The sequence below is a fragment of the Chlorocebus sabaeus genome, chromosome 1, assembly GCF_047675955.1.
Source record: "Chlorocebus sabaeus isolate Y175 chromosome 1, mChlSab1.0.hap1, whole genome shotgun sequence".
NCBI lineage: Eukaryota > Metazoa > Chordata > Mammalia > Primates > Cercopithecidae > Chlorocebus > Chlorocebus sabaeus.
Genome location: NC_132904.1, coordinates 29,855,641 through 29,999,819, shown reverse-complemented (window position 1 = coordinate 29,999,819; position 144,179 = coordinate 29,855,641). Strand labels below are relative to the sequence as shown.

The window sequence follows — 144,179 nt, the reverse complement described above, 5'->3', positions numbered from 1 at the left end:
ATCCGAAGCAGTTGATGTCATATGCAATGAACAACAATATACATTCAGAGTTTTGCTTCAGGGCTATGTTTGTTTCCTGCCTTCTCTATCACGAAACAGTCCAAAGAGACCTAGACCTTCGGATGATTATGCAGAACTTTATATTGGCCCACTATATTTGATGTCATCATGTTAACCAAGCCAGATGAGAAGTGGCAAATTATCTGAATGCCTTGGCAGGATACATATGCTTCAAGGGATAGCATTTGTACAGAAAAAACACTAAAAAGATTCAGGGGTTCACTACATTGGTAAAGTTTTTAGGGGTTTAGTGATCTGAGCATGCTGGGTTATGGGTTATCCTGTGCATGCTGGGTTATCCTATCTAAAAAGTTTTTGTGCTTTACACCTTACACAAATAAGAAAAAAGCACAACGCTTGACAGGCATCTCTGGAATTAGGAGGTAGCACACTCCAAACTGGAATACTGATCTTTGTATGGGGTGACCCGGAAGCATCCTAAATTGAGTGGGATCTGGAACACTTCTCCAGTAAATCTCTTAAACTGGGATTCCCATCTCAGGCTGTGCTTCTAGGGAACCTGACCTGAGACAGGTGCTTCAGAAGAGACCAGGTTGTTTAGAGCCAGGAGACAGGACACCTGGGTCTTAGTTCTATTGTGTTTTATCTGTCTGAATGACCGAGGCATGTTATTTTGCTCTCCAGGCTTCCATGTTCTTATTTGTAAAATGTAGAGTTTGTGTTGGTTCAGCATTTCGTAACTTTCTTCCATCAGATAACAGACATGACAGATAAGATTTATATGCATGACACACTCCCAAAGGTGTGTCCCTCTGCACCCGTAAGAGCAGCTGCAGGTTATGTGCAGTTCCCAGCAGGCTGGCTATAACTCCACCCCTCTTTTCTTTCCCACTCAGGAAAGGATATGGGAGTGCAGAGTGATAAAAGTAAAATCATAGGGTATGGACAACCTTGAATATGTTCTAGTTTGCTTTTTAAAACATCATTCACAATCTATCATACTTTAATGTGTTTTTAAAAATCATTTTAACAAACCTCACTATCAGTGTGTCTTGACAACATAGTTCAAAACAAGTGGTTAAAAGTACTCATTAAGGTTACTTTCTGTCTCCAAAGTTGAGATTCTGAAAACTAGTCCCCACGAAAGGACTTCTGAAATCTTTGCATGCCAGTGCCCCTGTGATACCTGGAAGCAAGAGCACTCCTTTTTATACAGAAGTTTGATAAACTGAATATGTATCCGATAAGAGCTTCATTCAGTCAATTACCTCCTGTTTACTGATTGCCTACCTTTGCACTATTTGTAAGATTCCAGAATTCCAAAATTTGCTTACTTGATTCAAATTTAGTGTCTTTACAGAGGCTTTTCAAGAAGTTCAGATTAATGAGTGTCAAAAGAGAAAAAGATTCTGTCGTCAAAGGAGTTTGGATAAATTAAGGTTAATCAAATGTCTTTGCTGCAGAACTTAAGTCCTTTAATCCGTTAAGATGCTTTGGGAATCTCCAGGAGACATATTTAGTCTGTGATGTCTTCCCAAGGTTTTGAACATGAAACCCCATAGAATAAATGCTCAAGGAACATACTTTAGGAAAAAAAAAGCGGGGGCTTTACAGCAATATTAGGTTTCAATGGTTCCCAAGTAGTTTGAAATAATTCTGCAGTGATACTATCCATGCTGGCTTACCAACCACCAAGAGAAGTATGCTCCTGAGTGACATACAGTGTTGCCTACTCAGTATGTCTTATTCCCTTTCCCATCCACTGTCCAGATTCCCCAAAAGCAAATAGTAGCTGCACTCTAGAAAGTATATTGCTACCCTTCACAGGTACTGACAGGCTTTTTGTGAGAAAGTGAACCAGAGGTCATAAGATCCAGTTCTGCCCCAAAATAAGACCACACGTCTACAACTATCTGATCTTTGACAAACCTGACAAAAACAAGGAGTGGGGAAAAGATTCCCTATTCAATAAATGGTGCTGGGATACCTGACTAGCCACACGCAGAAACTGGACCCCTTCCTTATACAATATATAAAATCAACTCAGACAGATTAAAGACTTAAATATAAAACCCAAAACTATAAAACCCGGAAGACAACCTAGGCAATACAGGACATAGACACAGGTAAAGATTACATAATGAATACACCAAAGACGATTGCAACAAAAGCAAAAATTGACAAATGGGATTTAAACTAAAGAGCTTCTGCACAGCAAAAAGCAAAAATAAAAAAACTATCAACAGAGTATGTAGACAAGCTACAGAATGGGGAAAAAAATTTGCAAACTATGCATGTGACAAAAGTCTAATATCCAGCATCTATAAGGAACTTAAATTTCCAAGAAAAAACAACTTCATTAAAAAGTGGGCAAAAGACATGAACAGACACTTTTCAAAAGAAGACATACATGTGGCTAACAATCAACTGAAAAAAAGTACAACTGATCATTAGAGAAATGCAAATCAAAACCACAAGGAGATACCATCTCACACCTGTCAGAATGGCTACTATTAAAAAAGTCAAAAAATATTAATACCAGATGCTGGTGAGGGTGTGGAGAAAAAGGAACACTTGAACACTGTTGGTAGGAGTGTAAATTAGTTCCACCATTATGGAAGACGGTGTGGCAATTCCTCAAAAACCTAAAGACAGAAATTCCATTCAACCCAGCAATCCCATTACTGGGTATATACCAAAAGGAAAATAAATTGTTCTATTATAAAGACACATGCACACGTATGTTTATTGCAGCCTTACTCACAATAACAAAGACATGGAGTCAATGTAAATGCCCAACAATGGCAGACTGGGTAAAGAAAATATGGTGTGTATATACTACGTAACACTATGCAGTCATAAAAAACAATGAAATCATGTCCTTTGCAGGGATATAGATGGAGCTGGGGCCATTATCCTTAGCAAACTAACACAGGAACAGAAAACCAAATACCACAGGTTCTTATAAGTGGAAACTAAATGATAAGAACACATGGACACATAGTGGGGAACAACACACACTGGGGCTCTTGGAGGATGGAGAATGGGAGGAGGGAGAGCATCAGGAAAAACAACTAATGGGTGTTAGGCTTAATACCTAGGCGATAAAATAATCTGTACAACAAATTCCCATGACACAAATTTACCTGTGTTACAAACCTGCACATATACCCCTGAACTTGAAATAAAAGTTAAACAAAACAACCCCAAACATCTAGTTCTGGACCTTGCTCTGGCACTAAGTAGCAAGGTGACCAGGATTGGGAGACTAAGAATTATATTAATGAAATGTAATATTTAAAATAAAAATAGTTGTGTTTGTGAAATGTGATGATGTTTTTTGTTCAGAGGTGTTTTTTCTTTTTCTTTTTTTTTTTTTTTTAGAGACAGGCTGATCTCAAACTCCTGGCCTCAAGCGATCCTCCCACTTCAGCCTCCCAAAGTGTTGGAATTACAAGCATGAGCCACCATGCCTGACCTAGGGATGTGTTTTTTAAAAGAAAGTCAAGCAACTACCACATTTCCAGGTACGTAGTCTGTGAGCATCTTAAAGATGAGAACCTGGAAAGTAATATTAATTGTCCCGTTTTTAAACATTCTATGCCTTAAATACACTAAGTATTTTTCTTTTTTCTTTCTTTCTTTTCTTTCTTTCTTTCTTTTTTTTTTTTTCTGAGATGGAATCTCGCTCTGTCGCCCAGGCTGGAGTGCAATGGCGTGATCTCAGCTCACTGCAACCTCCGCCTCCTGGGTTCAATCAATTCTCCTGCCTCAGTCTACTGAGTAGCTGGGATTACAGGTGCACACCACCACACCTGGCTAATTTTTGTATTTTTAGTAGAGATGGGGTTTCACCATGTTGGTCAGGCTGGTCTTGAACTCCTGACCTCGTGATCCACCCACCTCAACCTCCCAAAGTGCCGAAGTGTTTTTCATTCAGATCTTTGCTCATATGCTACCTCATCAAAGAGGGCTTTCCTAACTATCTTACTATATTTTATCAAATACTTTCCCTGCCATCCCTCTCTGTCCCCAATCAGATTTCTGCTTTATAGACTGTATCACTGCCCAACATTTTATTCTATTATATTCCTGCTTATTGTCTATCTCCCCAACTGGAACTTAAGCTCCATGAAGACAGATATTTTGTATGTTTTGTTCTATGTTGTATCCCTAATACCTAGAATAATGCTTGGAACATTATGGATCCTCAATAAGGTATTTATACAAGGAAGTAATCAATGAATGATCTTGTAGAATTCTAACAACAACCCTATGAGCTAAGTCTGTTGCTGTCTTCATTTGGTAATCAAGGAGACCAGGCCACAAAGAGGTTATGTCACTTGCTCAAGGAGATAGTATGAAGGAGTAGGGCCTGTATTCAGATCCAGGTCTGACTTCACAGCTTCAGCTACCAGGCAATACAGCCTTGTAATGAATACATCGTTGCTTCTCAGAGGTTGGATCTGTGCTTCCCCCAGGAAGGGGGCTCATTAAAGTGTAGATTATTGGTGTTTACCTGATATAGCGAAACAGAATGGGTAGAGGGAGAGTAAATGGTAAGGAAAGGGATGAGGTGAAAAGAAAAGAACCATCTGTCACAGATATCAATTCCCAAATGGATGAGTCTGGCTCCTTGACTCCTGTCTAAACCCTCCCAGGGAGAAAGAGATGCAGAAGCAGCTGTTTTCACAGCAGACTCCATGAGATCTGGGATGCTTTGATGCCCAGGTAGGAAGATAAACACCAATTTGGCTTATTTTGAGTTACTGGCTCTGAGACTACCAAGAGACACAGCTCTGGCTGATACCAGAATTATTATGAAGGGCATAGAGGGACTGTCAGGTATCACTTCAACACAGAGGCTGGAGTGGAAAACAATATGGCTTTGTGCAAATGCCTATAAAACATCACCTAGGACTCCCAGAAAGCCTTGGAAAGTGGGCAGAATTTGCCAGAATCTGAGTTTCCATGTTTAAATAATTTGGGCAAGTGCTAGCTACTGACATTAGAATTATTATGGTGATTGTGATTTCATTAATAGCTACAAATATTATTTTTCCTCTTTCAAGGTCTTTTTTTCTTTGTGTGGTTGGATCTGGGGTGGTTCTGCTCCCTTGAGCCATGCTGGTCTACTGGGCTTTCCCCCTCATGTGAGCCAGAAGGGCAAGACCAAGGTGCAATATTAATCTTTTGTTCTCAGGGACTATCTGTATTTCCCTGGTGGTTTTAAACAGAAAACACACACACACAGACACACACACACACACACACCCCGCCTTGAATTACAAGTACACGGGAAGATTCAGAATCAACTCTGAAGTCCCACCTCCAAGTTTTCTCTCTCTTTGGACATGGGTGAACTGCAGAGAGAGAAAGGAACCTTTTGTCCTTCCATTGGTCCAGGCCCAAGCATCTTGCTGTGCCTAAATTCCACGCAGTGTCACAGGATTTGAGTGAAGTTGCCCTTCATTTCTAGTAGCCAAGTTTTCTTGAGAGGCCGATTCTGCGTATTGGGCTGTTAACCCGCCACTCCTTTATTTACATATCAGTTAGATGAAGTTCACCCACTCAGATTGTGAAACACCTCTCATTGTTTTTGGCGAGTCACTCTTCAGGTGCAGTTAAGAAGTCTTCATTCTGGGGGATTCAAAAGTGTTTCATACTAATGTCAACCCCATTGTTATGGCCCTAAATAAAAACCATGACCTGAGAGATGAGAAAAAGTCCCAATAGGTGAGGTAAGTAATTAAACAAGTGACTGCATTTTATTGTGTAAATTACACTACATTTACTGTAAAGCTAAACTGCCAATAACCCTTATAAAGTCTCAAAGGCAATGACTTAACCATGAATAGTGAGTTCCAAAGATGCAGAACAGAACACGTTTGTCCTTTAAGTGCTATTGGGCAAGAGAAACTAGATTTGAAAAAGGCAGCTTTCCCAGTCTCCAGTCACTGAAGATTTGGCTTGGCTTCAGAGGTGGAATTCTGGTTTCCCCCAAAACCTCCCCAGTACTAAGTTATGCAAATCTTAGGTGTAGCAAGAGTTAGGCATGAAATCAACTGCAACTGTGGACTGTTAGTAGGTTACGTGCGACTTAGTAGAATGTTCTTTCTCTTCTTCTGGGCCATTTTGCTCCTTATTTCCCTGGATATGATAGGCATGTAATGATCACTCTCAGACCTATGTGTTTACAGAACCGCAGGGAGCACCACAACCATAGAATACAATTCACTGTTGCCCCCTAGAGTTCGACAATACACCAACCCTGATGCCTTTATAATGGGGCCATTCATTTGTCTGCCAAAAATAATGTCTATAGCCGGTTGGATATTCCATTCTGGCATGCTTTTCTTACCATCTGGTTCAGGTTAAGTGATTCTCTTAGCCTCAGTTTTTTGTTTATCTTTTCCTGTTCTTCATTCAGATTGGGAGCGTTCATCCAGTACCAAGGGTTGTGATATGCAACATATGTCACAATGAAGACTGGTGGGGAGTGAAAGAAAGACTATTTTCTAAGCTTTTCTAAAGAGGCTGGAACATTTGATCTGAAAAAGGTGTGAGATCTGGCTTTGTGATAGAAAGTAGTGTTTTGGATCCCAGATCTTGTATCTTGCACTGAGATGAAATAAGGGCATGGTGTTCCTTGCAGGTGATGGGAAAAGGCAATCTGTGCCCCCATATTCTCCAACCTAAATAGGCTGGTTTCTTTCAGCAGGCCTTTACTTACAAGAACAGCTGGTTTCTTTTGGAAGCATGCATCCAACTAATCCTCCACACAGATACTTGGCTTCAACAGGGAAAATAAGTTTGCCACGTTCGGCATTAAACTTGATTGTACTTGCCTCTAGGCCTTTAAACAAGCAGGGTTGCTTTATCCATTAGGTTCTCTAGGCATAGTGCCTAGGCTGGGGCCCAAGAACATTTCAAGAGATGGTTAAAATACTTGAGACCTGGAGAAGAAAAATAAAGAAATATTTCGATTCCATTGAAGAATGTGATATCAAAATTTTTAAATGTGTAGTGACATAGCCGCAAATTATGACATAGGCCAGTTTCATCAATTATTAAATTCAGTATTCATAAACATCTCATTATCGTTGTAAGCAATTTGTGGATTAGTTTTTCTCACTTGAAACGCCTTATGGGTACTCAGTGATTGCTAAGAAATCATAACCAATTGTGAATCAAAGGAATTACTAATACAAAAATAATTTGAAAACCAAATTAGAAAAAAATTTTTCTAATTTGCCCACAAATTATATTGACCCCAAATTATATTGGATGTGTGTGCATTTGAATATGTCTCATAAGATTTGGGACGAGCTGCCTAGGACTTAGGGACCCCCAAGTGTTCTCAGTAAGGGTCATTTCCCTTCCCTGGGATACTCTCTGTGATTCTCTCCATAGCTCATATTCTTTCTCTACTTTAAACTTTTAAAGGAAATTCCCTTTTCTTTCTTCTAATCCACTGGGCTCCTTGACTATTTCTTTAGCAACCAAATGTAGAGAGACTTCACATTTGCTTGTGTTGTGAACAACTTACATTCCTGTATTTTTATTTTTGGGGCCTTTCTTGAATCTATTATGTGTATTTATGCTATATTTCAACTAAAGTGAGATAATTGGATGGAAAATCATTTATTTATTCATTCATTCAATGAAACTACCAGGTGTTGGGTGCTAAAGTTGAGTAAAGCAAAATACTTGGCTTCTTCTTTCAATATATTCACAGTCTAGGAAAGAAGGTAGGCAGGAAAGCAGATACATTGCTGCACACTTGCCTCCTGGCTGTTGACTATCTGTTGCTCAGACTGCTTCTGCATTCAACAAGTTTTTATTTAATAAGCATTTTCTGTGTGTTAGCACTAATCTCAACGCAGATGCTGTTTGACACTCTTATGAATTTATTTCTCAAAGCAGTCCTATGAGGCATTACCATTATCCCCATTTTGCAGATGAGGACATTGAGGCATAGAGAAGTTGAGTAATTTGCTCAGGGTCCTTTACACAACAAATAAGTAGCAGAGGTGAAATTTGAACGCAGCCAGCCTGGCCCCAGAGCCCATACTGCTGGCTTGTAGGTTATGAACTAAACCATGGGATCAGTACTAGTGGGGTTCAGAAAATGTTTCATAACAAATTAGGCACAGTTCAGATGAAATAGGCAGGGAAGTCTCCACTAAGGAAGTGATATTTCAATTGCTTTGTATGAACAGAAATTTGTCCAACAGGTACATTTAGAGTACAGGATTAAGGAAAGGCACTCCAAGTAGAAAGAAAAGCCTATGCCATAGTCTGTATAGCTAAAACAAACAGATGACAGTATTTGTTTTGAGAAATGCAAATAGCGTATATGGCTGGAACTTACTTTGCTTAGAGGGGATTGATAAAATCCTTTTTCTGCAGAGTTAAACTGATCAGTATTTTCTTTCATTGAAGGGATAGAAGTGGGAGGAGGCAATCAACATTTAACAGACCCAAATCAAAACTGAGCAAAAGCCAAACTCCTCACAATGATCAACAAGATTAGGTTTTCCTTGGTTTCCTTTCATGTCCCATCCCTATCAATCAGTTTCATAGATTTAACTTTCCATAACACTACAAACTAGGATTCGGGGAAGAGGGAGGAGAGTGAAGAACTTGACCACGATACGCTGGAGCTGCAGGTCAAACATGGCTCGGGAGGTTACTGCTTCTTCCCTGCTGGTGTGGAGCCAAGGCACCAGCCTCCCTGCAGGACAGGCAGGTGGTAGAGAATATGGGTCTAGGGAAAGATGTGTGGTGGAGCTCCTTGGAAGACTTGTGTTTACACACCTTTCCCAATGCTGCCTTTTTGTTTAATTAAACCCAGAGATAAAGGTTGTGAAACTCCTGTCTGGCCTCAGTTTGCTTACAACCCTGAGTATGTGTCCCCTGACACATTCCAGCATGTAAGTAATCTTCACTGACCCTAATTGGAGCAAAGCTTTGCTGAAAGGGATGAATTATGTACCTATTTTTAGAGAAGTATCTGGTATCCGTCTGCTTTGGTTTAATATGCTTATGTAACCTCGCTGAAGGACTGATTTCATCAGTTAATAAGGATGAGTGCAAAAGACCAGAGTGCCCACTTAAGAGAGACTATGTTTAGACCTCTCAAGGAATAATTAATAAAGGGAATCAAGGGTCAAAGACTATTTCAACTGACAAGTCCAGGCCCTTCTCATTAGTAAAAACTGTCCGGTTGCCTTGCAATATTTTCTTTGCCAAGAGACAACTCCTATCCTAAATGTTTAAGTGACTTCTTGTTGAGCTGGTTTCAGAGGATTAAGCTCAGTGTAATTTCATCCTTCCCAGGTGTGAGACACTTGTGTGTGCAGTAATATGATTCTGTACTGTCAGGGAAAAGAGTGCGTCTTTGTCAGCAGTGTTTGACAGTCAAACCCCTGAATCATGACCTCACTTCCAGATAATCACTCTTTGCAGGCTTAAAACTCCTGGTGTTACCACTTGCCCTTATGCTGAGAGACTCAAAAGTTTGGTTGCTGGCACATGGTCCTGCTGGTCAGCAGAATGGAGATGATCTGTGCTGGCAGCCCAGCTGGACTTCAGAAAGCATTCCCTTCCCAGCTGTTTGGAGTCAGTTTCTAAGTGCTGAGCAATACCATCTCTATGTTCAAGAAGGGCGAAAACCAAAATGAGTAGTAATTATTTGGATTTGCTTTAGCCAGTAGTTAGATCAACTCTTCTTCTGATGCTTTGGGTAATGTCCTCAAAAATGATTTCCTACTGAATGTTTACAATTTTGACATGTAATATATACTCTGGATAAAGCACTAGCTCACAAATCATCTGATCAACAAGGTGAATCCTATCTCTATCTTGGTCCACACAGAGACTAGCACATGTGATTGACAGGCAGATATGGGCCATATTGTCATTTGGCTGCACCTGTCCATATGGTGAGGGATCGGAAATGAGAAATGTTTGTATTCTGAGCTGGGGATTATACAGCTGTGTTACTCTAAGTCTTACAGTAGCAAGGAGCAAGAAGAGTCTTTAAAGAATGGCCTTAAACATCATAGGTCAAGTCCCATAGTTTCACCGATGAGGAACTATTGCCTCAGAGACAGAAAGCAATTACACAAAATCAGAGAAAATGTGAGTGGCCTTGCTGGGGTTAAAGTTTCCTGACACCCATCTAGTGTCTGCTACACCTTTTTGTTTCCACAGAGTTTTACTGGCCCCTGTATTAAAGGAAAAAAAAAAAAAAAGATAAAGGGGGGAAATAAAAGCCTGTTTTGGCATGGCCCCTTGTTCTATGGTTTAAGGTCAGCCTTGTTCTTCAGCATCAGCACTTTAAGGTTTTTTTGATCAGAAGTCTCCATATGGTTAGCCTGAACCAGATGAAATTGCTGCTTATATGAATCAAAAAGTTAAATACGGTAAATTTCAGATAGTTCTACCTGAGAGTTTTTCATTTAGAAAGTGGCAGTTAGCATAGATAGTTGTCCTTGAATTTAGTAAATTAGCAAATCATGTTCTTTTATTGGATTACTTATTTAACCAAACCCTGCCCCCTAAACCTACTTTTCCCCTTCCATCCAGAGGGAAACATGAAGCAATGTAAGAAGAATAGAGGAGGCTCACCATAGCTAAGAGTTTCGCAAGGCTGCCAAATATAGGGTATTGCGAATGTCTTCTGTGTTCTTGGCCATTAAACTTTAAGATATCCCTTCCTCAACTCCACTATTTATACCACCAAGACCAGGTCCAACTTTCTGATAGCACATTCTCATAGCACCTCATAGTTCTCTCTTGTAGCACTTCTACTTTTTCACTTACTTCTAAGGTTATTTTACTAACTTCTTCCAGATCCATGAGGGCAGGAATGTGACTGGTTTGCTTATGCTGCACTTGGAGCACTTAGCACAGTGTCCAGCGTAAGGTAGGTACTCAGCAAGTATGTGCTGAATGAATGAACAAAAGTCAAATGGTCTGATTTATTTCGATCCACTCCACTGAGTGAACCTTATGTCAGAACATTTTTGTTTATTTATTTATTCCTTTGTTTGTTTATAGACAGAGTCTTGCTCTGTCACCCATGTTGGAGTGCAAAGGTTCAATCATGGCTCACTGTGACTTTGAACTCCTAGGTTCCAGTGATCCTCCTGCCTTAGCCTTCAAAGTAGCTAGGACTACAGACACACACCATCATGCCTGGCCCAGAATATTTTGTTTAAATTTAAATCCAATAATGGAAATTTGTGAGAAAACCCAATCATGTCACTTGGAGAGGCTTACCTGTCACAGGCCAGCTAGTGACCTATACCAGGTACCAATGCACTCAGGAGGCAGGGCTCCCCTTGACATTTCTTTGTATATCAATGAGACTAATATGTAGAGTAAACTAAATTTGAATCTTAAGCTTTCAGGGACTTTAAAATCCATCAGCAAGACATCCTCATAAACATTTGGTCATCATGCTTTCCAACTATTGGGAAGAGCATTCTGGAAGTCCCCATAACCCCCCTGGCTGGTACATATGAACACACAAAGGAAAGTCCAGCTACGTGGACATCAGCTGGTAGAGCCACTTCAGCAAACAGAGGCAGGAGTTGGAAGTGAGAGGGGCAGAAATGGAAAGTCTGGTCTCCCCAAGTTCATGAGGGTCAGAGAAGTTTGTGTATATTGGGTGAGAGTTAGAACCAATTGGGGTATAGTAGAAGGTGCTCTATAACAGATCTGGGCTGGGGGGAGGTTCTTAGATTTTTGAGCCAAACCAGAGTCTTCACCCCTTGTCACTGACTGGTCCTTTTTGGAGAAAATTACCTGACCGTAAGACTAATCCATAGACTGTCAATGACCTAGGAAGGCCAAATACACACAGACTAACCTAGATGCTGCCCTACCTACATTCCAGAGTGGGACCTGATATCATACCTGATGTTCTTGGAGAGAATGAGACTTCTAGTGTTTGCTTGTTTTGCTTAATCCCAGGCACAGAGAAAGTGATCTTTTCCCAGCCAGAATAAGTACACTGTGACCTGGTGCCTTAACTGCTCTTAACTACTTTACACTTTTCTAGTCAAGATCATTATCTGCAGGCTGGGCATGCTAGAAAGTGGAGTCTTCCTTACTGACATCTCAGCAGGGTTTATGATCCTCTCTGCTTATGGAACATGAGAAAGCCAGGCCTTGGGGTACAGCTGAGACAAAGTGCTTGCTTGAGAAATCAGCTCATCAAACAGGACTTATTTGAAATGATTGATCTAGGCTTCAGTTGAAATTGATGGTGGTATGGACAGAATTTCCTGTGTCTGTCTTTTCACTTCCAAACTTCTTCAAGGAGTGGTCTGTGTGGCTCCTCAAGGTCTTCCCCTTAACCCTCTAACATCTGGCTTCCATTTTTCAGTTGTCCTCCCCCGGTTGGGCAATCTATGCTGTTGGATCTAGTTTGGTTGGAACTTTCTAAGGTTGCTACTGTCCTTGTCTTCAAAGTCCATCTAAAGGCAAGAGCAAATATTTTGCAGACTCCTGACTTGGGTTGAATCTGATGCTTGATTTATTTGAATGTTACACTGACTATGGGGGAGACAGATTCCAACTTCTGAGTTGGGTTGAATCTGATGCTTGATTTATCTGACTGCCACACTATGGGAGAGACAAAGTCCAACTCAACCCCGCATTCTGAATTGTGAGAACCAGGATATATACTTCGTTTAAATTTCCACCTGTGTGACGGACCACATTCTCTAAATTGATAGGTAGAGGCATCTGAACACCAAATTGTAGCCCTGATTTGTTAAAACTAAAGTCCCCTTTGATTGTGCCCTTTCTACATCTTATCAGAGGGACACATAGTGGAAGATTGTTAGTCTGAGATTAATAAATACTGAAAGGTTGATAAACAGACACTGGAAGGTTATGTGAGAAAGCATGTGTTGGAGTTTAAAATTTAAGAACTTTAGGCAAATTTCCTAGAGTGCACCAATTCTCCTTTTTGCCAAATTCAAGAGTGAAATAGAAAACAAAATTTAAAAAACAAACTACTGTTTATTAAACAGTATACTTGACACTTTGCATATATTATTTTATTTAAACAACCCTTAAAGGAAGCATTTTTTGTCCCCACTAAAGGAGATTTGACCAAGATCACATCACCAATAAATGGTGGAGGTAAGACTCAAAGTTAGGTTTTTCTGAAACTAGAGTCCATGTACTTAACACTACTATACTACACTTTTTTCCTGTTAGTCTTACTCTTGGTTTTTAGCAGCAGATGGTATTTTACATTCTCTCTTCTTTTTGAAACTCTCACAAGTTAAACTAAACGTTATGCTCCTCTGGTTTTCCACATACTTCCTCTTTCTCTACTTCCTTTGTTAGTTCCTATTCTCTCTCTTGAACTCCAGAATGTGCCCTAAAGCTTAGTGTTTCTTCATACCTTTGGAAAGATGACCTGTACACATGGCTTCAATTTACACTTCCACATCCCACCAGACTCTGAATTTCAGGACAATGGAGACCCGATCTATCTTATTCACTGGCAAATTCCTAGCATCTTGCAGAGTGCCTGATACATAGTAGATGTTTAATAAATGGTCAAATGAATGGATGCGTGAACCACAGATCTGCTGATAATTCTCAGATACTCTCCCAAAGTCCAGATACATACTCCTAGGTAACTACTAGATCTTTCCTCCTTAATATCTTGCTATTGCTGTGAAATGGTAGTAAGAATTTGGTGAAGCCATTGAGGGTTTCAACAATTTTCTGGGGCTTCCACATCAGCTGGACTCTCTCATCTTTTCCCAGTGGAGGTGGCTTTATTACCGAGCTGGGATATAGACCTTCTACAGAGGAAAATGGCAGCCTGACTCCTTCCAATAATATGGGTTTGAGCTTCTTTGAGAGGGTCCCAGTGCAGCCTCTAGTTGGAGTCCTTGCTAAGAAGACATGGATAAAAGATGGCTGGATCCAAAGCAACTAGTAGCTCATTTGGGGGTGACAATACCACCACATTCATTTGGGTCAATACATGCTACTGTTAGGTGCCCAGGGAAGAGTTAATTCCAGGTGAAGTGTAGGCATGGAAGAAGAATGAGCACCTAGCTGTGAAGAGTCACAATCCTAGCAGGGCCTCCAGATCTGTCTCCTGGCTGCCTCCTCCTGCTTTGAGTCCTCAGATTTTCCAGGAAACTTGGCAGTGAATGCCAAAGTTGGTGGCTGTCCTTAACTACTAGGGGTGTGGTTCACTGAACATTTGCTTAGTCTGAAATAATCAAACGACTTCTTGTGGGAAGGATGATCAGAGAGGTCCTTAGAGGCTGGATGACCTCTACCTGCTGAGTCACCCTGCCCACCTAATTGCTTCATACTATTTCTGTATTATGGGCACCCTGGTGGGCATTAACATGTGATCAAAGATCTTCGTATTTCACCCTTGCTATCATATCTATTCTCACTTTTTCTACCCTAAGACAATTTGATTCCAATTTTCCAATCTTTCTTCTTCCAGGCCCCTGATCAGCCAGCCAGGCCATTTGCCACTGCCAATGAATCTGTAACTTTGGGCCATTTCTTTCGTCCATACAAAGTGGGTAACCAGATTCATCTCTTGAAACTCTTTCTATTGGAAGAATTTTTCCCTGACCACTATCTTTCAAGGCCACCCCTGAGGGGATATGTAGAGCAGCTGCTGACCATTTTTGGCTTGCACTACATACTGAGTGGGCCCATCTATAAATCAAGTCCAGGCTTTTTCCTCCTGGGTCAGCTGGTTGTAAGGAATCCCCCAAGTGACCACAGAGATTTAAGGGTGGAGCACTGGTGCAATAATAATGATTGACATGAAAGCCTGGATAACTTGCTATTGCAACTTGCTCATGACCTCTGGCCCAGCTAAGGCTTGACCCCAGCTGTACCACTTCCATTCGTGATTAATTGTGGCTGGGCCTGTCTAAACTATGGCTTGTTGGGGTGGATCAGCGGCCTCCCACCACTGGGCCATAGGCTGATACTGATCCATGGCCTGTTAGGAACTGGACAGCACAGCAGGAGGAGCAAGCAAGCACAACTTTATCTGTATTTATAGCTGCTCCCTATCACTTGCATTACTTCCTGAGCTCCACCTCCTGTCAGATCAGCAACAGCATTTGGTTCTCATAGAAGTGTGAACCTATTGTGAACCGTGCACACAAGGGATCTAGGTTGCATGTTCCTTATGAGAATCTAATGCCTGATGATCTGTCACTGTCTCCCATCACCCCAGATGGGACCATCTAGTTGCATCTAGTAACTCAGGGCTCCCACCGATTCTACATTATGGTGAGTTGTGCTATTATTTTATAATATATTGCAATGGAATAATAATAGAAATAAAGTGCACAATAAATGTAATGCATTTGCGTCATCCTGAAACCACCCTCCTCACCCTGTCTGTGGGAAAACTGGCTTCCATGAAACTGGCCCATGGTGCCGAAAAGATTGGAGACCACTGGGTTTGACAAAACCCAGTTCATGATGATGGGTATTCTGGATGCAGGGTCACGTGGTGCATTAGTCAGGGTTCTCCAGAGAAACAGATCCATAGATGGACACACACACACACAGAGTGCGGAAGTAGGTTTATTGTAAGGAATTGGCTCATGTGACTGTGCGAGCAGGCATCACCAGAATTTACGGAGCAGGTCAGCAGGCTCTCAGAAACACACGGAAAAGCTGATATTGCAATCTTGTGCAATCTTAACTCCGAAGGCAGTGTCGATGCAGAATTTCTTTCTCCTCGGGGGACCTCCAACTTTTCCCTTTAGGTCTTCAACTGATTGAATGAGGCCCACCCTTATTATGGGGGGTAATCTGCTTTACTCAAAGTCTACTGATTTAAGTGCCCATCATATCTAAAAAATAGCTTCAAAGCAACATCTAGACTGATGTTTGCCCAAATATCTGGACACTGAAGCCTGGCCAAGTTGGCATATAAAATTAACCATCACCCTTGGTATCTCAGAGGCAAGTTCCATATTTATTAGGGCCCAGCAGCACTCTAGAGTTTTTCAAAAGGCAAATAATTCTTCCTTGCAGATGGCATGGCTTTGCTCCAGAAATCTGGGATCTGCATAATGATTGTCCCACTGGGACTTACCATAAACTAACAGGACACCTTTTCCCACCACAGGTACTCAAACATCATAGGGTCTTCTGGGTCACTGGCTCAAATGCTCAGGAGTTACTGTACAGCCCTTTTCTGCTCTGGGTTCCCTCAATGATGGTAACTTTCAAGACACCCAGAACATGGACTGGAGCCGCATTCCCAAGTGTGAAATGTTCTGACTTTAGAACCTAAAGAGGTCTACAAGGCATTGTGCTTCCTTCTTCCTAATGGGGAGTACAAGATGTACTATCTGTCTTTCACTTTGGGTGGGATAAGCTAGCATGCCCCTGATCATTGGATCTTTAAAAAATTTCCCTGATGTTGAGCTCCTGAATCTTCTAGGACTTACCTCCCACTGCTGGAGCAGATGCTAGCTGTTTCTTGATCATTCAGCCATTTAGCGCCATGTCATCAATGTAGTGGATCAATATGAGGTCCTGTAAGGTACTCAGAAAGCCCAAATTTCTTCAGATTGTATTACAAGAGTGAGAACTAACACAGCCCTGGAGAAAACTATAGCTCTGTTGCCTATTTCACATGAAACTAAACTGTTTCTTGTCTTTTCTTTTTTTTTAGAGACAGGGTCTAGTTCTATAGCACAGGCTGGAATTCAGTGGTATAATCATAGCTCACTGTGGCTTCTAACTCCCGGGCTCATGTGATCCTCCTGCCTCAGCCTCCTGAGCAGCGGGGACTATAAGTATGAGCCACTACACCTGGCTTCTGATCTTTTTACTGATAGAAATGGCTGGCTCCATGCTGTGTACCCAAAGCCACGTTCACCTGCTCTAGCACAGTTGCCACATCTGGCAGAGCAGCTGCAACTGTGTTTGTGTAGTCTACTCTCATGCTCCAGGAGATCCATCTAATTTCTGGAGGGGTCCAGACTGGTGAATTAAGTGGAGATAAAATGAGGATCTCTACTCTGGCCTCCTTTAGATGCTTAAGGGTAGCTAGCATTAATTTCTGTCATCCCTCCCAGGATATGAATTTGTTTTGTATTTAGTATCTTGGCTGGGGGCAAGGTGGGAGTAGATGGAAATGTCAAAGGCTGCTACTTGGCCTTCTCTGCTATGATAGGCTGCTTTTACCTGACAGGCCAAGGATTCAGTGTGGGAGCTGCACCATCTAGCAACTGTATCTACTCCAATTATATATTTGGATGTGATCAGTAGGTAGGCCCACTGTGAGCTAGACCTCAGTCAATAGTCCACTTGTAAACTGGTCTCATATGAGTCTCTTGTAATAGCGGGGATCCAGATGACATTTCAGGTCTCTAGCTGTCAATATCACCTCATATTCTATGTCCAACAGTAATCATATACTTGGGTATTCCCTCTGCTCCCACTGTAGAGTTATCCATAGGCCCCTTGGGGAGAGGATTGAATCAATGTCTCTTTTGTTGCCATGGTGTTACAAAGTCATTTTATCTGGAGACTGTCCTCTCTTTTCATCAGTGGGTTCTGGGTCCAGATAACAATTGAGGTCATGAAACTGGATAAGACATTGTGTTTTTATTGGGGTGACTGCACTCAGCCTCCTCATCATCCAGTCTTGATTTCTTCTGAAGGTACAAGTTGAGTGCCAGGCCTCTGAATATTTGTAGGGTTTATTTTGGGGTGACTTTGTTGACTGTCTCTCTGTCTTGTTCCTATGGATGCTGGGTTTTTTTGTTGTTTGGGTTTTTCTTTTTCTTTTTTTTGAGACAGAGTCTCACTCTGTCACCCAGGCTGGAGTGTAGTGGCACTATCTTTGCTCACTGCAACCACTGCCTCCTAGGTTCAAGCAATTCTTCTGCGTCAGCCTCCTGAGTAGCTGGAATTACAGGCATGCACCACCATGCTTGGCTAGTTTTTGTATTTTTAGTAGAGACAGGGGTTTTACCATGTTTGCCAGGCTGGTCTCAAACTCCTGACCTCAAGTGATCCACCCACTTCAGACTCCCAAAGTGCTGGGATTATAGGCGTGAGCCACTGCACCCAACCTGAAGCTGTGTTGTTTTAATCATCTGTATAATTCTGCAGATGAGGCCCCCTTGGCTGTGATTTTGATCTTACCACTCATTATGAAATAATTGTGTCACTTGGTTTTTGATGGTGAAAAGCTGCTGGCAGGTGTCTATTGATTTCTATTGTTTCGGAGTCTTATCACCATTGGTACCTGTGAGCTGAATGCTGTAATGATCTCTCCTACTTTCACCCTGGGATAGTTAGTAATGCTGGGATCCCTTTCACTAGTGCTTTCTGTAGCCTTGATAAATAGCATGTCCAGACCTTCCCATGAACTGTAGTAATCTAGTGTACTATCTGGCCTTACACTGTACATCCACTCCAGCCTGCCCACGTCCCTACATCTTTCAATCTATTCTTCCACCATGTGCTATGGAAATTCTTATATCTTAGTTTCACTCAGCATGGGTCCTTGCTTTTGCCACACTTCTAGGAGCCATCCATGTAGCAGGTTGACCCCATCTGCTGGGATCCTAGCCAAAGTGTTAAATCTTGTATTTTAGGAAAATAAATGAACTCTTTCATAACCAGCCTTATGTCCCAGCTTTCTTGATTGAGCACTCTTAGGGTTCATTTCCACGGACCTCCCGTGGCGCCTGCTGGTACCTGCTAGTTAGGTGTTGCAGTTTCTTTGGGGACTCTTTCCTTTCTTGTCAGACCTAGGACAATCCTGGCTGGGTTATTTTGTGACTTAACCCTCGTTATGCACCTAGTGGCCAGAAGGGGAAGTGAAACAGATGCTGGGGACATTATATGTTGCCCTGAGCTGGAGAGGCAAGGAAGGAGTGCTAACTCTTAACAGGGAGGGAATTCACTTTTGCAGGTTTGGGAAGTGCAAGAATCTGAGCATTAAAGATTTTCAGAGCCATCAATGCTGGTTTCCCCGTCCCATGTGTCGGAGTCCTATTTTTTCCCGACAAGGTCCTTGGCCTTTTCATGGTAGACATGCCTTAGTTGGGAGTATAACATTCTGAATCTCAGGTATTCTGATGATTAAAACCTGAGACTGTTCTTCAGCTTTCTCTGCTTTCCTACTGCAGAAGAGTCCCTTGGCTACCAAGGAAACCCTCTGGCTTCCACTCTTCACTTTTAATTACCCATTAATCACTCTCAGCCTTTTGTTATCTTTAACAAAGCAACAATCACAGTAATCATCCACTCCCACTGTCATTGTTGTGACTATTTCCTCCATAATTTTCAAATGCCTGATATATGGTGTGTACTGGTGTTTTTCCCTTCCTTAGTATGCTATCCCACTTCACCACTGGTGAAAGTTTCAATAATTGGACCATCACCTTATGCCAGGAGCTATCTACCCCACCCACCTCTAGATGGGGTCCTTAATGTCAACTTGGTGGTAAGATATTCAGCTCCAAAGCTATCTTACCACCTACTTTCTTAGACCACTCTTGCCATTGACTGTCATAGGCTGAGTTCCCTAGGAAGCAGCCTCTGAGAGAAAGTTTAGTATGCAGGATGTCATTATTAGGTGGTGTCCTTGATATCAATGCATGTGGATAGGATGACTCATTTGTCCCAGTTTTCCTCAAACAGCCTTAGTTTTAGCACTGAAAATCCAGCATCCTGGAAACCCCCTCAGTCCTAGGAAAACCAGGGCTGTTGGTGGCCCTGCCTGTGAAAGGGAGGAAGCAGAAGCAGGATTGAATTGAGGGAGAAGTCAAGCTGCAATACAGGCCTGAGAGCCTCAGCTGCCCCAGGGAGAGTGCTGGAACTAAATTTGGCACATCAGACATGTCCAGCATCAGGGCGAAATGGCTGAGCCCTCATACCCCTCCTCCCTCAGTCACTGGATATGGGCTTCCCTGGGAAGGACATGGCCTTGGGTAAGCAAATCTGCAGCTGAGCTCTCTGAATGGGGCTGACGGTACTCCTAAAAGTTGAAGCAATAAGTCCTCCCATGAAAAGGGATCTGGGTGGTGAATCCTTGTGTCCAATGCAGACATGTGTAGATATATTTTTATATTTGCATAGACCATCTGTGAAGGGATGTGCAAGAAATTGATACTGAGGTTGCCTCCAAAGAGAAGAAGTGGGTGACCAGAACAGGGTGAGAAAATTACTGTAAGGATATATTTTAGATTTTGAATATGTACATTTCGAATTTGTAAAATCATGTCAAATGTACATGTTTATTACACACATGAATTTAAGCTGAAAAATCAATAAATAAACATGGAAATAATTTAAAAGTTTTCACAGATCTAAATAAAAGTCTCTACCATATCCCTTGTTAACAAAAGGAGTAAAAATATTTAAATTCTCCTACCAAATGTATGCTCTTATTTTTAAATCTAACCCCAAATAGCCATCCTGATAGCATTGATACAGGAGCTAGAAAGAAATTATTTAGAAATTATTTAGGCAGATAATGAAGGCAAAAGCCTCCTCAGCAAGATTCCCCTTTTAACAAAAAGGAGCCCCCAAATAATTTCTTTTCTAACAAAAATAAGCCTGAAAAAATTGAACTGCAGACATTGATAAGCAAGCTGGAAACTTGCACAGTGAACGCCGGCAGCTCTGCCAATAGAAAAGGGCTACCTGGGACCAGGCATGTTCAACATGGAGGCTCCATCTTGCCTTTTCTTTGTCACCACATGTGCAGTAAAGGAATAGGCAACATGGCACCAGCCAGGTATAGAATCCATCAGCATAATAAAAGATTAGAGTGAGGCTGTAGGGTGGCCAGATTTTCACGCACTGTGCAAATGGCACACCTGGTCTGACCAATCTTTCATGCCCCATGTAAATCAAACACTGTTTACTCAATATAGGTCATCTATGAAACCTCCTGCACTTCATAACAGAAGTGACAACCTACTTCTCTTCTCTTTCTTTCGTCTACTATACTTAGGCTCTGAATCTCACTCTTTGTGTGTCCATGTCCTAGTTTTCCATGACTGTGAGACAATGAATCTTGGGTATTTAACCCAGACAATGACATTGTTCAGCATGAGATAAATCGTAATAGTAAAAAACTGGTTTGTTAAGGAATTGCCACTTTATTTGGCACAAAATCGGAATAGTTTATCTACTAACACAGGGCTTTAATTTTGTTTTAGCTTTAACCTCACCCTTCAACTTTATTATCTGTATTTCTATTTCTTCCTTTCTTTCTCTTTTCCTGCCACATCTTATTATGTAAATTTTAGTATTATCTTATCCTATGTTGTGAAATATATACTTTGTTTTTGTCTCAGGTTTTCTGGCATACAACTCCTAAAAATCCTTGGACTTTTCAAAGTGATGTGTCTTTTTGTATGCTAATGATTGCCTGATGGCTGGCAGTCTCCAGGTAGCTGCAGGATGGGGACTGGTCACCAGAAAGACTAAGGCGGGATTAGAGGGTTGAAACTCTTAACCCCACTTCCTAACCTCCAGGGAGGGAAAAAGGGGCTGAAGGTTGAGTTGATTACCAATGGCCAATGATTTAATCAATCATGCCTACGTAATGAAGTACCCGTAAAAGCCCAAAAGGACAAAGTTTGGATAAACTTCCAGATACCTGAACAAGTATAGACTTCTAGAGGATGGCATGCCTGGAGAGGATGTGGAAGCTCTGCACCCGCTTCCCCTGTGCCTTGCCCTATGCATCTCTTTGTCTGTGCTCTTTGTAATATCCTTTATAATCAACTGGTAAACGTTTTCCCTGAGTTCTGTGAGTTCTGTGAGCCACTGTGGCAAGCTAATTAAATCCGAGGAGGGAATGGTGGGAATCCCAATTTATAGCAGATCAGTCAGAAGCACAGGTCACAACCTGGGGCTTGCAATAGGCATTGGAAGTGGAGGGCAGCCTTCTGGGACTCAACCTTCCACCTGTGGAAGCCGACGCTGTTTCCAGTTAGATATTGTTGAAATCGGATTGGAGGACACCCAGCAGATGGTGTCTGCTGCAGAACTGATTGGTTGCTGGTGGGGAAAGATCCACGACATATGTCTTGGTAACCAGCGGTCACAGAAGTTTTCTGTGGTGTTGTTGAGTGAGAGAAAGAAAAAACAGTTTGATTTTCCTCTGTATATCTTCCTCTCTGTATCTTCAGAGATTCTCAATCCTTTTCAGAACGAGTATGCGTGCATATAAATGTAATATAAATGCTTTAACACAGGGGTTCCCAACCTCCAGGCCGTAGACCTGTACTGGTCTGTGGCCTGTTAGGAACCAGGCCACACAGCAGGAGGTGAGCCACAGGTAAGCGAGGATTACCCCCCAAGCTCTGCCTCTTGCCAGATCACTGGTGGCATTAGATTCTCATAGGAGTGGGAACCCTATTGTGAACTGCACATGTAAGGGATCTAGGTTGTGCACCCATTATGAGAATCTAATGCTTGATGATCTGAGGTGGAACAGTTTCATACTGAAACCACACCCCCACCCCCATCTGTGGAAAAATTGCCTTCTACAAAACTGGTTCCTGGTGACAAAAAGGTTGGGGACAACTACTCTAACACCACATATGTGTTCCTGAAAAATCAATGCTGTACCAAAAATAATAAGGCAAATGGAGTAGACGAGGTTGAGGAAGACACTGAAAACTTATGAACTATATAACCAGAATATCAATAAAAATATTACTAATAAAAATGTTAGCACAGTTAGCTTTCTTCTAGTATTCATGGCTGTTAATCATTTGCTTCCTTATAATTTCCTGGACTTGTGCTTCCTCCTTTAAGAAGTATTAGAAGGCATTTGCTTTGAAAAACTCAATTTTCATCAAATTTTAAAATCGTATCCAGTCTGTAGCCTTCCTAATTAATCCATTGTTTTATATAACTAGAAATATCTTCTTAGTGTCTTTATCCATGCTTGCTCCAGATAACTTAACAGAATGAAAAATTCTGAAGGTCCCTAAAGCTACTAAATCAGGCTTTTTTTACCCATAAAGAATAAACTTCTGCAGATTTTCAGCTTTTTTTCAAAATGTTTTCATATATCTTTAAAGCTTTCTCATTAATTATGAGAAATCTTGCCCTGATTGCTTTAAAATAATGTGCTGAGAAAAATTGTGTATGAATCCATGCAATTTCCATATTATACCAATGTACCAGTAACATTCCTTTATTTACCAGTTTTATATGAAGTAATATGCATAAAAGGCTAGAGTATCATCAAGATTAATGTGTGTTAGCCTTTTATTTCATACAATTGCATAGCATTTGGTTTGATGTACTATTAGACATTGTGTAAGACTCTGTTATGAAATAAATCATCTCAAAATAATGTTTAAAAAAGCAAATCTGTTCATCACTTCTGACTCAAAAGGCTGAAGGTGAATCCAAAGGTATTGCTAAATCCAAGTACTAAAATGCTGTAGTAGAACTCTTTTTATATCTTGGCTCTGCTTTTTATACTTTTCTTTGTGTGTTGGTTTCATTCTTTTCAAACACAGATAGGTTTTCTTTATCTGGAAGTGGAGGTGGGTCCTAGCACCTCTTCTTGAGTTAGGAACCTAAGACTTGGAACCCCTCTGTAGGTAGGGAAACGGTGTGCCACGACTGGACAGGACTGGCCAGGTCTGGGTCACGTGGTTATGGCTGCAGCAAGAGGGCAGGTAGAACACTGTGACTGACATCATCCCAGAGCCTCGCGGGATGTGGGTGAGTGGAGGTGGGTCCAATGAGAGAGGGAAATAGGGTAGACACCAACAGCAGCTTAATTCTACACACGTACCAACACCTGAGCACTGAACAAGTACTGAGTACAAAAGATGATTTGCTGAAATTTGGAGTTACAAGACCCTTAGAAAATGCCAACCAGAAAATGAAAGTTAAGTGATTCTGCTCAAGGTCAATGTAAAATTATTAAAAATGCTAATGATATGGGCAGGAGGTGAGGAAACACTAAGTAGAAGAAGGCAGTTCCCCGGCAAAGGCCCCACCCTCAAGTTTGGAAACTCATGGACCTAAATGGGAACAGGCATTCCTGTTTTCACACCCAAATGTTGTCTTTTCTAAGACCACTCTGGCCTGCTACGCCCCTATTCTGTGCCCATATAAACCCCAAGCTCCACAAGCAGAGGATTAAGGCTTATAGTTAAGGCTTATACTTAAAATCACATTTATTGGTAAGCTTGATGAGTCAGAATCAATCAATGGTAATGGTAAATGGCTAAATGGTAACAGTTTTTACCAAGTTACTATGGGCCAAAGTAATATCTTTCAAAGTGCCAGCTTTCACAACATAGCAAGGTTTTTAAACAATGTCATTCTTGGCTGCAAAGGGAGTCAGCAACTTGAAGTAGAAGTTCAATTTTGCTTTCTGGGTAAAAAGAGGTAAGGAGAAAATCAGAATAAAGTTCTGAAATTTAGGAAGATACAGGAAAGAAGTCTTTTTCAGAGTGTTTCTATAAATGGCACACATTGATTGCTGATATGACATTGATCAGTGTTGATCAAAATAAGTTAATTCATTCTATTGTGTGATAAGAACACTAGAGATGTCATACAAATACAATTAAATTGACTGCAATAATTGCTATAAAAAAAAAAGGAGTTTTAAAGGGCAGAATTATACCAGAAATCCTGTAAATGGCTTTGAAAGTGCCTTTGGAAAACGTCACTTAGGTGCAAAGCCTTTAGAGGTTTTAATTTAAAGCAGAATCAACACATTGATTTAGAGGGGGTCTAGGGTATTTTGCTTTTCACCCAGTTTTTATAAAACAATGCAAGCCTAAACGAGCATAAGATTATACACATATAATACTTTCATGTTTAGAGCATGGGAAAGACATGTTTGTTAACAGAAAAGTTTAACCATGCACAAGTAAAGAGAACAGATCCTAATTCTCTAGTGGGTTCCAATCACAGTGTATTGAATTAAGTTAACCTAAAGGGATTGTATACCAGGAAAATAGTCCTTTTTCTTTACGTGTATTAAAAGCAATAGATGCAATTAAACCTGAAACTGAGAATGAACAATTGTGAAACCAATGGAAAAATTTGTGGATGATTTAAAACACATTGTTCAAGATAAATGGAGAGGTGATGACTTGATCAACATCCTCAAGAAAAGAAACAAAGCATGATTATTTGAGGACATGGATAAACACTATTGAATAAATGAAACAATCTAAGTTCACAAATCACACACACAGTACTATATTTGATGTGTTATTTTAAAGGATTTTTTAAATGATAATTTTGACTACTGGAAATTTTTACTTAACTTTCAAAGCTCTACTGTATATACAAAAAAAAAAAAATTTTTTTCCTGGTTTCATTTCCAAAGATGTAGTCCTTATTGCAATAATGAAGTAGAAAAAGTAAAAGGTATTTACTATAAGTAAAATAATAGAACAGATTAAAAAGTCTGTTAGAACCTAAGTCCCTAATACCCATATCAGAAGCCAAATATACTTTAAGAGCATATTTGTGTTTATAACTTAAGACCACAAAAGAATACCTATTTCAGTGATTATTATCCAAAACATGATGATTTAGTGCTTACAGGTTACAGATCAGTGAAATGGAAACCAAAATCTGTTTGTTTTGTTTTTTTGAGATAGAGTCTCACTCTGTCATTCAAGCTGGAGTACAGTGGTGCGATCTCGGCTCACTGCACCCTCCACCTCCCTGGTTGAAGTGATTCTCATGCCTCAGCCTCTGGAGTAGAGGGAACTACAGGTCCCTGCCACCATGCCTGGCTAATTTTTTTGTATTTTTAGTAGAGATGGGGTTTCACCATGTTGGTCAGGCTTGTCTTGAAACTCCTGACCTCAGGTGATCCACCCATTTCAGCCTCCCAAAATGCTGGGATTGCAGGCGTGAGCCACTGTGCTGGGCCTTGTAGTCCTGCTTTAAAGAAACTTGGTGGGAGAATTCAAATTGCCTCTTGAATAGTGATGTCAACATTATTAGTTCCACATCTGACCATCTTGACTACAGCTGCTGCTGAGACATGGCAAAATTTTCTCAAAAGGGAAGTATTTGAACAAACTGAGATAGAAAATGAAACACTCCTTAAGATTATTACTTTACCTTTCTGATTTTGGGACATTCTCTGGGGAACTATGTTATTTTGAAGTATCTCTCACAAGAAAGTTGGGTGGGACCAAAAGGTTCTAGAATCATTTGAGAAACAATTGACAGTCTCTGGACTAAAATGTGTTAATCCCTTATTCAATCTGAGCGTGAATGGCATGTCCTGCACTTAATGAAATAAAAAGTGTTTGATCTAGATCTCTTACCAGTTTAATCCTGCATTTGTAACCACATTTTCCTCTTATGTAAAGAAGCTGGAATAACTGAGAGAACAACAGTCACAAGGGCATGTGAAGAATGCCTGCTTCCCCCTCCCTCATTCACTGAACACCTATGTGCAGGCACTGAGGATTAGCTCCCAGCCTGGATTTGTATTCATCTTTGGACCTTGGATCCTAGCAGTCACATAGGAAGGATCATATTCTTAAAAAAAAAAAAAGGATATTAACTAGGAAATATCGCCCTCCACTAGCTGTTCCCCCACTTCTAAAGCAGGTTTTGCAATCTTTTCTGCACTCCCAGGAAATAAATATACAATTGGAGATGTGCTGCTGCTGCTGCATACTTTAAATGGTTTAGTTGCATGACAATTACTTTGAAGATAGCTAGGTGACGGGTTTTTAGGAAAGGAAGTTTATATTTTGAGTGCATACATAGTATATGACAGGTACTGTGTTAAGTTTACCTATTTTCTCTTATTTAAATTCTACATATTTATTATTCCTATCTAAGCCTCAATTTTCTCATCTAAGAAAATAGGTATAATATCTATCTCAAAAGACTATTATGAGGATTAAAAGGGATTTTAAAAAACACTAATATTTATTGAACATCTACACTGGATTAAGCATTGTGGTTTGTTCCCCCACATACTTTATCTTATTCATTAGCTGCATTTTAAAACAAGGAAAATGAAGTTAACCAGAGGTGGCTAAAACTATTTTTCCCCAGTGGAAGAACCTCTGCCAAGAATCCAGAAAACAGGCTGAGGGCAGTGGCTCATGCCTGTAATCACAGCACTTTGGGAGGCTGAGGTGGGCGGGTCATATGAGGCTAGGAGTTTGAGACCAGTCTGGCCAACATGCCAAAATCCTATCTCTACTAAAATACAAAAATTAGCCAGGCCTGGTAGCACACCTGTGATCCCAGCTACTTGGAAGGCTTAGGCAGGAGAATCGCTTGAACCCAGGAGGCGGAGGTTGCAGTGAGCCAAGTGCAGTGAGCTACTGCACTCCAGCCTGGGTGACACAGCAAGACTCCGTCACAAAAAACAAACAAACAAACAAACAAACAAACAAACAAACGAAAAAACCCAGATACAGGCAAGGTTGTAAGGAAAAGGGAACCCTTACACAGTGATGGTAGGAGTATAAATTAGTGCAAACATTGTGGAAAGCAGTACGGCAATTCCCCAAAGAGCTAAAAGCAGAACAATCATTTGACCTAGCAATCCTACTACTGGGTATATACCTAAAGGAATATAAAGCATTCTACCGTAAAGACACAAGCACACAAACGTTCACTGCAGCACTCTTCACAAGAGCAAAGACATGGAATCAACCTAAATGCCCATCAGTGACAGAATGGATAAAGAAAATACGGTATATATACACCATGGAATATTATGCAGCCATAGAAAAGAACAAGATCATGTCTCCTGCGGGAACATGGATGGAGCTGGAGGCTATTATTCTTAGCAAACTAACACAGTAACAGAAAACCAAATACTGCATGTTCTCACTTATAAGTGGGAGCTAAATGGTAATAACTTATGACTACAAAGAAGGAAACAACAGACACTGGGGTCTACTTGATGGGGGAGGGTGGGAGAAGGAAGAGCATAAAAGATAACTATTGGGTACTGACTGAACTAAATACCTGGGTGACATAATAATATGTACAACAAACCCCTTGACATGTTTGTCTATGTAACAAACCTTCATGTGTGTACCCTCAAACCTAAAATTTAAAACAATTTTAAAGAAAGTACTTTCTGATTACATCACTGGTTTGATCAAGATCTGTTTGGTTAAGGGAATTTTGAGTTAATACCACCTGATCTGAATTTCACAACTGATCCCAAAATAAAATGAGTGCCCTATTGTAGACTACAGGGAAACACTAAAGTTAATAGGGGAAATCTATAAAATTATTTTGACATTAACATTGAGGGATAAATTTGGACTTAATGTTTCACATATATTTTCTGACACCAACATTAAAACAAGAAAATGCTCATTCCACAATGAGGAAATTTTCCAATGAATTTTATTATCACCAGCATCTTTAAAAATTAAGAGGAATTTTCTGGGAGTATATATAAAAAAGAAATTAAAGGCAAATATTTTGCTGCTAAGGATTTAAAAATAAACAAAAACATAGAGTATAAAATTGTCATTTCACTGTCCCCTCATTTAAAATTATAAGAATATAAGCAAATAACATCCAATGTCAGAAGAGATTCAGGGTGACCATTTGCAGTATTTAGTGGCAAATTAGTAGCATCATGAAAAATTTCAATTCATTAAAAAAATAGCTTTTATTTAAATAATAATTATGTTGAGCTTTATCTCTGTATATAATTAGACTTCCTTTCGGCTTAGACAATTCCATTTTCTCCAACTGGGAGCTGTGAAGGATCAAGTCCTACTTTCTTCATTGATATGGCAATATCAAATAAATAGTCATAACACTCACACCTGTAAAACAAAAAGCAAAAAGAACCAGTGTTTATTGAACAACAGAGTTCTCCAATACTAAAGAATCACATTTCTCCTCTCTTACAGTTAACTCTGCTTTGTTCCTAGTACGTATTTTCTCTCAATTCTAGGCCAAAACTTTATTTTGCCCTCAACATTTTTAAAATACAGACAGGAATCATATTAAGTCATGCAACCATATTACATACCTCTCAGGAAATGAAAGAGAGTTTAAAATATACTGCCTACATAAATTTACATTTTTTAAAAACTAGATGTCACTTTCTGAAATAGAACTTTTATAACTTGGGATCTGTGTCTTCTTCCTCTATTAACATTCCTAGAGCCTTGCCAAACAATAGCTCATCCAATCAATACTTCTTCATGAATGAATATATAATAAAAATAAAGTATCTAGAAATAATGATAAACAATTTAAATTTAAACCAACTGACATACTTTATTTTCTTTTACATTTAGCGGGTGGTAACTTATTTCCCATGTTGATTTACACTCACATGGTTTTGGCCTTCTCCCATGTTTCCCCCCACACATATACTCCATGACGTCTGACCAGTACTGCACAGGAGTCTGGGTATTCATTCATTGCATGAGCCATTCGATCTTTGAGGTCTTTCTCCTCAGGTGTATTCTCAATAATGGGTACCACTAACATATCATCATATCTGTAAGGCAAAACAAGCTATTTTTTTCCATTAAAAAAAATCAAGCATTGCTCTGTATACAATATGTAATTTTTTCAAGTAACCAGTTAGACACGCTCTTTTTATGAACAGGATATTGCGTGTTATTCTATGTATCTTGTATAACCATCTCTACCAAAAGGTACCTTGGGAATGTGGCAGGCTTGTTCTAAACCTAAACCTAAGTGGTGGATTTTGTAAAATACAGCAAAACCTAACAAAGAAATCATCAAGATCATACAAATGTTTCCTTGAAGCAGGGACAATCATAATATTTACACAAGGAGATGGCAAATGATATATTTCAGAATCAGAAGCATAGAAAAGATTAAAAATTGAATTATATATTAAGAATTTCCCAATAATACAAAATCACTGTATTTCATTTCTGCAGAACCCCAAAGTATCTGAGATAGGCAAATCAATAAACACAAGCATGGTTTGGGGCACTAGTATCTCAGATACTTTATAGTGCTAAAACTTAAAAAAAAAAAAAATTCTAGCTAAAGTATTCAGAAATTGCTACTGCAGGGCAAGCATAGACTAAGTAGTCATCATGTGACTGATAACTTGGCCAACCATTATCATTAAGAGTATAGAGCTGCCCATTACTTCACTTAAGTAAAACAGAGGTAATTACAGAATATCCTTAACTACGGCTGAGTGCGGTGGCTCATGGCTATAATCCCAGCACTTTGGGAAGCCAAGGCAGGTGGACTGCTTGAGCTCATGAATTCAAAACCAGCCTGGCCAACGTGGTGAAACCCTGTCTCTACAAAAAATACAAAAATCAGCCAGGTATGGTGGTGCATGCCTGTAGTCCCAGCTACTCGAAAGACTGAGGTGAGAGAATGGCTTCAGCCCGGGAGGCGGAGGTTGCATGAGTCAAGATCGAGCCACTACACTCTAGCCTGGGCAACAAAGCCAGACTTAGTCTTCAAACAAACAAACAAACAAAAAACCAAAAAACCCCCCCACTATCCTTAATATTGAAGGAATGAATTGCTAGTCTCAAATCTTTCCTAATATTGGCCAAGAGAACCACAAACTTATATTTTTCTCTAGCATGCACTCAATAGTCAGATATATTTTCAGGAGCAAAATAATTTCATAGCAAAATAAGACCTTAAAGCGAATTCAAGCCAATCCTCCCACTTTACAAACGTGACACTGATCCAGACAAGTTAAATGAGAAAGAGAGCCAGGATAGCCCTTTGACCCTCAAAGAGTATTGTTTTACTGTACCATAGATACGTTGCTTCTGAAAGGGAGTACAATTATAATATAAATGTTATGTATATCTATACTATTATACAATTATAATATATGTATACATATATATTAGATACACATGTATATACGTATACATTATACAGATACATATGTTAACCTTCCCTGGTAAGAACTAGTACAGTCATGACAGAAACCATGTTTCTGTCAATGTCAGACCACAGATATGATAGTGGTCCTATAAGATTATAACGGAGCTGAAAAACTCCTAACCTGCATGGACCTGGTGGACTGAACAAAGGGGGTGAACATGGGAATAAAAGATAAAGACAAGAGAGTACGTTTGGAAGAAGGGGTTGGGGGCACCTTGCCTCTAGTGGACAAGGGCCCTGAGCTTTACATAGCCCTCCATATTTATTGGTAAAAGAGACGAGAAATGGGGGGTGATCGTGGGGGGGTGATTGTCAGGCAGCTGTCAGTCAGCCATTTGGTTCACAGCAGGCTTGTGAGACTGCATCCTTCAAACAATAGATGCTAGAGTTCTCAACAGATAACTTCAAGGATCCCTGTGCCAGGGAGTGATGTCCCTCAGCAAACCTTTTGGTGGCAGGCACAGGGTGAGTTTGCTCACATCCTGCATTCATGATAAACAGTTAGCTGTTTGATCATACAGCCTCCAGTGGAATGCTGAGTTGGTCACGATCCCTTTGGCATTTTCGGCTCCCAACAACTCCTATCGCCTAATGACCGCTTAGCTGTCATAAGGTTATAGCACCACATATTATGCAAATATCTGTGGTGATGCTGGTGTAAAGAAACCTACCGTGCTGCTAGCTCTATGAAAGTACAGCATATACAATTATGTACAGTATTTAATACTTGATAATAATAATAAATGACTATGTTAGTAGTTTATGTATTTATTACACTATAATTTTAAAACACTATTTTAGGGTGTACTCTTTCTACTTATATAGTTTTTAAAAAGTTAACTGTAAAGCAGCCTCAGGCAGGTCCTTCAGGAGGTATTCCAGAAGACGGCACTGTTATCACAGGAAATGTGAGCTCCATGCATGTTACTTGCCCCTGAAGACCTTCCAGTGAGACAAGGTGTGGAGGTGGAAGGCAGTGATATTGATGACCCTGACCCTGTGTACACCTAGGCTGATATATGTGTTTCTGTCTCAGATTTAAAAAAAAAAATTTTAAAAAGTTAAAAAAAAATTAAAATAGAAAAAACTTATAGAATAAGGACATAAAGAAAATATTTTTGTATAGCTGTACAATGTGTGTTTTAAGGTACTATTACAAGAGTCCAAAAGTAAAAAAAAAAAAAAAAAAAAGGAAAAGCTTGATAAACTAAAAAAGTTACAGTAAGCTGAGGTTATTAAGAAATGTTTTCAATAAATTTCATGTAGCCTAAACGTACAATGTTTATAAAGTCTATAGCAGTGTAATGTCCTGGGCCTTCACATTTACTCACCACTCACTTACTGATTCACCCAGAAGAACTTCCAGCCCTGCAAGCTCCGTTCATGGTCAGGGTCTTAGACAGGTGTAACACTTTTTATCTCTTACATCGTATTTTTTTACCGAACCTTTTCTATGTTTAGATACACAAATACCTACCATTGTGTTGCAATTGCCCACAGTACATTGTACTAACCTGCTATGCAGGCTTGTAGCCTAGGAGCATTAGGCTATACCATATGCCCTGGGTGTGCAGTAGGCTATACCATCTAGGTTTGTGTATGTACACTCTGCATACACAAGCAATGATGAAATCACCTAGTGACACATTTCACAGAACATATCCCCATCCACAGTGACATGTGACTGTATTTTAAAGATGTTCTTTATATAAAAGATAAACTTAAAAAAAAATACAGTAGATAATTTTAAACTCCATCCTTTCTTACCTCATCCAGCTGTCATTGCCCTTCTTTTGATTAGACTCAGGATTCTCTTCAAATTCAGACACAATAACACCGCCTCCTGAGCTGTGATAATGACTCTGCTACTCATTTCCCAGCTAGGCTCCAACAAAACTGCAAAGGGCCACCATGTTTGGCCTCTCTACAAAATTGCAAAGACTCTCTTATGCCCTGTTCCTCTACCTTACCTTTTCCCTCTTTTCAGAAAAACTGATTCTTCTGATGTATTTTTATTTCTTCACCAAAACAATAAAATTCATATGAAACTGATAGCACCCAGAAGGCCTCTCCTTCAGCCCCAGATATGGAAGAGGCAATCTGGGACTCTACTTTCTTCAGTATGTACACTTCTCCTAATTTAAATATTTAACTTTTGTAAATTGGTGTTTCACAGTCCTGAGGAATGCTTTAAGCACACAATAAATATTAACTGAAATCAAGTCAATATCTCAGTGCACTAGTTTAAACATGTACATTCCATTATGTGCAGTAAGAATATGATATTGTGGTAATAACACTTTAGTAAAACGGGCACCGTTTTCCTCTAAACAAGGCAAGGTAGGATCAAGCCCTTTAGGAAATTAAGAGTGAAGGTTCAGGAATGAGAATGCTAATAAACTGAAATGAAATGCTTAGCTTGTCCCTGAACACTGAGAACATGTTTCTTCATGCCATTATATTCTAGAATTATGAAGAATTACTACACTTTTGTGGACTGGTGAATTTATTTAAACTGATCTAGAATGGTAATCTATACTTACTATCCATATCACCTTCCACACTGAAAAATTCTAAAAATACAGAGATCTACTTTATTTAAAAAACTTATATAAATATGAAAATATTCCAGAAACACTAAATTAAATTATCATGAAGTATAAACTGTAGTCACTGCTCAAATTTCTGAAGAAAAGTGAAGGTGAAGAGATCTTTGGGTGCCTCAATATAGGAACATAGTCTTTCCATAATGATAGAGCTCTCAGTCAAGATTTTTTTCAGTTTACTTAAATAAACATTTCATTATTCATATTGCTAATAATTTACCATGGCTGGGATAGGGGCAGGAGAGGAGGGAAGACATCCCATTTGTGTCATGAGAATAGGTCTGGAAGTGTAATATTAAATGGAGTATTATTTAACACAGATCCCACGACATCTCATTATACGCAGACAATGATCAGTATTCTGTTTATCAAAGAGAAGGAAGAATTCTTTTCAAATTATTTAAGAAAAGGAAAAAAAATACCTATAATATCCTCCGGAAGTACATTTCTTTATTCCTTTTATCATCTCTTGATGGGTAATTTTAAACTCCCGTCCTGGAAAGAGAAGGGTGGCCATCACAGCAGCTTTGGAGTGGGTGTGAATCACCGCACCTGCTCCTGGAGGAGGAGGAAGACAGCCGCATGCTCAGTGAAGACTGCATTACAGCTTTTATTTATTTATTTATTTATTTATTTATTTATTTATTTTTTAAAAATTTATTTATTATGATTAAACTTCAAGTTGTAGGGTACATGTGCACAACGTGCAGGTTTGCTACATATGTATACTTGTGCCATGTTGGTGTGCTGCACCCATCAACTCGTCATTTACATAAGGTATAACTCCCAATGCAATCCCTTCTCCCTCCCCCCTCCCCATGATAGGCCCGGGTGTGTAATGTTCCCCTTCCCGAGTCCAAGTGATCTCATTGTTCAGTTCCCACCTATGAGTGAGAACATGCGGTGTTTGGTTTTCTGTTCTTGTGATAGTTTGCTGAGAATGATGGTTTCCAGCTGCATCCATGTCCCTACAAAGGACACAAACTCATCCTTTTTTATGGCTGCATAGTATTCCATGGTGTATATGTGCCACATTTTCTTAATCCAATCTGTCACAGTCCATATCGTTATACATATATATACATATGGTTATAGGCTTATTTTTCCTGGCATGGAATAAGTTGGTAGTGGGCACGAGGGTAAGTGGAATAATGGACCTTCCCCATAGATTGATGTGAAAACTGTGTAAGTTCATGCACTTAAAGTTCTTGCATATGGTGGGTATCCAAGAAATGTTAACTGAAATAATAATTACCATTATTTAGAGGAGCCTACTCTGCAAATATTCTTTATGTTGAATACATTTTCTGCATACCTCTCATTGTGTAAGCATTCATGAAAAGAGGAGTACACTGGCTTTTTTTTAGCTTCTTAGATGGCAAAGGTCCACTTATGTCCTTTTCATTTATATCACAAACAAACATGTCTTCAGGCTATTTATAGAGGGGAAAAAAAGAAAAAAGAGGGCTTATAAAATACCAACTAGAAATGTTTCTTTTCTTGTGTACATATACACAAGAATACAAGAAAGTGTTTATCTATAGTATACATACTTGTGTATATGTTTAGTATACATATACATAGAGTGCTAATATATGTATATATTTAATTTACATTTTAAATATATAATTATAGTTTCTCAAAATAATTTAACAATTTTGAGAAATAAAAAATGATTTCTACTGGTAAAAATATTCTCAAAAGTTTAATATAAATCTCAAAAATTAAAAAAAATTTGAAGACAAAAAATAAGGAAAATTACTATTTATGTAATGATTTTACTGCTGTCATTTCATCAATTTAGCTTCTCAACTTTGCCCTATAATTTCACAACTATATTTCAGAGAGCCTATATAAAGAAATCGACATTCCAAAGATGGGTGTTAAAATTTTTTTCCCCACATTTTGTAAAATAAAACCAAAATTTTGAGTAAAATTTTCTAACCCTTGAGAAATTTAGCTGGTACTCAGAAAGGTTAATCTCAATAAGGTATATTCTTCTTAAAGCTTAAGAAATTAGGTAGATCTACAGGTTTTTCTTTTTTTTTCAACTTTTATTTTAGGTCCAGGGGTACATGTGGAGGTTTGTTACATAGGTAAATTGCATGTTACAAGAATCTGGTGTACAGATTATTTTGTCACCCACGTAATAAGCATAGTAACTGACAGCAGTTTTTCCATCCTCATCTCCTCCCACCCTTCACCCTCAAGTATTTCTGATCTGTAGCTTTTATCTGCCAGGGTTTATCAAAAAACTACAATATAAATGTTTTAACAAAGCAGCTTTTCTTTTTTCTTGTATTAGAAGTTAAATAATTATGTGTTTGCTTTAACTAGATTTGGGGTATTATTCTGGTATTAACACAGAATGAGACTTCTCAAAATCTGAAACAAAGTTTCATAACTTGAAATCTCGAAATTAGAATAACTTTGCTATTATGAAATATGAATTAATTTGGTTCATCTGAGACCATCAATCTGATTATTCCACCAGCCTGATAAAGATCGTAGTGTTATAAAGCTGCAAAGTCATACTTGTTCTTTACTGTGATTTAAGATTGCACTATTCACTTTTGCCCCCATAGGCTGAATAAGATTTCAAAACATACACTGGTTGTATGGAGGATATCTACCACCTTAAAAAACATTTAATAATTACTCAATAAATGTTTGTTGATTAGTTACTCAAATTGTTGTGATAAAATGAACATTTTCTCTTAAAATTAATTCCATTTCATAAAACAGTGATTAAGAAGAAGAGACATTGAGGTTAAAGAATCCCTTTATAATACCTGAATTCGTTCCTTTTGCACTCCTGAAGGAGCAATGTAGATTTCATCGCTGGCAACACAAAACATACAAATTGGTATTTATTTATTTCCTGCTTTTGCACAAAGAAAAGTATATCTTCACAGTCCAATCATGCATGTTCTTTATAAATCAAGCAATACAGCCAGTTGCTTGATTTAATTATGGATTTTGGCTGCATAGAAAGAAAGTCAAACTACATCAATGCCTTTGTAGTGCTGGTGACATAGTAGAATTATTAGTTGTTGCTTTTGTCTTCCACGTTTTCATATATATTTATTCTTTTTATAGTGTAAAGTTGGTGGTAACCAGGTTTTTATCCAGTTAGGGGAATAAAAATCTGAAAACGTAAGTCTTTAGTGTCTTTAAACATGAAAAAGCAGAGTTTAACCTATGTGAAATACAGTTATTCTAAAATCCAATCTGGAAAATATGCTCAATAGAAGTATATTTCTGTCATGCAAAGAATCAGGTTTGATTTATTGTTTGAAATGCTCTTATTAAACCATGAAGTTCAGAGACCTCTGCTGGACGGTTTCTTAAATTACTATATTAACACTGGGCTACTTTTTGGATAGAATCACACGCTTCCCATTTGACTTCCCATTTGAAAAGCATACATATCTTGGAAAACATTTAGTAAAAAGTTAAAACAACTACAAACAGTTCAAAATATAAGAATGGCTACATGTGAAGATTTCTTTGTTACAAGATGTTGGACTAAGGGAGATGCTATAGCCTACCATTTACCACAAGGTGCTCTCAAATTTGATTTGGAAATTAATTTCAAATCTTGTCTAAAGTCTCTCCACCCTCAACAACAACTAAACAAACGTCCCTTGGCTCACGTATCAGATTTTTTCTCTTCTCGTTGGATATCTTTGATAAATTACCAGTTTCAGTTGCCGCCAGAGAGTATTAATGAGCTGCCACATATATGTAAACCAAGAAAATGCCAGTACCTGCATGCTCTAGTTCCTGCCAGAAGGCACAGACATAGGGACATTGAACACGTATCAAACATTTCATAGTGCAAATGAGCATGATGGCCTATATATCAAGCTGCTGAAGTTCAGGTTACTAATAAACCTGTAGGCTTGGAATCGATAAAAATCTAGGGTGAAATAGATGTTTCTTTAAGGTTCTATTGATGAAGTCTAGAAAACAAATGTCTGATAATGTGAGTGGAAATCCAATGCACTGCAAGCTGCATGCAAGCATTCGCTTTCATGAAGTGGTTATTGTTTCCGAGTTCTGCGACATAAGGATAACATAAAGGGACATTCCTCTGGAACCAGTGAGAATGGGTTGGGATCACACTATTAACAAGGGCTCTTTGTGAATACCAGTGATCCAAATCTGGTGTCCTTGTGTAACATGGACGAAGCTCTAGACTCATGTATGGTACGTGGTCCACTCACCTGCATAGATAAGTGGACTTGTGGGTCTTCTTATGTGGGTAGGAATTTATGCAGTCCTGGGAATAGACTCAAATAAAGTACAAAACGGTCTGCTGGTAAGTAAAACTAATCTATAAAGTAGAGTATTCTGTTTATTCAGTGACTTGGTATGCTGAGTCCTGTAAATGTCTTTGTAAAACTGAAATTAATTTATAGACTTTGATGAACTTTGGGTAATTAAAACATTAGCCAAATATGTTTTAGAAAAATATATTTACACCTACAAAGAATGAGATATCTGGATAAAAATATAAAAATGACAGTGTTTTTTAGAATACAAACACGCCATATACTAAAGTGAAATATCTACTTGGTGCTTTAAGCTACACACGGAAAGCATTTTGAATTTCAAGTTACTAAATTTTGGAATATACTTCTCTGTACTCCTGCATTTTCACTGTGGTAAGCAAGGGCCAACCCCCAAGAGGTCAAAAAACATCTATGTTCAGTTGCTTCTATTTTTATTTGCTTTCTGGTCATTTAAAAAATAATTTAAATCTTACAGTGCTTCAATTATTTTGTCTACAATATGACTTTATTAATTGTAGTCCTAATCACATGCAACAGGATCAGTCTCTCTGACACCTGTCAATATTACTCTGTGAAAATAGGAAATTATAAATTTGAATGATAGGGATCTAACCTAAACCCAGTGGCTATTGAGTATCCTGGAATTGCCTTGATTACTATTATTTTTTCGGTCCTTTATTTCCTTCTTGTGACTTAATTTTTGGTACCACACACTTGTGGCATAAGCTGGAATGGCTGAGTCAAACCTTGGAATCAGTAAATCATTTTATGTTCCCAAAGAGCTTATTGTCTATATTATTCTGGAATCATAATTTATTGGGTTTGCACTTTATTCCAAATTTATCTGCCCTAAGCATCAAAGAGCCAAACTTTCACTAACAACATGAGAATAGTATTTCTGATAACGCTAGTGACTTATTAAGTCATTTAAATATTAGGGGAAAAAAACAACATTTTACTATAAAATATTCATTTTACTACGTAAAGCACAAATTTAATAAGATTCCAAATACAATGCCATATGACTGTGGCTCTTTCCATCCATGATCTCCACACCCATTAAGAACTAAGGATAAAGCATTTCACATATATGATGAAAATTTCTTATAAGCTGATTGTAGTGCTATAAAAACCCATTTAATTTTAAAAGATGTGCCAATGAGTGGTTTATGGTGGCCACATACAATGGTAGTGCATGGATTAGTAAAATTCTACGAGAAAGAACATAGTTCTTTATGTCTTTTTGGTAAGAAAAGTTTCGTCTTGAGTCCTGCATTCACCTATTTCTAACTTGGCTGGTTTTTTTAAAAGAGCCAGTTAGAAATGGTTATTTTAGCTCATTTGATAGAAAGCTTTATTTTATACATACACAAACTATTTCTGAACATGCAGATAAAAAGCAGTTAACTAAAGGCAGCATTTAGAATGTGATTTATTATAAATAACACAGTTGGGAAACTGTATTACTGGGACTCAACTTCTAAATGGATACATGAAACAAGAATAAATGTTGTTATCATAGGGTTTGCTGTGAATAGGCCATCTTGAAAGTTTTGGCAAACTAATGTGAAAGCTCGAGCAATGCTGTATTTACACATCAGCAGCTAGGCTGATGGTAAGAGAGGAGGCACAGATGGATTTATTGATCTACCATGTGGAACATAATCTTACTAGACTGAGAGCATACTTATATCCTTAACTGTGCCAGAATGAAAATTTCATGAGTTAACTCAGTAATTTAAAGCAGATAAAATTACAATGGCATCATCTTGTGGTATGCCATAGACTCCCTTTTGTTCAAAATGACTTATATCCCTAAGTGTGCTAGTTGCTAACAGAGGCACCTCTTGTCATTTCCCACCGTTCAATGAAAATTTCATGAGTTAACTCAGTAATTTAAAGCAGATAAAATTATAATGGCATCATCTTGTGGTATACCATAGACTCCCTTTTGTTCAAAATGTTCTGATTATATTTAACATTCCATTCGTTAATATGCAATGCAGCCTCCTTGGGGGCATGACTATATATACTTATCAGCACATAAATATTTTAATAATACAATTTTGTTAAAGAAAGTGAATTAGAATGAAGTACTAAATCAACATCACTCAATTTAACACACAGCCTCCAGACAATACTATTCCTAACACATTTCAGGAGGAAGAAAAGATTAATCCTATGTTGGAAATCCTTGAATGAGATTCTATAATCTTAATTTCATTGATAGCAAGTTACTTCTTACTAACACTTACTAATACTTACTTTATTTCTTTATCTTCTTGAATAAATGACACTAAATAAATACAATGAGCGATTGAATACTATTTATCCTTCCTGCTTCAATTTAAGTCCAGTACATCTTGTTTTGTCCTCTGAAGAATACAGATTAGCAGGTACTATATTCATTAATGATACAGGTGCTTAGGAAGCATACTGCCTTTCTTTTTATTCAATAAAAAAATTATTAGGATTTTTAATGATTAGTCATCTGTATTTAAGTGACTTTAAAATATGTATCTGGGAGGCCGAGGCAGGTGGGTTGCTTGAGCCTAGGAGTTCAAGACCAGCCCATGCAACACAGTGAGACCCAGTCTCTACAAAAAAAAAAAAAAAAGAAAAAATTAGCCAGGCGTGGTGGTGCATGCCTGTAGTCCCAGCTACCCAGGAGGATGAGGTGGGAGGATTGTTTAAGCCTGGGAAGTCAAGGCCGCAGTGAGCCATGATTGCACCACTCCACTCCAGCCTGAGTGACAGAGCGAGACTCTGTTTCAAAAAACAAAGTACCTGAACCTTTGAAACAAATCCTATCTACCTAGAGAGGATCCGCTGGAATTTCAGGTATATGGACATACTTGGTAGCATGTTATTTAACTCTGGTACTCAAAAACTGAGGACTAAATTATTGTGATCTGAAATTGTGGTTCTTCAATCTTTAGGTATTTGATATATCTGCAGCTTTTGTACATTGCTTCCATTCAGTTATACAAACGTCCACTTCTCCATTTAGAAACTAAAGACCTACGGTATCACATAAAACTGATCATCAGTTGTTCTTTGGATATAACACATTAGACTCGCTGTGGTCTACTCAAAGGGAGAGTTCCTAGTAAAAAAGGCTGCCAGAAACTTACCCATGCTTCAAGCTAATTCCTCCTCCAGTCCCAGTGACCCAGCCCAAATGGTAAAACTGTTTGCAAAGTTCTGGGATCAGGTATCTTGGATGCTCCTTGTCCTAAAAAGAAGGCAATGATTTTTAAAACAGACATCATTTTATCAAGTAACTATTCCAGCTGGTGTTTCTAATAAGAAGCTAATTTAAGAAAGTTTAAGAAAACATACTATAGAAAGAGTACAGTGAGGGAAAAAACTATTACAGACATATTTTGTTTTTAATGTTTAGAAAGTGGATCTACTACATTTGGCAACCTGGGATTATTCAGTATAAGGCCATATAGTCCAACACTAAGGAACAGGCTGCAAAAACAAGGTGGGGAAATGCCCAGGACACATTACAAAGCGTCAACTAAAATGGCTGAAAGAAAACAGAATCTCATGCTGAAGGAACAGTCTGTCCAGAACATTTATTTACACAAAGCACCTTATTTAACTAAGGCTTGATGATATATATATATGAGATATTATGATAGTTACACATTCAACACATACTCTGTGTGTTGGTTCAATTGCATTTTTATTCCAAAAAAGTCCTTTTTCCCATAATGATTTTAGTTTCTCTTATTGCAAAAGCAATATATACTCATTATAGAAAATAAAGTGAAGCAAATTACAAAAAACACTAAGAAACAATCTCAGTTAACACTTGCTTAACCCATTTTACAAAGATATGTGTTTATGAGTGTGTGTACGTGTATGTATACAGACAAATACCAAGCCTTATTTTTGTAAGTCCAATGATTACTTCTTTAGAAAAAAAAATCCACACCATTTTCTCCTGCTTTTTTGTGGTTTAAATTAATGAAAACAAACAAAATAAATAAAGAAGAAATACAATGAATTCCATTTTGGGCAGTATGATATACAATCCTTATCTTGAAAATAAGTACAAATGCTGAATAAATTATTTTTAAAAATATTTCAAAACAAGTTGTTGAGCTGGCAAGAAAGTAAGGTTTCACAGGGACCATAAAAAATGAGAATGAGACTCTCACACTAGTTAGAACGGCGATCATTAAAAAGTCAGGAAACGATAGATGCTAGAAAGGATGTGGAGAAATAGGAACGCTTTTACACCGTTGGTGGGAGTGTAAATTAGTTCAACCATTGTGGAAGACAGTGTGGCGACTCCTCAAGGATCTAGAACCAGAAATACCATTTGACCCAGCAATCCCATTACTGGGATTCTACTATAAAGACACACACGTATGTTTACTGCAGCACTATTCACAGTAGCAAAGACTTGGAATCAACCCAAATGCCCATCAATGTTAGACTGGATAAAGAAAATATGGTACATATACACCATGGAATACTATGCAGCCATAAAAAAGGATGAGTTCACGTCCTTTGTGAAGGTGCAAACCATCATTCTCAGCAAACTAACACAGGAACAGAAAACCAAACACCACATGTTATCACTCATAAGTGGGAGTTGAACAATGAGAACACATGGACACAAGGAAGGGAACATCACACAATGGGGCCAGTCAGGAGGTGGGGGGCTAGAGGAGGGATAGCATTAGGAGAAATACCTAATGTAGATGATGGGTTGAGGGGTGCAGCAAACCACCATGGCACAGGTATACCTATGTAACAAACCTGCACGTTCTACACATGGATCCCAGAACCTAAAAGTATAACAATGCAACAACAACAACAAATGAGAATGAGACTACCTGGGAGAGAAGTGAGCTCCAAAGCCAGAATGTTCCTGAAGGTATTGCAAAACTCTGGTGACCTGGAGCTTCAATTCTGATAGCCATGTAAGCCACTAGAAGCATGAGATAAAACCCAGGCCCTGATCAATTAGAGAGAACCTAATGAAAAATCCCCACATAAACTGGAGACCCCAATGAGGTCCACCTTCAAGGTAACAGTGAACAAAATAAGATTCACTGTGGAGAAAATCACAACAAGGAAGCATGCCTTTACAGGTCCTGTCACTGGGTAAAGCGGGAAAAACATCTCTGGGTTCAAAAAGGGATCATTATTTAACAGGCTGAATTCTCAGCTACTTAGCTGAATACTTGAAATTGTGGTGTTTTTCCCCAGATTCAGTGCTAATGTTCTACTTACTCATTTTAAGTATTACAAATGATAACTGATGGAGTAACCTTCAAAATATAAAATTAGTAACATGAGAACCTAGAAAATGCTAAAAGTTCTGATTCAACTTAGACTTGGAGTTAGCTGACTTAAAAGTCAAATCCACATTACTGGATTTATTGCTTACATGACTTTGGGTGTCAGTTTACTTATCCCTACAATGAAAATGCTGTGAGGATTAAAATGAGCTACAAGGGACATAACGCAATCAGCACAATATCTGACACCGTCAATGTCAGTTTCCTTCTCATTTTGAAGAGCTGAAAATTCTTGAATTAAAATAGCAGATTATAGGAATTATTAAGAAATTACTTTAGACAGAAAGGGTGAGGTTGGTAAGGTTTTGTTTTCTTTTAATAATGCAGCTTGGTAAGGTTTTTTTTTTTTCTTTTAATAATGTAGCTCCAAAAATATTTCTTTTCTAGCAGAAGAGTGGCTTAAAGGGTCAGGCTGGCAAGCTTTGATATGCAAATGCAAGCCATTAGAAACTGGGTCCATCCAATATGGTGATTCCTACCTTCTTCTTGTCACCATGTGTGCCAAGCACCATAGTCACCCCAGATATCTTCACGTGTGCAGAACATCATGGTGGCCTGTATTTGAATATTAAAAGGCTAGTTTTTGCGTGGGCTACATGAATGACATATCTGGTCAAACCAATCCCCTGGGCCCTATGGAAATCAGACACCACCTCCTCCAGCCTCCTAATATAACCCAGTGTTTTCCGCTGCACGTGGGGTTTTCTCTCTCCGCTTGAAGCCACCCTCCTCTCTGTACAGGGGAGCTTCTTTCTTGCCTATTAAACTCTCCATTCCTTAAAACCACTCCACGGGTGTCCGTGTCATTTATCTAAATTGGTGCGAGACAAAGGGCCCTGGTGTTCCCTCAGTCATTGGAGTCGTATCATTTTGGTGCACTGGCCAGGAATCTGAGGTACAACATTCATCGGAGTGGTGACTATAGCAGCAAACCTAAAATCTGTTCTATCATTCTGAGGGGCTCTTGGCCTCTATTTTAAAATCAAATCAAATCAATCAACAGACATCCTTCAGCTAGATAAAAATACGCTTATCATGACTGCCATTCTAAAGCCTGAAATGTTAACCTTCCAGGTGAGAACACGGAGAACCCCCCAATACCCACGAGTCATTGGGAATGTTGGTCGTGTTTCGAATCAGTTTCCTTTCATGGGGAAACCTTACCATCGGGTGAGGCTGGGAAAAGTTCTGAGGCAACTGCAAATTTCTGGCCAGGACACACCCTGGCGTTATTCAAAGGCCTCTGGATTGGACCCAGCCTCCAACAGCCCATTTCGGGTTTTGGCAGAGAATCCCCAGCTATCCTGTCACAAAACTTTCCTTCTTTTTCTATCCACAGTCTCTTTCTCTCTGTGTAGAATGTGCGGGAATTTAGTAACCAGGAGTTTAGCTCAGGAACGCTGTTGCAATCTTCTAGGAAAAGAGGGTTCCTTTCCTCCCCCTCCTCCCTACCCCCACCCAGAGTGAGCATCTCTCTCTCTCTCTGCCCTTGGTCTGGAGAGTGCAGGGCATTTCCAGGTCTCTCTACCGCTTCTCTGGCGAGCACATAGTATTTCTTTTCTTTCCTTTTTTTTTTTTTTGAGGCGGAGTCTCACTCTATCGCCCAGGCTGGAGTGCAGTGGCACGATTTGGCTCACTGCAAGCTCAGCCTCCCAGGTTCACACCATTCTCTTGCCTCAGCCTCGCAAGTAGCTGGGACTACAGGCACCCGCCACCGTGCCCTGCTAACTGTTTGTATTTTTAGTGGAGACGGGGTTTCACCCTGTTAGCCAGGATGGTCTCGATCTCCTGACCTCGTGATCCACCCGCCCCAGCCAGGAGCACATAGTATTTCTAAACCAACAGTGCCACCTAGTGGAAATAGAAATCCTCTTCATGAGGCACTCTCTCTCCCTCCCTAAGCCCAAGCTGGGAAGAACCTTACACTGTTCCTCTTTCAAGCCCCTAGGCAATAAAAGTTACAGGAATCCACTCCTGGATATATTATATTCGTGTGAAAGCCTGGAGACCTGAGGGAGCAACCCCTGACAACCCAGAGGAACGCCTTGAATATCAATGTAAAGAAATAGGCGATCTTGGGGGGGCGGAGCAAGATGGCCGAATAGGAACAGCTCCAGTCTCCAACTCCCAGCGCGAGCGACACAGAAGACCGGTGATTTCTGCATTTTCAACTGAGGTACTGGGTTCATCTCACTAGGGAGTGCCGCACAATCGGTGCTGGTCAGCTGCTGCAGCCCGACCAGCGAGAGCTGAAGCAGGGCGAGGCATCGCCTCACTGGGAAGCGCAAGGGGGAAGGGAATCCCTTTTCCTAGCCAGGGGAACTGAGACACACAACACCTGGAAAATCGGGTAACTCCCACCCCAATACTGTGCTTTAAGCAAACAGGCACACCAGGAGATCATATCCCACACCTGGCTGGGAGGGTCCCACGCCCATGGAGCCTCCCTCATTGCTAGCACAGCAGTCTGTGATCTAACCGCAAGGCAGCAGCGAGGCTGGGGGAGGGGCGCCCGCCATTGCTGAGGCTTAAGTAGGTAAACAAAGCCTCTGGGAAGCTGGAACTGGGTGGAGCTCACAGCAGCTCAAGGAAACCTGCCTGTCTCTGTAGACTCCACCTCTGGGGACAGGGCACAGATAAATAAAAGCAGCAGAAACCTCTGCAGAGGCAAACGACTCTGACAGCTTTGAAGAGAGCAGTGGATCTCCCAACACAGAGGTTGAGATCTGAGAAGGGACAGACTGCCTGCTCAAGTGGGTCCCTGACCCCTGAGTAGCCTAACTGGGAGACATCCCCCACTAGGGGCAGTCTGACACCCCACACCTCACAGGGTGGAGTACACCCCTGAGAGGAAGCTTCCAAAGCAAGAGTCAGATAGGTACACACGCTGTTCAGCAATATTCTATCTTCTGCAGCCTCTGCTGCTGATACCCAGGCAAACAGGGTCTGGAGTGGACCTCAAGCAATCTCCAACAGACCTACAGCTGAGGGTCCTGACTGTTAGAAGGAAAACTATCAAACAGGAAGGACACCTACACCAAAACCCCATCAGTACGTCACCAGCATCAAAGACCAGAGGCAGGTAAAACCACAAAGATGGGGAAAAAGCAGGGCAGAAAAGATGGAAATTCAAAAAATAAGAGCGCATCTCCCCCGGCAAAGGAGCACAGCTCATCGCCAGCAACAGATCAAAGCTGGACAGAGAATGACTTTGACGAGATGAGAGAAGAAGGCTTCAGTCCATCAAACTTCTCAGAGCTAAAGGAGGAATTACGTACCCAGCGCAAAGAAACTAAAAATCTTGAAAAAAAAAGTGGAAGAATTGATGGCTAGAGTAATTAATGCAGAGAAGGTCATAAACGAAATGAAAGAGATGAAAACCATGACACGAGAAATACGTGACAAATGCACAAGCTTCAGTAACCGACTCGATCAACTGGAAGAAAGAGTATCAGCGATTGAGGATCAAATTAATGAAATGAAGCGAGAAGAGAAACCAAAAGAAAAAAGAAGAAAAAGAAATGAACAAAGCCTGCAAGAAGTATGGGATTATGTAAAAAGACCAACTCTACGTCTGATTGGGGTGCCTGAAAGTGAGGGGGAAAATGGAACCAAGTTGGAAAACACTCTTCAGGATATCATCCAGGAGAATTTCCCCAACCTAGTAGGGCAGGCCAACATTCAAATCCAGGAAATACAGAGAACGTCACAAAGATACTCCTCGAGAAGAGCAACTCCAAGACACATAATTGCCAGATTCACCAAAGTTGAAATGAAGGAAAAAATCTTAAGGGCAGCCAGAGAGAAAGGTCGGGTTACCCACAAAGGGAAGCCCATCAGACTAACAGCAGATCTCTCGGCAGAAACTCTACAAGCCAGAAGAGAGTGGGGGCCAATATTCAACATTCTTAAAGAAAAGAATTTTAAACCCAGAATTTCATATCCAGCCAAACTAAGTTCCATAAGTGAAGGAGAAATAAAATCCTTTACAGATAAGCAAATGCTTAGAGATTTCATCACCACTAGGCCTGCCTTACAAGAGACCCTGAAGGAAGCACTAAACATGGAAAGGAACAACCGGTACCAGCCATTGCAAAAACATGCCAAAATGTAAAGACCATCGAGGCTAGGAAGAAACTGCATCAACTAATGAGCAAAATAACCAGTTAATATCATAATGGCAGGATCAAGTTCACACATAACAATATTAACCTTAAATGTAAATGGACTAAATGGTCCAATTAAAAGACACAGACTGGCAAACTGGATAAAGAGTCAAGACCCATCAGTCTGCTGTATTCAGGAGACCCATCTCACATGCAGAGACATACATAGGCTCAAAATAAAGGGATGGAGGAAGATTTACCAAGCAAATGGAGAACAAAAAAAAGCAGGGGTTGCAATACTAGTTTCTGATAAAACAGACTTTAAACCATCAAAGATCAAAAGAGACAAGGCCATTACATAACGGTAAAGGGATCAATTCAACAGGAAGAGCTAACTATCCTAAATATATATGCACCCAATACAGGAGTACCCAGATTCATAAAGCAAGTCCTTAGAGACTTACAAAGAGACCTAGACTCCCATACAATAATAATGGGAGACTTCAACACTCCACTGTCAACATTAGACAGATCAACGAGACAGAAAGTTAACAAGGATATCCAGGAATTGAACTCATCTCTGCAGCAAGCAGACCTAATAGACATCTATAGAACTCTCCACCCCAAATCAACAGAATATACATTCTTCTCAGCACCACATCGCACTTATTCCAAAATTGATCACATAATTGGAAGTAAAGCACTCCTCAGCAAATGTACAAGAACAGAAATTATAACAAACTGTCTCTTAGACCACAGTGCAATCAAACTAGAACTCAGAACTAAGAAACTCAATCAAAACTGCTCAACTACATGGAAACTGAACAACCTGCTCCTGAATGACTACTGGGTACATAACGAAATGAAGGCAGAAATAAAGATGTTCTTTGAAACCAATGAGAACAACGATACAACATACCAGAATCTCTGGGACACATTTAAAGCAGTGTGTAGAGGGAAATTTATAGCACTAAATGCCCACAAGAGAAAGCAGGAAAGATCTAAAATTGACACTCTAACATCGCAATTAAAAGAACTAGAGAAGCAAGAGCAAACACATTCAAAAGCTGGCAGAAGGCAAGAAATAACTAAGATCAGAGCAGAACTGAAGGAGATAGAGACACAAAAAACCCTCCAAAAAATCAATGAATCCAGAAGTTGGTTTTTTGAAAAGATCAACAAAATTGACAGACCGCTAGCGAGACTAATAAAGAAGAAAAGAGAGAAGAATCAAATCGACGCAATAAAAAATGATAAAGGGGATATCACCACCGACCCCACAGAAATACAAACTACCATCAGAGAATACTATAAACACCTCTACGCAAATAAACTGGAAAATCTAGAAGAAATGGATAATTTCCTGGACACTTACACTCTTCCAAGACTAAACCATGAAGAAGTTGAATCCCTGAATAGACCAATAGCAGGCTCTGAAATTGAGGCAATAATTAATAGCCTACCAACCAAAAAAAGTCCAGGACCAGATGGATTCACAGCTGAATTCTACCAGAGGTACAAGGAGGAGCTGGTACCATTCCTTCTGAAACTATTCCAATTAATAGAAAAAGAGGGAATCCTCCCTAACTCATTTTATGAGGCCAACATCATCCTGATACCAAAGCCTGGCAGAGACACAACAAAAAAAGAGAATTTTAGACAATATCCCTGATGAACATCGATGCAAAAATCCTCAATAAAATACTGGCAAACCGGATTCAGCAACACATCAAAAAGCTTATCCACCATGATCAAGTGGGCTTCATCCCTGGGATGCAAGGCTGGTTCAACATTCACAAATCAATAAACATAATCCAGCATATAAACAGGACCAAAGACAAGAACCACATGATTATCTCAATAGATGCAGAAAAGGCTTTTGACAAAATTCAACAGCCCTTCATGCTAAAAACGCTCAATAAATTCGGTATTGATGGAACGTACCTCAAAATCATAAGAGCTATTTATGACAAACCCACAGCCAATATCATACTGAATGGGCAAAAACTGGAAAAATTCCCTTTGAAAACTGGCACAAGACAGGGATGCCCTCTCTCACCACTCCTATTCAACATAGTGTTGGAAGTTCTGGCTAAGGCAATCAGGCAAGAGAAAGAAATCAAGGGTATTCAGTTAGGAAAAGAAGAAGTCAAATTGTCTCTCTTTGCAGATAACATGATTGTATATTTAGAAAACCCCATTGTCTCAGCCCAAAATCTCCTTAAGCTGATAAGCAACTTCAGCAAAGTCTCAGGATACAAAATTAATGTGCAAAAATCACAAGCATTCTTATACACCAGTAACAGACAAACAGAGAGCCAAATCATGAATGAACTTCCATTCACAATTGCTTCAAAGAGAATAAAATACCTAGGAATCCAACTTACAAGGGATGTAAAGGACCTCTTCAAGGAGAACTACGAACCACTGCTCAGTGAAATAAAAGAGGACACAAACAAATGGAAGAACATACCATGCTCATGGATAGGGAGAATCAATATCGTGAAAATGGCCATACTGCCCAAGATTATTTATAGATTCAATGCCATCCCCATCAAGCTACCAATGAGTTTCTTCACAGAATTGGAAAAAACTGCTTTAAAGTTCATATGGAACCAAAAAAGAGCCCGCATCTCCAAGTCAATCCTAAGTCAAAAGAGCAAAGCTGGAGGCATCACGCTACCTGACTTCAAACTATACTACAAGGCTACAGTAACCAAAACAGCATGGTACTGGTACCAAAACAGAGATATAGACCAATGGAACAGAATAGAGTCCTCAGAAATAATACCACACATCCACAGCCATCTGATCTTTGACAAACCTGAGAGAAACAAGAAATGGGGAAAGGATTCCCTATTTAATAAATGGTGCTGGGAAAATTGGCTAGCCATAAGTAGAAAGCTGAAACTGGATCCTTCCCTTACTCCTTATATGAAAATTAATTCAAGATGGATTAGAGACTTAAATGTTAGACCTAATACCATAAAAACCCTAGAGGAAAACCTAGGTAGTACCATTCAGGACATAGGCATGGGCAAAGACTTCATGTCTAAAACACCAAAAGCAACGGCAGCAAAAGCCAAAATTGACAAATGGGATCTCATTAAACTAAAGAGCTTCTGCACGGCAAAAGAAACTACCATCAGAGTGAACAGGCAACCTACAGAATGGGAGAAAAGTTTTACAATCTACTCATCTGACAAAGGGCTAATATCCAGAACCTACAAAGAACTCAAACAAATTTACAAGAAAAAAACAGCCCCATCAAAAAGTGGGCCAAGGATATGAACAGACATTTCTCAAAAGAAGACATTCATACAGCCAATAGACACATGAAAAAATGCTTATCATCACTGGCCATCAGAGAAATGCAAATCAAAACCACAATGTGATACCATCTCACACCAGTTAGAATGGCGATCATTCAAAAGTCAGGAAACAACAGGTGCTGGAGAGGATGTGGAGAAATAGGAACACTTTTACACTGTTGGTGGGATTGTAAACTAGTTCAACCATTATGGAAAACAGTATGGCGATTCCTCAAGGATCTAGAACTAGATGTACCATATGACCCAGCCATCCCATTACTGGGTATATACCCAAAGGATTATAAATCATGCTGCTATAAAGACACATGCACACGTATGTTTATTGTGGCACTATTCACAATAGCAAAGACTTGGAATCAACCCAAATGTCCATCAGTGACAGACTGGATTAAGAAAATGTGGCACATATACACCATGGAATACTATGCAGCCATAAAAAAAGGATGAGTTTGTGTCCTTTGTAGGGACATGGATGCAGCTAGAAACCATCATTCTTAGCAAACTATCACAAGAACAGAAAACCAAGCACCGCATGTTCTCACTCATAGGTGGGAACTGAACAATGAGATCACTTGGATTCGGGAAGGGGAACATCACACACAGAGGCCTATCATGGGGAGGGGGGAGGGGGGAGGGATTGCATTGGGAGTTATACCTGATGTAAATGATGAATTGATGGGTGCTGAGAAGTTGATGGGTGCAGCACACCAATATGGCACAAGTATACATATGTAACAGACCTGCATGCTATGCACATGTACCCTAGAACTTAAAGTATAATAAAAAAAAAAAAAAAGAAACTATAAAAAAAAAAAAGAAATAGGAGATCTTAAGCTGAAAATCACAAAAGATAAGTAACTGAATGAAAATTACTTATCTTAGTGTCACCCCTACCTCACCAAATACTTCTTGTCATTTCCTCCTCTCCTTTTGAGATTCGCTGCCAATTATTATAACTTCTTTTTGATGGAAATTATTTACTATGCCACCCCTGCAGGATTGTTTTACTCACTCTACTATTTGCAGTAGGACTATATGCTGTAGCACCCTCAGGGTGGAATATCAGACAGAGAATCTCAATTACTGTAGCATTCTGCTTAATTATTATCCTCATAGCAGGAATAACAGTTACGAAAAGGAAGTAAATACGAGCATTTTACTTTCACTCAGTCTGTTACGACTTTTTATCAGACTTGGTTATACATCACACCCTTTAGCTCCTGCAATACCTGCCATGGTCCACTTGTACATCAAGACTAATGACTGGGTCTGTCCTAAGTGGTTTGCTCAGTTCAGTGACGCTAAAGAAACGTACAATGACCCGCAATTCACCGTCTTAGGATTCCCTTTATTGGCTTCACCTTTACCCTTACAGACCTACCAGGCATAAATTGGACATGGCATAGGGGCAACACTCTGCTCCCAGTGCCGGAGAACACTCTGCCCAAAGATAAGCTTCACATCCTCAGTTGGGACAAAGCCCAGTAATAGCAAATGCCTCCCTCTGCTTTAAAAGCAGCGAGGAAGGATCATGCTCGGGAGATCTCAGATATTGTAACATCACACTTGTAATTGCTGATGGTTCAAATATTTAGGGAGGAGAGTGCAAGAAGGGTGATCTAAAAGGATCAGAAGCCCTAGTTGGGGGGCTTTCAGAATCTAGCCTCTCATTCTGGTTGGAAGTCCCGATGGGAGTGGCATGCTCTAAGTAACCACTTTGACTATAATGTAAACATGGGCCTTTCAGAATATGCCCCCTCATGGAATTCCAGGCCCTTGTATGATGTTTGCTAATAGTAACAGCTTACAGAAATGTGGGCGAACTGGAGGCATCTGGACTGACAGCCCCTGCCACAGGATCATCTGTGATATTGGCCAGGGCATATTATGTCTTTAATTTTTCGAAACTCCATTTGTCAGGTGGACGCTTCTCACTTGGCATGTCAAATTCCAAATGGCATCGTAAATATCATAACTATGGATATCCTCATCCCAAGGATGCCCCTATTATATGTAAAGAAGGGAAACTTCTAAGATACAAGAAAAATCTGCTGGTGTCTCTCACAAGCCACAATTTAGAACCGTCCCTTCAAGGAACAGTGCTTTTTTTTGTTTGTTTGTTTTTTGTGGCTCCTGGATACATTTAATCCTCCCAAGGCATTGGAAGGAAACTTATACTATAGTAGCACTAGTTCCTGACTTATTATTTTTAAATTCTACCAAGATGGCAGCATCATCTGGGGTCATCCTTAACTTAGGCTCTTTTCTAGAGACTACACTACATTGAATATGCTGGACAAAGAGATCAATCATTTCTATGCCCTCATAGGGAGATTTAACTGAAAGAGCAGACTGGGGAGGGCACGCACAGGACAATCCCATCTTAGAAAAACCATGAATGGGAAATTCTGTAGCTAGAGGTCTAGTCTGGATTACGGGCATCCCTCTCCTTGAAAGATCAGTACTTAATATTTCTATTACGATGCAACAAGGGTAGAAGGTAACTGTAGGTGCCATAGAGGCACAACAGCAATCTATAGACTGTTTCACCTCAGTAGTAGCACAGAATAGACAGGGCTTAGACGTCCTTACAGCTGAAGTAGGAGGTACCTGTGCACTTATAATAAAACATGCTGCTTCTGGATTAACACCTCTAGTAAAGCAGAGGAAAATCTACAGGTACTTAAAGATCAAATCAAAATCATTAACAGGCTACAAGAACATGCAGGCTTCAGCCCCGGGTGCCTACAATTCCTCTTTAATGAATTCTAGTCTTCTTTATGGAATTGGTTAGCTCCTTTATGAAGCCCCCTCTTACTTATATGTCTTGTATTAATATTTGGACCTTGCATACTCAATACTATGACTCAAATCATTTCCTCTTGCCTAGAAGCAATCAAACCAAATGGTGCTGCAAACCGAACCACACACGGACATGCCACTCTTCCGAGGACCCTTAGATCAACCCCAGGAGGAGCCCTAGCTGTTGTTCCCCACTTGATGTCCCTTTTCAGCAGGAAGCAGCCAGAAAGAGTCCTTGCCCCAAACCCCCTAACAGCAGTTAGGATGGCATCTCCTTAGGGAGGGAATATGACAGGAGTTATTAAGGAAAAACTGTTGGTATTTCTTATACCTGTCCTTAAGAAATCTAGCCCAAATTACCTATGCCTGCATAATTTCCTATTTCCTTATTTAGGGATATAAGTGATATTTTGATCATCTTAAAGTACAGCTAATGGGAAGACTCCTGCAGTCTTCCAACCCTTAAAACTATCAATTTGCAGAGCAAATTGCAAACATTACAGAAAATGGTCTTTTATTACAGGTCTCCCCTTTCTCTTTTGTCTTTTCCAGTGCTGAGTATTACAGCAATTAGCCAGCTTCAAGCTACAGTAATAACAATGACAAGGCAGCTGCTGTTAATACATTTTCAATCCTTGAGACCCATAAAATTAAAATTTCAAAGAGAATTATCACTTAGCAGGCACCAACAGAGATATACTTGGTGAAAATGAAGTCATTTAAACTGTCCAGAAGAAAGGAACTGCCAGAACATATATTTTAACAAGAATTGACAAGAAGGAAAGGTTTAGTTGGTATCTAGTTCTCTCCTGAATGTCAATATTACTTTCCTATTATTGTTAGATCTGGTTTTCAATTATAATAATAATTTTGAAATGTGTATCTAAAGATTGATTACAATCAACTATTTATAGTAAAGGTTATACAGTGAGGAGGAAACACATTTAACAGCATTTTATACATATCAAAATCATTAACATCTGACAAGTTTTGATTTGGTACATTATTTTTCCCATTTTTCAATCTAGTTATTTTAAGGAAATCAGCCTGGCTTGTTTCTGAGATACTACTCACAGCCAACAATGGCTCTAATCCCCTCCCCCATCTTTTCTTTCAACTTAAGCAAATACAGGCATATATTCCTCAGATACATACATGTTTTCCTGGGAGACTCTCATACAAGTATAAAATAACATGCATGAAAGCTATTACTAACTCATCAATAAACGGGGAGACTAGTAAGATGTCACAACTGATTCAAAGGGAGAATTCAAAATATACATATATAAGTAATGAGGAATCCTGACTTAGCAAAATTGGACACTGTCCATAGGTTAACAATAAAATGAATCTCCACTGAACACAACTTGCATTTCCATAAACAATAATTACCTGCGTAACTGTCAGGATTCCACAACTGACAGTTGTAAAATATCATAATGATAACTCCAAGACACCCCGTAAATACTCTTTTTGTTTGCTTCAAAGTCTTTCACTTATTTTCCTGACACTGGCCTCAGGAAGGGGCTGAATGCAGGCACAGTAAAGATGTGTTGTACTTTCTCTCTGTCCTTGGTCTTCGTTTCATTCTGCACCTTTGTTGCACTTGTCTCTCTGTGCATCTTGGTTTTCTTTACTTGAATGCCCCAGCTCTCCCTTCTACCTTCACTGCACTTAAAAACCCTCCTCCTCCTCCTCATCAGTCAAGTGTTGACTAGAAATCAGAAGACATGGAGCCTGTTTTTAGTTTTGACCCCCACTAGCTGTGTGCCCTAAGGCAAGTCAGTGATACTTTCTGGGCATCAGTCTCCTTCTATTAATAATCTGGATCAGTGATCTCCAGACTTCTGAATTAACACCAGTAGTTTGTTCTATGTGGTATTGTTTATATCTGTCTTAATGAAGGATGGTGGGAGTATATGCTGGGTAGGTGAAGAGGAGAAAGGGTATTTCAGTCAGAAAGGATGCTTAGTAGCCGGAAGTGGTTATAAATTACGTTCTGCAGGATGGAGGTAAAAGGGAGGCTGAGTCTAAAGGGTCTTCCATGCTATGCACAGGGCTTTGGCCTATATTTTACGGATGACTGAAAACCACCAAGGAGTTTGAAACATAAGATATGTGATAAGAGTCTGTTTTTGAAACACTTGCACAGTGGCAGTAAAGGAAAGAGGCTGAAAGGCAGTGGCCAAGAAAGCAAAAGCTCAGCAGAGCAGGGAGGCTGCTGAAAGAGTTTAAAAAGGAAGTTGGAAGGCAGGGACTGTGAAGATGCATTGGGAAGATAAAGGAGTTGGGGTGAGAAAACTGAAGGAGAGAAAGGAAGGCTTCAAAGACTCCCAAGTGTGTGCTCAGCTGAGTAGCTGAGTGGATATCATTCCCTGGGATGTGGGTCAGAAATATTACCATATGCTGAACACTCTTCTAGGCCCTGGGAATTCAGCCGTAAACTAGACCTGAATTCCCAGGGCCCGACCTAAAAGAATTCACATTCTAGGGAGGAGTTTTTAAAAAGTAAACAGAAGAATACACAAATAAATTGTAAAAAGTGCCAAGAATGAAACAAACAAGGGACTTGGAGAAAAATGGCAGGGATCAAGTTTGATTAAGGCAGTCAAGGAAGGCCTCTCTGAGCAGGTGGCATTTAATCTAGGACCTAAAAGACATGATCTAAGCCAGTGTATGATGAATGAGTATGTGTGCGTGTGAAAGGTTTTGTGCTGCGAGAGGCAAGTACTCCAGGCAGAGGAAACAGCAAGTGTGAAGGCTCTGAAGTGAGTAAGTATTTCACAGGTAGAAGATCAGCTGGCTGGAGCAGAAGTGAGGAAGTGCTGAGGGTGGCAGAAGATAAATTTGTAGGGGCCAGATATGGAAGGGCTTGAAAGCTGATGAGAACAGTCTTACCAGAAAGGAAATGATTCCTAATAGGAGACATGGGGAGAGGGAGAGAAATAATTATAGAAGGTGAGAGGGCTTGGAGATCCTGAGCTCTAGTGGAGGAACTGGGCTTCTTCCATTTCATGAAATAAGAGAGAGAAGCTGGGTTCACATTCCAGCAGATTGGTAGGTTTTCTGGTAGGAAGGCAAGGAAGTTCATTACCCAATGACTTCTACTGTCTTAAATATAAACAAAGTCATCAACTGGGAGTATGGCGACAGGGTATGAGAGGCCTGACAAGAGAATAAAAGGTATAAAACAGTCATCTTGGGGAGTGGAACAGTGAACTAAAGAAACAAAGAAGGGTCGTTGGGCAGCATTAAGTGCCGATCTGAGGTTGAAATCATGAAGCAAGGCCAGACAACAAAGTTGTGCAATATTCTCCAGCAATGTTCAGCTGCTCAACGCTGGCCCAAAGAAATGGGTGGCAGGGTTCATCCTGGCTAAAGGTTTGGCTAGGCCAATGCCATATGTAAATTAGGTCAACCATGACCTTAAGTAACAACTGTTTCAATAGACTAGGTGCGGAAGCAAGACCACAGTGGGCTTCACTCACTTTCATTCAGAAGTAAATGAAACTTGGAGGCATGGAGTTCTAATGACTCTTTCAATAGTGTTGCTATAAAGAACGGCCAGACAGGGAAAAAGAAGGGAAAACTGGTTAATTCAGACAGTTTTCTACTACATGCTAAGGGGTAACATTAGGAGATAGGGAGAGATTAAACATATAGGAGAGCAGAGGTCTAACAGGTCAGACTTTGTCGAGATAGGGAAGCCGGCATTAGAAAAACAGGAATGGGAGGAAAGGTAAAGATGCAGGTAAGTCTGTAATAATATTAACAAAGTAATATTAAATGTGTAATAATACCACTGATAATAAGAATTGCTAACATTTCTTTATTGAGTGCTTATTTTGTGCCAGGCATTTTTCTAAAGACTTTATATGGACTACTTTACTTTATCCTTATAACAACCCTATTGTACTAAGAGAGATTAAGTAACTTGTCCAAGGCCACCAAGATAGCAGGTGGCAGAGCCAGAATTTGAACCCAGGCAGTCTGATTCTAGATCCTGGTCCTTAACCTTTACATTATACTGCATGTAGGAAGAGGAAGAAATTAAGAAGTTCACACCTAATAGCTTTCAGTTTCTTTGTGATTTTGGAGGAAAGGTCACCTTTGAAATAAGTGTGGGGTAAAGGATGAGATGAAATGGTGAGGTTCTGGAACAGCTACTTAGGGGATTGTAAAAGGAAACTCCCCAGAGGACTGTCACATGCTACTCAGAGGCCAGCTGCAGTAGGACACCAGAATATTTGTAGAGACACTAATTCATATAGTTGAATATACCCAAAAGAGTGTATGGTAAAGGGGTAGGGGTTGGGTAGAGAAGGATATGACCATGGGAATGGGATGTTAGAGTGAGGGGGAGGTAAAGATGAACAGCACTGATGAGGTCAAGGAAAAAAAAGGGCAAGGTATTGGATGTCCTTGTGTTGCAGAAATACCAAAGAACAAATATTTGTTCAGCGTCAACAGATATAGGACACTGTGATAGTTAAGGTAAAATAAAAAAATAGAAGTAGTCCCTACCTGGTTTTTCTCTGCAACTAAGCAGAGCTCCCTAAAGGGTAGGGAATGGGTTGTTGGTATAAGCTATACCTACCACAGTGCTTTGCTCAATAAACAGTGGTTGCATTAACATCATATCTCTTACATTTAAAAAAGTCCTATATCAGAGGTTATGGTATTTTGTAGACTGCTTCGGGCTCACAGGAAGTTGTTTATTTGGTCTACACAATGCTTAGAAAGAGTCTGAGCCTAAATTTTAAAGTCAAGAGATTTCATATAAAATCTGAGTTTCCAGTTTCCTTTAAAAAAGCAAAACTAAACAATGGGCTGATAATACTCCCACATAGCAAAAACGATCAGCGTTGTGTACTGCTGCCTCTTAAAACAGGGCATATGCTGGCCCTAGTATCTTCTTTTTGGTTTCCATCTGGCCAATCTAAAATGCCATATTCTCCATAAAGTCTTCCATGAGTCACTGTATGAAATGACCTTCCCCTCCCTGTAAACTTGCAAAATACTTTGTCATCCTCTAACAGAACTTCGTCCTTTCCCCTCATGCCCCACTGCCCATTACTCATATATATTAATTATAAATACGCATTTGCAACTGCCCAAGTTTCTGAAGAATAAGAACAACTTACTCATGTTTGCATTTTTCAGCCTGGACTTTAATATACAGTTTCTGAGTAAATGCTTTCTCTTTTAGGGAAACACTCTATGACTTTTGCTGATGCTAGAAAAAATCAGTTCAAGGGCCAGTCAGTAGGGATTTAATTTCAGAACTGTAAAGCCAGTTTAGAGATTATTGTTATAAGCTGAATCTGACCTGAAAATAACACACTTGACGCCTGAAGAATCTTTAGAATACAAGAAGAAAGTACATGAAACATAAATCACTTGGGAAAGTTACTGCAAAGGATAACAAAAATTATTGAAAGGGCTACAGAGGGAGGCAAATAATATGTGTTCAGAAAAGAGTGTTTATCAAAGACAGAATAATAAATAAATAATGCACAGGTCTTGAGAGGGAAGGTTTTGGTGAGCAAGTCTTCTAAATCTTTATCTCCAATCCAGGTCTCTCTCCTAGCTTGAAAGCAATACCCAGTGTGATGGTTAATACTGAGTGTTGACTTGATTGGATTGAAGGATACATAGTATTGATCCTAGGTGTGTCTGTGAGGGTGCTGCCAAAGGAGGATTAACATTTGAGTCAGTGGGCTGGGAAAGGCAGACCCACCCTTAATCTGGATGGACACAATCTAATCAGCTGCTAGGGTGGCTAGAATACAAGCAGGCAGAAAAATGTGATAAGGGAGACTGGCTTAGCCTCCCAGCCTACATCTTTCTCCCATGCATCGAACTCCAAGTTCTTCAGTTTTGGAACTCAGACTGGCTCTCCTTCCTCCTCAGCCTGCAAACGGCCTGATGTTGGACCTTGGGTTCATGTGAGTTAATGCTTAATAAACTTCCCCATATATATATATATACACACACATAATTCCATTAGTTCTGTCCCTCTAGAGAACCCTGCTTAATACACCCAGTGTATAGTACCACATGCTGAGGCTGTACCTCAAACTCAACATGTCCACAACACGCCCATGATAAACTGTTTCTTCCTCCTGTATTCTCTTTCTGGTGGACCACCAGGCCCCAATCACTAGATCAGACACCTAAAAGTCATTCTTGATTTCTTTTCTCACTACACACATCTAATCAATAACCAAGACCTTCTGATTTTACTCCCTCACTCAGACCTCCAGCATCTCTTGCCTGGATTCTTGCCATGGCTTCCTAGTCTGTCTCCATGCCTCTAGTCTTTTTAACTCTAGCCAGCAATCCCCAGGCTTTCTTCAGTCGCCTTGGCTGATTATCTCATTGCCCTTCGTTTAAAAATCTAAGATTTGCTTAGCAGGTCCTTTAGGTCTGGTCCTAGTGTGTCCAGAATTGGTTCCTTCCAGTGGGTTCTTGGTCTCGCTGACTTCAAGAATGAAGCCGTGGACCCTTGCGGTGAGTGTTACAGTTCTTAAAGATGGTGTGTCCAGAGTTTGCTCCTTCAGGTGTTCAGATGTGTCCAGAGTTTCTTCCTTCTGCTGGGTTCGCAGTCTTGCTGACTTCAGGAGTGAAGTCGCAGACCTTCGCAGTGAGTGTTACAGCTCTTAAATGTGGTGTGCCCGGAGTTGTTGGTTTCTCCTGGTGGGTTCATTGTCTTGCTGACTTCAGGAGTGAAGCTGCAGACCTTCACAGTGAGTGTTACAGCTCATAAAGGTAGTGCGGACCCAAAGAGTGAGGAGCAGCAATATTTATTGTGAAGAGCGAAAGAACAAAGCTTCCATGGCGTGGAAGGTGACCCTAACCGGTTGCAGCAAGGCGAGCTTTTATTCCCTTATTTGGCCCCACCCACATCCTGCTGATTGGTCCATTTTACAGAGAGCTGATTGGTGCGTTTACAAACCTTTAGCTAGACACAGAGCGCTGATTGTTGCATTTACAATCCTTTAGCTAGACAGAAAAGTTCTCCAAGTCCCCAGTCAACCCAGAAGCCCAGCTGGCTTCACCTCTCAGTAGCTTTTCTCTTTAGCTTCATCTCTTCTCAAGTCTCTGGCCCCTACTTTATGTTCCAGAACACCAAACTTAATATGGGAACACACCATGTCCATAATCAGGGACAACCCTGAGATTGTGTACATGCTATTTCCCCTATGTGGAATATCTTTACTTTCACTGCATGTGGTTATGTCTTCCTGATCCTTTAGGCCTCAGTAGATACTTTCACTTTTTCCTGACGTATTCTCTAACCCAGTCAAGTGTATACTCCTAAATTACCTTGAACTTTCCCATCTAAGTCATATTGTCATATGTCATACTATGTCATATTGTCATACCATCCTTGTCTCTTTGCTAATTTGTCTCTGCCACTATACAGCATGTTCTAGGGGAGAAGGAACCAGATGCAGCTTGCACTCTTAAATCCACAATGCCTGGCACATAGTAGGCACTCACTAAATATTTGTTGAATTAATCACTTACAGTTGAACGTTCCCCTTCCTTAAGGCCAAAGAGACTGTCTCTTTCAATTGCCCATGACCCCCTAAAACTACAATGAAATTTTATGACTTCTTAAAACTTTTCTTATTGTTGTTTTTATGTATTTGTACAAAACCAGACAGACACAAATATCTAGAGGGGCTCATGTATTTAACTGGATATTCAAATCCAGTGTGAGCAGTGGAAGCTGTGGTAACCTGGCCAGCACCCTCGGTAAAGGTGGTATTCACTAGCAACCGCAATCCAGATCCCAGGAAAAAATAAGGGCCCGATGTCACCATATGTTCTGAGGTTTTAAAAGAAGCTGAAATGCTTCTGGATTTTGAAATGTTGACTTAGCCGGGCATGGTGGCTTACACCTGTAATCCCAGCACTTTGGGCAGCTAAAGTGGGTGGATCACCTGAGGTAAGGAGTTCGACACCAGCCCGGCCAACATGGTGCAACCCCATCTCTACTAAAAATACAAAAATTAACTGGGCGTGGTGACATGTGCCTGTAATCCCAGCTACTTGGGAGGCTGAGGCAGAAGAATCGCTTGAACCCAGGAGGCAGAAGTTGCAGTGAGCTGAGATCATGCCATTGCACTCCAGCCTGGGCAACAAGAGCAAAACTCCGTGCCGAAAAAAAAGAAACGTTAGCTCAAATTTTTCATGAACATTGAGTTAGGCAAATGAAACATGCCTGTCCATCAAGCTGTCTGTGGGCCATGTTTGGTATGAGAATCCTAGTTTATTCTGGGGTCCCTTAAGGCTCTCTTTGATGCTCACATTGCACTAAGATTTACTGATTGAGGGCATGAACACTTCTCCATACACACCTGCCTAGGAACGATCTCCAATTATCTGTCCTATCTCCAAGATCTCTCGCCCATCCAACCTTGCCTATCCACTGTTCTATTTTCAGAGTAGTCTTCGCTAATTTGGGGAAGTCACTTATTCAAACAAGACAGTGGTTGACAAATACTTAGCAATGAAATCTCCTGCTAGTTACTACTTTTTCATTAGGATTTTCAACCCTAAGAAAGATATACATGGGAGGAATAAGATAGATGGAACAAGGGAGCTAATTTTGAGGGGTTTCCCTGCCTCTTAGGTGGGGTTTATCATATTGTGCTGAAACTGCTTATTCGTCTAGTTCTCCAGACCCTGGGCCATCTGTCTTATGTACCGCCATCTCTGAGCGCGGAGAAGGTGCTCCATAAAACTGTTGGTTTGTGTAAATGACCGAAAACTACATGCAGAGTGAGGGTGGATTTCCCTTTGACTTCGGCTTAAGGAAGAATCGTTCCCATGATCATCCCACAATTCATCTAAAGGGAGACAGGCAAGGAGCAACCGTTCAAAGGCAAAGCGCTGGTAGCTGAGGCACAGCTCCGGTTCGGCAAATGTCTCCCGAGTGCCAAAAGTCTCCCCAAACGCCTAACTGGTCAGGGAGCAGAAAAGAAGCTTGGGGAACGCGGTCTTCGCCCCAGCTCCACTTCGGAGCTTCACGATTCCTTCTCTGGCCTGTCTTCCTGATAAATACCCGCTGAGGTCACCCAAACGCTATTCTCTCTCCGTTATTTGCTTCTTTCCAATGTTTGGCGCCCAGCTCCCGCCGTCGGAGCACCCCGTCCGGGACCACTGATCGCCTGGGGCCGCAGCCTTGCTTCCCAACGCGAAGGCCGCGGTGCTCCAGGGTCGCAAACTGCCCGGCCCGAAGCCCCGCCCCGCAGCCAAACGCCCGGCCCGCGACCCCGCGCCCAGCTCCCGCCGCCGGGTTCCGTCTGGGCCTCTACTCCTGGGAATAACCGGGACCGGTGACCCCGCCCCTACCTGCGCGCCGCATCTCCGGGAACAACAGTCTCCCTCCCGAGCGTCACAGCCAGACATGGCCTAGACCTGCGACCCACGCGGCCTCCAATCTCCGCACCGCTTTGCTTGCGGCGCTCAGCCTGGGTTGAGGCAGCAAGGCCGCAAATGCAATCAGGCGGCGCTGAGGGCAGCCCGAGGGCGGGGCGAACAGGGTGGGCGGGGTCTGGTAAGGCCCCTCCGGCTGGGCTATCCAGCAGCGCACTTGACTGCCCGGGAGGCGTGGCCAACGTGGTTGGAGGCGGGACTAGGAGGGCTTCAAGTCTGAGAGACCTAAAGGCACCTCGATCGTCTGGGGGCGTGGCCAACCATGTGGGAGGCGGGGCCTTGATGCTGGACATCAGGCTGTGCTGCGGGCAGCCGGTGAGAAGGCCGTGAAGATGGCGGCCTCCTGGAGGCTAGGCTGTGATCCGCGGCTACTGCGTTATCTTGTGGGCTTCCCTGGCTGCCGAAGCATAGGACTGGTGAAGGGGGCTCTTGGGTGGTCTGTAAGCCGCGGAGCTAATTGGAGATGGTTTCACAGCACGCAGTGGCTTCGGGGTGAGTGGCCGGGGCTCGCTCAGCTTCTCTGTGTAGCTGAGTGATGGGCCTGGGACAGGGGCAGTCTTGATTGAGGACCTGCGTCTGGGTGTTGAGGTGCGCGGCCTCCCTGTTCCTTTCCCTCTTTCTCTGGGTGGGGTCCGCCGACTCGGCCTAATGCATGCTGTGGAGGGTTTTCTTGGCAGCTGGGAGAACTCGACCCTACCCTAGGCCTCCTGGTTTGTATGACTTTGTGACCTTGCCTTGGAATTTGGGTTATTTGTGAGGCGCGGAGAGGGTTCCTAAACTCTCCTCCCTCAGCCCCCTTTCCAGTCAAGGCTCAGGTTTCTTTAGGGTTGTCAAACGTCTCGGACGAGAAAAAGCTGCCCAAGGTTGCCGAGATTGAAAAGCCACTGTTGGGAGTTCTTACTCATTCTCTAGGCCTCTCTGTTGGGACGTGTTTTCATTGAGGCCAGTCGAGTTTTACCCCATGCCATGACTCGTGGAAGACTTAAATTTGTAAATTCCTACGGCATCACAGACAAAGGTCCAGGAGAATGTTTCAAGCAAATATTTGCTTGAAAGAGCGAACATTTAGGAGATAAATCATACCAAAAAGTTTATTATAGAAAATTGTCGTTTAGTAATGATATTGATACGGTTAACACAATTCTTGCAGTATTTAACAGTATGCAAAATGGCAGGCTGGGTATTATTTTTCCTTATTTGGGGAGAGGGTTGGAGGGAGGCAGGGATGGAGAATAGGACTGACGTTTTTTAATGTGACGTATTACCTGCCAATCATCGTTCCTGGCACTCTAAAATTCATTAGAATTCATTCTACAGAATGAATTTTAATTTAAATTTTAATTTTAATTTAAATAGGTCTAATAGACATTGCCTTCGTATTCTGAGCTACCTGAGGCCCAGAAAAAAAAAAAAAAAAATCACACAAAGCCATGTAGTAAGATGAGTGTATTGGGGTTCCTAAAGATTCCGTAATGGGAACAATTTATTTCAGTTTTTTTTGGTGTAATGTTTCATAACATATTCCTTGGAGCAGAGGTGCTTTAACAGTGTGTGCAGAATTCCCTCTCTTCCCTCCTCCAAGTTTGTTGAAATTAAATTTTTTTACAGCTCCTAGAGATTTGGTCTGATCTAGTGTGGGGCTCAGGAATCTGCATTTTACAAATGTTGGATGAGTTCTGATGTTTTATTTTGACATTTAATGGAATGCGCTTTGAGACTCACTGCCTTAGAAAATCATGGAATATTAAAAGTTTGGTATTAGATATAATCTGGGAAGAGTGTTCTTAATCTTATCAAGCAGATCCTTTTGAGAATCTTTGAAAATGCTGCAGACTCTCTATACAGAGAAAGTACCATAAATGGTTACATACAAAAATGTGCACGTGGTGGCTCACAACTGTAATCCCAGCACTTTGGGAGGCGAGACTGGCAGATTGCTTGAGCCCAGGAGTTGGAGACCAGCCCGGGCAACAAAGTGAGACCCCTCCCTCTACTTGAAAAAAAAAAAAATTAGTCAGGCGTGCTGGCATCCCAGCTACTCCAGGGGCTGAGGCAGGAGGATCCCTTGAACCCGGGAGTTAGATGTTTCAGTGAGCTATGATCCTACCATTGCACTTCAGCCTGGGTGACAGAGTGAGACCCTGTCTCAGAAAAAAAAAAAAAAAAAAGAGTATACATAGGCCCAGTTTAATGCCTTTAGGAACTCACTTAGGCAAGCAATCCTTATCTGCATCCTCATGTTTTTTACCTATTGCCCATCCCCTAGACATATACCATGAACAACTTGTCTAACCCAGTTTGAATACCATCTGTCAGGAAGAAGGCACTGCATCTCATAGAAAGCCAAATTAGTTTTCTACTGCTGCTGCAACAAATTACCACCAATTAGTGGCTTAAAACAACACAAATTCACATCTCATAGTTCTGGAGGTCTGAAGTCCAAAATGGATCTTCTAGGCTAAAATCAAGCTATTGGTAGGAGCTGCATTCTTTTCTGGAGGCTCGAGACCCCATTCCCTTATGTTTTCCAGATTCTAGAGGTTTCTAAGATTCTTTGATTCATGGGCTTCGAAGTGAGCAATGGCTGGTTCAGTCTTTATCACATTACATCACTTTTAATACTCCCCCCTGCCTTCTGCCACTTACAAGGACCCTTGTGATTACATTGGGCTCATCTGGATGATCCAGAATATTTTCCCCATCTCAAGGTTGAGTAGAAACCTTAATTCCATCTTTAACCTTAATTCCCTCTTGCCATGTAACAGCATATTCATAGGTTCTGGGTATTAGGACGTGAACCTTTTGAAGCATGACATTTTGCATGTGAAGCTGTGGAAAGTATTTGGAAATACTAAGTATTTAGAAACTTTGGACTTTTTTTCTAATACCGAGCCAAAATTTATCCGCTTCTGACTTTCACCTACATACAGATTTTTGTTTTGCCATGCCGAAAACACGTGGCAATCCTTGGACTATTTGTTTTACAAAGTGTGAATATACGATGGTATTTTTTCTCTGAGCTTGGTAGAAACTGTAGTTTCATAAAACTAAGCTACTATTTGGATTACTGTAAACTGTACATTAAGTACGTTTATTGAACTGTTTCCTCTTTCACACAAATATCTAGGATTTAAAAATTTGTCAGTTGGAACTACCTTTGGAGTTTTGGTTTCCTTAAGAGGTGTTGGCAGCATTTTTATTAGCTATGACATACGCCATTGTCTTAGCACTTCCTAGAATTTCTCATTCACTTCTCACATAACCTAGTAAAGTTGGCATCATCTGCATTTAGTTGGACAAAAACACCAAGACTTAGAGAAATTGAGTCTCCTAAAGACACACAACTATGTTAATGAACTGAAGTGCATGTATGTATTTGTATACATATATTAATTTGCTTAACAAATCTTTAATTTGTATCATTCTCTCAATAGATTTATTGAGAATGCAGAGACTATCTTTCTCACCACTTATATTATTGAAGAATGGGTGAAGAAATTGGCATCTGTTAGCTGCCAGGCACATGGTAGCCTGCTTGGGAAGTAGTGGCCAGCTGAATCAAACAGATTCTCAGTATTTGCCACATGGCACATTTAATCATACTTAGTTTCTGGACATGCAATCCAAAATTCTATATAGGGCTGATCCTTAAGGTATTTATAGTGTCTTTGGGAATGTAAACAATAAAGGCATGATTTCAGTAGTGTATGCAGTAAGCTCAGAGGGGGTAAGTTTGAGATGATCAGGAAATAATATATAAGGCAGCTTCTTAGAGGAAGAGATGCCAGCCATTACAGGCTGAAGGAACAGCAGAAACCAAGACCCAGAGGCCAGAGTGCTAGTTATATAATTGACACATCATCTGTAAACAGTTTTTCAACCTACCCTAGACAGTTAACTTCAAACAGTTTAAATTATGGTCCTTTCAGAGTAGGTAGTATGATTTGGCATATAATTGGTAAGATGTTAATTAATAATATTGGTTTTAAGTTGTCTCTGAAGAATAACATGTTGAATTTAAAATAACCTGTGAATAGAAAAATAAATGAGGTTCAATCTTGGTGGTGATTTGCCTAGTATGTAATTATAGGCCTTGCATATTATAGACATTAAATAAACATACCTAAGGAAGCTAGAAATCTAGGACGTTATAAAAGAACACTAGAGCCTACAGTAGGATTGCAAGTTGGCAGCCAGTGAACTGACCCACATTGTTTTAGCAGAAAAACTTATGGCAAAAGTTTGAAATCAGGAGACTTTACAGACAAATCTAGATGTTTGTTTTCTCTTTAAAATTGAAAGTTAAACCCTATGTGGTGACAATTATCTAACACTGAATAATAATTATTCTTTTTAGGTAGGAAATTGCTTCCTACTTTGTCACTATCCCCCTTACATCTTAGCAAAGCTGAATGTCCCTTGGTATTTGCATCATCTCTAGTTGTCATTTTTTTCTTGTACCCTTATCTCTATGGAAAGCAGAAGACAAAAGACCAAGAAAAATGGGAGAAAGCAGATATTGTGTATTTATGTAAAGGAGGAAAATGCTTATCCATTTAATATGACAATAAAGAATGTCAGAATCTAAAGAAAAAGGCCTTAAGATGCTAGTCCTCTTTTCTTACCTGCCTGTTTTTTGTAGGCATATGAGTTTTTGACAGTAGTGCTATAACAAGGAGAGAGGGAACTTCTTTGATAGAGTTAATGGTATGGTATTTCTGCCAAAACACAGATACTCTTTTAGGCCTGGTTCTTATTAAGTGCTTATACACTGATAACTGATCAGATTGATACTGTCCTTCGAGTTCTCATTTACCTGTGGAAACAAACATGTAGAAAGCTGTAGTAAAAGTAGGATTTATTAAAAGGATAGAACATCACTTATAAAGTGCTGCAGGACTATGGGGAAACCATAATTATTCCATCTATTTCTTCTAGAGCTCCTATTGTCTTCTTTCTCTTATTTACTTTGTTTTTCTGTGCAGACTTGTGATTATCAATCTGTTTACTCCTGGCTTTTCTTTCTCAATGTCAGCTTGCCTTGCCTCATTGGTGATTCAGGCCTTTATGCACGACGCTCTGTCAGTTTAATTTAAGTGCCTACCATCATTTCTGTAATCTCCTTCCAAATTCCTTGAATAGAGTAACTGACCCACTGTAGATCAGTTGTGCTATAGGGCATGCAAGGCTGATTCTTTCTAAGGCTACGATTTGGACATTTTCTTTAAGAAAGTAGTATACGTTGAGAATGGATGATTGGCATGTCTGTTGCTATGACCGCGTGACTAAAATAGTTCAGTAGTGCAGTAGTGCTTTATTTTAATTGTTTCTGCGCTAGGTAATGACCAAGCAAAATGTATCATCTAAGCAAAGCAGATCTAGACTACTCAGCTGAGATGTTTGCCCATCCAAAGAAAATAGGGCAGGGGTAAATGAGATCTTACTACAGGCAGCAACAGGAGGGACTAAGAAGATTTAGATGATCAGGAAATATTTTGTATATGTTTACTTTGTTTTAAAGCATTTTATTCTGTATATGAAAGCAGCATATTAGAAGTAGCCATCACATACTGAGCTCTCACTATATTTGCATTACTTCTAACTCATAAAAACCCTGCAAAGGTTTGCCATGTTTCATAGGAGAAGAAATAGAGACTTAGAGAGGTTTTAGCATTTTACGCAAGGTTAGTGGATAAGTGGATGACTACTTTGGAACTGTGCACCTGATGACGTCCAGAGGAAGAAAAGAGGATCTTTCTTCTTGGATGTCTTTTTTGCAGAACAAAGAAACATCTTCTGTTACCACAGCAGAATTTTCTTATATTGTATTGACCAGAATTGGGTCGTTTGCCCTTTCTTAAGTTAGTTACTGGCTTGACTTCACTGTGTGAAAAATGGATAAACTTTGGCTCATCAAGGGGATGGGTGTGGAATCACTAACTCTGAGTGTGTATGCGCAAGAAAAATATATAGCTGAACAAAGTTAAGCTTCTACCAGCAAGAAAGAAATTTGGGGAGTAGGTTTGGGAGTAATAAGTAGCATTTATTGAGAGCTTACTATATACTGTGCACCCTTGTAAGCACTTTACATGAATCAGCTCCATTTAATATTCACAACTAATGCTATACTCTGGTAGATAGTTCAAGTTTCAACCCAGATCTGACACCAATGCCTGTTTCCTTAACCATAGTCTACCTCAGTATCAAGTGATAGCTTGATTATAGATTTCAGCAGAACAGTGTCAGAAGCTGACGTTTTGTTCACATGTGTACATTCTATATGAACATTTTTGCTTTTTTAAAAAAAAAATGAAATCAGACATAGTAATAACTGCATTGTAGACTAGCATTTCTGTGACAGCCTATCATTTTAGTACAATTAAGGACACCAAAATTCTTGAGTAGGTATAAGAGTGGCATGACTATTTAAGAGAGAGTATATATTGACTTCTCCTACCTGTAAATTTCTAAAGTGACGTACTCTTAAATATACCTTCTTATTGTTGTCTTGAGCTTAATTTGCTTTTTACAACAAATTGTGTAAGTCCCCAAAATATCGTGTGTGTGTGTTTTCTTATGCTAGGCTATAAATGGAATGCTAATTTCTTTTTACTCTTCTCCCAAGATGGCAAAGTAAAGTGAGATTCATGTAGAATTTTAATTTTATAGTTTAATACCAAGAAGGCCAGTATTGCAAGCTGAAATCTCTTCTAGAATGTTTGGTTTATTTCATTCAAAGGAAATGCATTCTACACCATATGCTATCTAAAAATTCTGGCTAACTTCTTTTCTAATGTGCTGTTGGATACTAAGTAGAAGTATAATAATATAGAATCAGCAGATTCTATAAACAAGATAGGGTATATGGTGATTCATTTTTTTGGTAGGCAGTACATTTACTATAGCTAGTGATCTGTTTGAAAACTTTCCGTTACTGTATAAATCAAGGACTTTATTATATGAAACATTTGTAGGGAAAAATTAGGATCAGCAAATGTCTAATTCAGGAGAGATTGCTTGGGAATCTATTAGTCCTGGTTTCTGGAGGGGAACAAATCTGTTAGAAAACTGATAAAAGCTATACCGCTTCTTCAGGAAAGCGCATGCATACAAAATTTTGTATATAATTCTGAGTCTAGAGGACTCAGATCTCCCTGTAATTTGTCCATAAGTACCACCTAGTCTAAAGCCTATTTCCATAAACATTTTCGTCATTTCCTAGCTTTCTGTTTTTTGGATAATAGCCATCCTAATGGATATTAAGTAGTACTAGTACAGATTTTTTTTTTTTTCCAGTCTTCATCAGGTAGAATCTCAGCTCTCATAATTCTTTGATTGTCTAATGGCACTTTTATCTACTACTGTCTAGTACTTGTGTATTTATCTTCTTATCTAAATTGTAATCCTTTTGAGGTGAAGAATCTGGTTTGGTCTAGGGCTAGGATAACAAGTATTCAGTAGGCATTTGTTGAATGCCTACTGAGTTTAATGAGATCTTGGTTTTCAAATATGAAATGTAGTGGGAATAGAGATTAAGAATTAGTGTACTTTAGTCATGAGAACACTGCTGAATTAGGTAGAGGAGAGAGTAAAAAGGGAACCTTCAAGTTTAGGCTGGGAAGGTGAAAGGAACCTGTGAATGCATCTCTCATTATTCCAAGTAGGAACTGTGATATTCTACAGTATTGTGACATCTTAACAATATTATAGGATATTGTGATACATCTAGCCAGCTATCTGAATGTCTCCAGCATATACCCTCTTAATTATTTCTATGCTGCCCATCAAAAATAAATAGCTATCATTTTCGAGACTTATTCTCTGCCAAGCCCCATGTGTTACCTTCTTTCTTTTTTTTTTCTTTTCTTTTTTTTTTTTTTTTTTTTTTTTTTTTTGAGATGGAACCTTGCTCTGTCGCCCAGGCTGGAGTGCAGTAGGGTGATCCTGGCCCACTGCAACCTCTGCCTCCTGGTTTCAGGCCTCCAAGTGCCCCCATGCCTGGCTAATTTTTGTATTTTTAGTAGAGTTGGGCTTTCACCATGTTGTCCAGGCTGGTCTTGAACTTCTGACCTCATGTGATCCACCTGCCTCAGCCTCCCAAAGTGCTGAGATTACAGGCATGAGCCACTGCTCCCAGCCTACCTTATTTCTTTATAAAAATCTATTTATGGCACTATTTTAAAGAAGAGGAAACAGACATGGATTGAATAAATAACTTGTAGGTGGTGGATCTGAAATTTGAGCCTAGGCAGTTTGATTCCAGTACCTGCTCTCTAAATCACTATGGTATTCTGCTTCTCCCTGAGTTTTTAAAAATTAAATATTTAACTAAATAATAAAATATTTCATGTAGCACAATAGTACATGCCTATAGTTTAAATAGTACTGAAAGGCTTGTAACAGTACAGTGGATCTCTGCCCCATCTCACCCAACTTTCCCAGTCTGCCTTAGAAGCAACCGGTTTTGTCTTTTAACTTCCTTCTGGCATTTGCCTATCTCCCTGTTTCTATTTTAGCCGTTATCTGTGGATGACTGACGGTCAGTGCCACCCTCTATTTTCCCTCCCCAGTGAAATTGTTTTGTAAGTCTTGGTCAAGTATTCACTGTTTACACTAAACAAATGTTATTCACAATTGAGGATTGTCCCATATTTCGATTGTTAGCCTTCTTTTTGCTGCAGTTATTGCTGCCTTTTAAATTTTTAACTAGTTTTCTCTGTGATAATTTCTAATTTATCTAACACTATGTAATAGCTTCTCCACACAGTTTTCTGTAATGTCAGCCACATCAGATACTTTCCCACTTAACTTATTTTTGTAGTTTTTATATATCCCCAGTTGTGTAGATTGAACTTCAAGCTCTTCTTTTTGCCCTCTGCAGAGAAAACAAGCTTCAGTCTTCTGTTGAATGAGGGTAGGTTCTGTTGAATGAGTTGTTACCTACCACTGGTTATGAGAGGGGATCCAGGTATCTAGCTACTTTTCAAACAGCGGTCACCCAAATCCTCCCTGGCTTAGGATACGGCTTTCTAGGGTCTCTTTAGCTGATTATTGTTTATCTATTTACTTTTCTGCTTCCAAAATTATGTGCCATTATTCCTTCTTTTCTCTCTGTCCTTGTGGGTTCTGTTTAAAAATAACAAAAACAAACAGCGTATTTTTTAACTTGGTGTTAGGTAAGTTTGAAAGAGGAAGTAAGATTGGATAAATTTATTGTAGACATATATGAAAATGTAGGTTATCAGAAATAAAAGAAATAAAAAGCCCTTATAGTAATATCACTAGCTAGAGATGACTACTGTTGCCATTTTAGAGTATTTCATTTCAGTCTTTGTGTGTGTACAAGCGGGGCAGGTAGAAATTGGATGATATCATCTACAGGTTTGAGCATCTCTAATCTGAAAATCTGACATCCAAAGCTTTTTGAGCACTGACCTGATGCTCAGAGGTGATACTTAAAGGAAATGTTCATTGGAGCATTTGGGATTTTGGACTTTGAGATTAGGGATGCTCAACCAGTAAGAATAATGCAAATATTCCAAAATCGGAAAAAATCTGAAATTAAGAACTCTTATAGTCCTAAGCATTTCTGATAAGGCATACTCAACCTATATATTGCTTATGGGTTATCTTTATGTTTGTTAGCATGCCAAGACCTGTAAGTGCTGTTTTCATACGAACTGTTGTGCATTCATTTTCTATTGTGGTCCATTGACATTTTCAGTCTATTTTTACTCCAGTACCACACCAGAATAACTCTTTGAACAAAGAAGACTTATATGACAAACGCTCATTTAAAATAAAAATAATGTAACTGCCTTTATTCCAAGTGTTACTATGTGCCTAGTGCTGATTTTTAAATTACTTTTACTTTATTCTGCTTTATTTCATCCAGCCTGCAGATGGCAGAATTGTTTTATTTGAACAGCAATTTTGAAGGCTCCGTTTTATTTAGTGTGTTCTGACATTGGAATGAGAAACGATTAAATGAACAGTCTCTCTCCCTATTAGCGAAGAAGCAAATTAATGTTAGAGACAGAGAGCCACACTGAGAAAGTACTGGGTAATTTACTTTTTCATTTGGTCTATCTTCGTTTCATGATTTTTGCATGCTGGGATTGTAAATGAACTAGAGCCTATAAATGAACTGGAGCATGATGTTTAAGCTGTACCATATGTAAACTGCTGAATACCCTTACTTTAGTCAGAGTAATGGAGCTTAAATCTGCTTCATATTAACCATAAAACAGGTTGTTCTGCATTTGTGTTTTAAGAGTTTGCGTGTATGAAATTTTTTTTTAAATCTGGAGACCTTTTAGTGTTCATATATAGATCATCAATTTAAAGCTTTGATATAGTTGAGTTTGCTGTGAAGTATGAGCGTTTTGTTCTTAGGATAAAAGAAATACTTTAGGGAACAAGAAACTAGAATTAGATTAGTGTACCATATTTGAAATTGAAGTCAGAATTATGCTATAGAAAAATTGGAAGAGCCCATTTGAAGAAATATAGGAATTGCTTAGAGGGATTACTGTAAAATTCAGTGATTGCTAAATCGCTCATGTAGCAGAAATGGCAGGGAAAACAGCAATATGCTAAGCAAAAAATTTTAACTTATTGTGTAATTCTGTTGATGTAAAAAAAAAAGTAAAATAGTTCTCATGAGTCATGAGACTTTACTTTTAAAATCAGCACATTTGAATATAAACTACTGGACCACATACATTACAATAGTCATTTTAAAATTAAAAAAAATGTTTTGTAACTGCTATGGAAGGGTAGGTTTCACAAACCAATTCGGTATAATTTGTTAACTTTGTAAGAAGGAGCAGAACACTAAAGTGACTACAAAAGCGTTAAATTTTAACTAAATTTTGAGTACTTTGTGAGTACTAATTGAAAAACCTGTATAATGAGTGCAGCAAACTACTTACCTGTAATTGTGGGAAACTAATATTAGTAGGAAACATAATTGGTGCATATCTTAAGGCCTTCTTAATTTGACAAGAGAATGGTAGAATGTACAGCTTACTGGAATGAGGAGGGAGTCTGCATATAATTTCAAATGCAAATTAGTTAATATTAGGTAAAGGATAAAATTCCATTCCAAGGAGTCTAGAAAAGTCCACACTATCTTAGTAGAGCTGACAGCAGCCATGAAGGGCAGATATTAATTATGTGCAGTCCTGTCACTTCAAGCTGATATTATGATTGCGTAATTACTTTCCCATCAGAAAAATACATCTGGAAAAGATATTATGTAGTGTTCTAATCAAAAGAGGGTATACTAGAAAGAAATATGTACTTTTATTAACACATTAATGCTTATGAAATGATTTTTCTAGCATGAAAGCCTGAGGATAGATTAGTTAGAATCACCACAAAATATACTGCACATTTAACTCCGTAATAAGTGAGTATAATCTATCAAGAGATAGTATTGAATAATGGAAATGTCCAAAATATCTTTCTTTGGTTTTTCGTCACCTTCATTTCAGAGTAAAGATAATGATCTACTACAGAATTATTATATTATCATAATTCATATAAATAATTTCAGTTCATTTCATGAAGGGTGACTAAGGAATGATTATGTTCTTTTTATTTTTAAAATATGAAAAATTTTGAGGTTCTTGGTTTGGTAACTTGAAAAATAATAATAAATGCAGAGGCTTCATAATGTAGTCCTTAATGTCAAGAGTAATGGAAATGTGAAGGTCTCTTAGGTGGGAGATTGTAATAGGAGACAGAATCATAAAATCAATATGAATTGTGTCATGACAATTGGAACCAAAGCATACAAATATTGGAGAGAGACTTTAAGAGAATTAAGTTAGTATTTGTCATAAATTGGAATCTGGCTATAGTATCATTGAGGTCCATTTAGTTGCTTCTTTGAAATGGAACTCTTTGATATATAAATGTAATATGTATATATTTATGAAATAGTCTGTTCATAATGCCTGGTTTCAGCTTTTTGATAGAACACATTGGGACCTTTTTTTTAAATTATTATTAAGCTTTTGTTTTCTAAAAGAGGCTGGCCTCTTACCATGGTGCTATTCAAAAGGTAGGAGTTTTTTTTGTCCACCCCCCACCTCCTTTTTTTTTTTTTTTTCCCCAAAACAAGGGCATTTGTTATTCTGAGCTTAAAAAAATAATGCTGAGGCTCAGGCTGACAGTACATTCTTTCTTTTTTTTTTTTTTGAGATGGAGTCTTGCTCTGTTGCCCAGGCTGGAGTGCAGTGGCCAGATCTCAGCTCACTGCAAGCTCCGCCTCCCAGGTTCACGCCATTCTCCTGCCTCAGTCTCCCGAGTAGCTGGGACTACAGGCGCCTGCCACCTCGCCCGGATAGTTTTTTGTATTTTTTAGTAGAGACGGGGTTTCACCGTGTTAGCCAGGATGGTCTCGATCTCCTGACCTCGTGATCTGCCCGTCTCGGCCTCCCAAAGTGCTGGGATTACAGGCTTGAGCCACCGCGCCCGGCCAACAGTACATTCTTTAAGCAACTGTTTTTGATTTCTTTATCAAGCCATGTAAAAAATGAAAAAGGCAGTAAGACACACCACATAGTGTAGAGGATTAGAAAGCTCATTCTATTATCTCCAAATGCATTTAATGTATTAAGCTTTATGCACATTTTAAGAATTCTTGCAGTTAAGTGTAGGATTGTTATGGTTTGGATTTGGAGATGCATCACTAATGTTATAATCTTGCCTGTGTGGGAGAGAGTGTGTGTGTGTGTATGTGTGTTTTCCCTAAGTGCACTTCCCTAATTTTAGTTCACTCAAGAATTTAGTTCTCCAGAGTTTTATAGACAAAACATTATGGTTGTACTTAGTAGTTTGCATTATTTTTTACCTATTTAATATTTTAATGTGCCTATTTTAGTTCACAAGGACTTATTTTACTAAGTAAAAAATGTGGAGATTTTTTAAAGCTATCTTCTAGTTATAATTAGCATTTCAACTAGAGGTAGCTTGGGAATTAAGTGAAACTGTTGCAGCTACAGTTATTGAGAGTCATGGTGAACTGGAGTTGGATGGTCTTTGTTCTTCAGTGTCTTCCAAAATAACCATCTTTCATAATTAGGAGTTAGGAAACTCATTGTGGCTATTGTTCCTCCTGTTTTTCAGTATATAATGCACTTAGAGATAACCTGTTTTCGTGTGCATTTGAAATATTCATTGTCAGTAGTAAAGATGGTTTTGTTGGGTTTTTTTTTGAGATGGAGTCTCGCTCTGTCGCCTAGGCTGGAGTGCAGTGGCTCGATCTCGGCTCACTGTAAGCTCCGCCTCCAGGGTTCACGCCATTCTCCTGCCTCGGCCTCCCAAGTAGCTGGGACTACAGGCGCCCTCCACCACGCCCGGCTAATTTTTTGTATTTTTGGTAGAGACGGGGTTTCACTGTGTTAGGCAGGATGGTCTCGATCTCCTGACCTCGTGATCTGCCTGCCTCAGCCTCCCAAAGTGCTGGGATTACAGGCGTGAGCCACCGCGCCCGGCCTGTAAAGATGGTTTTTTTGTTTTGTTTTGTTTTTCTCAGGCAGAGTCTTGCTCTGTTGCCCATGCTGGAGTGCAGTGATCTTGACTCACTGCAACTGTCTCCCAGATTCGAGTGATTCTCATGCCTTAGCCCCGCAAATAACTGGGATTACAGGCATGTGCCACCACGCCTGGCTAATTTTTAAATTTTAATAGAGTGGGGTTTCACCACGTTGGCCAGGCTGGTCTCAAACTTCTGGCCTCAAATCTGCCCACCTCAGCAAAAGTGGTTTTTTAATACAAGAATTCTGCATGTTCAAGGTGGGGAAAAGGTTTATAAGGATATTTGATTAGACATATATGAAGAATGCTCACATTGATCTGATGTGTTTGGTTTGCTATATCTGGATTTCTGAGTGAATATAAGCTATCAATAACCATTAATTAATTGATGATCCATGTTTGTAAGGAACACTGAAATGTTAAGTCAGCACAGCTTTGAGAGTTAAGCATGCAGATTCGCATGCTGTAATCAGTCTGGATTGTGGTTTTCTCTTTGATGAAATGGGCATGTTTGACTTGAACTTTGGTTTGGGCTGTGTCATCATTGGGGCACTAGGAGTGATAGTTCTACTTTTCCAACCTTCTTAGAATTTGGTGCCAGTGGAGAGAGAGAAAGCGTAAGACAGATGGAGATAGAATGCTGATAGTTACTTTGGATTGGAGAATGTGACTTAGATCTGTGGCCTAAGATTGGGCTTCTTAGTATAACCCCACTTTAGACTTTGAACTTTCTGTTTTAGAGGGAGACTGTGTGTGTACAAAGCAAACACACATATCCGAATTGCTGCCTCATATCCAGTGGGCCCTGATGGCAAGAACACAGAGAGGTGGGCCTGTGGAGCTGCTTTTGAAAGGCAGGGGGCCACGTGTGCCTAGCACGTGGGTGGAGGAGCTGAGAGGAGACTGCAGGTTGTCTATAATCAGGAAGTTGTTAAAATAAGGAAGGGACTGAGGCAGGTATGCATGCTTGCATTCTTTCTCCAGACCTTCAGAGTGAGGGAAAAGTGGAGAGGTACAGAAACTTTCTCTTAAATACTTCAAAGAGGTGGAAGCGCCTTTATCATGAAGCCATAGGAAATCTCCATTTGAAAATGCAGTACAAGTTATTCAGCTTCCCAAGATAAATATTTATTCTCATTTACCATTAGTGCTAAATTTCCTTGCTTTTAACCCTAAAACATCAGTGGAGACAAAAGAAGCCCTGTTCTTCCACGTTTGAAGTATGTTAGCTATGCTACAGTCTTTTGCTTGTTTGAGTCTGGAGAGTTGAACAATCTGAGGAGAGAATAGGGTCTGTGGAAAACTACAGGGGATGGATGTATTTGTTACCATGGTATTTTATTAGTAAATTGTAATCTAAAAGCTATGTTGCTCTTGATTGTAACCCTGGACAGTGGATTGGGAAGTGTTGCTGGACAAATACATAGTGTTTCCTTTTTTGATACCTAAGGAAAATGTAGTTATGCTTCATTGGGAGATCATTCTGGTTTGAGGTCTACTTCTCTGGATCCCCAACTGAACTGTGGTATACAACAAAAAGTGAGGTTAATTTAACCACTTAAATTCTGATCATCCTTGACAAGGCAAACTTTTCCTTTCACACCTATTCGTAGGAACCTTTGATTCTTGAATACTATAATATTAGAGGAAAATAAAAACAGCCGATTTCTTAAAGTCTGATCTTGATTATTCTGTTGTAGATTGTCAGAACCATATTTTTTTTGTTGTTGCTGTTTTTTTTTTGTTGTTGTTGTTTTCTTATTTACCTTTTTCTTTGGTCATTTTACCTATAAATCTATTTTGCAGAAACAAAAGGAAAAGGAGGAAGTGAAACCTAAATCAATCCTAAATCAATTTCCTCCTTTTTTTTTTTTTTTTTTTTTTTGACTTGTAAGCACCTGGCTTGAGAAGATGCATAGAACACTAGGGAATTATGAAAACAGAGTTTAAAATATTCCAAAAAACATTTTTATTGTTATAAAAAATTGAATTTTATGTTTCCATACTATTTACTGGAGACTTAGTTTACCAATTGGGAATCTTTTAGACTTTGGAATGCCTTCTTTTTCAAATGGAATTTAACATTAATTTACTTGAACTTATATTGATGCCTCAAGAGGTGCATTATTTGTTGTGGCTGATCTTTCCTTTTTTTCAATTTCAGGTGATCCCATTAAGATACTAATGCCGTCACTGTCTCCTACAATGGAAGAGGGAAACATTGTGAAATGGCTGAAAAAGGAAGGTGAGGAGGTACCTTCCTAATGTCCTGTATGCTTTGTTATTTGGTTATTTTTTTTTTCTAATCTGTCCTGTTATACAATATGTGATATAATTTAAATAAATTGTGTCCCTTTGGTAGTTAATGTAAGTTTGGTTAAATAAAGTTTTCCCATGATAATGTAGCAAAGGTTTTCTGGGTTCAGCCTATATCCTTACACAAGCACAGAACGGTGAAAAATATTTTAAGGCTTTTCCCTCAACTTTTAGTCCTTATACCCAGCTTTTAGTTTCAACATCATAATTTTGACATTCTTCTTAATTGATAACTTTATCATGATTGTGTGTGTGTGTGTGTGTGTGTGTGTGCGCGCGCGCATGCGTGTGTGTGTTCCAGGAGGTAGGCAAGTTCATTATAAATTTTATTGGAAAGAGCAAATAAGTGGAATACAAAGAAAACCCTCAAAAGCAGAGCAGCGGAGGAGGGTTGTAGCCCTGCTAATTATTGAAACATAGTATTAAGCATTTCTAATTAAAACTCTGGGATTGGTGCTTAAAAGACAGACCAGTGCAGCTGAGTAGAGAATAAGGAAATAGATGCAGTTGCACATGGAATTTAAGTGTATAGTAGAGGAAGACAATATTAGATTTATTTTTTATATTATGTGAAGGATAAATTACAAATGAATAATACATGTAATGTATAAAAATGAAACTATGCAAGTCTTGAATTCCTCTGTACCTGGAAGTGGAATAAACACCCTAACTATAACTCAAAATCCAGATTATAATATGGGAAATAAAATTTGATACTTTTACATGGCTAAAAATGCAAGTAAAGTAAAAGAAGTGACAAATTGGACAAGAGTATTTGCAATTTCTATCACAAAGGGTTAATATCCCTAAAAAATCGGTAAGACTGTCAACTCAACAAGAAAGTGGGTAAGATACATGAACAGATGGTTTATGGAAAAATAATTGCAAATGGCTCTTAAACATAGAAAAAGTTGCCTAACCTTTCAGCTGATAAGAAATATGCAGATACTTTACTGAAATGTCATTTCTTGCCGATTATACTGACAGTAGTTAAAAAGTTTGACAAGCTGTTCTCTTGGTAAGGCTGTGGAGGGAAGGGAAGAAGCAGGCACTCTCGGACATTGCTGGAGGAAATGCTAAATGGTGTAAATACTAGGGAAGAGAATTTGGCACTATTTAGAAAAATTACATTTATGTTTACCCTTTGGCCTAGCAGCTTTACTTCGAGGATCTGTTTCAGTGTTACAGCAGGAAAAATAGGAAAAGTCACAAACACACACTAGGCTGTTTTTATCACAGCACTGTTTGAAATAGCAAAAGGTGGAAACAACCCAAATGTTGGTTAGTACAGGATTTGTTGAATAACTTTTACTATATCCACAACTGTAAAAAGGAATGAGGAATATCTCTTCATACTGCTATGGAGTGATGTTCATTGGAAAAAGCAAGGTATAGACAAGTGAGTATAGTATATATCATTTATCAAAGAAAGAGGTGGCAGTGCTAATATTTAAGAAATTAAAAAGAAAGGATAAAATAAAACTTTAAAAACAACAATAGATGGTTATTTACAGAGTAATGGAGGGAAAAGTGTGGGGAAGAAACTGGAAGCTGGACTTCTGAATATATCTTGTTTTGTCTCTTTGACTTTGGGACCATATACATATTTTGTCCAAGTTTAAAACAAATTTAAAATGTAAATGAGTCCTAAAGATTGAAACGATGAGACAGGTGATTCTAATTCATTTTTTTTTTCTCTCTCTCTCAATTTGCTTACATAACCATACGGAGAGGCACTATTTCAAATGTCAGATATTTGATTATATGCCCTAATAGATTATAACTGAAGGATAAAGCATCTCCAAAAGTGTAATCTTCAACTGTTAGAGTAATCATATTATGCTGGTTATGTTGGTATTGTTATTCTAAGGCTTTTTTGTGTATTTTATGGGATAAAGCAAATGACTAGTTAAGATAGTATCATTGGAAACTTGAATTTTTAGTGTAGTTTAAAGGAGAAACAGGTAAAAGTTTCTAAGGTTAGGAAAGACTCTGTGATGGTAAATTTTCTAGCTCTTTCTCCTGGCAATGCCTGGAAACAAGGACCAATCGAGTCTCAGTGAGCACCCCTAGAACCCAGACTATAGTCTCTAAATATCAGTTCCCACTAAAGTAAATGAAGGCTCCTTGGAGAGTAGCTACTTGCAGGTCTAGGGCAGGAGATGTGCAGATGAACTTTTAATAACTTGTCAGTTCAGAAAGCAAGGAAGCTGTCAAAAACTCCTGAGAGCATCTTAAAGGACTCAGGAGCCATAGATGAGATAGTTTGAGGATCACTAAGGATAATAAGGATAATATATTTAATATATTTCAATACATTAAATATATTTGAACCATAAGTTCACAGTAATACTAAAGGAAAAAAAAATAATTGGTTAGCTTTAGAGGGTGCTAAGAAATAACTCATTTTGAAAATGTAATAAATGGAAAGACTCAAGCATTTTTCTCTACCTTTTCTGCTATATGAACTGTAGCTCTGAGTAACCAAGTAATTGATGAGAAGTTTCTCATTATTAGCATATCGCAGTTGTTAAAAGATAGAAGAATCATAGAATGTCACTGTATCGCCGTTTTGCAGTTTCTGGTAAAATAGTATCATTAACAGCTGCTAACATCACAAAAAGAGAGATAACCAGATATTACATGCTTCCCACTGTGAGGTAGTCTTGCCAGAAAATTGAACCAAATACATTCAAGCCTATAGCTCTAACTATCATTTTCCAGGAAATACAGGGGGAAATATAACATGTTCAATGACACTATCAGAAGTATATCAGCAAAAGCTAAACTGAGGAATTTTATATGCCAGTTTCTTCAACCAATAAATTTCAGGGTGGCAGGGAAGAGCTCGGGGCAGGCGGGTGGGCGAACCTATAGCATACAAGAGATTAGAGACCAATGCCAACGTATGGACCTTATTTTAATTATGATTCAAGCAAACAAAACAGATGGGGACATTTGAAAACTGGCTGGATATTTAATGATGCTAAGGATTTTTTTTTTTTTTTTTTTTTTTTGAGACATGGTCTCACTCTGTTGCCCAGCCTGGAGTGTAGTGGTGCGATCTCTGCTCACTGCAGCCTCAACCTGGGCTAAGGGTGATTCTCCCATCTAAGTCTCTTGAGTATCTGGGACCACAGGCACACGCCACCATGCCTGGTTAGTTTTTTGTATTTTTTTAGAGACGGGGTTTCCCTGTGTTGCTCATGCTGGTTTTGAACTCCTTGGCTCAAGTGATTCTCCTGCCTCGACCTCCCAAAGTGCTAGGACTACAGGCATAAGCCACTGCACCCAGCGTAGGGATTATTAATTCTAAAGGTTTAATAATATTTTGGTTATATTTTGATTATTTTTAAAAAATAATCTCACCTATAAATGATGTGAGATGAAATACTTAGGTATGAAATGACAATATCTCTGGGATTAGCTTCAGAATAACCCTGGTGGAGGTTGAGAGGGTAGGGAGGGTATAACTGAAACAAGATCAGTCATGAATCACTTGGCAGTTGTATAAGTGAAGTAAAAGGTATATGTGGCTTCATTGCCTTTTCTCACCACTTTTGTATAGTTTGAAATTTATTTTTTATATATATATTTTTTAAAGTTGTACATAGTGCTTTCAGGATATAATTTGAAATGAGAAACTAGTACCAGATGAATTGGAATGTTGATATTATTAAGAGAATATTTGATGCAATACCATCTATAAAGCTGTATTACGTCACTGTTTCTGGCAACCATTTTACCAGATTTTAAGTAACTAATATGGTGCTTAGGAAATAAGACTGTGAATAAAAGAGGTGAGTATGTTACAGTGCTCATACAGAAGGATAGAGAAACAGTTAATGTGAAGGAAGCTGGAGAAAGGGACTTTCTGTTTTTCTGGCAGCTACTTTCTTTTCCTTTTCTTTCCCCCTTTTTCCTTTGCCATGTGTGGTGGTAGAGTCACCCCTCTAGGTACTGGCCACTGGATAGCCTCTTTTAGCACCCTATGTAGCTGTCTTTCTCTGTGCTTGACTCATTCTGTATCAGGTTAAACTATTGTGGAGGAAAGAGGATGAATCTACAGTACCTATTAGGGAGTGTTAGACAGAAGAATAGAGAAATTAGAGGTGACTGAATGAGTCCCCCGCAGCCATTATGATGCTTCACCTGGAGCAATGGTAAGTCAAGTGTTAAAAAGGGAAAGAAAGAAGGAAAGAGCAAGTAGAGAATGAATAACATGGTCTGGGGAGGATTTGTCTAATTCCAGAGACTAGCCCTGGCAAGGACTTCCAGGGTATCCTAATGTGATTTTTAGTAGGCACAGATGTCACTCACACGAATGTTGGTATTGAGTGGTCCAGTCCAGTGCTTATGAAATAGTATCAAGAGTTTAGGCAGTGGGCAGGACACCAGAGTCTGGAAGAGCTGTGTTGTGATCCTAGGAGGTCTGACCTTTCATGACATCACTTTTGCCGCTAATGATGGGTTTGGGGATCAGGAAGAGGGCTGACAAGTATTTACTTGAGAACCCTAGCCAAATGAGCTGCGGAGTTTGGGACAAGACCTCACTTCTTTCAGGGAGTCTGGGGTGTAAGGAAAGGCGAGAAAAATTGCCGTGGGTTGAGCCACTATGGAGATTAGGAGGTATGGTGCAGTGAGGTTGTCCAAATGAACATTACTGGTCCTTGATGGACCCAACTAAGTCTGATTGGACATACTACTAAATTTTGTTCCTCAGCGGGGATTATGTCTGAGTTTGTTCTTGTTTGTGCTTCCCTTTGTGACTAACATGGTAATTGGAATAGAACTGCAGTGCTGTAAGTGGTCAGTTAGTAAAGGTATCGGCAGAGGGGAAAGTAAGCCAAAAGCAGGGTACATGACAAGGATCCAAGAAGGCTTTGCCGATGAGGTAGTATTCGAACTGGTCCTTGTAGAATAAATGGGCTTTTTTAAAAAGTGAGAAGGACATTCCAGATAGAAAAACATGGGTAAAGTCTTGGAAGAAAGATGTCACTGAGACATACTTTAGCAACAGCAGGTAGGTCTGGCTGCATTGGGGGCATAGTGGCTGTAAGATAAGATAGATTATTAGAAGGATCTTGAATACGAATCTGTAGTTTATCAATCTGTGAGGGTCCTTATCCTAAAGCCAAAATATATCCACATTCATGGTTTCTTAATAGGAAGTGATTTCTTTTTTCTTTCTTTTCTTTTTTTTTTTTTTTTTGGAGACAGAGTCTCACTCTGTTACCCAGGCTGTAGTACAGTGGCCCAATCTCACTCACTGCAACCTCCACCCCCCAGGTTCACATGATTCTCGTGCCGCAGCCTCCCAAGTAGCTGGGACTACAGGCAACCACCACTATGCCCAGCTAATTTTTATATTTTTAGTAGAGACGGAATTTCACCATGTTGGCCAGGCTGATCTCGAACTCCTGACCTCAAGTGATCTGCCCACCTTGGTCTCCCAAAGTGCTGGGATTATAGGCATGAGCCACTGTACCTGGGCAGGAAGTGGTTTCTACATACTTTTCTGAGCCCTATTAGTAGCATTATGTTGAAAGGAACAGGCCCTAAGAGTAACCTGGTATGAAGAGATAACTATAGGCAATTTAAAGTAGCCTCCTTTTCCTGCTCCCATTTGAAAAGCCAACACTGAGGACTCTTAATCAATGTGACCATCTAAACAGATGGGGTAAAGCATCTGCTCTCTATCAGATATAATATTATAAGTAAATCTTTTCAATGTTAAGTGATGCTGGAATGCAGAGAAAGGAAATCAAGTGTCCCCACATCTGGAGTGGTGAATGGGAGTTGAGGCCAGGTGCACCACTAGGCCTGAGCTGGAAGGCTGGAGTTTCTGACTTTTTTTTTTTTTTTTTTGGTGGTAGTGGGGTGGGTGGAAGGAGCAAGGAAGGGAAGTCAAGAATCAGATTAAGATTTGGATGTGGTAAGATTTGAGATGCATATTAGACATTCAAGGGAAAGTGTTCAATAGACAATTGATTATAGGAGATGAAGTTCAGGAGTGAAGTCTGACTTGGAGACAGAAATTTGAGAGTCATCAGCATGTGGATGGAATGCCATGTGATAACAGGCAAATCGGTTTTGAATCTATATGGAATAAGAATGCCTACTCCCCTAAAGAGTCATCCTGAGGGTCAAATTTATAGTACTTGCATTTTCTGGGAACCCACAGGTAGAAGTGAAGTTGTCCTGGGCTGATCGCCTCTGTGGGTTACCTGGTAGAAGCCATTATTCTGGAAGAATACAGCTTCTAATCCAAACCACACAGAATTTGCAGATAAAGTCTCACTTAGCAAAAGTCACAATCCCATATTTACTAACATATGAAGAAGTCTTTTAGGAGTGAAAGTCAATAGGCATAACAAGCAGCAGGACCGGATCCCAGAACTTCAGTTAATTGGAATTACAAAAGTCCAGGCAGATTTGAAAAGGATAAACAGAACTTCTAATAATGAAAAATATTGTCCCTCAAATTAAAAACCCCCAAACCTCAAGGGTGGGCTGAAGTGTGATTAGACAGGACTGAATGAAGAATTTGTGAACGGTAGGACAACTGGAGGAAATTAGGTTGCATGTAACACATAGAGACAGCACTGGAAAATATGAGAGAGCAGTTGACATATGAAGGGTAAAATGAAAATTATTCAGTAACCCAATAGGAATTTCAGAAGAAGAATAAAAAAGAGGAAAATGGGAAGAGGTAATTTTCAAAGAAAAATTTGGCAGATAATTTTCTAGAATTTAAGAAAGATACGTGTAATGTAAATGGAAGAGCCAGTACCCCATTGGAAAGCATTTTGAGCAGTTGGCTCTGCATGGCTGCTACCATATTTTAAAATAATTGTCAGTATCTAAGAAAGTTTTACCTTTATAAATAATGTAATGAGTTGGAATCTATTTTTAGGTTTCTTTTCTCTGATGAATTATAGAGCTTTGGCTATTTTCATATTCAATATGACATGGTGTTGGTGTCATTAAATAATTACTCAGACACAAAACAGTCTTTTAGGGATTATTTTAAAAAGATTAACTTTCTTTACACTTTGAGAATTTATAGGTAAGCAGATGAGGGGATTCTTGGGCCACATTTATCTTTCAGACTTCCAGCTCACTGGCAATCTAATAAGTTATTCACACCCGTTAGAATATGAGCAGTTAAGATAAAGAGCCAGGAGACATATGGTCTCATTATTCTGTTCTTTTTCCCTTTTGATTACAGTGTGCTATTTTCATGTAGGACAGGCCAGGATATATTTTAAGTCCCTGGAGCGTGTTTCCCTGAAGGTTGCTCTTAAAATTCTGTGTTCTGCCAACTGAAGGGAAATTTGTTTTTGCCAAAACACAGTAAATAATTGAAAGCAATCTTAATCCTTGGTTCTTAGTAGTTCACTGGCTTCTTTTTTAAGCTCATCACCTTTGTGATTTGTGATCTATAATTTGCTGCTTTTCATTAACACTTATGTACTATATACATGGGTATCCATATATGTTTAAGTATACCTGGTTCTTGGTACATTTATGATAACTTGCTTCATTCATTTTATATTAAAAACAAATTTATATTCTGACACTATACTTTTCATAGATTTTTTTCTCTTATTAACTGTTTTTTGTTTGTTTGAATTTTGAGATTTTTAAAAATGTATGGTCACCATAAAACAATGAGTTTAGACCTTTATATGTTAAGAAAATTGATATTTTTCATGAAAAATGATAGTGTTGCATCTAATTATGAATCTAGTTTACTTCTAAGCAAAGACTAGATAAGTATTTGAGAACATTCAATGGACAGCAGTTCAGTCTTGAAACCATTAAGTTTTTTCAAAAATCTGAGACTGATTCACAGCTTCTTTTACTAATGCTGTGTGTGTGTGTGTGTTTGTGTTTGTGTGTGCGCGTGTGTGTGTGTGTGCACGCACGTGACATTTTATGCCAAGGAGATAAGGGTGCAAAGAAAAACTCTGGCCCAGGAATCATGGTTTTTCCTTTGGGTTTCCTCCTCTGCCATGAACTACCTGGGAGTGAGTTGAACTAGATGAAATCTAAGGTACAGAATATCCTGGATTTATAATTCTATGATAACTTATTTTATTTTTTTAAGTAACTGAAATATGCTGTATTATAGCATATAAATTATTTCCATCTTTGTTGAACTCGTGAGTCTAAGAAAATAAGTTCTATAATGACTCTTAGAGTACTTCATTTCAGTCTGAAGATTGACTAAAACATTATACATGATAAAATTAGTACAGAAAACACTCTGAAAGTGCTAGGTAACAGCCACAATTTCAAAATCTTTTGAAAGGTCAATTGAACTATCATTCGGCATTTTTATTACAAGTTTTTTATTTGGAGGGGGCATGTGCTTCAGATATTTTCAGTTTAAACTGGACCTAGTTTATTTTTTCATCAATTGGACTGTCAAATCTGTTAAAATAATAAAAAGGAAAAAAAATTCTTGTTCCCCTTTTGTAAGAGAATACTTGAGGTTGTGAAAAACCTTGTTTTTTTTCTCAAAATATTTGAGATTTTTCTGCTCTGCCAGGAAGCACTGTGGAACAAAACCAGGCTGAGATAATTCCATCAAGCACTTAGCCACACACACAGTGCCTAGAATGTACGTGGTAAGCATGCTTGACAGTAGTGCTTGTTGCTGCAGTGTTCCTTATGTCATGAGACAAGGGTTTTTTTTTGTATTTCAAATAGTTTTTGTGAAAGTCTTATACTATGTCTAATATACTGTTACTGTTTAAAATTCAGAAATAAAACCATTTTGAAGAAAGCCTTATCCTATATCGCTAGATGCCACTAGAGAGTTATATGGGTCTCTGAATTCTGCTGTAGAAGACACTTTGGTTCTATTATTTCTGGGAATATGTTTATGTTTGTGGTGCTAAAATGGAAAATTTTGAAAAGTACATTTCACAAATAGCTTCCTTTTTTTTTTGGTGTACTACGGTTTTAACAGCTTTATTGAGGTATAATTTACATACCATAACATTTACCTATTTTAAGTATTCAGTGATCTTTAGTAAATATATAGAGTTGTGCAGCCATCACCACAATCCAGTTTTAGAACACATTTCTGTCACCGCAAAAAAGATCCCTGCTGCCTGATTGCAGTCATTTTTTTCTCCCATCTCTATCCCTAGACAATCCGCATCTGTTTTTTGTCTCTAAAGTTTTGCCTTTTGTCTATGTTTCATATAAATAGAAGCATGTAATATTTGGTCTTTTGTGACTAGATTTTTTCAGATTTAGCATCAAGGTTCATCCATGTTGTAGCATTTATCAGCTGTTCATTCCTTTTGTTACTGAATTATATTCCATCATTATGCCTTTTTACACTTATTGCTAAATCTTTGTATTATATCAGAATTTTAAAATTAGTGAATGGAATTATAGATTATAGTTTTATTCAGTAGGAGTTTCTGTGGTGATGGAAATGTTCTTGTTAACCTGTCGAATACAGTAGCTACTAGACTTAGTGTAAGAAGCCAGAGGGATGTGTGGGCGGTTGACCTTGTCTAACAGGGCCCTTCTCAAACTACTACTCATGCCTTCACCCCATAGGGCAGGACCTCAACTGGCCTAGCAATCAGGTTGCCTCAGGTCTTTGGCCATGCAAATATTATCCTTCTTTGTGTGTGTGTAAAGTGAAAAGGGATGACAAACACTGACTAGGGGCCCCTCGTCTATATTCCCATTCTGCTGTAGCTACTAATTGGATGGGATTGTCATTGCCTGCTTGTTGTACTCTTCTTCAATCAGATTAGGAACTTCTTGAAGCAGGTCTGTCTTACTTTATTACTATTTTTATCATAGTATCACACACAGTGTCATTCACATGGAGCAGCTAGTAAATATTTGTGGAGTAAACAATTGAATTATTTTTGTGTCTGATTATTGTTGTCATTATGGTTCAGCATAGCACTAAGAAGAATTTTTCTTTAATGTTCATGTTGATCTGATAACTTGGTCTTACAGATAAAAACTAGCTCTTCTTCCACCACTACCACTACACGCACCTTTTACATAAAGACTTTTATTCTTAATTTTTGGCAGAACAAAATTATTTTGTGAAAGCCTCAGGACTTAGTCCATTAATAAAATAAACATCACCATTAACTGTGTTTGACCAAGGCTATACTTAATATCTAGAATTTAAAAAGAGGAAGGGAAGCCTGTGTATACTTCAGTCCTCAGCTCTGGCAGCTGCCCATCAGACAAAGGAACAGGACGATGATGCTGGCGTCAGTGCTGGGGAGCAGCCCTGGGCGGGCCTCTGCTCTGGCCCCTTCTGGGGCCCGCACTCTCGCCCGGGCCTGCTCCACTTCTGCCACTGACATGGACCATGAGAAGATGGTGCAGGAACACTCCAGGGCCGCCATCTCTTTCTTCAAACAGTCATCTATGAACCTGACAGCTGAGAAGCCATCTGTCACCTCACGCTGTCCAGGACCCTGTATCCTAGCTGCTCAGTCTTTTCCACTCTCCTCCACTTTAAACTCTTTGTGGACAGAACCTTCTCTTTTTGTTGTTTTCATACCCAGTGCTTAGTACAGTGCCTTATACGTTAATGTTTGCTGAATGATCTGGTAGAAATGACAGAATATGGAATAAATATGTCTTGATTCTGGTAGAAGTGACAGAATATGGAAAAAAAACGTATCTTGATTCTGGTAGACATGACAGAATATGGAATAAATGTGTCTTGATTCTAAATGGTTATATAGCTAACATTTTATTTTTACCTAGAGATGTTGTGAAGTGTTACATAAAGATGTATGTGAAGCGTTAACACTTCGGCCCCAAGACTTTAAAAAAAAAATATATACACACACACACACACACACACACACACACACACACACACACTCTCTCTCTTAAAATTTTCCTGACAGTCAGAGAGATTAAGTAACTTGGTCAAGATCACTAGTAACTGTCAGAGCTTGGAATGAAACTCATATCTGAATTAGGAGAGGTTCCTTGTAACTACTCTGCCACGGAATCGTTCTAAGCTACAGCACTAAATTTTTGATCACAGCTGAAACTCAGTAGATTTGGAATATTCATGGCTCATTATTTGGTCTCAGAGTTTTCTTTTGGCATTTACGTGATGTTTGATTATTGAAAGAGAGAACTTTGGTTTTGGGATGAATTAGGGGTAATGCTTCCATATGTAATTTTATTGTGTTTTTAAAACTTTCCCGGGGTTTATTGGTAAAGTTTTCTGTGTCTCTTTTCCCCACTTCCCTCTCTTTTGTCCTCTCATTTTTTCCCTGTCTTTCCTCCTGCTTTTCTCTTCTCCCCTCTCCCTTGGCATTCTCATCTAGCTAACATATATGTCTGTGTTATGTGAAAAGACATAGGTATAGTTTTTTAAAAAAGCAAAAAATGCTGTCTTTTTAAATATCAGAAGCGTGCTACAAATCGAATGTTAGAACCAAAAGAAATATAAAGGATAGTTTGATGTATACCTTAGGAGGAAATAAGGATTTGTGAAGTTATCATGTTTTTTTCTAAAGCAGTTTAATCTAAAATTCGTTGTGTATGGTGCACTGGCCTGAAACCTGAGGAATGGGGATGGGAATATAAAACACTTAAGTGTCCTATCCCTGTTGTGAAGAAGCTCATAGTCTAGTAAATAGGGGAAATCACAATTTAAAAAAGTAATTAGCAGTAATGTAACATTTTATATGCAATTTGTGATTTTTAAATAAATTAGACCTACTATAGGAATCTGGAATATGAACAAAATTATGTAGGTCAAGTTACTCAGAGAAAGTTATATAGCTGGAGTCGAATCTGTAGTTATTAAAGTGTGATTGGAATTTGAATACTGATGAACACAAATGTTGATATAGCATCATTTTGTTTTTCTGTGGCTAGAGTCTATTTTCTAGGCATCTAAGAGGTATTTAATTGCTGGGTTTACTAGTTCTATAGTTTCTTCCATGATTATAGCAGAAACCTTTGAGGGTGTGGTTTTTTTTTTTTTTTTTCCTTTTGAAGTACAATCTGTTTTAACCACTAAAACATCTGCCATTTAAAGAAGTATGTAAGATGATATAATCTGATACTGTAGCTTTCTCTATGACATACAAAGGTCATTTTTGGTCTCTGTTTATCTTACCAGCCTATTCTCTCCTCACTTCTCTGCATACTATTTGCAGTTCCTCTGAAGTTTCCTGTTCTCTCTGCCTCCAGGACTATAAGTATATTACCTTCTACCTGGATCACTGCCTGTTTACAGATTGTCTCCTCCTCACCTCTTCAGGCTCAGATTAGGTGGTCATTGTATTCTTGGAAGCCTTTTCTCACCTTCCAAAAACTGAATTAGATGCCCCTCCTGAACATTCCCAGAGCATCCTGACCTCACCTTATCCTGCTGTATTTTCCAGTTTACTTGTCAATGGATATTAAGTAAGCTTCTTGAGGTCAGGAATCTTAAATCTATGCTGTTATTACTGTCCACTGCTGTGTAGTCAGTGCCTCTCTCTCTATATATATATATATGTATATAATATATACATATATATATAATATAAATACATATATATATATTTGTTTTGTTTGTTTGTTTTGAGGCGGGGTGTTTGCTCCTGTCGCCCAGGCTGGAGTACAGTGGTGTGATCTCGGCTCACTGCAACCCCCTTCTCCCAGGTTCAAGTGATTCTTCTGCCTCAACCTCCTGAATAGCTGGGACCACAGGTGCCCACCACCTCTCCTGGCTAATTTTTTTATTTTTAGTAGAGACAGGGTTTCACAGTGTTGGCCAGGCTGGTCTTGAACCCCTGGCCTTAGGTGATCCACCCACCTTGGCCTCCCAGAGTTCTGGGATTACAGGTGTGAGCCTCCACGCCTGGCCACCCCGATATATTTTTAATGTTTGTTGACCAGGAACATCTCTTTGGGCTTAGACAAAGGACCTTTTAGGTGGTAAATAAATATCATCTAACATATCAATTTATTTTTAAAAATAACTTATATTAGTGTCTCTGAACTATTTTACCTAAAAATGTAACCATCAATTTGAACATCTTGGTACACAAATGAAGTACTTTCTGTACTGTGAATGTTCAGAGCGTATTTGTTAATTTAGTGTTTTAGATTTTCTTTTTTTCCTCTTATGATGCTTGCCTGTTAATATTGCTATTCCAGCTACTTTTGATGTGTGAGGAGGTGTATTTATATGTTACCTATTTTTTATCCCCTTATTTTTTATTCTGTTTTTGTGTTAGGGCTACTCTTGTAAGCTACATTTACCTAGATTTTATTTTTGTATCCATTTTGATAATCTCTACTTTTAATGGATGATTTTAATCCATTTATATTTATTGTGATTACTGATACATGTGGACTTATTTCTACCATTTTTTGTGCATTTTTATTTTTATCCTCTGCCTTTTCTTTCCATGTGCCTGCCCTCAGTTAATCACCTTATTTTTTATTTTTCCTCTGTTTTTCTAATGCTGTAGATTATATTTCTGTTTTTAAATTTTAAGTTAAATTTTGCCAATTACGTTTAGTGTTATTCAGTATTTTTTTCCTATTATAGGTTGATGCAAAAGTAATTGGGATTTTTGAAAGTAATGTGGTAAAAATAAAATTACTTTTGCACCGAGTGTATCAAAGTTGTTAGCATGCATGTAAACATTTCCTTACCTATCTTATTATTGTTTAGAGTTTGAGTTTTACACTTTTTAAACCCTCAAACATTACTTTAAAAGTACAAGCGGTTAACATTTTAGTGATTTTCACAATAACTTGTTTCTTATATCCCATGGGTTCCATCTGCTTCCACTTTTCTTCTTAATGAACTGCATCTTTTAAGAGCTTTTTAAAGAGATCTTTAATAGATGGTAAAATTTCTTAGCCTTTATATGTCTAAATAATACTTCTCTTTCGTTCTCAAATGATGGTTTGGCAGCATATAAAATTCTAGACAGTTATTTTTCCTCAGTTTTTTGAAGATATTACTTCATTGTTTTCCGACCTTTATTGCAGCTGCTAAGTGTGCTCTGAGTCTTTCCATTGAGGTAGTGTGTTTTTTTTCCCCTTTGATAGATTTTTAAAAGACTGTTTTTATCATTGATAGTATGCTATCTCTTTACATTGTATCTAATATGGATTCATATTTATATGGTCTAATGCTCTTTTTTCTGTTTAATTTTTTTATCAAGGTATAACTTGCATAAACTTTAGGCTCAATTAAATTTTATATACATGTATACCCATGTTACCACCACCTAGATCAAGATTTAGAACATTCTTAGCAAGCTACACAGATCCCTTATGCCCCCTGCTAGTCAGTACACCTACCCTAAACTCATTCAAAACTCTTTGATGATGAGAGTATACATCTCCATTTCTGGGAAATTCTCAGCCACTGTTTCTTCAGGTATTGCTTCTCCACCATTGCCTCTAGCATCTTCCCTCAGAACTCCATTAGCAAACATTACAGCCTCAGTCTTTGTCACTTAACTGCTCTTTTCTGTTTTCTTGTTTTGTTTTGTTTTTTGTTTTTAATGTTTGTATCTTTTTGTCTGCCTGCATGAAATTCCGGGTAGTTCATTAGTGCTACCTTTCAATTTACTAATTCATACCTTCACTGTTCCCTGTCTAGAATATATTCTGTTGTTTCTTTTTATTTCAATTACTTAATTTGTCATTTTTAAGATTTCTAATTTTTTTAAAATTTCTACCTGATACTATTTTTCTTTTTTAAATTTCTTGTTCTTGTGATAGCTCTTTTACTTTCATTTATGTTTTTGGATATCCTCAAGTACTTATTTTACAATCTTTGACAGATTGCACTAAAAAAATTGCTTCTGAAATGAATTTTTATTACAATTACTGATTTTGTGGCTTACTTTCTTAGCATTTGATTTCTTCATGTGTCTCAGAACTTTCTTCTGCAATTTACTTTTAAGTGGAAAGTTTTTGTTTTAATGTCTTCCCTCCTACACAGTTCCCCCTCAATCCCCGCCACCACCCAAGGAATTTTGCAGTTGATATTGGGGACGTTGGTAGATACAGCCCTGGAGTCAGAGGGTGGCTTGACTCTGTTCCTGGTATTGAGGCAGTATTCTGGTCCCCACCTTACTAGACCCATGGTTGCTGATTAAAATCATAGTCTCAGTCAACGGGTTTTGATTGTGCATTTTATCAGCCTCATGTTATGAGTAGAAGAACCCTGATGTAGCCCTAGCTTCAAGTAGTGAATCTGATTTGAGTCTCCTATATCCCACAAACTACTTTTAGTTCCCTTTAATCCCCAAAGGAAACTGTTGTACCTCTTTCCCCCTGTTTACTCCAAACCTGCTCCTAGATCCAGAAGCTAGTAAGCCTGTAACTTCAGGTCTTCCTCAATGTTTTTGAGTTTCCAGATGTTTTCTTTTGCAGAGAAGTGATCCATATTTGACTTCAGTTGTGTCTTTGATTTTCTCTTTTTATGCTTTATATGTTTTATTCATTTATACTGTGTGCTGCCAACAGGTTTTTTGAATTTGCCTAAGATGTGAAGCCCGAAGTACTGCTAATTGTAAAACTTTTCTTCAGGGAATATAGTCAAAATGTTTGAAAAAGTAAGGGGGTATGGAGTCTGGAATTGATTTGTTCAGAGGTGAATACACATTTGTTGCTATTGTCTCTAAAGTTGATTTCATTTTTATATGCTCAATAATCTTTATAATAGCTTTTTTATTATCACAAGTATAATTTAGGTCTGTTATAGAGCTTTTGGAAATTACAGCAAAGCATACACATACACACACACACACACACACCCCCACAAATAATGAGAATTACTTGTATTTACACAACCCAGAAATAGCTATGGAATATTTTGGTATTTATTTATGTTTTATTCATATGTACATATATACATAGTAATATTTATATTTTAAAAAACAAAACAAACCCAGTCTTGTTTTGTAGGTGAAGCGGTGAGTGCTGGAGATGCTTTATGTGAAATTGAGACTGACAAAGCTGTGGTTACCTTAGATGCAAGCGATGATGGAATCTTGGCCAAAATCGTGGTATGTTTTTATTTTAATTGTCTTCAACAGGATGAAGATTTCTTGAGTGTAAAGTTCATTGTAGTAAAATTACCTTTTATTTTTGCCTCCTTATTTTTAATGTGTATGGTCTACTACATAATACATTTTTAACTCAAGTGTTTAAAATGTTTTAGAGTTAAGGTCTAGTAGCCTGTTTTTCTGTATTTTCTAAATTTTCTGTAATGTGGGTTATTTTTGTAATGGAATGTTAGAGCTTATGTGAAAAGTAAGTGAAATAAAATGCTTAGAGCTACATGTGGTAAATATATGACTATTTAGCATTATGTGGTATATTCCCTGATTGAACCAACCAGCATGTTTGTTTCTTAATTTCTAGAACGTTTACTAGATAGTATGGTGGAACAGCTAAGACTGTGGACCCTGGAATCACCCCGCTGACTAATTCATATTATATCTAAAAAGTTCTGCCAGTTATTAGTTATGTAATGATTAGCAAAGTCTTCAACCCCTGTGCCTTTTTCTTCATGTTAAAGTAGAGATGATAAATACCTACCTCATGGGACAGTAGGGAAGACTGAGAGAGTACATACATGCTCATCTCAAGACCTATTACTCAGTTGCTCAATAAATGTTACTTCTCCCATTATTACAATTGTTTCCTCAGCTCTTGGTGACCATCAGACCCCAAGTCAGTCTGTATGTTTGCCTAGTAATTTGTATTGGTTGGTTGCAACTGGATAATAAGTATCCATTTGTGCCTCTGGAGTTTGATTTGTACAGATGAGCTGCATGTCTATCAGCAGTCCCTTGTGGATGTGTTTTTAGTTCTGAGCCACCAGCTTACCTCCGCTTTGAGCATAGACATAACACCTTCCTTTGTGTATTCTATTCAAAGACTACACTTCAGAATGCTATACTCTAACTAGGTGCAAATCTAGAGACAGTTTTTTATTTGTTTTTCTTACTAGAAAATCCTCTTTTCCTTTTTTTTCTAGCACTTATGTTGTATTTTTAACTTCTAATATGTTAAACTTCCTTTACTTGTCATCTCTGATATTGGATACTAGATATAACATTCCAGGTTGAAACATGTTGATAATACAGTTAACTTCCTTTTAGGAATATGAATCAAAGGCTAAAATTTCTGTACATTTATAACTGGGAAAATATAAATATTCATTCCAAAAATAGTTTTCTTGACTAATTTATGCAGCATGTTGAAAAATATTGCTTGAATTACCATGTAATAAACCTAGCTACTTTTTATTATGTGTGCTTTTGGCAAACTGTGTTCCTGGCCCCAATTTTGGATTGTTTGGCTGTGGAAATCTTCCAGAATTGATAGCATTTTTCCACTTAGCTGCTAAGTAATACGTTTCAAATTGCTAATCATGTCAGCGGGTCAGCAGTGCCAATTCATCTGGCCCCTATGCTCTGAAAAAGGTTGGGAGTGAGAGTGCATATAGTTGATAGCGGCTTTACTGGCACAACTATTTTCTTGCCAAAGACTGTATATTTTAGTCCTTCATGGCTTTATTATTATTCCACATGCTTTTTGGATAGTATTTGGGAGTCTATTCTCAACAAGATGTTGCAATTTTATCAGGGAAAAACTAGTAAATTTTTTTTTTTTTTTTGAGATGGAGTTTCACTCTTGTTGCCCAGGCTGAAGTGCAATGGCACAATCTTGGCTCACCACAACAACCACCTCCTGGCTTCAAGCAATTCTCCTGCCTCAGCATCCCAAGTAGTTGGGATTTCAGGCATGCGCCACCACACCTAATTTTGTATTTTTGTATTTTTAGTAGAGACAGGTTTCTCCATGTTGGTCAGGCTGGTCTCGAACTCCCGACCTCCAGTAATCCACCCGCCTTAGCCTCCCAAAGTGCTGGGATTACAGGCGTGAGCCGCCACGCCCTGTCAAAACTAGTAAATTTTCATACAAAAATACTTCAGTTATTACACACTTAAAGATCAGTTCATCAGCTTATTCTTAAAGTTAGTATTTAGCAGATTGAACAGCTGTTTTAAATGATAATAAAGTAGAATCTTAGGATGACATATTTAGAGGGTTTATTAGAGGTTCTCTAATTTGGCTTCCAGTATATTTGGGGTTGCTATATGAGGATGAAAAGGGTATAAGATGTTAAAATTATTTACATTTATGTAATGTTTGCAATATATTTATTGACTAGCAATATATTTATTGATAGATTTTTATTGATAGACCTTTATTCAAAACAATTTTCAAAAGTAGAATTTTTTCCTAAAAAACATCCATGAGTATTAAAGCAAATTTTTTTGAAAACATATTTTTTTAATTGATCATCTGAATACTAAAAACAGCAGAATAATTATTCTCAGTACTATTCACATTCTTCAGTTGGTTTCTTCACTTTATCTCACTCAAATACTGTGTCATTGGTATTTTTCTAAAGAATACATTTTTAAATACTACTGTATTCATTAGGTTTCCCTTCCCCACCCTTATTTTTTCATTAAGTTGCCCACAGTCCCATTCAAAGTTGCCTTTTAATGGTTTGAAAGTTTATGGTTGAAATTTGAAGTTGTAGAGCCTTTAATTGATTCTTCTGTCTAGACCATGATATTTTTAATTAAGAAAAAAGCCTCTCAGAGCTCAGAGCAGATTCTATTAAATGGAAGATATTCTCAACTCTATTTTTTTCATATTGAAATAGTTATGACACATTGTGAGGAAAGATAGTTTATGTTTCCTATGAATCAAAAGCTAAATTGTTACATCTACTTTATACCTTTTACATTTGTTTTTTTTAAATACCGGCACCATCTTGAGGTGCTGCACGATAAATTTTGATCAGTTGGATATAATTTACAGATTTGGGAAATTATTGATTTGGTAGCGATTATATTGGATACCGTCTCTGATGTCAGACTACATTTAAATCCTGCCTCTGCTACATACTTGTCTTGTGATCTTGAGCAAGTTACATAACCTCTTTGTGCTTTAATTTTCTCATCTATAAATGGGAATAATGATAGTATTTACCTCAGAAGGTTGTTAGGATTAAATGAGTTAATGTTGTGCTAGAACAGTGCCTGAGACTTGAAAGCCAGACAGCTGTTATTCAAGGGGTTAATGAATGTTTCTTCTTCCCCTCTGTATTTTAGCTTATCATTGATTTGTTTTCATTTTCAGTATTTCTTATGTACTTCCTTATAAACCAAAGTTCATTGTCCATATAAGATAAACAGTATACATTGAAGAGTAAAAACAGTTCAAAACTGTATAATGGTTCACACCATGATGGAAAATCATAGTGATGAACCAGGTAAGTCAGTCTCGTAACACAGGTCATCGCCACTAACTGCTGCACATGCTCTGTCAGTAGTCACTCGGTAGCTTTCAAACTGCTCTATTTTAAAGAATAAAAATACTTAAATAATTACTTAATGTACTGATTTTAAAATATCAGGATTTAAACAGACAATATTTACTTGCACCTTTAATGGAATGAACCCCCTCAATTTCTCTGTTGGACATACTACTGTAAATGTTTTGCCTCTCATATCCTTGTATACACAGATAAGCTTAGGTGAGCTGTTTGTAGCACATTTGCAGGTGATTCATTGGTTAAGATGTGAGAAGTCTCTGGTACAGAAGCCTCACACTAGTGACCTCAGCCTCTGTATGAGAATTATGAAGAAATAGTTTGTCACAGGCCTTACTACCCGTTATCGTATATGTTGATGTTTGCCCTTTAGTGATGCCAGCCACATGCTAAACCTTTAGGCATGAATTTCTAACCCATACCAAGGGGACAGTCCCCTGTAGTCTAATATTGATCCATGTTGAATGTATTGTTTTAAAAAAATCTGTAATTTGAAGGAAAACACCACAGCAGTAACAACAACAATAATAATACCTTTAACAATGAAAATGAAAACAAGTTACTAGCTACCAGACCCTATTCTAAGGGCCTGGTACATATAACTCATTTATTCCTTATAACAACAATGTGAAATAGCTACTGTTATTTGCATCTTACAACTCAGAAAGCAAGTATGGTGAGATAAGGAAACTACTAAGGTCACATAACTAGTAAGTGGTGGAACCAGCATTGAAACTCAGGAATTCTGTACACAACTGGGAGGGAAGGCTAATATTTGAAATGAGGGACTCAACATTCAATATTTCAGCATTGATGAGCTCTAAGTTAATAGAGCTATGTGTAAAAACCCTACATTTAATATTAAGAAATTATTGACACAAGAGTAAGAGAGGGCTTTGGTCAAGTAAGCTGAGTGCATAGGAAAACTCGGGCATTTGAGCTGTCCTTAGCTCCAGATGCTTTGGTAGAGCAGACTGTATCCATGGAGGTAGCTCGGAGAGGAAGGGGAACAGTAACAGAGGCCTGCTTGGTTTCTAAACAGTTTTGCAAAGAGTACTATTTACTCCTCTATACTAAGTCTACACTGGTTTTGAATATTTGCCTCCTACAATGTAAGCAAATGTCTACAGGAAATTAGCATACCTCTGAAAGATCTGTTTGCACCAAAGGAATAGGAAAGGTTGAAGAAATTATCTTAAATTCATATAGAGATTTTAATGACTTTAAATGGAATTATAATCAACCGTATTTTATCTTCTGTTATATATTCAAGTTGTATGGTAGTACATCACTTGTCCTTGTCCATTGTATTTGGGTTTCATGCTTCATGGTGTCACTTTTTTAAATAAAAAAATGTGAATGGTTAAAAATAAATTTTATTTGATATTTAGATAATGATAAAAATTGAAATGATGATAAATGCTGTTTATTGCCTACTTGTGAAGGTGTCAGTGTTATGTTGGTAGAGTATGTATGGAATCATTTATATGATTTACAGTAAATGAAACAAGGTGAGGTATCAGTTTCAGATTTAGTACGGTTGTCTGACTTAGATTTTTGAAATCTATTGATATTTTTAAAACAAAACTTTTTTTTATTGCTTTACATTTGAATGATGTTCTTTGTACTTGGATATTGATCCTATTTCTGATTCAGTTTCGAAAGGAATTAACGTCAAGTGGACTATATGTCAGTAGTGTTTTTTTGTATAAATTTTTAAAGAAAATTAGTCATTTTACTTTGATTTTTGAGTTAGCAGTTCACACACAGGTAATTATAAACACTTTTAGAAGACAAATACTGGTCTGATAATAATCTTAATTCATCTTTTTGACATAGTAAAGAAAATGAACTCTGCAGAAACAAAATTTTTTAGTATGTGGCAAACAACTAAGCAACTACATTTTTCTTGGATTTCTTAGTATTCTTCCATAGCTTGTAATTCATTAAACATTCCTGTTCAGTTTTCTATACTAATTTCATATATATATATATTTTGCTTCATCAAAGCATTGCTGCTTTTCTTCCTCATCAGTAATTAGTAAACTTAGCTTCCTAACCCCTTGTAACTTATGCCTTATTAACGATAGTGAACATACCAGTAAGCATTGAAATTAGTGTTACTCTGAAATGTCAAACTCATTCTAGAAGTTATGCTTTTCCTTATCATTACTGTATTAGTGGACATCCTGCAGCCTATCATTTTATTGTTCATTAAATATAGCTAATGAACCTTATTTAGAGTAATTGAAAGGGAATAATAGAAAATTTTAAAGGAATGACATTTTCTTCTAGTAGTGAACTTATAAAATACTGTTATCTGAAGGTTTTCTAGGGACTTATTTTTAATAAGTAAATTAGAATTAACCTTTTTTTAATAAATTAATGCTGCTGAAATGCTTAAAATACACCTGTCTTAACTTTTAAAAACATTATCTTCAATTTAAGTGTTTAATTGGCATTATCTGTGAAAAAATGCTTTATTAACTGAGACACCACTGTGTTTCTGATATACCTATAAAAAACTCATGAAGTTTTATTTTATTTTTCAGGTTTTGTAAATAGATATACAGGGAAATAATTAAATATAAAGGAGTAGACTATATTTAACATTAACCGGAATAGTTAACCAGTTCTATCTATACATTGGAATGTTCATCTTTTCAGACTAAGTTTACTGAAAAGATTCTTGCATTAGGTAAATTTTAGTAGATTGGACTAAGTTGAAGGAGTTAATCCTTCTGAGCTTTTGGAATTCTGAAACCATTGCATAGAAACTGTCTAGGAAAGACAAATGGTTAAGATATGTAGCCACAGGCTCCTGTTTTGGATTTGTATTGACATCAAAAAACAAGATGATAATGATGGATCTTATATGTTTATTTGAAGGCTCTCAGAGGATACATTCTAGATTTATCCTTTGTTTCAGAAGATAGCATTAGCAACTGGAAAGAGGAGAATGGTGAAGGAAGGTATAAGTGGGAGAAAGTGGAGAAGGTGAGAGGTGGAAGACTGAGGCAAACTGTCTTGGAAGCAGCTTTTAGCTCAAATTAAGATATCTTAAGGGGAGAATTTCCCAACAAAGGAATAAACTACTTAATGCAGTCGTGGGGTTTTACTTCTCTACAGTTATTTCTTTTTTAAATATAGGTTGAAGAAGGAAGTAAAAATATACGGCTAGGTTCACTAATTGGTTTGATAGTAGAAGAAGGAGAAGATTGGAAACATGTTGAAATTCCCAAAGATGTAGGTCCTCCACCACCAGTTTCAAAACCTTCAGAGCCTCACCCCTCACCAGAACCACAGATTTCCATCCCTGTCAAAAAGGAACACATACCCGGGACACTACGGTGAGTATATTTATTCAAAGGATGATGTAAAAAAAAATGGTTATGGCAGTTCTTACGGAGTTGTAATCATTATATTCGCACATCGTTGTACATCATATAGAAGTTGCTGTTCTCAGCACACTCAGACCTTAGAGTGTGTGCTTTTTTTTTTCCAACCATCATTGTTCATTCAGTAAATAGTTATTGAATATCTGCTATGTTCCAAGTACTCTGAAAGCCCTGTTTGCACAATGGGAAACCAAACAGTGTGTGTCCATGTTGTTGAATTAGGTTTTAGAAGTCTAGAATGGAATTCAGTATACCAAACTTCATACTCTGTTACCATTTATGGAGTTCTAATTATTTACAGGAATTCCAAGCTCGAATGTCTCTCTGATATAAAATAGAATTCATGTTTTAACGTGCATTCGTTTTCAAACTAGTCTGCATTATGAGTTTCCGGCACAGACTGGAGCTCAATTTTGTCTGTTCTGTAACAAAACAGACAACTTAATACACATCGTTTCACTTTAGTTTTACATTGCTTTAATAGAAGAATTCTATAAATTCTAACATTTCATTTATTTAGTATTCTATATAATTATACAACATTACTTTTTCTTTATGAGAAAAAGATCTTCATAAAGTAGACCTCTTCATTCTTAAACATTTTTTCCTTTAGTTTGTCATTGTCAGAAAAGAATCCACCGTGCTTTTTTGGGGGGGGGCAGTGACGGAGTTTGTTCTCATTGCCCAGGCTGGAGTGCAATGGTGCAATCTCAGCTCACCGCAACCTCGGTCTCCTGGGTTCAAGCGATTCTCCTGCCTCAACCTCCTGAGTAGCTGGGATTACAGGCACGCGCCACCTTGCCCGCCTAGTTTTTTTGTATTTTTGGTAGAGACAGGGTTTCTCCATGTTGGCCAGGCTGGTCTCAAACTCCTGACTTCATGAACTGCCTGCCTTGGCCTCCCAAAGTGCTGGGGATTACAGGCATGAGCAACCACGTCTGGCCTGCTTTTTGAAATACTGATTTTAAATTCCCTGTGCAAAGTGTTTCTGACTCTGTTGCCTTGACTCCCATTTACTGTCTCCTCTTTCATTTACCCTAAAAATTGGAAGACAGTCTCAGTGATGTCTTCTAACTAATGATCTTCTCCGCTTGCAAAGATAATAATAGTGTATACCCTATTTAAGATCAGTCATCATCAGAGACTTGCATGAATCTGAGGCCCCACTATGTAGGTTAAAAACCTACTGACCTGTGAACTCTGCATACTTTTGGGCCCACACAGTGAATGAAAAAAAAAAATTTGTTTTGGTTGGTCACTAATCTTATATAAAAATCTAAAATTTCAGTTTCTCTTGAAAAGTCTAAAGATTTAATAACACTGGGCCCATATGAGAGTTATTTAATACTTCCCTGAAATGCAGCAAGTTCCACAGTTGTTTCTGTTTCTTAGCTTTAATTTCTAGACCCAGCCTGTTTTAATCTGTACTAATCAGACTTATTTTCTTTATCTGACTGTGTAGTCATTTGTTTACTACTTTGCTTAAAGGAGATATACTGTTAGTCATGTAATCTTAGGTATGCTCTCTCTCTCTCTCTATATATATATATATGTTTATATATACAATTCAACCTCAGTAAAACAACCCAATTCAAAAATAGGCAAAGGACGTTAATAGCATTTCTCCCAAGAAGATACATAGATGGCCAGCAGGCACATGAAAAAGATGTTCATCGTCACTAACCATTAGGGAAATGAAATCAAAACCACAATGAGACATCCCTTCATACCCTTCAGGATGGCGATTATCAAAACAAACAAACAAACAAACAAAAACCAAACCAGACCTAGAATATGACAGGTGTTGGCAAGGACATGGATAATTTGGAACCCTTGTTGTTGCCTAGTGGAAGTGTAAAATGCTGCAGCTACTGTGGAAGACAGTATGGCGGTTTCTCAGAAAATTAGAATTACCATATCATCTAGCAGGTCCACTTCCGGATATATATGCAGAATAACTGAAAGCAAAGCCTGGAAAGAGATATTTGTACGTCTATGTTCATAGCAACATTATTCACAGTAGCAAAATGGTAGAAACAACTCATAAGTCCAAAATGCTATGAAATGTGATTCAGCTTTTTAGGAAGGAAATTCTGGTAAATGCTGCATGGATAAACCTTGAGAACATTATGCAGAGTAAAATAAGCCAGTCACAAAAAGACAAATACTGTATGATTCTACTCATGTGAGGTACCTAAAGTAGTCAAATTGATGGAGACAAAGAGAATGGTTACCAGGGGTTGGAAGGAGGGAGGAATGGAGAGTTACTGTTTAATAGATACAGACTTCAATTTGGGAAAATGAAAATTTCTGGAGATTAGATGGTGGTGATGGTTGCACAGTAGTGTGATTGTACTAAATGCCGTTCAATTGTACACCTAAAAATGCTTAAAATGGTAAATTTTAGGTATCATTTGCCACAATACAAAATATATGAAGCAACAATATAACAAAATATATGAAGAAACAATTGATGTTTGTGATGAGCACCCATGTGAAAGTAATTGATTGAAATAGAAGCTTTTTCCCCTAATGAATATGTATTCTTACTAAAATAATATTTAGAAATAGTAACTAAGTTTTTATGAAAATGTTTAAAGAATAAAATAAATTGGTACAGATTATTTGACTGTGACTATCTGTGGGAGTCATTTTAACTTTATTATAAGATTTTAAAAATTATTTGCAAAACTGTTGACATTTAGATCTATTTGAATCAAATGTAAGTGTTACTTGGTTCTATTAACCTTCATATTTTTTTCTTAGGTTCCGTTTAAGTCCAGCTGCCCGCAATATTCTGGAAAAACACTCACTGGATGCTAGCCAGGGCACAGCCACTGGCCCTCGGGGGATATTCACTAAAGAGTATGTGTTTGCTTTTTGTAATAACCAATTCCATTATTTATTATGATCATGTTTTTTTGAAAGAAAATAAAAAGAGCTTATTCAGTCTTAAGATTTAAAAGGAGGTACACTATTCTTTTGTACTTTTAATTGCTTTTATCATTGTAAATTATATTGTGTGCAAGAGTTGTTTTCTGAATAATTATAGCATTACTGAAGAACAACTCTAATTTGGTAACTAAGCAAGATCCTTAGAAGTGGTAATAAATGCAGAAAATTAGAGTGCAGAACAGTGAAACTTTATACAGTATTAAGTGTATGAAATCATGCAATAACATTTACATTTCTAAAACAAGGAAATATATTTTTAAAAAATTATTTTCATTGTCCCTTTGAATTTTATTCACTTGTACTGTTATAAAGCAATTTCCATATACAGTTTGGTCTCTTTTTAGATTTTCTTTTCTATTTCATTGATTCATCTGTTCATGAGTTAGTACCATACTTTTTTAGTACCACATTTTTAATTAGAAATGTTTTACTGTATGCTTTACATCTGATAGCGATAGCCTTGCTCTTTTTTTTTTAATTAATCAGTTTTCTTAGTTCATGCTTATTTTATTATCCTTTCAAATGAATTTTAAGCAGTTCATCTAGCTCCATGGGTAGGAGTGAGGGATATTTTTATGGGATTGTATCACATTTTAAATAAACTTTGTGAGAACAGACATCTTTATGATGATGGGTCTTTCTATTCCGCAACACTGGTGTGTCTTTGCATTAGTTTAAATTTTTGTGTCTTTCGAAACAGATGGCCCCTTTTCTGTTGAAACTTAAGTCTAGTAGGGTAGACAAAGATTAATCAAATAGGCTTATGAACTAATGTAAAATTTCAGTAGTGTTATGTGCTACATTTCTATTGGCAGTAATAGTAAATGTTTCAAATTGAGTTTGTTTTAAAGCAATGTACTCATTCCATGTTTATCTAATATTGATATAAAATAATAAATAATATTGGCCAGAATTTTTATAAGTCAAGAGAGAGCAATGGTTATTAAATTGTAAGTGGCAGTGTTGGGCCAGGCAACTTCTTCTTTTTTCCACTGGGTTATTTTACTCTGCATGAAAGCATTGGCTTACTGTTGGGTGTTTATTGAAAGCAGTATGTAGCTTTAATTCTTAAGATATCCTCATTTATCTATATTGCACTCTTACTGATTTGTTAACTGAATGTGAGTATGTGGTTCTATCACACACATACTGTGAAGTTCATGCCACACTGCATGAGTTGGAAATCAGCTGTCCTGAGAGCTGACTGAAGGGCAACATCCCAGACCGTGGGATTTTTAGTTAAACGACTTAAAAGTTACACTTAGCTGTAAAAAATTAAAATTAAGAACCTTGGTTGCCAGTTAATCCCAGTTTCTTCCCCACACCAATCCCGATTTGTGTCTACTGTTGGTATCTTAATCTTGTTAGTCTACCAGTCTGTGCCTTAGTAGCACTCTCTGTAAAAATGGGAGAAAGCAACTATTTTTATGACAAAATAGACTTGCCTTGCTCATAATTCTGAGGATTAGGAAGAAGAGTCTGTATTTAATTCATTAATCTTTGAGAGTTTGGTGAAATGTAAAATAATGATTGTTGCACCTTAGGGGGATCAGTTCTGCAAATTTGTGTAAGATAAACTGGAGCAGAAAAAGATGAGTTAAGGAGATAAATTAATAGGCTCCTAAAGTAATCCAGGTAAGAGGTAATGAAAACTTGAATGTGGTTAGAAGATCTAAAAGGGAGATTCCTGATATAGACAACATTGTAAGGATAAAGTCCAGAAACCTTCACAGATTAAATGTGGAGTGTAGGCCAGAGTAGCAACAAATAAAGGAATGAATTTGGATCTGGTCTAGGTGATGATAGTTTTGTCTCCAGAAATAGAAATAAAGGATTTGGGAAGCATTTGTTTTGGTGGAGTTAGTAATGTTTGAAGCTTACTTTCAAGACTTAAAAACCATGTAGGTATCAGGATCAGTGAGATGAAGATGTATCTCAGGAGACAGTTTGGGATTAGAGAGGTAGATTTGGTACATAATAAAGCAATTGTTGTAACTGAGTTCATAAATAGGGAAACTATTTAGAGGTTAAAATCCTTGAGTTGGAGGATACCTGGGAAATGTGGGGAAAGTCAAGGATGGTAGGATCTAAGAAAAGACTCTTAAATTTGGTGATGTGGTAACCTTTTGGAGGGCAGTTCAGTAGTGTGACAGCAGTAGAATAAAGAAATAAAGGTTTCTTCCTTCTTTTTCTTTCCATGTGTGTTTAATACATGTATGGTGCACAAATATCTTTTTTTTTTAAACCTGAGTTGAAAGTTGTAATATTAATGAAACGTTTCTTAAGAACAAAATGGTATTGTCTCCTGAATACCATAAGGAAGCAGTATTAAAGAGTTAGGCTTTTAGTATTATTGCCATCTTTTCTACCCTGTTACCCTTTTCTCTTCCCTGCCCTTATTCCTTAACTCTCCACGAGAAAGGCATCAACTTTTGGTCTTCAAAATAAGAACTAGTACAAAAGATTTTATGAGAAAAATGAATCCTGAAAGCATACATTATTGAGGATTTTTGCTTTTCTATACTACTAAAAATGCCTGCATTTTAAGTTTATCATTAAGGTGAGCTTTGGAAAAATTTTAGCCTAATGTCATCTTCTGATACGGTTGAAAAATTGCAGGCCTTGGCATAGCTGTCCCCAAAATATCTTAGCACACTTTTTTTTTTTTTTTTTTTTTTTTTTTCTTTAAGAGAGAGATAGGCTCTCACTCTGTCACCCAGGTTGGGGTGCCATGGTGTGTTCATAGCTCACTGCAGCCTTGAACTCCTAGGCTGTAGTGGTCCTATCACCTCAGCCTCTCAAATAGTTGGGACTACAGATGTGCCACCATGCCTGGCTAAATTTTTTTTAAAATTTTGTAGAGACAGTTTCTCACTAGGTTGCCCAGACTGGTCTCAAGCTCTTGGCCTCAGGTGATCCTCCCACCTCAGCCTCTCAAAGTGCTGGGAATGCAGATGTGAGCCACCATGCCCGACCAGCACACATTCTTGACATGGTGAGGACATCCTCCATACCATGTCCACTAAAAGTGCGAGTAGAAAAATTAGTTCCAGATGCCTCCAGCGTGTTGTATTTGTGAAAAAAATCTTAGGTATCAGGGCTACTATTTTAATTTTGCCTTAAAACAAGCATTGATCAGAATATATATGTTGTACCAAAGCGTGTAGACTTGACTTCACTTGTACATGTGACTATTTTAAGAAAGCAGTGTCAAGGCCACAATTAGAAGCAGAAGACATTTAGGTTCTTTGCCTGCAGCCCCAATGTCTTGGGTACATCTGTGTCTTAAATCATAGTTGTAGTAATACTTGTATTCATCATACAGCATCAAAAATCAGGTAAGTATGACAGGCAAGTGCCTAGTGTGTTTTAGTGGTATTTCCTTTCAAAATGAATTCATGTCACACCCAAATGAATTGTTCTCTCAGGGAAACCAGTAGAGAAGGTTCTACCTGAGTTAACTTCCAGAGCATCCTCTGCCTATCTGCAGATTTGTTTTTCTCCTAATTTTTATAGCTTTTAATGTCTACCTAACGCTCTGAGTTTAGTCTGATTATTTAATGTGCAGAAATCATTAAAACCATTTTCTGCCTTACAGAAAACTAAATCGTTGGCTGTTACTAAAGAAAAATTAAGATTTATACTTCATAGGTATGTAAGTATAAAATCGGTAATAAAAAGGCCAGGTGCAGTGGCTCACACCTGTAATCCCAGCGCTTTGGGAGGCCAAGGGTGGCGAATCACTTGAGTCCAGGAGTTTGAGACTAGTCTGGCCAACATGATAAAACCCCATCTCTACTAAAACTATAAAGCTTAGCCAGGTGTGGTGGTGCACACCTGTATTCCCAGCTACTAGGGAGGCTGAGGCATGAGAATCTCTTGAACCCGGGAGGCGGTGGTTGCGGTGAGCTGAGATTGTGCCACTGCACTCCAACCTGGGTGACTGAGTGAGACTCTTTAAAAAATAAAAAAATAAAAAATAAAATCAGCAATAAAAGTTTTTGTGAGCCAGTGGCCAGAATGAATTTTCATCCTGCTTCTTTATGATTAACCTACCCAAGAACCTTAATTACTACAGAGATAAAACTAAACTGCTTTTTAAAAAATAAAGTAGCAAGGAATAGTTATGTGAAATATGTAATATTTTAGCATAACTAAATATTACATATTACTAAATATGCTAATAAGTAATAGTTATGCTAAAAATGTGTCAATTTAGTGTCAGCAACCTTTTTTTAAAATAGATGTAATCAGGCATTAACCATACAGATTTTTGCACCTCAGTTGGAGTGTTCCTGCTTGTGTTGGTGTTCTATTATTGCATAACAAGTTACAATAAACTTACCAGCTTAAAATAATACCTGTTTGTTTTCTAACAGTTCGATAGGTTAGAAGTCCTGGCATAGCATGGCCAGGTTCTGAACTCATGGTCTCATAAGACTGAAATCAAAGTGTTGGCCAAGGCTGGGGACTCATGTGAAGCTTGGGGTCCTCCGGTTGTTGACAGAATGTATTTCCTTGGGACTGTAGGACTGTGGCCCTTGTTTTCTTTCTAGCTCCCAGCCACCCCTGACAGCTCCCAGAGGCCATGTGCAGGGCCTCGCCATGTGTGGTCTCCATACGCGGTTCACAACATGCATGTTTGCTTCTCTCAGGCCAGCAGTTGAATCTCTTTACTTCAAGTCTCTTCTTCCAGGAAGGCCTAATTTCTTTTAAGAGATTACCTGATGTATTTGCCCTTTCCAGGGTAGTTTGCCTTTTGATTAACTCAAATGCAACTGATTTGGAGCCTCATATATCTATAAAATGCCAACAATTTTGTCACATACTAGGACCTAATCATGAGAGTGACATCCATCATATTCACAGGCCAGATACCGTCAAGAGGGATTATATGGGGCATGTACACCCGGAGCAGGAATATTGGGGCCATCTCAGAATTCTTCCTACCATGTTGCCACAAGTAAAAGGGTCTTCTCAAATGTGCTCCAACAGGTTCTAGGTTTTAATCTTTCATCAGTGTTTTTGAAAAATAATACCAAAATATTAACTGCTTGAGAAATAATTTTTCTTTAGATTTTGTGTCACCCTGAATTTTTTTTTAGGTTATATAAAACGATTTTTTTTTTCTTAAATTGGAAAAAATACTTTCCTAAATACTTACTGGATATTAAAATGTTCCAAAAATTATTTTAAGAAAATATATTGCCTAATATCACTGTAACTTAGCATAGTGAGTTGAGGGCTTAGCATATTTAGTAATCTAATTATATCCTCTTACAAGACAAAAATACCTTTGTTTTACAGAGTAATACAAAGGCAAGTTTGTAACTAGTTATTTTTCATTCTAAAATATATCATGGGTTAGCTTTGTTATATTAGGTTGTACTGATGGCACATTGAGCAAAATTTAAAATGATTTGATTTCCTGGTCATAAATAAGCTGATTTGCACTATAATAAACAATGAATAAACAATAAGTGAACAATGATGTAGGAAGTATCCTGGTGAAAGCGGTATTTACAATAAACTTGACACTTTTTGAATGCCATGTGAATATTATTTCATGAGTATGAAGGATGAGAGTATGGTTTAATAATTGTTGATCTACCAAATAACATCCACTGTACAGAAAAAAGACTAATTTCCTTTTTAAAAATCAATACTTATGCCCAATTTTAATAAAATGTTATTGTTTGGTTTTTGAAAATATGCAAATATTAAAACATGACAGATAATGGTCAGCAGACCAGGTAAGAGACAGGATTTAATTTTCTAGCTCAAATAATTGGTTTTTAATTATAACCTTGACATCTGTATATTTGTGTATCTTTTCTCCACATCTCATCTACATTTTCTGAAAGTTCTATTATATTCCTTATTGCTAGTTATGGTTATCTCCTTTCTCTTATTTCCAGGGATGCTCTGAGACTTGTCCAGTTGAAACAGACGGGCAAGATTACTGAGTCCAGACCAACTCCAGCCCCTGCAGCCACTCCCACAGCACCTTCGCCCCTACAGACCACAGCTGGGCCATCTTATCCCCGGCCTATGATCCCACCAGTATCAACTCCTGGACAACCCAGTGCAGTGGTAATGTTCTCTAAGTGCATTTTTATTTCTTTTTTTTTTTTTTTTTTTTTTTTTGAGACAGAGTCTTGCACTGTCACCCAGGCTGGAGTGTAGTGGCGTGATCTCAGCTCACTGCAGCCTCCGCCTCCCAGGTTCAAGTAATTCTGCTGCCTCAGCTTCCCGAGTAGCTGGGATTATAGGCGCACACCAGACGCTCACCTGATTTTTTTATTTTTAGAAGAGATGAGGTTTCACCGTGTTGGCCAGGCTGATCTCAAACTCCTGACTTCAGGTGATCCACCCGCCTTGGCCTGCCAAAGTGCTGGGATTACAGGCGTGAGCCACCAGCCTGGCCTGGATTTTTATTTTTCAGATTTAAGTGAGAGAGAAAATAAGAACAATTACTGTGTGTTTTAAGAATAGATTTAAAAGAGATTAGTTTTACTAATCTGTTTCAATAGTAACTCAGTGATAAAGAAAAAACAGTCCAAGTGCTTTGTTTTACAGATTTCCTATCAGAAACCAAAATTTGTTTGTACGTTAACTTCCAAATAAACGTTAGAACTATAATTCAATTTAAAGTTACCACAGCTTCCACAACTTCAGTAACATATATATTCCCTACAATCTCATGTTTCATGTCTTTTCTTAAGTGTGATACTAATAATTAGTGGCTGACACTAGCTCCCTTTTGTGGATGTGTTCTACTTTTTAACTAGGGAATTGATAATCTCACTATAAAGAACTATATAGGTCGTCATTCTTTCCTTCTCAGGTGCATGCAGCATAACAGCCCCTTTTTGTTTTCAAATTCCTTCATTTTGTCTCTCTGTGCCTTTCCTATTCAGGTTATTTACTTCCTATCAGAAGAAGTATAGAATAACCAAGTTTATTTAAAATCAAATGGGCACTTAAAAAAATAAAAAGCAAAATAAATAGATAAATCTGTACTCCTAGTGGAGAACTATATACCATATGATACTTTAAAAGAGTTGAAAACAGTACAACTTTCATGGGAAACAGATTTTTAAGTATCCATTAATGATTAATATACTGCATACTTGAATAACCTACTCTTTAAGGACATGCAGTTGGACAAGACGCTATGTATATTGAGTGTATAGTCCACTCTTCGACTATATAGCATATATTGACTAAAATATGTATAGTTCAATCATATGTCTTTAAAAAGTAGATTATTCAAGGCTGGGTGTGTTACCTTACACCTGTAATCCTAGCACTTTGAGAGTCTGAGGTGGGAGGATTGCCTGCACCCAGGCATTCAAAGACCAGCCTGGGCAACATAGTGAGACCTCATCTCTACAAAAATATTTAAAAATCTGCTGGATGTGGGACCGTGTGCCTGTAGTCCCAACTACTCAGGCAGCAGAGGTTGGGGAATCACTTGAGACTGGGAGGTTGAGGCTGTAGTGAGCTGTGTTCATGCCACCACACTCCAGCCTGGGTAATAAAGGAAGACCCTATCTCAAAAAAGAAAAAAAAAAAGGTATCAAGTTAGGAAGGTAAACCTTACTTTCGAATTCTTACAGTGTGTAGAGAGCATTTTTTGTACTTGACCAAGTACTTTGCTAACATAAAGTGTTTGATCTCTTAATGATATTTGTAAAAATGAAATCAGCTGCACCTTCATTTGCTTTGTATTATCTTGAAGTGATTGTAATGAAATTCCAAAATAGAGTGAAGGACGAGAAAGGAATTAGATATAATTTAAAGCCTATCATGCTTTTTTGAGCGGTCCAAGGAACAGAATGAAAAAACTACAGAGAGGTTACAGGGATATTTTATTATCTCATTCATACTTTCTATTATGAATCTCTAAGAAATAATATCTTCATGTTATTTTTAAAAATTACAAATCCAAATAGCAATAATTGAATTGCCTGTATAGAAGGTCTCTGAGCTTCTAATGTCCCTTGTGATTTCTTTGATCCATGAGTTTTTTATAAGTGTGAATTTAATTTCAAAATATTTGAAGACACTTCAGTTACCTTTCATGATTTCTAGTTTAACTCCACTGTGTTTAGAGAATGCGCTTTGAGACACACTTCAATTTTACAACAATCTTCTCAAATTTATTGAGATTTATTTTATATTTATAATATGGCCTATCTTGGTGGATGTTCCGTGTGTGCTTGAAAAGATGGTTCGACTAACAATTTTTTGACTTTACGATGGTGTAAAAGTGACACACATTCAGTAGAAAGCAGTGCAGTATTTCCTTGCAATGCTGGGCAGCAGTGGCCCGCCACAGCTCCCAGTTAGCCGTGTGATCATCAGCACAAATGACTGCTACTTTGCAATGTAGTGTGTAGCCAGATGATTTTGCCCAACTGTAGGCTAATGTAAGTGTTCTGAGCACATTTATGGTAGGCTAGGCTAAGGCTAAGCTGTGATGTTCAATAGGTTATGTGTATTAAATGTACTTTGACTTATGATATTTTCAACTTACAATGGGTTCATTAGAGTGTCACCCCATCAAAAGTCAAAGGACAACTATATATTAATAGTTTGTTGATTTATTGGCTGTTTTATTTCAGGGTTTTTTTGTTTATTTGTTTGTTTGTTTTTTTCCCCAAGACAGTCTTGCTTTGTCGCCCAGGCTGGAGTGCAGTGGCGCAATCTTGGCTCAGTGCAACCTCTGCCTCCCCAGTTCAAGTGATTCTCCGGCCTCAGCCTCCTGAGTAGCTAGTATTACAGGCATGTGCCACCACACCTAGCTAATTTTTGTATTCTTAGTAGAGATGGGGTTTCACCATGTTGGCCAAGCTGATCTTGAACTCTTGACCTCGTGATCCGCCCACCTCAGCCTCCCAAAGTAATCCTGAGATTACAGGCATGAGCCACCGTGCCCAGCCCATTTCAGTTTTATTAAGTGATATTTGTAACAAAAGCTGCTTACAGATGGCTTATGTCTGTGTCTCTCTTCTCACTCCTCCCTCTCTCTCTGTGTATGTATGTACACATACGTATATTGCTCCTTGTGTGTGTATGGTGTGTGTGCGTATGTATGTATACACGCACAAACACACCTATGGAGGAATTATTTGGTAGGTTTCTTTTTTATCATCTTAAACATAGTAACCTAAGATATCCCATTCACAATTGAAACATGAATTTTATTACTTTTTTCTGTAGTTACATACTATAAAACCAAAACATCCCAGATTTTTTTATATTCTTCCCTTATACTAAGAATTTTAATAGTGCTTTTCTTGTATTAATCTTTAATTAATAAGTTAGGTCATCAAGAATGAATTTCATTTATAAAGTTGCTTGTTTTTTGTTTTATTTTTCTATTCCACTTGTGGTTTAATGGACAGGTTGCTATCTTTTTGTAGGGCACATTCACTGAAATCCCTGCCAGCAATATTCGAAGAGTTATTGCCAAGAGATTAACTGAATCTAAAAGTACTGTACCTCATGCATATGCTACTGCTGACTGTGACCTTGGAGCTGTTTTAAAAGTTAGGCAAGATCTCGTCAAAGGTTAGTAAAATTGAATTTACTTAATACAAAACACATGCTAACTTAACTGTCATGAAATCCTTTATAAAATTACACAACGTAGCTTTTAATCTCAATTTCGTAATGTACTTGCACTCTACTCTGGGTTTATTTGTGCTAGAGAAAAAAAAATTGGTAATGTTTTCCTTGAAAAAGTGAATTGATTCCACAGTATTAAATAAACCACAAATACCTTTATGCAGAATAAAGGTTTCTGTTCTACTTTGCTTTTATTTACCCTTTGTCATATTTGAATAATGTACATTTAGTTAACATTCATTTAGCAGGCAGTTATTGTGTTCGATTCTCTGTTACGTACTGAGCTTTAAAAATACAGGTTGAGCATCACAAAACCAAAAATTCAAAGTGCTCCAACGTGTGAAACTTTTTGAGTGCCAACATGAAGCTCAAAGGAAGTCCTCATTGTAGCTTTTCAGATTTGGGGATTTTTGGACTAAAGATGCCCAAACAGTAAATGTAGTATTACAAAATCTGAAAAATTTTGAAATCTGAAACACTTCTGTTTCCAAGTATTTTGGATAAGGGATATTGAAATCTAAAGTACTGTAATTTGGTTGGTTATTTTAAAAGCAAAAGTGGTCTTAATGTTTTGGTGTGCTTTAGCATTTACATAGGTCAATTTTTTGGTAAGAACACGTGAATGATTTGTGTAGACCAAATGGTTATTTTTTGTTTTGAATATTTTTTGGTATGGTATTTAAACAAAGCAGTCCTTAACATTTCATTCAGTTTAAAATCCAAAACTTTTAAGGATGTTTTAGATTATAAATATCTTAGATATTCTTCTGTATGCAAATTTTGATTTTATATTTCTTGTTCAGAGTGCATTTACAGATTATTAAATTTGTAATATTTCTTCCAAAAATCAATTATAAGTTTGCTGAGAGACATACAGATTTTTTAGCATGAACTGATAGTTTTATTTCTTCATTTTTGACCTATATGGCCTTCGTATTATTTTCTTGTCCTATTGCACTGACTAGAACCTCTGGTATAATGAATATAGATGGTAAAAGCAGATATTTTTGCCTTGTTCTTGATCTTGGGGGAAAAGCATTCAGTCTTTTATGTTAGCTGTAGGTTTTTTGTAGAACATTATTTTCAGGTTGAAAGAATGTCCATTCCTAGCTTGCAGAGAGTTTTAAACATGAGTAGATGTTGAATTTTGTCATATACTTTTTGTGCATCTTTTCAGATAACTTTTCCTTTTTCTGTCTGTTAATAAAGTGAATTACATTGGTTGATTTTCAAGTGTTGAATCAACTTTGTATTCCTCAAATAAAGCCCACTTAATCATTAACCTTCTCATATATTGTTTGATTCTGTATTCTAAAATTTTGTTTAGAATCTTTACACCTATGCCCATGAGAAATGCCGACCTGTAGTTTTCTTTTCTGGAGACATTTTTTCGGATTTGTTATCTTATCTAGTGGAATGGGTTGGAAAACATTTCCTGCTCCTTTATTTTCTGGAAGAGTTTGGGTACAATTGGTATTATTTCTTTTTTAATTGTTTAGTAGCATTCATTAGTGAGTTTCTTTTTGGAAAGGTTTTTAATTATGAATTTTATTTTAAAAATGGATGCAGCTTTTGTTTTCTTGAATGAATTCTGGTAGTTTGTGTCTTTCAAGAAATTTGTTTGTGTCATCTAAGTCACCAGGTTTATTGGCATAAAGTTATTCACCACATTACCTTATTATACTGTCATTGTATCTGAAGTAATGTTTCTGTTTTTGATATTAGTAATTTGTATGTTTTACTCTCTAGATCACTCTGGCTAAAGGGTTATCAGTTCTATTGATCTCGATCTCTTCAAAGAACCATCATTTGGTTTTATTAACTTATCTAGTATTTCTGTGATATTGATCTCATTGATTTCTTTATTTTTTTTTCTCTTTGCTTTCAGTTTACTTTGCTATTTTATTTCTAGTTTTTTAAGGTGAAAACTTGGATCATTTATTTGAGACCTTTATTTTTTAATATAAGCATATAATACTCTTGAATTATCTTTAAGCACTGCTTTAGCTGTATCCCACAGATGTTGATTTTTTTTTTCTTTTTTTCTTTTGAGACAGGTTCTTGCTCTGTCACCCAGGCTGGAGTGCAGTGGTGCGATCTCGCTTCACTTCAACCACCGCCTCCTGTGGTGATTCTCTGATTCTCTCACCTCAGTGCCTTGAGTAGCTAGGATTACAGGTACAAACCACCATGCCTGGCTAATTTTTTGTATTTTTACTAGAGACAGGGTTTCAGCATGTTGGTCAAGCTGGTCTCAAACTCCTGGCCTCAAGTGATCCACCTACCTTGGCCTCCCTTAGTGCTGAAATTACAGGCATGAGACACCACGCCTGGCATTATTTTTCCTTTTATTCAATTAAAAATGTTTTCTCATTTATTTCTTTTGTGATTTCTTTGATCAATGAGTTATTTATAATTGTGCACTTAATTTCAAATTATTTGAGGACTATTCATTTCTCTTTCTTTTATGATTTCTAGCTTAACTCCATTGTGTTTAGAGAACACACTTTATATGATTTCAGTTTTCTTAAATTTGTTGATATTTATTTTGTATTTATAGTATGGTCTATCTTGGTATGTGTTCTTGAAAAGAATTTTTTTATTTTTACAAGGGAATGTTCTGTAAATGTCAGGCCAAGCTGGTTAATAGTGTTGTTTATGTCTTTTGAGAGCAGTGTTGATATTTCTCATTATAATTGTTTATTTGTAGTTTCTCCTTTCAGCTCTGTCAGTTTTTGTTTCATGTATCCTGAAGATCTATTATTAGCCGCATACACAGTTAGAAATTTTATGTTTTCTTGAACAGACCAGTCATGTTATGTCCTTATCTATTCCTTGTAATATTCCTTATCCTCAAGCCTTCTTTATCACATCTGTACCCACTACAGATTTCTTTGACTTGTGTTTCTATAGTATATCTTTTTGCATCTTTTTACTTTTTAAATGTAAATATGTTTATTTAAATAGGTTTCTTGAAGGCAGCATGTAGTTGGTTCTTGCTATTTTATCCAATTCTTTAGTCTCTTAAGATGTTTAGACCACTCACATTTAATGGGATAGTTGGATTTAAATCTACCATTTTGTTCTTTCTTTGTGTTCTCTTTGTCCCACCTCTTTTATTCTTTCCTTACCTTTTTGGTTACTTACTTTGTTGTCATTCCATTGTATTTCTTCATTTTATCTCCTTTTTTCTCTTCTTATCTGTCTTTGCAGTGGTTTTCTTAGGGTTTACAATATAATTGTTTAATTTATCACAGCCTGACTTCAAATTGTATTACGCCCCACTCCATGTTTAATATAAGAACCTCATAACTATATACTTGCATTTCCTCCCTCTCATATTTTGTACTGCTGTTGTCATGTTTTACTTCTATATGATACAAGCCCCAGAATACATGTTTAATGTTTTTTTTGCTTTAGCAAATCAACTATTTTGTAGTTTTAAAATGAGGAGAAAAGTGTCTTTTATATTTATCTATACCTTTTTTCATTTCTTTGTATAGAATTAAAGTGCTGTCTGCTATTATACTTCTTCTACTCGAAGAACTTCCTTTAATGCTTTTTATAGTACAGATTGACAATAAATTTTCTGTTTTTGTCTGAAAAAGTCTATTTTGTCTTTCACATTTTTCCTTTTTAAAACAATTTTTTAAATTGTAGTTGGATGTATAATATGAGTCTTCCATTTTCGGTGTACAGTTAGTTCATTGACATTAAGTACATTTACATTGTTTGCAACCATTACCACCATTCATCTACAGAACGTTTTTCATCCTGCAAAATGGAAACTCTGTATACTCTTCATTCCTCTTTCCCACCACTCCTGACAAACCACCATTCTTCTTTCTGTTCCTATAAATTTGACGATTCTAAGTACATCATATTAGTGGGATCATATGGTACTTGTCCTTTTATGACTGGCTTATTCCACTTGGCATTATGTCTTCAGGGTTCGTGCATGTTGCAAAATGTATCAAAATTTCCTTTTTAAGGCTGAACAATATTCCATTTTATGTATATACCCTACTTTGTTAATTCATGTGTTAATGGATAAATACATTAGGTTGTTTCTACTTTTTGGCTATTGTGAATAATACTGCTGCAAACATGGCTGTACAAATATCTCTTTGTGTCTCTGTTTTCACATATTTTAGGTATATCCCCAGAAGTGGAATTACTGGATCATATGATAATTCTATTTTTAAATTTTTAAAGAGCTACCATACTGTTTTCCTTAGTGATTGTGCCATTTTGCATTCCCACTAATGGCGCACCAATGGGTCAGGCATGATGGCTCATCCCTGTAATCCTAGCACTTTGGGAGGCTGAGGTGGGAGGATCACTTGAGGACAGGGGTTCAAGACCCACCTGGGAAACAGAACAAGACCCTATCTCTACAAAAAAATTGAAAAACTAGTCAGGCAGATGGCATATGCCTGTAGTCCCAGCTACTTGGGAGGCTGAGGTGGGAGGATTGCTTGAGCCCAGGAGCTGGAAGTTACAGTGAGCTATAATTGCACCACTTCACTCTAGCCTGGCTGACAGAGCAAGACCTGTCTCCAGAAACAAAAATGGAGTGCACAAAGGTTGAAATTTCTCCACATTTTTGCTAATACTTGTTGTTTTCTGTTTTTTTGATAGTAGTCACCCTAATGGATGTATCTTCATCATTTTTAAGAAGTATTTTTGCTGGATATAGATTTTTGAGTTAATAGGGTTCTTGTTTCAGTTCTTTAAATAAAGATACTATTTCATTATTTTCTGTCTTAGAATGCCTGCTGCCATTCTTAATATTTGTTCCCTTGTATATGATGTTTTCCCCCTATCTGGTTGCTTTCAAGATTTTCTCCATTACCAATTTGGGTATTGTATGCCTAGATTTTTTTTTTCTATTGTATTTATTCTGTTTGGGTTTCTCTCAGCTTCTTAGATGTATGGTTTGTTGTCTTCCTTTAATTGTGAAAATTTTCCAGTTATTTTTACGATATCTTCTGTTTCATGTGGTTTCTCTTTGGGGCTCCAATTTTAAATGTTAGACTTTTTGAATTGTCCAAAGCTCTTAAATGCTCTGTTCCTTTTGTTCATTCTTTTTTCTCTTTATGTTTCATATTGGATAATTTTTGTTTACCTAGCTTCAAGTTCACTGATTTATTTTCCTAGTTGTGTCTGCAAAGCTTAGCAAAATATATATTTTTTTTATCTTGATTAGCATGGATTTTCCCCTCTGGTTTCCAATTGAATGTTTTTTTAGTTTCCATTTCTCTGCTGCTAGTCTGCATCTGTTTGTGCATGTTGTACCATACTCTGCCCTCTTCACTCCTGTACTCTGACAGTGGGTATTTACTTCCTGTGTTTGTCTCTCCTCTGAGTGGATTATCACTCTTTGGCATTCAGTTCACCTGTTTGCTTTGTAACCTCAGCTCCCTAATGGGCTTAAGAAAAGTTATGATTTTGTAATTTATCCTGCTTTTTCTTTCACCCTGTCAGGATGGGAGCAGCTTTCTTTTGTAACTTTCTACATCCAAGGTGAAAGCAGGATGTTTTTCAGTTTATATACAGATCTTCAGGATTTCATATAAAGACAACTTGAGAGCTTTTAAAAGTTCAAGGAACTAAATGGAAAGCTATATTAGAGAAAGTGATAAATCTCTAAAAAATGAACCCTGGAAACACTCCTGTAGTTCTCAGATCATACTTGCTTAGTCATGATATAGAGGTTAATGTGGAAATCACTTTCCTGTTTTCTTACTCTAATAAGGCAGAAAACAGCAGTATTTCAGAGGAGATGTGGATTAGTTTATTATCTTTGCATGGTCTGGTTTTGGTACACCCTTGTAATTAGGAATTTTCTTAAAAATTTTTACACCCCACCTTGTCTTCACTCCTCTTTCTCATATAAAGTTACAATATATAACATTCTATATGCATGCTTCACACTTTGCTTTTCTGTCTCGACAATGTGTAAATGAGAATGTTTGATATTACCTTACAAACTATTTTCTACTCAGTAAATGTAACAACATCTCCTTTCAATATGTTTGGAAAATCTCCATTATAAAGAGTTAAAAATAAAGAATTCAAAGAGAAACCTACTTTACACATGTTAGATTTGAGATGCATGTTAGAGATGCAAGTAGAAATTTTTTGTGAGAAGTTGGATATACAAGTCTGAAGCTTCAGTATCTCAGAATTAGAGGTAGAATTTGGAAGAGTCATCATTATATAAATGGTATCAAAACCTTGGAAATGGAACTGGAACTTCCAGGCTGGGGAGATGCCAACATTGAGAGGAAAGGAATAAAAATGAGTGAGTGGGCAGAAAGTGGAAGAAAACCAGGAGAGTATAGTGACATAGGTAGGGGCCAGTAAAAGAATATGTTTTGTTTAACTCAAGAATGTTCCTAAATGTGGGAGTATGCTGAATACAGAATTTTAAATGAGGACTGTGGACTTAGGTGGTAGGTTTGGGGGTCATTAGCTGGCAGATGGTTTTAGAAGTCTTCACTGTGAATACCTGTGGGTAAGTAGATAAAGTGAGGAGAAGGCTGAGAGAGCCATGAAAGGTAAGCAGAGTAAGTTCATGAGCTGTTACATTTGAATTTGTACAGACCAAATCTTTTCTATGTGGTTATCATTAAAAGCCTCTAAGCACTGTAAGTCCATTTATATCTCTGTTCCTAAAGGGAATTTAAGCAAAAATGTTTACATATTTCTGGAATTCTGAATTAGAGGAACTTTGATACTTTGCACCTGACAGTTACTGTGACAGTTTGACAGTATTTAGGTTTATGGTAATTCATCTAATCCCTTTCTGAAGTCTCTAGGATGCCTTTGGAATGAGTTGTTATTCATGTAAAATTCCATGATACTTTAGTAATAGGATAGGTTTTTTGCCACATACCATTGACTAGATTTTGATCTTAAAGTCTTTTTCTATAAGCTCTTGCAAGAAAGAATCAAGTGTTCTTTACATTTTCCAACATTGTTATACCCAGTGGCAAATGCAAAGACATAAACAAATACTTTAGTTATGATCAGCTCTGTAGGAAGTGGGAGGACCCTAGCTTTATCTTAAAATCATTACATATACTGCAAAGAAATTGATTCAAATGCATTCACCATAAAAGTATGGACAGAGAACCTCATTTTATTCATCACACTAGGACCTATGCCAGCATTGCTTCATCTTTGGCTATTGTTATATCCTGTTTTGTTAAGTTAAAAAGCAGTTAAATTTGTTTTCACCTACACCCCATTAGTAAAAAGAAATTTTTGAACACTCTCTCATATATGTATATATATAACTGTTTATATAAAGTACCTACATGTGTCACTGTTCTAGTATAATCAATATATTATAAAGCATACAGAGAATAAGTGTATTTGAAAAGAACGAGGAAGAAAATGAATCATCTTGTAAACTTCCTGACTGCACACACCACAGAGAGACCATTTGTCTTTTTCAAGACATAGGAGTTAGTTCTTTTTTTTCTGATTATGCTTGTAATATGTCCTTCAGGTTCTTTTTTTTTTTTTTTTTTTTTTGAGACGGAGTCTTGCTCTGTAGCCCGGACTGGAGTGCAGTGGCCGGATCTCAGCTCACTGCAAGCTCCGCCTCCTGGGTTCTCGCCATTCTCCTGCCTCAGCCTCCGGAGTAGCTGGGACTACAGGCGCCCGCCACCTCGCCCGGCTAGTTTTTTTTTGTATTTTTAGTAGAGACGGGGTTTCACCGTGTTAGCCAGGATGGTCTCGATCTCCTGACCTCGTGATCCGCCCGTCTCGGCCTCCCAAAGTGCTGGGATTACAGGCTTGAGCCACCGCGCCCGGCTCAGGTTCTTGTATATGATATCTAAACAGTTTAAAAAAATTGATAACCAAAGCCCAGAAATAAACTTACATTCATGGTTAATATTATTTATCCAGGACCTCACGTAAGTTTTTCTAATCATGGGAACCTTATTGACTAAGCAAACAAAAACCTGTAATTTTTTTATCATTGTTTGTCAGTACATTCCATAATTTACAAGTTTGAAGTTGTAATGGTCAACGTTAAAGTTGTATTAGGAATACTAATTTTACTAAGCTTACTTTTCTTTCAGATGACATTAAAGTATCAGTAAATGATTTTATCATCAAGGCAGCAGCTGTTACCCTTAAAGTAAGTAGCAGACTTCAAATTATTTTGTCTTCTAAAGTAGTTTCATGTCATGGAATTTTTACAATGACAAATAGAACTCTTATTTTTAAATCACAAAAATGTTATAATTGTCTTGCTAAAATATCCTATCATTTGATCTCTCTCATTTTTCTAATGAAGAAACTATAAATGAAAAGGGCTCACAACGAAGTAGAGCAGAATAAAAACCATTTATTCTAGGCATTAGAGATATAGCAGTAAACCAAAGCTTACATGATTTCTGCTCTTGCTGGGGGTTATATTCTAGTTGGAGGGGACAAACACTATTATATGTCAGATGATGAAAGTGCTGAGGAGAAAAAGAAAGGATAAGGGGACAAAGTAACGAGGCGTGCTCTTTCAAAAGGGAAGCGAGGGAAGCCCCCCTGACAAGGCGATAATTTAAATACGGCCTGAGAAAACAGAGGGAGTGAGCCACATAGGTATGTGGTGAAAGTACGTTCCACACAGAGGGACCAGCAAACACCAAGGCTGTGAATAGAGGATTGTATTAACCCAAGATATGGTGCTGCGGGTGGAGTGTGCCTAGAGTGGAGAGGGCGGGAGATAAGATTTAAATAACAGTGGGAGAGCATGAAGGGGAACCCCCCAAGTACATGAGGCCTTGTTGGACATGGTGAGGACTAGGGATTTTATTATGGGTGAGAAGGAAGCCTTTGAAGGGTTTTGAACAAATAACTAATGTGATCGACTTACACTTGAGAAAGGAAAAGGAGAGGCTGCCCTGGGTGCTGTGTAGAATACGGCCTGTGGAGAGGCAAGGGAGGAGACGATGAGCTCCCCTGGGAGGCTTTAGAAGATGACTGTGGCTTGGACAAATGTAGTAGCAAATGGAGCTAGGGTGAAGTGGAGATTTGGGTTATGTTTCAGAAGTAGAGCCAACAGGATTTGCTGATGGATTGGATATGGGGTGTGAGAAAAAGGAACAAGCATTTTGGCCCAAGCGATGGGAGGAATGAGTTTTCCATGTACTAACATTGGGAAAACTGGGAGGGGTATAGCTTTGGGGTGAGGAATCTAGAGTTTGTTAAATTTGAGATTTTAACATTAGACATGTTAAATTTGAGGAGCCTAACAGATATTCCAGTGGAGGTGGCAGGAAGGCAGGTGAACATACGAGCCTACAGTTCAGTGGAGGTGATGTAAACCTTGCTGCCTTCAGATGTAAATCTAGAACGCAGGCTTCCTGCCTTCCTGCCTGGAACTATTTTTCATCATGCCTCCTTTCTGTGATGAGGCTATTTTCTGGGATCACTGCTTGTTAACAGACTGTATTTAAAGTACATTTATAATTAACTTGTTTTTATTTCTTGAAAAATACATTAAGGAGGGTTCCATGGTGTATTGGTTAGCACTCTGGATTCTGAAAAATACGTTAATACAGAACTTAAAAAGCATGCCTTTTCAGCATTATCTAATTATTCATGTAACTTTTCTCTTTTCATGAAATATTTTGAATTATATTAATGATTTAATTATTAATTGACTATTGTGATTAATATCATTAACTGTGAATCATTTTTGCACTCCTTAAATGAATCTCTAATAGGCATAAGCTATTTGTTAATATTTCATTGGATAATTTTTGTATCTAGAGTCCTAAGTAGTGGTAATTTAAATTTTGTGCCAACATTATCAGACCTTTTTCCCCTAATCATTGGCTTCATTCGATGAATTTGGATTATTTCTTCTTTTCTTTCCTCTGTATTCATTTCAATATTATAAAATTTTTTATATTTTCTACTTTCATAGAATTCACCAGTAAAAATATCTGAACCTGCTTCTATTTTGAGGAGGGGATCTTGGCAGCTTTCCCTTTTTTTTTTCCCCGCTATAATTACTGATCTGTTTTAATTTTCAGCTTTTTTAAAAAATCAATTTTAAAAGCTGATATTTTCCCCGAAAATCACTCATTTAATTTAGATTCCTGAACTTATTAGCCTAGAGTAATTTAAATTTGTTTCTTATAATTATTTTAACATCCTCAATGCCTGGGGTTATTCTGAACTCTCACTTCTATTGCATATTTATATTCTTAGTTTATATTGTTTTGTTATGTATTTTTTCCTTCATTTCCTTAGATTCATTTTGGTTAGAAAACTTGAATATGTAATTCATTTTAATTTTTTTTAATAAGGTTTAAGATAATAGTTGTGTTGTTTTTTGTTTTGTTTTGTTTTTGAGCAGCAGCAAGATTTATTGTGAAGAGGGAAAGAACAAAGCTTCCACAGCATGGAAGGGGACCCGAGCGGGTTGCCCTAAGATAATAGATTTTTAATACAATTTTGACCATGTCCCATAAGTCTTCTTTACATTTTGTGATTAAATTTATTTGCCAGATATTCTTCATTCATGAGGGTTTTGTTTAGTTTCTCTTTTACTTTAGCGTTGTCTATGAAGAATTTCAGATCTTCTGAGGGGTTGGGACTTTATTCTTTTAACATAGTGATATTGCTGAATGAGTGAAGGAACTAAGCCTTGAAAGATGGAAAAATGGAAGAGCAATTGAAAAGCAATGTGAAGGTAGCCTTGAAATGGAAATGAGCATAGCATGACAGTGGAAAATCCATCTCAGGGGAGTGGTCACAAGTAAAATGGGATAGATAGAGTGGAATCAAATTGTGTATTGCCATGCTTAAATGACATGCCAGGAGGCCTGGATCTTTTTCTTTAAAAAGCAAAGAATTTTTGAGAACAGAAATTCTTTCCAGTTTCTGTTTTTCAGCATCATTTTCACCTGTAATACAGGGCAACATTATTAATAGACAGGGTTTTCAGGCATTTTGTCATTTGATGAAATCTCTTTTAAATAGGGAAGTAATTTCTTGAGGGCCTGCTGATATATATCCCAGACCTGAGCTAGAAAGTAAGGAATAATATGATCTAATATCGTTACCCTTTTCCACTCTCCTCCTCACCTCAAGATCATGTTCGTTATCATATGAGGTAGAAAGTACAACAGACATTAAATAACTTCTAGCAATCAGGAAAGAAAGCCCTTTTTTCCCCACTAGGATATAAAGAGATCAAAGCATGTGCCTCATCAGAATTTCTTGAAACTTCCTTCAAAAAGGTAGTATGTTTAATTATTCTTGGCAGACATAAAAGATAATTGACAGAACTCCAAACCATTTTTTCAAACCAAATTTTTATTTATTTCCTCTTATCTAGCTATGTTCACTTTGGAAAATGCACAATAATTTTATTTTTCTGTAACTGCCTTGGTCTAAAGCTGCTTTTTTAGTAAGATTTTTTTTTTTTTTCCTATTTCTAGCAAATGCCAGATGTTAATGTAAGCTGGGATGGAGAGGGCCCAAAGCAACTGCCGTTTATTGACATTTCAGTGGCTGTGGCAACAGATAAAGGCTTACTTACACCAATCATAAAAGATGCTGCCGCTAAGGGTATCCAGGAAATTGCTGACTCTGTAAAGGTATGTCTTAAGAAAGAGTGTGCTTTCCAAATGTTAGCATATACTTTTGGATAATTACTTTCTGATAAAGTCTTGACGTAATCTAGTCAGACTGTGATTTTTTTGTATGTGGGGAGAGTTATTTCATCAAGTGATTGTCACATATCTATAGGTTTTTAAAGTTTTTATCCAAGTATGACCCATTGTAAGAAAATTTAATATTCAAAAATTAAGAGATAACATGTAAATAGAACAATTTCATGCTAAAGACAAACTTTATTTTCCAAAGTCCAGAATTCAACCCTAAAGATGCTATATCAGGTAGGTTTTAAAGTTGAAGTTAAGCTGAAACTATATTTCTATGGAAGTGGTAATAGACCTCAATATTAATAACATTTTATTCTTAAAGTATATTTACTTCTTCTCTAAAACTGAGACCATTAAAAGAACTTAGCGGCCATGCACAGTGGCTCACACTTGTAATACTAGCACTTTGGGAGGCCAAGGTGGGCGGATCACGAGATCAGGAGATTGAGACCGACCTGGCCAACGTGGTGTAACCCCATCTCTACTAAAAATACGAAAATTAGCTGGGTGTGGTGGCACGTGCCTATAATCCCAGCTACTTGGGAGGCTGAGGCACAAGAATCACTTGAACCCAAGAGGCAGAGGTTGCAGTGAGCCGAGATTGCGCCACTGTATTCCAACCTGGCAACAGAATGAGACTTCATCTCAAAAAAAAAAAAAAAGTGGACTTAGTGTTCCAGAAGCAAAGTTACTTTACTTTTTCAGGATTTCTTGAAAAGCAGTTTTTGTGACTCCAGTGTGTAGGAATCTTATTTCACCAAAAAATAGCACATCGAATAGGCAAGAACACAGGCAGTAGGGCAGCTTTGACAGCCTCAGTAATTTCCGAGGGTATTTTTTGACAGAAGTATCACAAGTCTTAAAGTGATTGCATCGAAAATTTCTGATTCATTTGGGTAAGTGATTCTCTTTCCATTTGCCAAGGACTGTTGTATGTATAGTGGTAGAACAGTTTAGAAGGTAAGATTTCTTTGGAGAGCTGACAGTACATAAATGTGTAGACCTTCTTGCTCAAAAGAAATAAGTACAAGTTAATCTGATTTTAAAAGCATACCCATAAATACTGAGTTTACTTGGAATTTTAGAGGTAGATATAATTAAAGGTGAACCTACTAGAATCAATATTTTTAGGTCTTTCTTCACTCCTCTTTGAAAAGATTTGCAGAAAGTGTTTGTATAGATAAAAATGGAATTGTCAATTGAAAAATGAGGCTGCACATGGTGACTTATGCCTGTAATCCCAGCACTTTGGGAGACTGAGGCAAACAGATCACTTGCAGGAATTTGAGACCAGCCTGGCCAACATGGTGAAACCTCATCTCTACTAAAAATACAAAAATTAGCTGGACATGGTGGCACACACCTGTTATCTCAGCTACTCGGGTGGCTGAAGCACGAGAATTGCTTGAACCTGGGAGGCAAAGATTGCAGCGAGCTGAGATCGTGCCATTGCACTCCAGCCTGGATGACAGAGCAAGATGCTGTATCTCAAAAAAAAAAAAGAAAGAAAAAAGAAGAATAGCATGAATTTGGTCAGTTCAAAAGTCAAAGTAATAGAGATTGCTTTGCTGAGGTATAGTATGTTCCTTATATTTATCAAAGGTTTTCAGCAACAATGAGAATACTTGTGTCTGTGTTTTGTAAAGGTTAAATGAGATTAAGTGTTGAAACAACCTGTAAAATAAAAAGTACTATTATAATGTTATGGAACTTTACTGCGCAGCTAGAATTTCCTTATTTTTATATACATTAAATTTTAAAAATTAACCATTATAGGAAGATTTCCTTGATTCTGAGCAATTTACTAATTTTACTACTATAATACATAACTCTTAAGTAGTTATGTTAGCTTCCTCTATTCCTTGCATCCTGAAGACTTTAAGTTTAAGAGGTAAGGAGGCAGTCTCACCAGCCTCTCAGTTGGGTCTCACAGCAATGGGAAGGGCAGTCATAACCCTTTGGAGTGTAATGGTCTCTGGCGGGCCTTAGGTATTTCCTGTAACCCCCAGCAGGGACTCAGGGTTTGCGGAGCTCTGGCTGCCCCTGTTTGCTTCTCATTCTACCTGCTTCTCTTTCCCACTCTGCTCTCTTCACTCTTGTTCTTAGTGATGCCAGGCACTGGGCTAAGCGCTTCATTTAATCCTATTAACCCAGTCCAATTGGAACCTTAATTTCTCCATGAAATTGAGGAGATGGAGTTTTAGCAACTTTGATAAATTTGCCCGAGGCAGTACAGCTAGAAAGCAGTGGCAGTGAGGACTAGTTAACCCAGGCAGTTTGATTCTAGAGCCACTACCTAATGATCTGTTATACCACCTCTCTCCTTGCTTTTACTGTTTACCTTTCTTTTTTCCTATCTAATCATTCACTTCTTTACCTCTCCTTTGTCATTTTCTCCCTCAAAGTTACCAAAAAGGAGGGTTTGATTTGGTCCCCAAGTAGTAATTTCTTGTATGAACTACTCTAGCTGGGCAGGTCTCTCATGCCAGGCCAATGTGTCACGTGGTACAGAGCATAACAACCAGATGCATGTAATCACTTTGGTTGTACTCAGAAAAAATAAGGGGACATTGAAGCACATTGAGGCCTCTCATGAGAAACAGGTGCCTTGCATGGCCTATTTAGCATATTCGTTCTCTAGTTTACATGAGAGAGAGAGAAAAAGAAAGTGTGTGTGTGTGTGTGTGTGTGTGTGTGTGTGTGTGTGTAAGAGAGAGAGATCTGAGCTCCTGCAAAATTAGTTTTTTGTTGAAATGGCTTATCTTGTAAGCATGATTATTTTAAAAACTTAAATCTTGGATTGTTTAAATGGTGGCTTAAAAACTAAGTATTTTAGATAGGCTCTATAGAGATATGTTCATTTAGCTGCTGTGCACGAATAGTCGTTAAAAATGTGTATGCACCAAGTAGAAACCTTGAGTGTTTGTGTGTGTGTGTGTGTGTGTTCTTCACATCCAATGTAGATTTTGACTCAATTCCAAGTTAAGCAAGATTACATTGAATTCAGCTTTACTGTGCAAAAAAAAAAAAAAAAAAAAAAAAAACCAGCATCTATCTGAGTGTCCAAGTATAGTAGTGAGTCATCTTTGGTAATAAATGCATTTTCTGTGCTGTGCTTTAGTGTTGTATATTTTACCCCATCCCCCAAAAAGGGTAGACAGTAAATGTTCCATTTATGGAATAGTGCCATTTTATACAGTTTGAGTCTTGTCAGTATTTCTACATCAAACTTTGTACTGTGGCTTATTAAAAGGTTTTATGTATTAAAAAGTTTATGTATTTAAACAGTTTATGAATGTTTATGTATTTAAACAGATAAAATTTAGAATGATTTTAATTCCAGGGTAAAATCTGCTCTAACCAGAGAGAAATATATGACTAATTCATATATGAATGTAGTATTTGTAATTTTCTTGTTTAAAGACATGCAAGTTCTAGAAGTATTTGTACAGTTTAACAGTTTTAACAACTCTAACAATAATAGCACCTGGCATACTTTGTACCAGTTTTTGCTGTAAGCCTTTTATATATATTAATCCTCTTTAAAACTACCCTATCAAGTACAAGATAATAATTTGATATGGTTGATGAAGCAACTGATGGGAAAAAAAGAGAGGTTAAATAATTTGCCCCAAATCTTATTAAGTGATGTAGCCAGCATCTGAACCCAATCAGACTGTAGACTAGAGCCTACTCCCAACCACTTAGCTTTGCTGCTTCTTTCACACTAGTTACATAACTACTGTATGACTATAGTGGTCAGGTTATCAGCCTTCTAGAATCAGTAATGTTTTCTCTAAAAATAAAAAGTACTTGAGAAGCAGCTCCTGAACTTTCAGAAATGAACAAGAAGAATAGCTAAGGACTCAACAGTTATACCAAATGCACCATAATTAGTTGATTTACCAGGTAGAGGAAAGGAGTACAATCATTTGTTTTCTGTGTCTGTAAGACCAATCTTTTTGTTTGGAATTTGAGATATTGTAGTTCTGTCTTATCCAAGGTTTCACTTTGCATGGTTTCAGTTACCCGTGGTCAACCACAGTTGAAAATAGGTGAGTACTGTACAAGGTATTTTGAGAGAGACCACATTCACATGATTTTTACATTGTTACAATTGTTCTGTTTTATTATTAGTTATTGGTAATCTCTTACTGTGCTTAATTTTTAAATTAAACTTTATCATAAGTATGTATGTGTAGGAAGAAGAGTGCAGTCATGCATCACAGCAGGGATACATTCTGAGAAATGCATGGTTAGGCGATTTTGTCATTGTGTGAACACCATAGAGTATACTTACACAAACCTAGATGGGAGAGCCTACTACACGCCTAGGCTTTGTATGGTACAAACCTGCAATACAACCGATTACTGTACTGAATAGTATAAGGAAATAGTGCTACAGTGGTATGTATTTGTGTGATAGGAATTTTTCAGCTCCATTGTAATCTTAATGGGACCACTGTCATATATGTCTGTCGTTAACTTAAGTGTCCTTAGATGGCACATGACTGTAGGTATAGAGTTCAGTATTATCTGCCATTTCAGGCACCTACTGTGGGTCTTTGAAATATCCCCCACAGATAAGGGGGAACTACTGTATGCAACTGGGAGAAAGAAAGAGTTAAGAAAGAAGAGACCTGAGTCACACGGGAGAGTACTCTGCCAAAGAAGCAGTGAAGATTCCCTGAGGAATGTGAGGCTGTGGTCTTAGCAAGTAGGCAGTGGATAAGAGAACCTGCAGCAAAGAGACCAAGGCTCTCTACCTGGTGAGGCAGGAGCAGACTTCTTGAGGAGACTGTGGGATCATAGACAGGTTGAGCTCTGGATTCTCACTAAGAGGCATACTATCCAGTACACACATCCCTCTGATTGTCACTTGGCTGGCTGTTTTTCATCATTGGTTTCTCAGTTCAGTTGCTGATGTCTTAGGCCTTCTGCAGCTTCCATAGCTGAAATAGTTTCCTAACACTCTTTATCTTATTACCCTGTTTTATTGTCTTCATATGGTTTATTAGTCTTTGAAATTACCTTGTTTATTTATTTGTTCACCCTTCTGTGTTCCCTACTGTCTGATGTTCACTGTCCATTGCCATTTATCTAATTCTAGAAGAGTGCTTGGGATACAGTAGTTGCTTGGTGAATTTATTTTAAAACAAATTTCAGTAAAACCTATTTCATTGAAATTAATTTTTCAAGAGTTTGTGGCTCTCTGCAGATTCATCCATGAACCCCAGGTGAAGAACACCTGTACTACGCATTTACTTCTTGACCCGCAGTAATCCCAAGGATGCCAGTGTGGGGGCTGTAGGCATACTGCAGCCAAGTTCAAGCTGGTATTCCTTGAATAAAGTAATGTAGTAACACACCTTGAATCCTGTGTTATTCTTAATTCTTCATTACTTATAACAGTATTAAAAGGCAGAGGCAAAGTTTACCTTATAAGTACCCAGTAAATTTTTTTGAATGAATTAGCAAGGCGTTTGATGTATTATAGAAATATTTAGTGGTCATTTTTTATTCTTTCAGCTGGATGCTTCAGGTAACATGTACTTTGAGTTTGAGTCCACATTGCCAGGGGATCCCAGTGATAATTACAAATTTATAAAACCAACAGTCCTTCTCAGACTCCATACCTATTTCAGACTCTTACTCGAGTTCACTGACAGGAATTTCCTGTTGATGTATTTAGGATCTACAGAGTTTTTGTTTTTAGTATGTATGCTTGCAATCTAGTTATTAAAATGAATTTTTTTCATTTGTTGCAGTGTGGTAATTCATCAGGATAATGCTGAGACCATCTGCCTTTAGAAAATGCCTTTCAAAGTTCATATATGTGTCTTTTCAAATCATGTAAACAGTTACATTGCTTAAGGGAGGAAAAATGCATTTGTAGATTATTCTTTCTCCTGTTATTCCAATAACTATATAAGTCAGAATTCATCTCATTTTTTGCAAACAGCATACACCTGTAATTTTTTCCATTGGCAGTACGTTGCAGTGATGTGTTTTTAGATTTTTGATATTTTTAAAGACTTAATTTTAAAAAATTAAATCATCTATGAGTTAAAGTTATCAACTGTGATTGTAATAGTGCCTATGTTGCCTATGCAGTACAAAATATTAAGTAAACTCCACATTTATTTTATCTACCCAAATGACAGTGACCTAATTTTTCTGTATCCTTCCTCTTAATTCATTATTAAGTTTTTATATATGATGACTCAACCTCCGTTCCCTTGCTTTTAAGCACTGAAAAATAAAAATTAACAGAAATGTAGTTAATTCCAAGTACAAGTGAGAGGAAAATTTTACTAATGTGTCATCTGTCTTGTCTTCTATAAGATTTTTAGAAATCAGTGTGGTCAAGAGTGATAAGAATCAAGTACATCCTTATATTCCTTGTGGCAGTATAAATTGGACTAGCGTATTCAGGAAGTGATTTCGCTGTAGAATCAGGAACCAAAAGAAGTCTATTCTCTAGGGCACTATAATTCCACTTCTGAAAATTTACCTGAAATTATTCAGAAGAAACCGTGAACCAAATTATTACACTGGGAAATAACCAAGTAAATTAGGCAGATCCATTCTTTAGGAACAGACATTTAAAAATCATTTCTGAAGGCTGACAACACAGAAGATGCATATAATACTGAACAATTAAATATAAAATTTATGTTTTATAACCATTGTGTGGGGTTGAGATTGTGCATAAAGATGGAGCAAACTCTGAAAAATAAAAACGGAATGTTGGTTGTGGGATTGTGGGTATGCTACTTTGGTTGCCATTGGATAATTTATTTAAAACACACTAGATTGGCCAGGCATGGTGGCTAATACCTGTTATCCCAGCACTTTGGGAGGCCGAGGCAGGTGGATTCCTTGAGGTCAGGAGTTGGAGACCAGCCTGACCAACATGGTGAAACCCCATCTCTCCTAAAAATACAAAAAATCAACTGGGCGTGGTAGTGGGTGCCTGAAATCCCAGCTACTCAGGAGGCTGAGGCAAGAGAATTGCTTGAACCTGGGAGATGGAGGTTGCAGTAGGCTATAATCATGCCACTGCACTCCAGCCAGGGCGGCGGAGTGAGACTTATTCTCAAAAAAAAAAAACAACAACAAAAAACAAAACAACAACAACAACAAAAACACTAGGTTGATGAGAATGTATTCTTGTATTTTTTTTCTTACAATAAAGTTTTATAGGCAAAATAGAAAATTTCACTGTGCATATAGGAAACTCTAAAGCATTCTGCATAGTAATTGGTGGTACACGGGGTAATTCCCATATTTGAAAAATTGTTAAAGGAAGTAATTTTTCTAGAGTTTTGATTAACAGCTTTAGTTTCTTGAATTATCTGTGCTCTTGTTTGTTCTTATAATTAGAGAAAATTATTTTTATATAGGTAACATAAAATCAAATCAAGGCATATCAGAGATGAGAGTGTATGACTTACAAATATTTCAAATGACAAGATCAACTGTGTAACATTTTGTTGGTTGTCCTATTCTGTTTGTATTTTTCTCAGGCTCTATCAAAGAAAGCAAGAGATGGAAAATTGTTGCCTGAAGAATACCAAGGAGGATCTTTTAGGTAAAATTTAAACTCTTAATTATCCATAGCATCAAACAGATAGATGTAAGACTTATAAAGACCCTGTCAGCCTTTCATTTATCTGAAATATTTTTTAAAATTTAAGCTAAAAATATTTAGACTATAGAATATCTGGAAATATTCTTCAGACTAGTCAGGCTTTCATATTAAAGCTAGTAGGAACCTATTTGTGTTGAACTAAACGTTCATTGGACATTGACTAACATGGAATGATAAATATTATGTATTCTTTAGTATCTGACCCCCCAATATTAATATCTGTGACATTATATTGCTATGTGAAGCAACCACTTATTTGTTATTATTGCAGTATATAATATTCTATTGTATAAATATACCAGAATTCATTTTACTGTTGATGGGCATTTGTGTTGCTTCCAGTTCGGTGCTATTACAAATTACGGTGCTATGAACATGCTTATTGGTGTCTTATGGTGAATATATGTACATTTTTTGTTGTATAGACCTAAAAGTAGAATTCCTAAGTTAGAAGTTTTAGCAGATACTGCCAAACAATTTTCAAAATGGTTATACAAATTTACACCTCCACCAACAGTCCTGAGAATTCCCATTGCTCCACATTCTTGCCAGTGTTTAATAATGTTAGGTTTTAAATTTTAACAATTACTGGGGTGTGTAGTGGTACTCTTTGTAGGGAAATGCAAATTAGTGATGTTGAGTACTTTTCACTCATCAGCCATTTGGGTATCTGGTAATTCATGAGATAAAGTACCCATTGCAGTCTGGTGTTCATTTAAAAAATGATGTATAGTTCTTATTTCTGGATACACAGACCTTTGTAGGATATATATTGTTCCAAATAGCTTTCACACTCTGTGACTTGCCTTTGCGACTCTCTCAGTGATTTTTTTTAATGAAAGGAAGTTCTGAATTTTAATGAATTCCTGTTTATCAGTATTTTTCTTTATAGTTGATACTGTTCGTTTTCTGTTAGGAATTTTTGCCTATCCCAGAGTCATGAAGTTACTCTTCTGTGTTATCTTCTAAAAGCATTTATGTTACTTTTCACATGTAGATCACAATTCATCTGAAATTGGATTTTGTAAATAATGTGAAGTTTAAAGTTCTCTTTTTTCCCCACATGGATAGTAAATTTACACAGCATCATGTATTGAATATTGATTTCTCCCTTTTCATAGCACTGAAAAGGTGATTATATATGTGTTGGTCTGGTTCTATGCTATTCTTTTCCACTGGCCTGTTTGTTGATCCTTTGTTTACTACCACCAAGCTACAACTCTTCATAGCTGGTAATGAAGTCTTCCAATTTTATTCACCCTCAAAATTGTCTTCTGGCTTTTCGTATTTCCAAATAAATTGTAAAATTGATTTGCCATTTTTCACACACACACACACACACACACACACACACACACACACACACCCCTACCTTGCTGGAATCTTGATTGGGATTGCATTAAGTCTTTTGATGGTTTGAGAATTGACATTCTTACAATATTGAGTCTTCTAACCAGTGAATATGGTAGAAACCATTGTGTATTCAGTTCTTTGATTTCTTTCAGTTATGCTTTATAATTTTCTGTGTAGAGGTCTTGTATGTATTTCATTCGATTTATTCTTTGGTATTTGTTTTTTGATACTGTTATAAATGATATTGTTTTAATTTTTTATTTTCTAATTATAGCAACTTATATATAGAGTCATGTGCCACTTTATGATGGGGATATGAGAAATGCATTGTTAGGAGTTTCATCATGCAAACATCATAGAGTGTACTTAACGCAAACCTAAATGGTACAGCGTGTACACACCTTAGCTGTATGATGTAGCCGTTTGCTCCTAGACTACAAACCTGTACAGCATGTTACTCTACTGAATACCGTAAGCAGTTGTGACACAATGATGAGTATTTGGGTATCTAAACATTTTTAAAATGGACAGTAAAAATGTAAAAAGTAAAACATGGTACACCTGTTTAGGGCACTTACCATGAATGGAGCTTGCAAGACTAGAAGTTGCTCTGGATGAATCAGTGAATGAGTGAAGGCTTAGGACATCACTATACACTACTGTAGACTTTATAAACACTGTATGCTTAGGCTGCACTAAATTTATTTTTAAAATAAAGTAATTGCAATATGTTATGACAGCTGTGATGCCACTAGGCAATAGGAATTCGTCAGCTCCATCATAATCTTGTAAGACCACCATTGGATATGTGATCTTTCATCATGTGGGACATGACTCTAGATATAAAATGGTTTTTTATATTGACCTTTTATCTGATGACTTAACTAAATTTACTTTTTAATTTTACTAGTTATCTGTAGAGTCTTATTTTTCCTATGTACACAATTAATTTATTTGTGAATACTACATTTTTCCTTTTTTCATTACTTAATATATTTTTTTCTTGCCTTACTACACTGCCTAATAAAATATATGTAAAATATGTGCTTCGGGGAAAGGGAACTTTGATTAAGGACGTGCCTCCCTCAGAGCTTTTTCTTTCCCCCCTAGTATTTCCAACTTGGGGATGTTTGGCATCGACGAATTTACTGCAGTGATTAACCCTCCTCAGGCCTGCATTTTGGCGGTTGGGAGGTTCCGACCTGTGCTGAAGCTCACTGAGGATGAAGAGGGAAATGCCAAACTGCTGCAGCGCCAGCTCATAACAGTCACAATGTCAAGTGACAGTCGAGTGGTTGATGACGAACTGGCAACCAGGTTTCTTAAAAGTTTTAAAGCAAACCTAGAGAATCCTATCCGACTTGCCTAGTCCTCAAAGATAAGAAGTTGGTGTTCAGCTTAGTTGATTCAGTAGTTGTTACCAAGAAACATGTGTTATAGGAAAACAACTTGGTATTTAAGTATGAAGTGGATGAAATGTTTATTTATTTAAGATGAAAGCATTTGACCCAGGGTGTCTTCATCTTCAGTTTGGGTTTAATGTTATAGAAATAAATGATGATAAACTCTGACTATTAAAGGAAAGAGAATATTTGGTTACTCAGATCCATTTTTTAACCTCTGGTGCTGTATAAAGGGAATATTCAACTAGATGTAAATCAAAGTATATGTTTGGCTCATTTGAGCATTTTAGAATATTTGAGAATGTATAATACATGTAAAATAAACTATTAGAACTCTACCATAATTGTGTTGAAGGTAGAAGTGATCTTCAAAGAGATGGCCATTAACTTAGCAGTGGGACCTCACTTTTACAAGCACTGCTCTAGATATACTTGAAGAATTTAATATGTACAGAATTTTATTCTGGATAATAAATAGGATCACACTGTATTAGGGGTTATGGCAACATTATTGAATTTTTTATGTACATAAAGCCTTATGTTTAGGGTGGTTTCTATCTGTCTTGTTTTTCACTTGTATAACACTGTGAACTTCTAAAGAGAGAGAATAAAAGAAGCATGAATGAAAAGAATGACATTTCAGAAAAATGGTTCAATGAAAATATATAGCTAAAATATGTAAACCTAGGTAAAGCGCTTGCCTTCATCTTGAGTCAGAATATATTTAAATAAATTGTGTTATCTCTTGCCAAACATTTTGTTAGTGTTTATTTAAAAAGAAAATGTTGTTTCTTAATGCATTTAAATCGGTTTTGTATTGTGCAGTAAAATGTGAGAAAATATGAACATTTCGATTGTATTTTACATGTTAAAACACAAAAGTTCAGTAAACCTTGAAGTTGATTAGTAGTTTTTCTAGAACACCTTAAAAAGGACTCTACAGGAGGAAAGAAGGAATTTCAAATTAGTATGACATTAGGAAAGTAACTGATAGGAAATGTAAAACTTTGGAAAGAGAATAGAAGACTTACGAAGCCAAACAGATGAGAACTACTCTTTTTATTCCACTAATATGAAATTTTCACTAATTATTATAAAGTTTGGAAGAGCTTATTCTCTCTTTTGGCAACTCTGCTATAACTGTCAAGATAACTGTATTTAAATTGGATGGTAATGAATGATAATTTAACTTGTCACAAAAAGATTTATGTTCGTGTCGGCTGACTTGAATCACCAGAAGAAAGTCTGTAGTACAAGTTATGTGGTATGACATGATGAATTATAAACCCTAACAGAAGAGCCTTCTAAAATAATTAGCACCCTGGTGTATTAATTGTTAAGAAAATGCTTAATCCAACTATCCAACTCAGTTTAACAAGCCGTTTAAAAAAAGTCTTCAAAACTTTTGTCATATTAACAGTTACACTGAAAATTATAACCAAGTGCTATTTTCAAAATAATTTTTATGTTACATTATTTCCAAGGTCAATTTTAATCGAAATTATTATTTTTTTTTTTTTCTTGAGACAGAGTCTTGCTCTGTGGCCCAGGCTGTAGTGCAGTGGTGTGATCACAGATCACTGCAACCTCGACCTCCTAGGCTCAAGTGATCCTCCTGCCTCAGCATCCCAAGTAGCTGTGGACTGCAGGCATGTATCACCATGCCTGGCTAATTTTTCTTTTTTTTTTTAAAGACAGGGTCTTGCCATGTTGCCCAGGCTGGTCTCAAACTCCTGGGCTCAAGCAGTTGACCCACCTTGGCCTCCCAAAGTGCTGGGATTACACAGGCATAAGCTACTATGCTGGGCCATTGTTTTTGTTGTTGTTGTTGTTGTTTGTTTGTTTTAATTTTTATATCTGAGGAACAGAACATGATGAGGCAACCTTAAATAAGCCTGGCTCAGAGTTCTGCTTTTCATGAACTGACATACATAAGCAGTAGTGCATCTGTTTCCCTGTAGGTGAAATGGGCATTAATATTTACTCAGCCTGCTTTAGAGAGTTGAACTGTACAAGGGAAATAGCTATATAAATTTAAGATGTTTTAATTCTTCATGGACCTCACAGTCAGGCTTTTCATATAATCACCTGCCTCTCATGGTTTGACTTCTCAGATTTTGGTACAAATGCTTGTTCATTATGACCAAAAATATTTTCTCTGGTATTTCTATACTGATGAGGTGGTTTAGATAAGGAAGTTTTCATTTCTAAAAAGAATTTTGTTATAGTTTGAGATCAAAGAATAACACTGAGAAAGGAGTATGGTACACTTGGTTTGAACTGTGTGCTACACTATCAGGCCCCTTTCACATTATACTACTAATTTGTTTATAATAGGTATCACACCGAGAGGATATAAAAATAATTTCTGCCTCTTCATTTTTGTTTCTTGTTTGAACAGAGAAAATGACTAAAATATTGGGAATACTTCTAAGGAAAAGTCAACACATATTCCAGTCAACACTTAGATGTGAAAATATCAATGAATATTAGAATTTATAAGTCAGAATGGCTCTGCTCGCTGATTGCAATTTTTAGTTACATTCACTATTTTGTGCTAAATTTAAGTCATTGGTATACAACTGACCAGACCCCTTGGTTTGAAACATTACTAAGAACTTTATATATACTGTTAATGGGTGTTTTATATAGTGTTGAATGAAACTTTTATTTTTAGATTTTTAAAAAATATTTTGCACTTTGGGCTTAATTTTACACTAAATTGTATCGGCCAGCCTACGGTTATTATGCTAAATGTAAATCTAGTTCTTGGTTAAGCTTTTATTGAAAGATAGGTGGTGCTGTAAGTTAATATATTGTAGTGAAAGTGTGGGAGAAAAGTTAAATTGGCACTTAAATCTTAGTTTTCAAGGAAAACGTGTCCTTCACATACTGCATTATGATGGACTTTGTCTCAGGTGAAGTGGAGAAGTGAAAGAATCAAGTGTATGGCCGGTAAGAACTAACCATTAATTTAAATGGGATGCTATTAGTGGGAAACTTTTACTGATTTTTGAAGAAGGAAGTGACAGTGCAGATTTACTTTTATCAGTCTGGCCATAATGTGCAAGTCAGTAGGTCAAAACAGGGAGAGGATAGCAGTCATCAGAAAAGAACTGGAAGATTTTGCCATAATGAAAGCGTAAGTTGATTAGGATCTGTACTAGGTCAGTGTCTTTAAAGGAGAAAATGGGTAAAAATTGACATGTTACCATGCTATGGTGTCTTATGAATATACAGAGTAGATGTATTCAGTCAGATAATGCACTTAAACTATAGATAAGTGATGGAATTTCCCATCCAAAACACAGTCCTCCATGGCTCACGTTCACTAGTATGAAAAGGAGTAAGATTCCAGTAAGTTATGTACAGCAAATAGTATATTTCAGTAGACATTTAAACTTTTTGTGAATAGAAAAGGCAATAGTCTTTCTTAAAATCATTTTACTTAGTTTTATATTACAAAAATGTGTGTGTGTATGTGTGTGTGTTTCCATTGGTTTCAGGAGATGGGGGCAGACAGGGTTGGAGGGAGGATATAGTTTGTCTAGACTTGTAATATTGAAGCACCATTTAATTAAACTATAAGGTATGCAGATGTATTTTGAAAAATTATTACCCTCTCTTAATGGCAGTCTTTTGTTTCTTTGATCATATGAATTTTATTTTCACATTCTATCCTTATCTTTGCTTTTTTTGCAAGAAGTCCAAGCAGCTTTCTTCCTGGGAAAATGAATGTTTTGTAAATCTCTCAGTTTAACCTCTGTTGTATGATATATACCATTAAGGAAAATGAGTTTTCATTAGAAGTTGAGAAACTTTTAGCAAAATCATTAATTAGTCATGATTTGTTTTTTTTTCCCATACCTAAAATGTATATTTTAAAATTTCTTAGTTTATTAAATTCTGTCACTCCTATTACTAAAAGATGAGCCTTTTTTAAAGATGAGACTCTTGTGATCAAGTGGAATAACATTGATTATAGCACTTTATAAAGCATAAAGTATTATGGAAATGTAAAATGTTAAATTTAAATTTTTAATCTCATAAATTGCACTTAGTAGCTCATCAGTCTGATGGGGAATGGTATTTATCGGAAACTTATAAGATGGTACTTAATACCATAACTTAATAAGTTATTCTTCCCAGTAGAACTACTAGTTGTTGTACATAACTTTGTCTCCCAAGTTTGCATACTCTTAAAATCAAGACTATTTTAAGTCTAATTTCAGCTTTGTAAGTTACTGTGCTCTTGGCAAAACCTTATTTCTGTGCCTCAGTATTCTTACCTATAAAATGAGGAAGCAAAGGGGAAAATTAATCACTGTACTGGTTGCTTATCTTTTTTAATTTCCTCAGTTATATGTGGGAAGTGTATGCTACTTACCAATCATCATGGATGATGTAACGTTTACCTCCCACATAGAATCTCAGAGATTACACATAGAAATTCAGAGATTATGTAAATTGACCAAAGCTCAAAAGTGCCACAACTGGGATTTGAACTCAGATCTGTGCAGCACCAAAGCTCAAGCTCACTACATTGCAATATATAGCCTTCTGAGTTGTGTTGCTACAGCTGGAAGTTCTGTATGCAAAGAGTGTTTTCCACCTATAATAACTGAAGGTCCTGAGGTCCTGTTCTTCTGTATTAAAGCTAGTGTGTTTATGACCTAACCACTTTTAAAATCAATTCATATTTTCTCTGTAGTGGCTCTCTTTGTGCCTTTCTAGTAAGTGTGCAGAAAGTACTGAGGGATTTTTTTGTTGTCGTTTTCATTATGGACAGCTCTTAACCTGAAATAACTAATGTTAAGTGTCATCACTTGTACCTCTAAGTAGAAAAATAGAATCTTATGGGGCTTAGCGCCTCTAGGTATTAAAAAAATGACCTAGAAGCTGCTACTTTTAATAAATAGGTTGATTCTTGTCCAAGTTAAGACCAGAAGTGGTTACCATAGTTTTCATTTCCGAGGCCTCAGGCTTCTATATTGATTACTGTATCAGTCATGGTCTAATCAATTAGGGTTCAGTAGTTTATGGTGGAGTTCATTGAGTCACCAGGTTGGATCTGTTCATAGTTGTCAAGTGAACGGGAAGCAACCATCCAGGGCACGTGTAAGCCTCAGCTGGCACACTGAGAGGGTCAGGGTACCACTGCAGGTGGGAGGCCTGGGGTATGTGGTGTCTGTTGAGAAGACCATGCAAAGGTGTGGAGAAGGCCAAGCTGGGGCTGCTATTCTGGGCAAACGGCAGGGTCAAAGCACCACTGGATGTCCACCATTTTAAGCTGAGAGTCACAAGTCTCCTTTTTAAAAACATTTATTTCTTAGAAAGTTTTGGCGTTCAGCACATTAAAAAGATGTTTATGAGTTGGGTAATAGCTCTCTTTTGATGTAGTGAACACAGCCTGTCGAACTTCTCGGGAGCATCTTCTACAGGGATTGCACGTGCCATAGAAATGTCTGTGGCTAAAACCACAGTAATTTGACATTTGGTTTCCTTTAGATTTTACTATTAATGTATAGTGTATTCCTTCAGCCTTCTGATTCATGAAGGGGTGGTAGCTGGTGTGAATTAATAATCAAGAGTCAGACGGGAAAATAATACCTCAATGTTCTTATTTAGAGGGCATGTTATTGGGTGATGACCAAAGAGTTCTTTAGTTTTGCTCTGGGATGACAAGTTACAGAGGAGGAAAAGTAATAAATTTTTAAAAAGAAAATGTAATGTCTTTGTGGTTGAAAGTACATGTTCTTTCTATGCAGTTAGTAGAGCTTGGCAGGTAGAAATACCTTCTTGGTTTTCCCCGGATTATTTTGCAAGTTTAAAGTATGTCACTTGTTCCTTCATCCTTACTATCACCAACACAATTGTTTTGTACAGTATTAACACAAGGCTCACACCTTGTAAGGATGCCAGGCTAATTGGATTTCTCACTCTTCCCTGCTCCAACCCTTTCAGTGAGTCAGTCTGACCCCCACCAAATGCATTCCTTTTTTAAGGTACTGGGGGAATCTTGCTGGAGTGTTCTGTGCCTAGCTGTCAAAAACATACTGATTAAGTAAAAGCACTATTTGTCAAGACTAGCCCATAACATTATACTTTTTTGTAAAATGTTCTGAGGCCAGTTTCCCTTTTATGGTGGGTGGGTATGTGAACATTTTATGCTGGTAGCATTGACTTATTTCTTATTTGGAGGCCAGATAAGTCATCTTGTATATTTATTTTTTATGATACCGTAAATAAGACATTCAAAAGCAACTAACCTGAAGACTCCTTTTTAAAATATCCCCCAGTTGTGTTTTTTCATAAATGAAAAACTGCACTCCCTTTAATTTGGGAATGACTTTATACCCAAGGTTTCTACCTTACGATACTCAGATAAAAGATATTTGGTGGACTTTTGCTTTTTTTAAGAGAAAAATTATTAAGGAGAATGTGTAGGGGGGAATAAGACGAACAAATGGAAAATACTCATGGTATGTTTCATGAAAACTATAGAACATACAATTTTGTGGAAGTATGTAAAAAAATTGAATAGGTACATGCACAGGAGCTCAAGAATAATATGGTCATTCAGTCGTCTGATTTAATGAGAGACAGAGCTGGCCATTCAAAAAGAAAAATTTAAAGTTTCACTGCGTTTTTCTTTTTTTTTTTTCCTGCACTAAAGGACACTCCTTAGTGGTTAGTGTTGTTATTAGCATTGGCCTAAAGATCAAACAACACCATTGAGTAACAGGATTTTTAAAGATTCCATATATTTGTCTAGTATTTGCATTTTATTTCACCTTTACAAAGACGTTTTCTTTTTTGTTGTTGTTCTTGTTGTTTTATTATACTTCAAGTTCTGGGATACACGTGCAGAACATGCAGGTTTGTTACATACGTATACATGTGCCATGTTGGTTTGCTGCACCCATCAACCTGTCATCTACATTAGGTATTTCTCCTAATGCTCTCTCTTCCCTAGCCCCCCACCCCCAACAAACCCCAGAGTGTGATGTTCCCCTCCGTGTGTCCATGTGTTGTCATTGTTCAACTCCCACTTATGAGTGAGAACATGAGGTGTTTGGTTTTCTGTTCCTGTGTTAGTTTGCTGAGAATGCTGGTTTCCAGGTTTATCCATGTTCCTGCAAAGGACATGAACTCATCATTTTTTATGACTGCAAAGTATTCCATGGTGTATATGTGACACATTTTCTTTATCCAGTCTATCATTGATGGGCATTTGGGTTGGTTCCAAGTCTACGAAGATGTTTTCAAATACAAGTATTGATGATTTTAAATAATTGTACACAAAGCTGTGATGTTCATGTGTACTCCATTTGGTAGAAGGCAGAAATGCTCACTGATCTTTTGTTATGTACCCCCAGACAGGTATGAGATCCCACCAGGAAGCAAGAGAAACTGCTTTTGTTCCCTGCTTCTACCCCCCACTGTCCCCAAGGAGCCATCTGATGTGGACTCATTAAAAGGGAGAATATTTATTAGGCTACAGTGCCAAGGCTGCCATCTGTTAGGATTGCTCTCAGCTTTTCCACATGGTAGGTGTGGTCATATCAGCCTCAAGCCATTCCTACTTGAGAGGCGGCCTTCTTAGGAAGGGCTGAATTAGGCAGATTAAATTATCTGCCTTAGATCTTATTTATTTCTTTTCCTTTTGATTTAATTGTACAAACGTTTCTATTCTTTGTTTTCTTCTTGACAGGAGAATGGTAAACTAAAGAGCTGAGATAAGGGTGTGAACCTATGGGATAGAAGCCCAGGAGGCTGTTTAACCTGTTTCTGTTCTTGGCTTAGGCAGTGGTGTGCCGGTAAATATTTAACAACCAGCTCTTTGGAGAAGAAATGCATGTGGATATATAACCAATTATAAGTCTGTTATAAATTTTACTGATTTACAAGTAGTAAAATATACAACTTAAAAGAATTATAGA

The 144,179-nt window shown here is 37.7% G+C and overlaps 2 protein-coding genes across 3 annotated transcripts; one reads left to right on the top strand and one right to left on the bottom strand.

The window, feature by feature from the left end:
• Positions 1-28,416: 28,416 nt before the first annotated feature.
• On the bottom strand, positions 28,417-62,967 carry APIP (APAF1 interacting protein). 2 transcript variants are annotated; one of them, XM_008002190.3, is made up of 7 exons: positions 62,786-62,967; positions 40,990-41,090; positions 36,350-36,398; positions 34,873-34,990; positions 33,980-34,115; positions 29,384-29,551; positions 28,417-28,865 (listed from the first exon to the last, which is right to left on the bottom strand). In XM_008002190.3, exons 1-7 carry the CDS (start codon positions 62,840-62,842, stop codon positions 28,766-28,768), a joined length of 729 nt encoding a protein of 242 aa, XP_008000381.1. In that variant the 5' UTR covers positions 62,843-62,967; the 3' UTR covers positions 28,417-28,765. The 2 variants fall into 2 exon arrangements, with proteins under 2 accessions (XP_008000381.1, XP_008000391.1); XM_008002200.3 differs by having other exon boundaries at positions 33,980-34,052; positions 62,786-62,955.
• Positions 62,968-63,144: 177 nt separating this feature from the next.
• PDHX (pyruvate dehydrogenase complex component X) lies at positions 63,145-136,989 on the top strand. Its single transcript, XM_008002210.3, has 11 exons — positions 63,145-63,361; positions 78,582-78,662; positions 94,688-94,788; positions 101,292-101,491; positions 104,306-104,404; positions 110,413-110,587; positions 113,926-114,073; positions 122,230-122,288; positions 125,602-125,760; positions 133,356-133,420; positions 135,944-136,989. The coding sequence occupies exons 1-11, from the start codon at positions 63,202-63,204 to the stop codon at positions 136,200-136,202; spliced, it is 1,506 nt and encodes a 501-aa protein (XP_008000401.1). The 5' UTR covers positions 63,145-63,201; the 3' UTR covers positions 136,203-136,989.
• Positions 136,990-144,179: the final 7,190 nt, after the last annotated feature.

Coding starts and splice junctions, on each gene's coding strand:
- PDHX (XM_008002210.3), top strand. CDS start 63,202: ATGGCGGCCTCCTGGAGGCTAGGCTGTGATCCGCGGCTACTGCGTTAT. Junction 94,789..101,291: donor GAATCTTGGCCAAAATCGTG/GTATGTTTTTAT, acceptor TTTTAAATATAG/GTTGAAGAAGGAAGTAAAAA. Junction 122,289..125,601: donor CAGCAGCTGTTACCCTTAAA/GTAAGTAGCAGA, acceptor TCCTATTTCTAG/CAAATGCCAGATGTTAATGT.
- APIP (XM_008002190.3), bottom strand. CDS start 62,842: ATGTCTGGCTGTGACGCTCGGGAGGGAGACTGTTGTTCCCGGAGATGC. Junction 34,116..34,872: donor GAATGCTTACACAATGAGAG/GTATGCAGAAAA, acceptor CTCCTCCTCCAG/GAGCAGGTGCGGTGATTCAC. Junction 29,552..33,979: donor ACTTCCGGAGGATATTATAG/GTATTTTTTTTC, acceptor TTTGCCTTACAG/ATATGATGATATGTTAGTGG.